Consider the following 144,179-nt stretch of genomic DNA (forward strand, 5'->3'; position numbering starts at 1 on the left):
AATACTTCATTTGCTTTAGCTTTAAAAACAGTTCTCATTTCTACCTTAGAGCAAATTTAAATATTGGTTTTAATGTCAATCTTTCTACCACTTCATCTGTCTGATTTACTAATTATTTACTGTAAGTGTAATTTTCTACCTTAAACCCAAAATAATCATTAAAAAAGTAACTTTTATACATCATATACCTACATCATATACCTACATAGGAAAATATTTACTTTATTGTAACATGAAAGATAATATAAGCTTCTACATCATTGGTCAGTCTAAAGGAGTGCTGATTAGTCTAGAAATAATTTTTTATCCCGCTTTTTCTGTCTTTGTCTTCTTGATATGTCCTTTAAATAGATATTCTAAGAAAAGAATGGTCTAAATATCATTACATAAATCTCTAAAGCAAGTGAAATATCTTTGTAATAAAAATGTGAGTAAATAAGATATAATACTTCAAAAGGTAGCCTTTTAAAGTTATTTCACTCTCCAAATACTAGTTTACCCTTAAAAATTGATGATGAAATTCTTGTTAATACTGAAACGCAGTTTAGTTTCTTCTACAGCGTTCAAATAACTACGAGAGAATGGAACAATAGCAAGCACAGCAAAGAAATGTGCACAACTAATGTTTATATTCCCTTTTGCTTTTTTTAGCGAAGCTTAACATGTTGATAGTAGATTCTTTTAAAACTTGATGTTGAAGTTCATCTCCCTTCTTACCAGGACTTGGCGTGTTTTTTTATCTGAGTTTTCCACATGTTAATTCTTGCTTATAAAACTCCTCTCATTCTTCTTAAGACTTTACTTCAGAATTTGTATTAAAGTAGGTAAAGTAATTCCAGATAGCTTTCTTTTCATGTCTTTTTTTAAAATCCAGAATGAACGTTGTATATTTTTATTCTTTATTTTTATTCTCTTGTCTTTTAATTTATTTTATTCTCTTTATTCTTTGTTTTATTCCCTTTTGAGTCCCCAGGTCCTGACTGCATGGGCTGCCACAAATTTACATTTTTGTCTCTACAGTCTGATAACATTGCCAAAGGCTTTGGTGGATTCGCTAGGTCTCAGCAGCAGCTGTCTGCCCAGGTTGGCAGTGTGTTTCCTAGCGTAGGGATGTCCAGAAGGTTACAGTTTGTAGAACGTTGGTGTACTTCTGTGTGGTTTTCTTCTCTCTAGGCCCTGAGCTCTTCAAGTCTTGATGGTCTGCTAGCTCTCCAGTACCTTTAAATCTATTTATTTTAAACAATTGTATTTGAAGAATGTAATTGGAGGATGGGACTTCCCTGGTGGCTCAGAGGGTAAAGCGTCTGCCTTCAATACAGGAGACCCAGGTTCGATCCCTGGGTGGGGAAGATCCCCTGGAGAAGGAAATGGCAACCCACTCCAGTATTCTTGCCTGGAAAACCCCATGGATGGAGAAGCCTGGTGGGCTACAGTCCATGGAGTCACAAAGAGTCGGACACGACTGAGTGACCTCACTTTAATTGGAGGATAGTTACAGCGTAAGTTGGCGGCAGCTGCATGCATGTCCCCTTGCTCCGGCACCTCCCTCCCGCGCCCCGCCGCACCCCACCCCTCTAGGTGGTCACAGAGCACCGGACTTGGGGCCGTCTAACTTCCACACGGTAGTAGATATGTTTCCATGCTGCTCTCTCCATTAGTCCCACCCTCTTGTTTTGTCAGGCTTTCTGATTGTTCCTCGTGGGAGCATTGGCATGCCCAAGCTTTTCCATCAAACCGTGGATAAATTTTAATGTTTTAATTATTTTATTTTAAAAATCTGGCTCATTAAATATGAATGAAAAAGCAACGCATCTTCACAATAAAAGTCACACAGATGATAAGAAAAGTTCCTGTGCCTGCGTTCCATCCTGTAGTCTTTGTTCCTGCAGGCAGAGTTGCGGCTTCTCATGTATCTGTAGTTACATCTTGAGTACACATATATGTCTGTGTATATATCCCTTTTGCTAACATATTTTCTATTTTAATTATGAAACTATTCACACTGAGAAGAATAAAGACTATAATAAAAATCTTTGTACCTACAATCCAGGTTTTAGAAATGTCAACATTTTACCATATTTCTTTAGATCTTCTCTTTCTCTTAAGAAAAAAAATGGTGTAATAGCATTGAACCCCCATTTTTAAAATCTGTTCTTTTTTTTACCGTTCTCCTTTTTCTGTTCAGTTTGATTTTCAGGATTTACCTGTGCTGACACACGCAGGCCCCCTTTCTTCACCTTAATTCGTATGTGATGGTCCTCTGACTACTTCCTTGCCAACCCCCCACTTAGTTTGTTGTTGTTATTTGTCTTTTTTTCCATGGTGTTAAAATATTGTACCTTAATTCTGGACTTTCCATTTTTCATAAACTTTCTTTATATTTAAAATATGTGATACTAAGACTTATTTTGTACCATTCTCTACTTACAGAAAACTAGAAATAGATTACATGGGGAATAAGAGTCTTTAATGTCATAATGCTCCAGTGCGTTTGTTTAGAACATTTTAATGAACATTTTCATGTACAGGAATTAATTTCTGGACAAGCGTTTTCTCCCTCTTTTTAGCACACTTGGCAGTGGCAGCAGCAGCAGTGGGTGCTTTCAGAATAGCAGTGTATGCTATTCTGCTTTTCTTCCTTTTCTAGGTCTGAAATACTTTGGTAGCACTTTAATCAATTAAGATTTATTGATCGATGTGCTTTGCACTTTCCTAAGCATTATTGATATTAATGAAAATAATTAATGGCCCGCCTGGAGGTTAAAATTTAGTTGGAGAGAAATGAATTGATGATTAGACCACACTAACATGCTAATGGTGTGAGATGAGATTTGGAGTGGGTCATAAAGGGTGATGCAGATTTGATTTTGGAAAGCAGAGACAAGAGGATCTTTATGAATAATAACTCAGATGTGAATGCGAGATGGGTGATGATTGAAAAGCTTAACCATTTTATAAAGCTGAGAGTTTATATTTGGGGTAATGGGAAATTAAATAGACTAGAAGGAGATGGTCATCAGTACTCCAGGAAGTTTAGAACTGATGAAGTGGACAGTAAGATGCCCATCTCAATTTCAAGTACATTAGAAGATTTTAGGATGTGGAGTGGATTAGACCATGGAGAAGGGAGATTGTCTTAGGAGGTTTTTATAAGACTTTGGAATTTCATCTTAGATGTAGCCTTCAATGAATGCCTGTGCCCTTTGGCCCAGTAATTCCATTCTAAGACTTCTAGGAAGATATTCCAAACTGGGTGGTGTCTGAAGGACAGAGAACTGGATCATGGCAACATTTTGAAGTAACTTATTTTTCTTCATGAATTCCTGCTTCCTGGTACCTTTTCCCTCCAAATCCCAGTGAGTCCAGGTTATCTTCCTCCAGTCTGACAAAGTGTTTAGCAGTAGTGTTAGTCGCTCAGTCGTGTCCAACTCTTTGCTACCCCATGGACTGTAGCCACCTAGGCTGCTCTGTCCTTGGGATTCTCCAGGCAAGATTACTGGAGTGGGTTGCAGTCCCCTTCTCCAGAGAATCTTCCCGACCCAGGGATCGAACCCAGGTCTCCTGAATAGCAGGCAGATTCGTTACCACATGAGCTATAGGGAAGTCCCGACAGTGTGTGTGGGTCCCCGTGAGCTGGAGGATCTGGGACCCTCGAAGTGGGCACAGGTTCTTCTTAGTCAGGGGTCTCTACAGAGCTCGAGGGAGCTCACAGATGAGTTTCTAGGGTTCTTGAATTTTCTTAAAATCTTATGTAAGGGTTTGAATTATGTTTATTTTGAGAACTCTGGAGTGAGTTTCAGATCCTGAAAGATGTCTGTGACCCACCCAAATTAATAACAATGCTTAAAGATGACTTTCCTGCAAGTCACCATCTTACCTCTTTAGACGCTACTGAAACCAAGTGGAAAAAAGACAAGTGATTATGTGTTGAGCTATATGAAATTGTCAAAAAAATTTTTTAGTCGTTCTTGACATACAGAAACATCGGTGTCATATGATCTGACCTAATATATTCTTCAATAACATCTTTACACTTTTATAATGTAAAGATATGCACTTTAGGAATGTAGATTCTAGTTAAGCAGTTTGTGCTAAACTTTGTGTTTAACTGTACTTATTTAAAAATTACTCATGCAGTATTAGGCATATTATTCCTGTCTTTAAGATTTTTACTGTGGTAAAATGAGGGTAGGGAAATGGTAGAAAGAGAAATGAAACATAGGGAAACCAAAAAAGTATATGGTGTAGTACCAAAATAGCAAATCAATTCAGATTTTTTACTAACTACTTGCTGGTTAAGTTCTGCCCAGCCCTCTTTGATAATGAAAACTGTCAGGCCCTCTCTGGCTCAGGGACAGCCGAACCCAGGCCTCCCGCATTGCAGACAGATTCTTTACCAGCTGAGCCACAAGGGAAGCCCAAGAATTCTGGAGTGGGGAGCCTATCCCTTCTCCAGCAGATCTTCCCAAGCCAGGAATCGAACTGGAATCTCTCGCATTGCAGGCGGATTCTCTACCAGCTGAGCCACCAGGGCCCCCCCTGGGGACACGAAGCACGGTAATGAGTCCGCCCTGTCTGCTGCGTCTACCAGGAGCGTGAGAGGGCTGAGTGTTGACGCAGATCACTCATTTGCTGTTTCACTAATTATATTGATCTAATCATACTTTTCTTTGTTAGCCACAGCATTCCATTTCTTCCAGTGACATATTGTGTGACTGTTTTAAGTGGAGTTTGGCAGTTGCAACTTTGAGTCAAGAAAACCAAATTTAATTGTAAACTATTTCTTGAGAGAGTTCAGATAACCAACAAAGATACAGTTTGGCTGAGTTTGTTTCTTTCCCTCTTTCTCAATTTTCACTGTTCTGTTCTTTTATTTTCAATTAAGCCAAAAAAAAAAAAAAAAGCAAAAATATAATTGAAATGAGAAAACATTTTAAACCTAAGCCTTTTTTTTTTCTTTTATAGGTCACTATCTGATACTAAACAAGCCAACATTTTAAGAAAAGCAAGATACTATATAAAACAGAAAAAGTACGATGAAGCAGTAAGTATGCAGGCCTGGTGTATGTAAACAGCTGATGGTCCAGGTGTCGAGAGGGGCGGGTCTGCTGAGATCAGAGTGAGCCAGCCGGGGAGTTGTCCTGACCCTGCACGGAAGGGCCGAATTTCCGAAGCAGTTGCTTTGGCCACATGGGTAGACTTCTCTAATTTCAGATAATGTTATAGGTAAACTTTTTTAGGTGAATATCGTTACTGAACAATTGCTCTTTTCTGTAATGGGAACGTATATTCCAAGCTTTTGTCATCCTGCTTATGCATAATATTTTAGGACGTGACATATTTGTACATTTAGAATTAGCTTCACACTATTAGAAATTTAATAGTTCATTCTGAAGCTTTGACTTTTCCCAATTCCTACCCCATTGTCTTTTGCATGAATTTTCATCTTTGTTAAATGGTCATATAAGTTTAAAGTAAGAAAGAATTCTATTTTCATTTCTAAAATTGCCTAAGTAGTACAATGGCATTTCTAATGCTTATTTTTATTATAGTTTTACAATGGCAAGCTACTCTCCTCTAAAATATTAAGCTATTTTAATAATGTTTTATAACTGATTGGATTGGGAAGATCCCCTGGTGACGGGAAAGGCTACCTACTCCAGTATGCTGTCCTGGAGAATTCCATGGACTGTATAGTCCATGGGGTTGCAAAGAGTCAGACACGGCTGAGCGACTTTCACTTTATAATTGATTTGGGTAATCTAATAATAAGAAAGTAAAAAAGTGTAATGTGGGCCTTTCTATTAGGGACATATGTTAGAGAGGTTTTTTTAATGTTTTTATTTTGTATTAGGGTATAGTCAGTGAGCACTGTTGTGATGGTTTCAGGTGAACAGAGAAGGGACTCAGCCGTGCACACACACATATCCATTCTTCCCAACTCCCCTCCATCCAGGCTGCCACAGGACATTGGGCAGAGTTCCATGTGCTGTATCGTAGGCCCTTGTTGGTGATCCATTTTAAGTATAGCAGTATGTATGTGTCCATCCCAAACTCCTTAATTATCCCTTCCCTCTCCCCCAGCAACCATGAGTTCACCCTCTAAGTCTGTGAGTTAAAGAACCATTTCTTTCATATGTCCTCTGAAGATAATTTTCACAAAATGAATCATTTAAAGTCACTACACATCTCATCGATGGTTTGCACTTAAAATATCCTTTCTTATCAAGATTTTAAATTTGGGAGGTGGGAGGGGGGATCGGGATGGGGAATACATGTATATCCATGGCTGATTCATGTCAATGTATGACAAAAACCACTACAATATTGTAAAGTGATTAGCCTCCAACTAATAATAAAAAAAAAATAAAAATAAAAAAGATTTTAAATTTTATTTTATTTGGGATTTTTTGTCTTATCCCTTGCAGGAAGATCCTTGAACAGCCAGAATCTCTTTTTGATCCCTGTCTGCAGTTATGTTAATTGTAATACTTTTCCTCCCTCTGATACTTGGGTTTTCTTCTTCTTTCTGCGTGACTGCTGTGTTCCGGTTCTCCCCAGGTCTCCCTGTGTCAGCAGCTGATTAACCTCGCCCTGAGAGGCCTGTCCTACTATCACACTTACGACAGGTTCTTCTTGGCTTTCAACGTCGTCCTTGGTTTCGTGGGATGGACCTCTTACGCATCTCTGTTGATCATCAAGTCTCACTGCAACCTTATGAGAGGTGTTAGTACAGAGGTCAAGGTATGTTCAGAAAAACTGAAGATTCAGATGATGCTGCCAGACCGAGGGGCTGAGGAAAGAAATGGAATCTGACCAACCGTAGTGCGCTCACATAGTGTACACGTTGTACTAAGCTAGCCCTCCTCCGCTTTTGTCTGGTGGGTCTTTTTTTCTCAGAAATCTCTATTTCTTTAGTGGGGAAAAGAGCATATTAATAATAATAGTCCTGTAGTGGAAAAGAGCTGTACAGATAGCTGTGCAGTTTACATTCACCTATGGCGTTAGCTGCGTGGACTTCCTGTTTATTTTTATATTTATTTAGCATATTATAAGTATTCCATATCTTTCTATAGTATAGGTAATCAGAAAACAGTTTCAGAGCAATATATTTAACTTTACCTGATACTAAGTTTAGGAGCTGGAAAGAAATAAAATCACTTATTCAAAATGTTCCTTTTAAAACAATATACATTTTTTTTGGAACTGTCCTTCCCTTTTTCATCTTTCTAAAATTTTTAAACATGAGTTTCCAGAACTTCCTATACATCCTCATTTTAAGAATTAGTCCCTCATTTATTGTACTTTCAACACCAAACAAAACAAAAAAATCCTGTTCTTTAGTAATACTTTATACAACTGAGAAAATATTGCAGTACATATATGGTTTACTATATTAAAACACTTTACTGTTTTAAAATTTATTACTGGCATTTACCAGGGATAATATGCCACTTCCATTTTCTTTACTTCATTCTCTAGTGATTATTACCTTGTCCAAATCTTCTAAAAAGTAGTATATCCGGATGGTGTATTATTGATAATAATAGTCTGCACACATTTCCAACAGTAACTTTTTTCAACTTTATGTTTTATTTTTCTATAACGGAAGGAAGAACAATAGTGTTATCCCATTTTTACAGTGCTTTAATGCATCTTAAATAATTTAACCCAAGTAATTTTCATTATTTGAATGTATGTGAAATTGGCTAGAATAAAAATAATTTCTTACATGACAGGAAAAGAGGGTGTTTTAGTGAAGGATATATCTAGGCATTCAGCAGGCTATTTGAAATTTATTTTGCCACTTTAAGCTTGTAACAGTGCTCAAAGTAGGCTGTACAAAAGAGGAGACGGGAGTTGTTTAAGTCACTTGCACAAGGCCATTCAGCTGAGACGGGGAGGAAGTGAGGTTTGAGTGCTGAGTAGTAATGCCAAGTGCCTCTGCTGTCCACTTGAGACTATCACAGCATTGTTAATTGTCTAGTCTCAATATAAAATAAAGTGTTAAAAAAAAATTGCCCCAAACTGACCACTACAGTTGAGTTCATTAAAAGTATTTTGAACTCTTTGGATTTGTTTGCGAAAACATTCTGATTCTTCTTCAGTGAGAGCTTATAATCTAGTGAAGTGACAGCTCTAAGCAGTTTGGGAGGAAGAATACATTGCCAGGAATCAGTAACATTGACAAAAGGGGGCATGGGGAGCAGTTGGGGGTGAGGGGCCTGCAGCTGCAGAAAGTGGGGCCTGCGGTTGGGGTGCATGGAGCTTCAGCAGTGCGTGGTACCCCTGTTCCCTGGAAGCAGGTCACCGAGAAGGCGGCCGGTTGACGGCTGGGAGGGAGGGAGAGGGGAGCTCGAAGCAAACACTGCCCTCCTCTCCAGATGTGGGAGCAGACGTGAGACAAGCTAAGTGGTTTAGCCAGTGAGAGAGAGAGAGTGAGTCAAATGGTTTAGCCAGACTGACAGCAAATAGAACAGAAGCGCTGAAATTAAATTTTGGTCTGACTCCAATGATGCTGGGAAAAAACTGAGAGCCAGAGGAGAAGGGGGTGACAGAGGATGAGATGGCCGGATGGCATCACCGACTCAGTTTGAGCAAACTCTGGGAGCTTGACACGAGTTTGAGCACACTCCGGGAGATGGTGAAGGACAGGGAAGCCTGACGTGCTGCAGTCCATGGGGTCGCACAGAGCTGAACACAGCTTAGCAACTGAACAACAGCCACCCGTGTTTATGTCACTTCTGCCTGACAGTCTTCCTCAGATTATACAGGTTGTTCCTAACTTATCACCGTTACAGACCAGTCTGCAGCGAACATTCTCTTTAAAGGCAATTTGCCACAGCTCCTCCCAGTTGAAGTCTGCATTTAACTTCCATCCGTTCTTCTCTGCTTGCTAGTTCAGACGTCTTTTGCTTTAGAAGTAAATATCCTTATTTATCTGCATGCTTTCCTGTTCTCTCGTTACTTGGGGAAGTCTCAAAAGGTTAACCCCTTAAACCAAGCCCCGTGATTCCATCTCTGTCTGTGTGGCTTAGATTCCTTCTTGGTCAGCACCTCGTACAGAGCATGGCATAGACGGTGTGACTTAGGAACTGTTGGATGGAGGGTAGCCTCAATGCACACAGCATGGTTCATTATCGTCAGGTGTTTTTTGGAGGATCTGGGAAGGCAGGGAGTTAATTGTGATGAGGGAGAAAATGTCTCCCATTCCTGTTATTTAAAGTTCTTTCCGTTTTTACTTTAGCTGAACTGGCTTCTTTTTGATTTGGTTTCCTACAAGTAGGTGTTTATTTGTAATGTCTGTTGCTTTATGTGTCAAAGGTTTGGATAATTATACGATATTGTGCTGACCCTAGAAGATCCCTCGAGGATCTTTTTCCGTACTTGTTTAAATTTATTTTCTTATTATTTTACTATTCCCAGAGTGATGTGAAACCAGTCTGTCCCTACAGTGCCTGCCTGCCTCAGGCACCTTCCGCATTAGAGACCCTCCCTGTCGGTCTCTCAGTCCTGCCCCTTCCCCACCTGCCCGCTTGCTCGGGGTCCTCGTCCTGTCCGGCCTGCGTCTCCATTTCCAGGGCCAGCCACTGGCCAGGCAGGTTTCTCCACTGACTGCTGGGACGCATGCAGAGGAGAGGTGGAGAGAAGAAAAGTGGAGGCGACGATAGGAGCCCTTATTTCTGAAGCAGTAGTAATATTCTGGGCATTTTGTTAAGCTCTTCATAATTTCATTTAAGCATGACTAGCCTTGATAAATAGATATGGATATTATCATCCCTACTTTATAGATGGGATGAAATTAAGTCCCAGAATCTTAGTGTTTTGTTTTTTTTTTCCAGCTCATGGTCATACAGTGAGCCATTGACAGAAGCAGGATTTGAATTCTGATCTATGTAGCTCCAAACTCTTAATCACAGCGCTGTGTTTCATTTTCCTTCTTCCTTTTTACAACCCTGCCCTGTCTTATCCTTGCTTCCTTGCTCCCTTTCTGGTGGCATTTTAGAGCAGAAGGGAGGAATTATAAAGGGGGGAAAAAACACTTGGTTTTCCTCCCTAACCTCACCTGCTCCAGAAGGTAATTCTTCATTCTCCCCTCATTCAGCTCGGGCAGCAAGGCAAGGGGAACAGGCAGGGAGGACAGGGCGCAGAGGCGGGAGAGCGCCGCCTGACCCTGCAGTGCTGCTCCTTCCTCCCGCCGGCTCAGCGTCACAGCTCTGCGTCGGCGCGCTCCTGTCCTCATCGCTGGCCTTTCTGTCCCCGAGCGGGCCCCACTACTCCGGCCCAGAGCACGCGCGGGCCCGCCCGTCCGCGCGGCCGCCACTGAGCGGCTCCCTTCCCGCTCGGCGTGGGCGGGAGCGGAGATGAGCCGAACGGTCCTGCTGTAGGTTAAGCCGTGGGGAGAGCCACGCGCCCGGCCTGGCGAGCTGAAGCGTGGTTCCCGATGGAGATGAAGGCCCACCGTTTACCGCAGATCCGGTGGGCTCCTGTGCGCTAGGCAGTGAGCTCAGTCAGCGTCCACAAAACTGTTACTAAGGAGAAATATGCTCCGAGTTCCAGACAAGCTATTTGCACGCTGTAGGGACTCAGTCCTCTTAAATGGAGAATTGCCTCACTGCTGCTGCCCCGGGCTACCTGCCTTTCTCCGGTGACAGGTTTCTTGTAAAACGCAGTTCTTAGATCAGTCACCTAGTTGTGGAATCACTGAAAGAAAGTAATATGTTTCTTTTACTTCATAAAATGTCTTTTAAGAATCTATCGGTGAACATGAGTTTGAAGTGTTTTCTGTGTTTTGTTTGACTTTCAGAACCCAAGCCGGCTCCTACCGTGTACTTTTGTAGCTGTTGGCGTTTTTGTAGCGTTTTTCCTGCTGGTTCAAGCCTGTCCCTGGACTTACTACCTCTACTGTCTGCTGCCATTGCCAATCTGGCATGCGGTCCTGAGAGAGTGAGTAATAGTCTCGTGGCCTTGTTTCCCGCTCCACTGACAGTTCAATCTGTGCTTAAAAGGCAGTGAGTAGCATCAGTAGATTTCTGTAGTGTAAGTCATGAAAGATACTTACAGTACTGTCAAATCTCCCAGCCCTCTGATTTCATGTATAACACCATAAATGGTGCATAGAAATATCCTCTTTTTTTTTCCAGCTGCCCCTCACAGCTTTCAGGGTCTTCGTTTCCCAACCAGGGATAGAACCCTGGCCCTCAGCAGTGAAAGCAGGGAGTCCTAACCACTGGGCCACCAGGGAATTCCCTAAACATGCTTTTTATTTTGCTTTTCCCTTTTGACTTAATCTTTATTGCCCCGAGACAGCTTTGGCCTCAGTTCCTTTCATGTATCTTTTATAAGAAAATTCTGGAGTAAAAATGAAATAATTAACATGGATTGTACTATGTCAGGAGTGGCTTACATTTTGAAATCTCATCATCCCAGTTTCCAGTGTATCTTTATCTTTCACAAGGCAGTTTGCATGCTTTTGTTCCTTATGTTTTTGCCCCTCCTTTCCCAGCTATCATGTAAACCGAGATGAATGAAAGTTTGTACTTAAATTCAGTCTAGTAATGCGTACTTGCAAGGATTAGGGGAAATTATTCACGTATGCTGTGGTTCCATCTCTAAGTACTTCCTTACAGGTTGAACTTGAAATGGATTTTTATCATCATAGAAAACATCGAGGCCAAGCTCTCATGCACGTTTCAGACGCTTTAAAACAAAACTACTGAAACGCTGGGTTGGTTCATGCTACAAAATCTCAGGCAGTGAGGATTCTGGTGTAGATTGTGTTGATTTCTACATCTGCATCAGTAGTCTAGAATATAAACTTAATCTTGCGCCTCCTTTGAGCAAATCAGACCCCAAAAACAGGCCAGGGAATGACAGTGCAGGATTGGGTATTGTCAGGGTTGGTCAGCATGTTTGAAATGATACAATGTATGTTTCTATTCTGATTTCTGTTAACTCCAGCTTTGATCACCTCTTCTTAATATCAAAAATTGAAATTAATAGTAAAATATTTTAAATATTAACTTTTTCAAATACAAGGTAAAAAGACACTGGCAAAAGAACAAACTGTTACTTTTCCATTTGAAAGGAATACAGTTGCTGGACACATGTATTTAAATCAGAACTTTTTCTAATGCAATTTTTTCTGGTTTAAAACTTTTTAGAATGAGAAGTTTTATCTAAAATTCCCTCCTAAATTATTAAATGTTCTATTTGTGAAGAGCACATGTATATTTAAATTTTAAGGGGAAGTGTGATTTTGAAAATATGTTGTGTTCTGTACTTATCTTTTTGATAGATTTAAGAAAATAAAACATAAAATTTCACATTTCTTCTAGAAAAAAACTAAGTGATTTTATTGAATCATCACTGCTGAGAACAAAAGAAACATTCTCCTTTTGACTGGTGTTAGCTTTTCTTCCCTACATGGTACTTTAATTGTTTTGATGATAATATGTAACCATTGTTTTTAATTAGAAAAAAGTTATAAACCAAATCATACTGACATTTTATAATTGCCTACAAACGCACTACAAATGCTAAAAAAATTTTTCTAGTGATAAAATATGAAACGTACTTAAGTATGTAATACATTTAAATGGTTGTGAACTCACATTTAATTATAATTAGTGTACGATTAGTGACATCTTAAATTGAGTTTGGAAAAGGTTTTTTTGCCCAATAAAAAAGTGCAATTAAGATTTTCTCTACCTCGATTAAGTTGAAGACAGTTGAGATTTCAGTATAAAATTAATTTTAGTGAATTTTAAAAATGTTCTCAGTTTTTATTCATTTGGGTTCATTTATTTTATTTCTGATGTTGTATCTGTAATTGCAAGTGCCCATGTTTAAACTCTAGAGAAGGAAATGGCAACCCACTCCAGTATTCTTGCCTGCGAAATCACATGGACAGGGGAGCCTGGCAGGCTACAGTCCATGGGATCACAGAAAGTTGGACACAACTTAGCGACTAAACAACAAATGTTTAAACTCAGATCAAGTAAGACTCATTTATTGTCATTAATGTTTATAAAAAAACAGGCAAATTATTGTGATCATTATCAACTTAATTCAGAAGTTACATTTTTCCTAATATACTTACAGGTTTCAAAAAAGATTTAGGTAAGTTAAGGCATTGAAACAAATCTGTTAGAAATTATCTTAGAATCTATGAATCGAAAATTTCCTGATTTCTGTGCACAAAATTTTAATGTTTTGCTGTATGAGAACTAATTTTTGTACTCAACATAGGTTATAAATAATCTTTATAAATTACCCTGTTACACAGAATGCCGGTTATCCAAGGCTTTGTCACCTTACTGTCGACCTTCCCTCCACGACGCTTCCTTGGCTACCTCTTGCTCTTTATCCTGGGAGTTGAAGTGTTAGTAAGTAACTGACCACTTGAACGTTTTCAGGTCTCTTTCATACACGTGTATCTCGTTCGCAATGACCTCCTTTTCCCTGTCTTCTTTGAATTACGTTCTCAGGTGCTCAGTTTTTTCCACCGCTGTATGCTCACAGCTGGGCTCGTTGCATTTGCCGCTTGGCCATTTATCACTCCACTGTGGACTCGAGCAAAGGTATAAGTGCTACTCACTTCAACGCTGAGCAGATTCGTAGTGACGCTTTGGGGTGTGTGTTTTAACTCTGGGAATTGTTCATTTTTTAAGAGAGGCGTAGAATGTGTCCTAGATAAAGATCCTGATCCTTTTGACAGGAGGACTGAGATTGACTTAAAGGTGTCAGTGATTCGTGTAGCTTTTCATATCAAAGTGAACTCATCTTCTGGCAACTGAAACACGCGAGAAGTACAGCTGATACATCCTCCCATGGAAGGCTTCCTGGGTTCCTTTAGCCTCAGATGTCTGAATGCCACCAAGGAGCCGCCCAGAGCAGAGCGCCGGCAGGAGGGGCCGAGTTCTGGGCTCATGTCCGAGGGGTCACCTCCCCTGGCCCAGGGCCCCATCATGCTTTCTCTGGAGAAGTGTTTGTTCGTAATAGATGATTTTAAAAGAGAATTACTCCTGGTTTTCTTTTTTGTTGTTGTTTGTTTTGTGTATCTTTGCAGAGCTTATTTTTTACGCATTACATGTATCTCTGAAAACAGATTAGAATGCAAATAAGCAAAGATTTAGGAAAAAGACTACCCACAGTCCCGTCACCCGGACATTCCATGTTGCTAACCCTTCCAGACTTTTTCCTGTACATACATTCTTAAAGAGGAAGAAAGGAATTATCCTATTCTTCATATTTTACAACTTCTTTTTTTTTTACTGAATCATTATTGTAATTACTCCTGATTTTCTGCCTTTAACTATATAGGTAATTACAATGTGCTACAAAAAATAGTCTCATGTTTCCACTTTGATGCTTTTTGGTGGAGGTAGCACGAAGACAGACATTTCTTCTTTGTATTCTATGAGAACCTACAAAACATTCCAGTTAGTGGAATTATTGACAATTTTTTTGTCTTAATCTAACTACAAAAATGTTTTTACCTTTATCCCTCCTGGCTGCAATCATTTGTTTATAATGGTAGGCCAGCTTTCTTGAAGATGTCATCAGTGTGTGATAGAATATAAATGGAATGAGGCTCCCCGGGTGGCTCAGTGGTAACGAATCTGCCTGCCAGTGCAGAGGCCACAGGGGATGTGAGTTTGGTCCCTGCGTCGGGAGGATCCCCTGGAGGAGGAAAGGGCAGCCCGCTCCAGTGTTCTTTGTTGGGATAATCCCGTGGACAGAGGGGTCTGGCGGGCTGTAGCATGGGGTCCCAAAGAGTCGGACATGACTGAGCATGCACAAAGGGTTGAGTGAAGGGCTTGCTTTGAAGGAGTTTAAATCCAGGTTTAAATCCTGGCTCTTTCATTTACTAGTCGTAGATCTGGTGCTACACACTTTGGCATCTCTGAGCTCAGTGTCCTAAGCTGAAATACTGTGAATAATATAGCCTACCTCTTGAAGTTATTGTGAGAATTAAAAAAGATAATACCTAAATCATGCTAAATAGAGTGCCTCAAACTTAACAGATCCTTCACAGTTAGTAGCAGTATTGCTTTCAGAGTAAACAGATATAAGGCTTTGAGTTTTCCTTTTAGTTTCATAGCCATGTAGTCTGTGAAACAATGAAGACAGTTGTTTGTACCATAGTGTCTAAAGATAACTTTTTTCTTTATTTTAGAGTATCTCGCTGAGTTGGATTTTCTTCTGTTTGCTACTGGCCGTGTTCCCACTTATGCCTGTTGTAGGACGACAGCCGGATATCTTTCTAGTGTATGAGCACTATTTTAACTTACTTTCTTTTGAATACAATTGTTTTTCTCAATCAACAGTATATGAACCACATCTTGGCCATGAGTTTAAAATCATGTGAACAGCCTAGGAATTAAAATATTAATATTAAACCATGAGTCATCGTTTTGGCCTAGCTCTGAGAAGCATTGAAACTCCCTGAAGATGCTTCTGAGCCTTCATAAAAATTGAAACTGTGCCAACAGTAACTTAAATTGCCAACAGTTTAAAAAATGTCTAGAAGCTCTTATATATTGGGGGAATCAGTAAATGATTTCACTTGAAAAACATGTTCAGTTGCTGAAATTAACAGGTCTGAAAAGCTATTGATGACTGATATAATCTCTGTCTTTGAGCAAGTCCACATTTTTAATGTCTTAGAAAGATGAAATTCTCTACTTTGAACATAAACATCTCCGCTGGGGAGGGGGGATCTCTGTGCACCGTGATAGTGCTCTCATGTCCAATCGCGTGCGTTGTTAGAGAGCTCTGTGCGCCTCACGTGGACGCTCTTTGCTGCTCTTAGGTTTATCTCCTCTCACTGTGTCCCAAACAAATCTGTAAAATAGCTGGTTACCTGTGTTTTTAATTTTAAATTATTATCATATAATCTATTGGCTGTGTGTGTGTGTGCTTGGGAAGCTGAATGATCATTATTTCATTTAACCTTTTACTCTCTTATTTTCTAATCATCTTCATTACTTTCTTTTGAACTCTGTGTAAGCAAATTTTTTAGCAGTCTACTCAGTCTTTAATAGATGAGGGTATTTTTTTTAACTGAAAGAAACCACAACAATATTTTAAAGTATGTGTTAATTTTAAAGTATGTGTTATGTATAAATTAATACATTTATTATCATTTCTGTGAGAATAATAATTATGGACTAGTTTAGAAATTATTCTGTGAAGTCAATTTATTTGCAGAGCTCAAAAAATAGTATTGAATTCTAGGACTATTCTCTCTTAGCCATACCTTACTGATTACTAAGTGAAAACATTTTGCAGTTGTTTTAAACTGTAAACAGCATGTGCAAAGATGAGTTCAAGCATTTTGATTTGTTTGCTGCTTCCTATTGCTCTGATTCTCTTGTCTCTGTAAAGACCCTTCCCCTCCTTTCATCACTCTGTCCCTGTCTGTCCTGTTCAAGCACTGTTGACACAGTTGAACAGGACTTAGGCTAAGAGGAAAAGAAATTATATAAATAGTCTCCATAGAAGTTTGCCACTTACCTATTCTATTGTGAATTGTGTTTTAAAACAGAGTGGGTGCAGGCTTTCTGGTTCTTCTACTATCCCTGTTTGTTGTAACATCTATCATAAAAAGAAAAGACAGTTTTATAAATGAAGAGCTGGTGTTACATCTATTACAGGTGGGTTACAGATTTTCAATAGTATGTTTTATATATATGATATGCTAAAATGTACCTTATTGTTGTATTTAATTGTATTTTTAAGATGCCATCATGTTTTTATTACTCAACTAAAAGAGCTGAGAAGAGAGTTTTCTGTTTAAGGTATTAAATGGAAATACATTCTCTAGAAGGAATAAAGGAAATACATTCTCGAAAATAGTGAAAAGGTCAACAGGAGCCGCCCCCTGCCCCCTCGCTGCTAAGTGCCTGGAGAGCAGAGATTAAGGAGGTGTAAGTCTACTTTGGCCACTTGATGCGAAGAGCTGAGTCACTGGAAAAGACCCTGATGCTGGGAAAGATAGAGGGCGGGAGGAGAAGGGGACAACAGAGGATGAGATGGCTGGATGGCATCACCGACTCAATGGACATGAGTTTGAATAAACTCCGGGAGTTGGTGATGGACAGGGAGGCCTGGCGTGCTGCAGTCCATGGGGTCGCAGAGTCAGACACGACTGAGCGACTGAACTGAACTGAACTGAAGAGGTATGGACCAAGAGGTTGAACTGAAAAGGGCTTCTTCTGGTCTGAGATTCTGTGTTGTCCTCTTTGGGGTCAGGAAAGAATAAGTTCTTTGAAGTGAAAGCAGCCGCTGAGTACATTTATATGAAGATTAGCCACTTTAAGACTTCACATGACATGCTAGGAGAAAATAAACTTCACCTTGGTTGGTGGCTTTGGAGTGGTGAAGAGAACTTTGAACTTGACGTTTCCAAATTGAGTTAATTCCTAGCTACACTTTGTACTATATGTGTGATTTTCAGTAATAGAGCTTCAGTCTGTTTGTTTTTAATCAGTAGAGACAATATTCAGTAGGGTGGTAAGAGGTTATAGATGCCATATTCTGTAAAATGATAGCTTTACTGTAGATAAGAGTGGAAGTCACTTTTTTTCCTTTTAAACAATAAAAAATAAGCCACATCTAGAACATTGATTAAAAAAGAAAACATATCTGAGTCTTCTCAAAAAATTTACTCAGAGTAAAGCTAGGATAATAGTAGTTCCAAGAACACTAAAAATTAAAATATACGATACATGAAAGATGTTAACTCATTCTTGGAGAACAACAGAGAACATATAAAAAAGAAATATTTTTGTTAAAGATCCTATCAAGCCATTGAAACATATCTTTTCATTTTATTTGGTACACTGATTGGCTTTACACTAGACCATGGCAGCTTTGACAAAATTCACCTGTAATGATGAGCATTTTGACAAAGGTGAGTGTTTCTGCATCTCAGTCTTAGGAACCAATAATACCATGTTAAAATTCTTATGGACTTTGTTAGAAATGCTCCTAAATATAAGGTAAATCTGATTTTAAAAAATTCCCTCTTACATTAACCTTATTAATTTGCATTCATTCCTCTACTGTGTACCATATATATATTTGATATGAAGATATGTTTGATATGTTTGTGTCTTTTCACATTTTAACATATCTAAAACGAGACTGTGTCTCACAGTTGAAAGGATCCTAGGGTTGTGTCGTAGGTTTATTGACAGCATTTCTCCTTAATTCACTGAAAACATGAGTAAATAAAATTTGGTGATAAGGTTGCTAATGTGACCTTTAAGAGAGTTTACTTGATTCACAACCATAGTTTAGGTCGTTTCTTAAGCTGGCTGTTAACCCACTAATGCAGGGGTCAGCACGCATTTTCCTGGAGAGCTGGATCGTACGTGTTTTAGGCTTGTGGGCCGCATGAGTCTGCCGTCAGCGTTCAGCTCTACCATTGTACGGCAGAGGGAGCTGTCGACAATGGGTAAACGAAGGGGAGTGATGTACAGCAGTAAAGAAAACAGTATTTCAATGAAACAGTACTTCTAGAAGCAGCAGCCTACAAGCTGTAGTTTACCAACCCCGCCAGTTTAGATGTGCTCCCTGAAGAACTCTGCACTCCTCGTGTTCTCAGCGCCAGTGACCCCTCAGGCCGCAGGAAAGCGCTGAACGTGTAGACAGCCCTGACTGCCAGTGAGCCAGAGGTGGAGACACTGAGGCACACACCGGGCTGTGTGCACTCCACCCTCTGCATGCCCACGATCTAAGGAAGCTCCAAGATGAAGAACATCTTCCTAAGTACAAACGGTGTGGTAATGTACGCCAAAGTACTCTTGAATGTGTAAAACACTTCATTCATGCTTATAAAGGAAGGACTTTGCTTCGTACAGGAGTTCCGACTCTTGGTCTTGGCCACAGGAAGGTGAGCTGGTCCAATTTCAATAGCATTTTGGCCAGATGCCAGTTGTTCGGGCAGTTTTCTGCGTGTCTTTCTTACATGTAACTTGGTCGCTCGCCGCCTTCTCCCTCCCTTACCTCTTCTGTGTGTGTTTTCAGATGCTGAGCACCGTATTTTCCATGTGTGTTGTGTATGGCACCCATAACAGTCTACTCAGGAAACAAGGATTGCCTCTTCTTAATCAGATTGTTAGCTGGATGATATTAGGTAAGAGGTCAGTCAGATCAAATGAGGTGACTTTCCATCAGGGTGCATCTTAAAATTATCCATTTACATCTGTATTATTGTTATGAAGCAAGTTTGTTGTGAGAAAATAATAACAGCTAGCTATTACTTCTGTCTCTTGCTAGAATTTGATAAAGCAAATTAGAACTCTTGTGAGCATTCATGTGTTAATAAGAATTCCTGAGAGAATATTTATGACTTGATAATAAGGCTGCATATTCATTCACACCTGATAAAAAGTGATTCCAGGAGGGAAGAAGGTTTTGTGAAGAGATTCCTATGCTGAAGTTTCATGTCAGTTCATAAACTCTCAGTTCTTACATAAGCACTAGGAAGCAGTTAAATTTAATCTGTATTTCCCTTGCCGAAAATAACATTGCTTAGTCACCTCCCAACAAATTACACATTTATAAAGCCAGTTGTGTGTTTCAAAGCGTTCTCCTCTGTCGTTCTCTGTAGAATGTACATGTGGAGCAAACATGTCATTTAAAGACAGCCTTTTCCTTCCAGTTGGAAGGCAGGAGCAAACTGGAAGTCCAGATTTTTCATTAAAAAGAATATAGTTTGTAATGCCTATGAATGATGTGATGTGCAGTTTAACCTTTATTTGTTTAAAAATGCTTTTTGTTCATCATTTTAATAAAAAAGATCATTGGGTAGAACTTTGCCTTACAAAGACCATTAAAGGATAGGAGTGTTTTACCTTGGATTACTCTTAAAATCCAAGCAGATGTGTAAAAATACAACAGGAAACAGACATGTATCTCTCAAAGTTTTGATTTGCACCTTTTCCAGACACCTTGGCCATTGTGTAAGTGGAACTGGACAAAAAGTGTCTCTTGTAAATATAACTCTGTTTTTGCTGTATAAACTTTATTTCATTGTAGGCTTTATGAGGCCTTTCCTTTTAAATTATCTTGATTACTAGAGTTACTATTTAAATTTATTCTGCATGACAATAGTGAGACTACTCTTTCATTTAAAAAAAAAAATGTGTTCAGATGGTACTATGTTCTGATGCTATTCTGTTCCCTGAGAATAATAAAAGATTGCTTAAATGGATTAACAAACTTGCCCCATGGTTAAACAGTTATAAGCCTTTCATCCAGGATGCCCTCCTGAGGTATCTGTCTTCATTCTCTGAAGCATTTAATTCCAAAGGTGGCACTGGTGATAAAGAATCTGCCTGCCATTGCAAGAGCTGTAAGAGAGGTGGGTTTGATCCCTGGGTCAGGAAGATCCCCTGGAGGAGGGCACGGCAACCCACTTCAGTATTGCCGCCCGGAGAATCCCACGGACAGAGAAGCCTGGTGTGTTACAGTCCGTAGGGCTGCAAAGAGTCAGACACGACTGAAGCGACTCAGCAGAGCGTGGCACATGTTGCATCTTAACTGGGAGTATTAGGGAATTACACACGTTTTCTTTCCAAAGTGAAGGTTGAGAAGTTTATGCTTAGCTGTGCATAGTTGCTTGACCGCGTCCCACTCTTCGCGACGCCATGGACTGTACCCCACCAGGCTCCGCTGCCCATGGGCTTCTCCAAGCAAGAATTCCGGAGTGAGTCACCATGCCGTCCTCCAGGAGATCTTCCCAACCCAAGGACTGAACCCAGGTCTCCCACATTGCAGGCGGATTCTTTACCGTCTGACCCTCAGGGAAGCCCAAGAATACTGGAGTGGGTAGCCTATCCCTTCTTCAGGGGATCTTCCTGACCCAGAAATCAAACCAGTGTCTCCTGCATTGCAGGCGGATTCTTTACCAGCTGAGCTGTAACTGCCCCCGCCCCAGCTCGTTTGCTGTCCCCAGTGACGGGACTGCTTTCTGACCCTGGGAGGGAAGATGACGGCCCGCGCTTGGATTACTCCTGTCACCACTCTCCTGCGTGGTGAACCCCTTTCCTCCTGTCTCCTTTTCTAACTAGCATGCTGTAACTCTCAATGCAATATTTTGCAGTGGGAAAACTTGGAGGAAAGGAGGGGGGGGTGTTTAGGAAAAATCAACCTCTGTCTTTGAATTAAATGTCTAATTAAGAGAAAAGTTGCTGAGTCTTGAGTAATTTTTTTTATTATTTGCATTAGAAAATGATAAATTATTCACTTAGGAGTTATAACAGTGAGGAAGAGCGAGAATGTACACTGAAAAAATCTGAACTAAAATATGGTTAAAATGAGGACGTGTCATTAAACATACGGAGTTTGAAGTGTCTTACAGAAATGAGTAGGGCAAATGTAGTTTCCTTCTGAACGTCACACAGGCAGTAAATGCTGCTTTACCCTGTCCTGGGTCCCTGGCGCTGACCCCACCCGAATCTGTTCTCTTGCAGCCTCCTCCTTCGTCATGCCGCTCCTGAGCCCGCCCTTCCTCTTTGACCGATTGTTCAGCATCCTTCTGTCCTCGATGTCGACCTACCTACTTCTAAGTACAGGGTATAAACTCTTCTAAGATTTTAATTTTTAGTAGCAAGTTTTAAATGGTATACTGACCTTTCTCTACCTATTTATCCTCTGGAAATGAAAAACATGTGAATCTTGAGGAATACATTGCAAGCATTTTTACTCTGTAAAAACTGTTAATGCCTTCATCTCTTCTCTTCAGTTTTCTTTGTCTTGCCGTTTTCACAGTGTTGCCTGTTGTCTTGTGTTTCTGTTTATTTCCTGAAGTTGCTAAAATGTTGCTTACATACAGTGTTAGAAAGTTCGGATAGATTGTAGAGGAATTTTAAATCTCAAACTATAACTTATAAAAATTTTAGTTTTTGTTGCATTCCTTTCATGCACTGTAAATTATGTTTTGATTTGTTCATTCTTTTTTTGAATACATTTTCTTTTATATTTACCCTTAAATATGTAATAGTCCAAATATTCCTTTTGATTCAGAAACCTTCTAGAATATTTTCTTAAAAGTTAAAGAATACATTTTCATTGAAGATTGACGTTTTCTTGTAAAACCAAAAAAGAACAGCTTGATTTGGGTTAGTCTGAACCATTTTCTAGAAATCAGTGAGAACAATGATACTCTATATGTGTGCTTTGAAGAAAAGAGTTCTTCATTTGCTTTTGAATTTTATTTCATCTTTACTTAAATCCTTATGGGGGCAAAAAATAAGCACATTACTCAGTTTCAAAATTCAGTCCAAATATAGGACCTTGATCTCAATTAGAATAAACCTAGGGATTCACCATTGTCCTATCAACAGATTATCATCTATCAATAGTTTATATATGATTTTGTAAAGCCATTTTGTGTCTAAGACTTGGGTTCATTCTTTGGGAAGCCTAATATCTCCTATTTCAGAATTAGAGGGATGTTCTCAAAATGTTTTCATAGTAGACTCTAACATCCTGAGTGATCTAGAACCCAGGAATTCTCGTAGTCTCCTCTTAACAAAGCTCCCCACACCTGTTTTTTCATTTCTCCCCCAGAACCTGACCTGGGGCGTAGCTGTGAAGATGTAATATGAACAGCATGGACATGTTCACCAGTCACCTTGGCTTGAGACTTAGAATTTTCAATTTTCAAATAAAACTTGAAGTCTATCAGCATATTCTTACTCAAAGAGTGATAAACAAAATGAGACTTAATGCTATTCACTCTTTTGTCCTTTATTGGTGAAATTTGAGGATAAATAGTTCAATTATTATCAGAATCCATTAAAGTATATATGAATTAGAATATGCACAATGTTTTAGTCTAGATTAAAAAAAAATAGAAGATAAAATCATTTCTAATCCTCCATTTGAGACAACACACAAGTTTCATTAAGATCATACCCGGAGGTTGTCTTCAGGAGGTGGATGTTTAAGTGCGTTCAGAATATGTGCCAGCTCCTACATAGTCACTTAAAGATCAACAAGCCCTTTTCTTTTTTGAACCTTTAAATTCTAAAGAAATCTAAATCTTTTAATCTAAATATTTAAAGAAATGTATTATAGATTCAAAAATGCAGACAAATCTAGAAAGAGATTTGGTTTCCTGGGTTAGAAATGAAAGAAGGAAAAGTAATTAACATTGAATTTTAAGTCAAAAATATTTCATAGCGTAGAGTGAGTTAATCATATGACTTATATTAGGGAAAGTATTAGTGTTTTATTTTTTATTAAGAAACTTTTTAGTATTATAGTATTTTAAATTATCAATTTCATTGTTAAAAGATACCAAAGCAGATTATCATAAGCATGTTTAATTTTAAAAAATCTAAAAACTGAAAAATCACATCTGAAATCAGAATACTAACGATGAGTGTGACCTTATTAATGAATGTATTAAGAAATATATTTTGCAACATCAGAAAATATATTTACCTTTACAAAAAAATTAAAACAGAGACAGCTGAAACAGGAGTCTAATAATTCCAGTTAGTACATTTTTCAGTGGCAAATCAGTTTTGCAAAACATAGTCCACCTGTTATTGTTCCACATCACTATTTTGGACAACCTAGAGGGTTTGCTATGTAAATAAGTATGAATAGTCAGAATTATAGGATATTTAAAAGAAATGCAGTTTTATTACTTTACAAAAGTTCAAGAATAGAAATTCTAAATTCTAACAATGCATCCTTGATTAAGTGGATAGAGAAGATACATTTTTAATCAGCATTTGATTATTTTTATGCAAATGGAAGCTATTGTAATACTTGAAAATAGTTCTCTTAAGTTGGTTAAGCATGTTCTTCCAAAATTTTGATTATCCCTTTGCTTAACAAAGTGTAATATAAACTGAATGTCTTTTCAGCCCTGTTCAGCTTTCACAGAGACCAAACTAAGCATATCCTAACTTAGTCTAACTTAGTAAGTACACTGTGAGCCCATAATGACATTTTATTGGTATTTTAGTTTATTAATTCAGATACACAGACTTTATATGAGATATTGGTTGTCTAAAGAAATTATCTCTAAAGAAACAAAGTCTTATAAGTAGATTGTCTTTGTCAGATTTATTCACCTACATTTTACAAAAATTGTATTTAATAGTTTTGAAAAGAAGTATATCTGTAGCGCTATTTGTTGAACTATGGAATTTCTGTTTTTATGTATTAGAAAAGAATAATTTCACATATAAGTACAAATATTTTTTAAGATCATGTTTCTTTTTATCCTCAAAGTATACCTTCATTCAATTAGTCAACAGTTGTTTTTCTTCACATTTCTAGTATCCTGAACACTCGACAGACATACAGATAGAATAATTAGTATACCCCAGGTCTGTAACAGTTGTAAACGTCTATAAAATGTGGACTCTGTTTTAAAATGTTAGGCAATTATAAAATGCAGCAATTCAGTTCAGTCGCTCAGGCATGTCCGACTCTTTGTGACCCCATGGACTGCAGCACGCCAGACCTCCCTGTCCATCAGCAACTCCCGGAGTTTAACCCATGTCCATCGAGTCGGTGATGCCATCCAGCCATCTCATCCTCTGTCTTCCCCTTCTCCAGCCTTCAATTTTTCCCAACATCAGGGTCTTTTCAAATGAGTCAGCTCTTCGCATCAGGTGGGCAAAGTATTGGAGTTCAGCTTCAACATCAGTCCTTCCAATGAATATTCAGGACTGATTTCCTTTAGGATGGACTGGTTGAATATCCTTGCAGTCCAAGGGACTCTCAAGAGTCTTCTCCAACACCATAGTTCAACAGCATCAATTCTTTGGCACTCAGCTTTCTTTATAGTCTAGCTCTCACATCCATACATGACCACTGGAAAAACCATAACTTTGACTCAACGGACCTTTATTGGCAAAGTAATGCCTCTGCTTTTTAATATGCTGTCTAGGTTGGTCATAACTTTCCTTCCAAGGAGCAAGCGTCTTTTAATTTCATGGCTGCAGTGAAATCACCATCTGCAGTGATTTTGGAGCTCCAAAAAATAGTCTTCCACTGTTTCCCCATCTATTTTCCATGAAGTGATGGGACTGGATGCCATGATCTTAGTTTTCTGAATGTTGAGCTTTAAGCCAGCTTTTTCACTCTCCTCTTTCACTTTCATGAACAGGCTCTTTAATTCTTCTTCACTTTCTGCCATAAGGGTGGTGTCATCTGCATATCTGGGATTACAGATATTTCTCCTGGCAATCTTGATTCCAGCTTGTGCTTCATTGATTCCAGCATTTTTCATGCTGTACTCTGCAATTAAATTATCATAAATTAATTGTGAATAATATGATATGAAGAGCGACTAGAGAAAGGGGTTGAACCGGTGCCATCAGGGACTAAGGTGGAAATTGAACTATGTATTCAAGAATGGCTAGGATGCAGGCATTCTAAACCCTGCCTTTTCAGTTTCTTTTTAGTCACTGTAAACATTGATTGAACTATGTATTCAAGAATGGCTAGGACGCAGGCATTCTAAATCCTGCCTTTTCAGTTTCTTTTTTAATCACTGTAAACATTGTACAATCACATTTTGCAAAGTAGAGATAAGGAAGAAAACCATATACTAACCCTACCCCTCCTCTCGATGTTCTGGCTTATTTCCTTCCAGTCTTAGCTCTGTACTTATCTTTTTAATACAGTATTAATGATAGTCCATGTACTATTTTGTATCTTTATTTTCTACTTAATTTTAGAAGCATTTTCCCAGGTGGTTCACAGGCTTCCTAAGAATCATTTTAATAGATTTTTAATATTATGTAATATGGCTACTCCTTGATGTTTTTATTATTCCCTTATTTTTGGTCACTTTATTTCTAAATCTTAGTATCATAAATAATATTTTGAGTTACATGTTTTGCCTAAACTTTTTATATAGTTATTAATAGATTATTTTCTTTGCTCACTTCTCAGCTGTATTATAAGTGGGCCATAGAATATGAACTTTTTTTTTACTTTTGTCTTAAGGACAGCACCAGTTTATAATATTACCAACAACCTATGAGGGGACGCACTTCATCATATCCATCACAGTATCTGTACTTTAATTTGTAAATAAAAATATCAAAAGCTATTTTAGTAGGCCAAAAACAGTACAACTTTGTGTATTTTCTGCACTTGTTTTACTAATAATGTTTTCTCACATATGTATTATCTGTTTGTATCCTTGGATGATTAAAAACCTTATATACCAAGTGATTTATATATGCTTTCTCAAAGCTGAATGTTTTCTTCTGCCCAATTTTCAGAATTTTGTTTTACGATTGGTGGTCAAATTTAAAGGATTTTGGTTTTCTTGCTTTCTCTTGTTTGGGAAATAGTACCATATGGATTAGAGTTTGGTAGTTGAAAAAGTTGAGTGAGAAATACAGGTTGTTTTGTTTTGATTTGGTTTGCATAATTTTGTTTTGTAATTTCCACCCAGTTAAGTAGCTCATCAACAAACACTTCTGAGCTGGACCTGTGTGGTGAGAAGACTAGCGTAGTCAGAGATTTTCCAGACCAGTGGGGAAGGCGTGTTAGTAATTAACGTGATCAGAGCAGTATGATAACTACCGTCATGTGTAGAGTATCTGGGGGATTACGGAAATGAAATATGTCTTAAACTAGGGCAGAAAATGATTAGAAAAAGCATCTGACACTGTGTTATCTCATGAACATTTCTCCTTTGTCTACATTATAATTTCCACATTATACACCAGCCTCAAGATGTACTGTACATCATTTAACCAAACTCCCCTGTGAATATTAGGTTGTTTTCTTGTTCTTCTTTTCTGTAAACATATTACCACAAACGTCTTCATGTGGGACTCATGGTGCATATGTCTGATTATTTTCTCAGGGTAAATTCCTAGAAGGAACATTATTAGATTATACTATGTGAATAGTTTTGAGGTTCTTGATGCATAGTACTAGATTGCCTTACAGGAAGTATTATATTTTTATAATTATTATTTTATTATACTTTTATCTGGATTATTTTTTTAACATGAGTAAATATTTTAAGTGGCTGTGGAATCTATTTTTTAATTTCTATGTCAGTTATCAGTGAAGTCAAACATATTTTAATGTATTTATAGGCTCTTTTCTTCTTTTTGAGAGGTTTGTATTCCTATATTATACCCATTTTTTGAAAAAAATGGAAATGTTTATCTAGCTGTTCTCTTTATATTAATAATTTTTACCTTTGTCTTATGTTTTCTGTTTTTGTGTACTTCTGTCATTTACCTTATGAATGACTTAAATATCTCTACTATTTTAAACGTGTCATGGTCTCAAGTTTTGATAAATTAAAAAAAAAAAGATGGTGTTGGTGTTGATATTTAAATGTTGCTTTCTTTTCCTACTTTCTTCCTCTGGAAAGCCTAAAAAAATTAAGTTTTGTGTTAACGTAACTTAGAAGTATTAGCAAAATTGTTTGAATTTGCATTTGTACTTGTTTAATTTTCTTCTTTTCATTTGCGCCCTCTCACTTCCACCCCCGCCTGCAACCCTGTAGGTACGAAGCTCTCTTTCCGCTAGTGTTGTCCTGCTTGATGTTCGTCTGGATACACATGGAGCAGGAGACCCTGCAGCAATCCGTTGTTTCCTGTCGACAGAAGGTAGCTTGTCAGAGTCCCTCTTGCATCTGAGGATACTAAAATACTCTCTATTCCAATCCCATGAGGAAGTTGCAATGCCATTTCATCAGAAAGTCTGCTTAAGACTTCCCTGGCTGTTAGGACTTTGCACTTCCAGTGCAGGGGGTGTGGATCTGATCCCTGGTTGGGGAACTAAGATCTCCACGTGCCACTCAGCACAGCCAGAGCAAAAAATTCTACTTAAAAATTTGTGCTACTTAACGTATTAATAATTAAGTTAATAATTAAGTCAAACAGCTTATAAGGAGATTTTCATATAGAAAAGCATGATTTTATTGTTTTATGAACATATGAGTTGGGCTTTTCTTAAAGATTGTTTGTGACTCTCTGATATAAAAAGCCATTAATATAAGTGAAAGAACAGAGGGCAAAGAATGTTATCTTGTTGCCCTGTTTTCACATTTAATTTTTCTTTCCTTCAATTTATTTTTGTTGGAAGAATATTCATGTTGCCACACATCAATTTATGAATTTGATCATGAAGTGAGATATGTGTTCCCAGGGTTATTTTTCTCTTTCTAGTTATTCTAATCCAAAATGCTTATTCTGTCACCTTAGTGATTGTGGCCTCAGTCCAAACCTTAGACCGTTTATTCAACATAATGTCCTTTGAATTGGCTAAAAGCCAACCAAATATTAAGGCTACCTTTATCATGCTGAGCTGGAGAGTTGATTTATATCTCTTGCCCTTATTTCAAAACTGAAGATATTTATAAGAAATTGATGGTAGAATATTTACAGTTTTACTGAGGTCAGATAAAATGAATGCTGCAGGAAAATGCTTTCATAGTTGATCCATTGATTCATCCTTAACTGGTTCTAGTTGAGTTCACAAAGAGTACTTGATGATTTAGAATAAATAATTTCAATAAAGAAGAAACTTTATTGAAGTATTATTGAATAGTTCCTGGTTTTTAATGTTCAGCCCTGGAGTATTAAAGCAATACATAAAAATTAATTTTGATTAGATTCAAGTAAATGGTAGACTGTCTTTAGTATTAAATATTCAATATTTTAATAACTAAATCTTATTAAATTAAAAATGAGGCTCGTTGTGTTATTTTTAAACTCTATATTTTAGCTGAAAGATATGTCTCTTTCTAGAGAAGAGGATTAACGCATCCTCCGAACTTAGTAGACAATTACATGGGAAGTAGGAGAAAGGGAAAGTCTCACTTTAAAGTTGTCCATGAGTTTTTGTTTTGTGGGGGAAGGGGGGTTAAACAAGAGTGCACCCATCTTATTGGAATTGAGAGACTTTCTATTTTACCAGGACAGAAATATTTTACTTATTTATACAGAGAAATTTATACAGAGTTTATCATGCTTTTTAATATCTTCCCATACTTGCGTTTGAGAAGATCAACTGAGAAATCAGGTGTTAGAAAAGGGAAGGATTATAATAGTGATTTTGAAGTGAAGCATTTATACAGGATAAGGAAAACCCAATTCTCACTTTTGTTACACATACGGCAATACTACAACTCTGTTCAGTATATTATTAACAGTGTATTTTACCTTGGCAGATTTTATTAGGTGATATTAAGCTGTAGGAAAAGATTTCTTATTTTTTGTGTGTCAGTGCAAGCCATCTTCCCAGCTGCTGTAACTGAGACGGTGAGCGTGCCCTGGCGGTAGAAGGAAGCAGCCTGCGCCCGCGTGTTCATCTCTCTCCTTATCCCGCAGGTCTCCACCATCCAGTTCACCTGTAATACCGACGTAGCCCAGTGTCGAGACCTCTGCCTGGATGACATCCGCAGGGCCTTTTTCCTTGTATCCTTTCTGGAGTTTTGTTTTAAGGCACTGCAGCTTCCCATTTAATGGAACAGGAGAAGTGCTGGGGAGCAGGGGTGCAGTTTCCGCCTGTCGCGTGGTAGTGGTGTTATTAACCTTGGAGGCTGTTTCACTACCCTCCCAAACATGGTTTTCTCATCCAGAATGAACTTCAAAAAACTTCTGAAACTGTAGAGAAGCATAAAGAATGATACAGCAGGCAAATGAGTTAGGTTTGCATCTTTTTATGTGTACTTTATAAGGTACTCATATAGCATGTCTCACGAGGTTGCTGGATCACCTCAGAGGCGCTACTGTGTCACAGCTGTTAGCATTAGAAGTTTGGAAGATGGTGTGACGGAATACCATCTCGCTCTGGGAAGGCGAGCTGACCGGCTTCCAGGTGTCCATCAGGAGGTGTCTCCTTTGAATGGACACAGTGAGTCTGGACCACTGAGGCCCGGAAGATCAATGCTCCTCTTCTCTCCTCCGCCTCTTGCCTTCACTCTCAATTTGGCTTTCTGTCTTTGCCGACTCCTTCCACTGAGCCTATGCTAATAAGACGCTTCTTCCCCTGACCCCTGCTTCCTCCTGAGTTACCCTTCATCTGTCCCTTGTGTTTACAGCCTAGCTCCCTGCCGCTGCCGTTTCCTCCCATTTATGTGCCGTGCCCTCCGCCTAGATGGGTGCTTTGGAATGCTTGTCTTTGCTGTGCTGACATCCTCTCGTGGTCTGCAGGCCCTTCCTGATTGCACAGTGTTTGGTTTCACTTGGCTAGTCTTACAGTATTCAGCGCAGTTGATTTCTTTCTTTTCCTTTGTCCTCCAGAACGCGATCCAGGTTCTCTTCTCAGATTCTACACCACCTCTCTTATTCTTCACGAAAACTCACTCTGCCTTTGCTCTTGAACCATGCATCTTTTCCTCCGAGCTCTGTCATTTATCTTCTCCTCTAAACGTGCCTCTCCTATAGCTTTGACTGACACCTCTGTACAGACACCTCTGAGCCCGACTTCTCCAGCCCTGACCTCAGAGTCACGTGGCTACTATCCTGCCGCCGGCGTGCGTGCCAAGTTGCTTAGTCGTGTCCGACTGTGTGACCACATGGTCTGGAGCCCACCAGGCTCCTCTGTCCATGGGATCCTCCAGGCAATAGTCCTGGACCGGGTTGCCGTGCTGTCTTGCCCAGGAATCGAACCCATGTCTCATGTCTCCTGCATTGGCAGGCGGGTTCTTTACCACCAGCTCCACCACACCCTGCTGGGCATCACCAAATACATGTCCACACTGACTGACGACTGCCCACCCCTCTCCAGAGTCAGTCTCTGCCTGACCTCATCTCATTTAATGTCGTTGCTGCACTCCCAGCCTCCCAGGCCGTCACACTTGTCGTGCTTAACCAGCCCCCGACCGAGGTCCCAGGGCTTCTCTCCTCCATGGCCACTCTGACCACACTGGTTCAGACTTTCCTGTCCCCAACATATGGACTATTAAAAGAGCTTCATAGTTGAATTTCCTGCCTCTAATTATTAGTCCCCCTGATCAAATATTTCACTATTGTTGGTATTTCTTGTTTGTATCACTCACTGAAAATGCTTGCTAACTCTTCAACATCTCCACAATAAAATTCAAGGCTTTTTATTAATATGCCACTAGTCTGTATTTCTTGCTTCGTGTTTCTGTACCCTTCAGCAATACCCTTATTTTCCCATTGTTTACCTTTAATGAATATTACCTACTTCTACCTATCATCAAAATTTTAGTTACCAATACCCTTATTTTCCTATTGTTTACTTTTAATGAATATTCCCTACTTCTACCTATCATCAAAATTTTAGTTACCATATGAGCACTTTATGCTGTTTTATTTATAATTATATTTTTATTGCCTAGCTCTGCCTCTGACATACTGAATGATAAATATTGGTTGGTTAGTTAATTGGTTGAATGCATAGAACCATGAATATGTTTAAGGCTCAAGTCACCGACTCAAATACTACTTCTTCAGTGAAATTTGTCGTGATTCATACTTCCTCTTCACTGTTTCTGTACCGCTTTTGTGTATGTGTCTATAATAATAAAGTAACTAACATTTATCGAGCACTTTCAGGGGACCAAACTCTGTTTTAAATGCTTTACTAGCAATAAGTTCTTAGACACCAATAAAACTAATATCTACTTTTTATTACTGCACTATTACAAATATAAGTTGAAGAAATGTCAAAAATGTTTAACACTTTCTCACCCTCTAATTGAATTCTTTTAAAACATGGCATCTTATTTCTTGCTGAGCCTCCTGCAGAACCTGGCACATCTCATGTGTAGTGGGCCCAGCGAGCGTATATAAACTGAAGCTGTGTTTCAGCTGAAAACGTCTATCACTTCTTTTAATCTTTGGCTCCCAGCTACGGATTCACAATACTCCAGTGCTTATGTGAGAGGGGAGGAAAATAGTGACCTTCCCAAGGTGGCCAGTGACAAGCGAGTGCGACTCCCAGACCTTGCTGTTCTCAGCATGTTGCTTGTTCAGCCTGGTCCTCTCCAAATACGTTCACAGGGAAATATGTTGGAACACTCGTTTTCAGAATTCACCACCAAATGTACAAGTAGAGAAAGCAAGTTACCCTCCTGGTGGAGTAGATGCGCCTTCTCTAAATGAAAAGGAACTTTTATGGGTTCTGACTTGTTTTAGCGTTTCCTTTAACTCTATTTAGGTTTTCTTCTTAGTGACAGCCTTTTTTGGAACTGGAAATATAGCTTCTGTTAACAGGTAATTTTAAATAAAAACTATATATATATATATATATAACCAGAAAATATACAAGTTAGGGATTTTGTTCTTGCTTTTTATACTGAAGGATGTATTTTGGAAATTGGTACATATTGGCGCATACAAGTCTATCTCATTCATTTTACTGACTTTGCAATAATTCGTCTAAGAAAATACTGATTTTCTTCCTTTCGGGCTGCCTGGGTCTTTGTTGCTGCACGCGGGCTTTCTCCGGTTGCGGAGCGTGGGGGCTCCTCTCTGGTGGGTGTGGCTCGTGGGCACAGTGCTGCCCCAAGTTCCACCTTGCATGCAGTTGCTCCACAACTGGTGGGGTCTTCCCGGATCAGGGATCAAACCTGCGTCTCCTGCGTTGGCAGGCGGATTCTTCACCACTGAGCCACCAGAAGAGCCCCCGTAATAATTCTTGATACACTGTATACTTGTGCTATAGTAAGAGTAGCTTTCAGAAAATTAGTTTAAACATCCTTTTCAGAAGAACAGTCAAGTTGCAATAATGTGAATTCTAAAATCCCTTTTCTTGTTGTTGATTCCTTAGCTTTGACCCTTCCTCCGTCTACTGCTTTCTGACCGTGTTTAGTCCTTTCAAGATGGGAGCCCTGATAATGTGGAAGGTTGGTTTTCTTCTTTTCTTAAGATACTGATTAATTAAGATTATGAACTCATTGTCCCATGAAGATCATGTGATATGTGACATTAAGATTATGAAGTGGCAGAGTTAAGTAGCTGGAAAGTAGATGCCTTCGCAGACACTGCTGCGTGGGAGTGGGGGACGCTTTAGCCTTTGCTCCAAAATAGCGTTAATCTCCTTGGTTTAGTCTTAAGCCCATTTAACTTCAAAAAAGTAGAGAATCTCTGTTAGTCCCAGGAAGTCCTATCAAAGGTGATTAAAGCCTGGGAAGTGAAGGGTGGATCAAAACTGCCTTGCTTCTCAAGATCAAAGGCTCCCCGAAGCTGTGTTCCCCACCCATGAGACTGCCAACACATTATCATCTTTTCTCATAATCCTTGTACCTAGAATTGATTTATTCATTCAATAAATATGTCATTGAAGGCTTATCAGCACCAACTGGGTCCTGAGGATTCTAAGATAATGACAAATTATCAGCTTTCTAGGGGTTCAGACTCTCCAGTGGAATGTAATTCACATTCTTTCCCTTTCTCTCTAGGATCGTTAAGCTTGTCTTATTCCCTGTACCATAGTGTACATTCTTTGCACTTAGTGTGCATTTGTTTAAATATAAGAACTAACATCTGCCTAAAATCTGATTGCTTCCTGTTCAGATCACATAAGTAATAATTGTTGAAAGTATGTGTATCTTAATAGGATTAATATCCTGTTTTGTTACTGCACAAATGCAAAGGTGATTTTAAGAAGTGTTAAAAATATGCTCATTTTCTCATGTCACATTCTCTGTTATTTTGAAATGTGTATTAATAGTTTCTTTAGTCTTTATGTATATTTTTCTTGATGGTGATAGTTTTTTTCCTCAGTCTGTTAAAGATCATGAGCCTTTAATTAAAAATAAGAAAAAAAGAAAGAAAAACTAAAGTTTACATTAAATGCTCAATCTGTAATCTCCAGCTTAATTCAGGCAGCTTTACTGATGAAATGTATCTGGTCACTTTCACTGACCGATGTGGCTGGAAGTGAAAGTCCTCTTAGAACTCTTTTCACTCATGTAGCCTTCACTTGAACAGGAATCTTATGCAGTTTTGAACATAATCTCTTTTCTATATTTTCTCCCTCCCCTCTTTGTTTAAGCATCTTGTGTGTGTATTTTTAACTGGTCATTGGAAAACAGTATCTCAAAATATTAATGGTGTTATTTCTGGCTTATAGATTTTTTTTCAACCAATGTAAATTTTATTATACCTTTCTCCATTTTTTTTAACAGAGTATGAATTTTATAATCAGGAATAAATTAGTTTTGAAATAAAACAACAGAAAGCAATGGTTAAGCAGCTAAATCATGTTAATAGAGTTGTAGTGACAAATAACCAGATGAGTTCAAGAATCTGTGAATCAGATCTTTAGGCTTCATGATTAATTTGATTTGGGCCTTGTGTGCCTTTCACACCCTCTTGGGATCATGTGAACATGGTCATTAATTATTATAATGAGTTCAGTAGAACAAAAATTTGGAGTAGGCTTTATTTGAAATATTTGTTATTATCTCTTTACTACCTATGCTGTTGATGTGGATTTCTAAATCCATTTCATCACTATTCTGTATGTCATTGGTATCATGATTTTATTTCAGTGTTTGCTTTCCACTAATACAGATAAATTTTGAGAAATTGAAATATTTCTTCAAATGCTACAGGCACCCACGGCATCATTTGTTTTTCTTTCAAACAGATTTTAATCCCCTTTGTTCTTGTGATGTGTGCTTTTGAAGCTGTTCAGTTAACTACTCAGTTATCTTCTAAAAGGTGAGATGAATGCTTTGAATTTGTTCATTTTTAGGAAATGAAAGTAAACATTTGATGGTATTTTCTGTGATTGCTATTAAGGTACTGTAACATAGCTTGTTTACTATAAAAATGAGGGAAAAAATGTTCCATCCTTTGAGCCAGAATTGTGTTGTCATTAGAGGAAATAGCTGATTAGAACCCTTAACATAAAAATATGCTTTTTCAACTATAAAATATCATTAGAATGCTGTCCCAGCTAGAGAGGAGCTGCCCTAGATAACTATAAAATATAAATCTCAAATTCTTGTAGTTAGTAATACATGTTCATTGTAGATATAGCTGTGCCTACAACTCTAGGTGATATCATTCTGTTTTCTTTTGGATTCTTTCATAAATGTGTATTAGATAAATGTGTTATAACGTTATGTCATTTTATATGGGTTGAAATTAGCTTCTAGATGTCCCTAATTTATGTGGTTTCTCAATCTTGATCACTACACTTTTGACAAATAGAATAGGAAGTATTGTTTCTGAGTTTCTAGGACTTTGTGGAGCAGTCAATGTGTAATCACAGACTCTGGAGGAGAAACTGTCAGCCCCACTGTTTGCTCTTTCATCTGCACAGCACTGATCGGCCTTTCTGAGAGAAACTTGAGATGAATAAGTAGTTTCCTAGCAGTTTTATTATTTTTTAATCAAACTGGAATATTCAGTGCTGAAAGTATAATGAATATTAGAATAAATGTGCATGTTCTTCTTGATGAAGTTAAGCTAGAATTGAGTGTAGCATATTATTATGCATATGCCATAATTTTTTTTAGAAAGGTTTTCTTCCACGTTTCAAAAATAGTAGAAATCTTATTTCTAATCTACTTTAGTATATTTTTACAGGATTTTTACTTGAATTTAACATTAAAAGCACTGTACTTTGTCAATACCACATAGAAAATACTGACTTATATGCAATTAAAAAAAAAAACTAGTAAAGTGACAGACATGTGCTTTCCTGCATCTCTGTTAGTGAACGCAATTTTTTAAGAAGGACTTTTAATTAAAGTCAAAATAAGAAGAGCTTGTGGAGAAGGCAGTGGCACCCCACTCCAGTGCTCTTGCCTGGAAAACCCCATGGACGGAGGAGCCTGGCAGCTACAGTCCATGGGGTTGAAAAGAGTCAGAAACCACTGAGCGACTTCACTTTCACTTTCTTTTAAGAAGTGCACGGCACATGTGGGACAAGAAATAGAAGACTCATCAAAATATGTGTGTGTGTGTGTGAGTGTAGTAATTTTAACTTGAGACTCAGTTCAGTTCAGTTCAGTCGCTGAGTCGTGTCCAACTCTTTGTGACCCCATGAATTGAAGCACGCCAGGCCTCCCTGTCCACAACCAACTCCCGGAGTCCACCCAAACCCATGTCCATTGAGTCGATGATGCCATCCAACCATCTCATCCTCTGTCGTCCCCTTTTCCTCCTGTCCTCAATCTTTCCCAGCATCAGGGTCTTTTCAAATGAGTCAGCTCTTCGCATTAGGTGGCCAAAGTATTAGAGTTTCAGCTTCAGCATCAGTCCTTCCAATGAATATTCAGGACTGATTTCCTTTAGGATGGACTGGTTGGATCTCCTTGCAGTCCAAGGAACTCTCAAGAGTCTTCTCCAGCACCACAATTCTTCAGCACTCAGCTTTCTTCATAGTCCAGCTCTCACATCCATACATGACTATTGGAAAAACCATAGCCTTGACTAGACGGACCTTTGTTGGCAAAGTAATGTCTCTGCTTTTTAATATACTGTCTAGGTTGGTCATAACTTTCCTTCCAAGGAATAAGTGTCTTTTAATTTCATGGCTGCAATCACCATCTGCAGTGATTTTGGAGCCCCCAAAAATAAAGTCAGTCACTGTTTCCCCATCTATTTGCCATGAAGTGATGGGACCAGATGCCATGATCTAGTTTTCTGAATGCTGAGCTTCAAGCCAACTTTTTCACTCTCCTCTTTCACTTTCATCAAGAGGCTCTTTAGTTCCTCTTCACTCTCTGCCATAAGGGTGGTGTCATCTGCATATCTGAGGTTATTGATATTTCTCCTGGCAATCTTGATTCCAGCTTGTGCTTCCTCCAGCCCAGCGTTTCTCATGATGTACTCTGCATATAAGTTAAATAAGCAGAGTGACAATATACAGCCTTGAAATATTCCTTTTCATATTTGGAACCAGTCTGTTGTTCCATGTCCAGTTCTAACTATTGCTTCCTGACCTGCATACAGGTTTCTCAAGAGGCAGGTCAGGTGGTCTGGTATTCCCATCTCTTTCAGAATTTTCCACAGTTTGTTGTGATCCACACAGTCATAGGGTTTGGAATAGTCAGTAAAGCAGAAATAGATGTTTTTCTGGAGCTCTCTTGCTTTTTCAGTGATCCCAGCAGATGTTGGCAATTTGATCTCTGGTTCCTGTGCCTTTTCTAAAACCAGCTTGAACATCTGGAAGTTCACGGTTCACTTATTGCTGAAGCCTGGCTTGGAGAATTTTGAGCATTACTTTACTAGCGTGTGAGATGAGTGCAATTGTATGGTAGTTTGAGCATTCTTTGGCACTGCCTTTCTTTAGTATTGGAATGAAAACTGACCTTTTCCAGTCCTGTGGCCACCACTGAGTTTTCCTAATATGCTGGCATATTGAGTGCAGCACTTTCACAGCATCATCTTTGAGGATTTGAAATAGCTCAATTGGAATTCCATCACCTCCAGTAGCTTTGTTCATAGTGATGCTTCCTAAGGGCACACTTGACTTTACATTCCAGGATGTCTGGCTCTAGGTGAGTGATCACATCGTTGTGATTATCTGGGTTGTGAAGATCTTTTTTGTACAGTTCTTCTGTGTATTCTTACCAACTCTTCCTAATATCTTTTGTTTCTGTTAGGTCCCTACCATTTCTGGCTTTATTGAGCCCATCTTTGCATGAATTGTTCCCTTGGTATCTCTGATTTTCTTGAAGAGATCTCTAGTCTTTCCCATTCTGTTGTTTACCTCTGTTTCTTTGCATTGATCGCTGAGGAAGCCTTTCTTACGTCTCCTTGCTATTCTTTGAAACTCTGCATTCAGATGGGTATAGCTTTACTTTTCTTCTCTACCTTTAGCTTCTCTTCTTTTCACAGCTATTTGTAAGACCTCCTCAGACAGCCACTTTGCTTTTTTTCATTTCTTTTTCTTGGGGATGGTCTTGCTCCCTGTCTCCTGTACAATGTCACGAATCTCTGTCCATGGTTCTTCAGGCACTCTATCAGATCTAGTCCCTTAAATCTATTTAGTACAGCGTAAAGCTAAATAAAAAGGGAGAGAACTGAGGCAAAGAAGGCAAAGTGTGACTTTATAAATGTCTTCTCTTTTGACCTTTAAACCTTTATAAGTCACTGGCATTCCCCCGTAATATTATACTGACCACTCAAACTTCATTTGTGTACATTGAACTCAGCGAGTCCCTTTCCTCCTGGTGACCTCTAGCTGCTCCTCCTGTTTTTTTATCTAACCTGTTGTGGAAGGTCAAGTCCGCCCATCCCTCATTGCTGTTTCCACTTGCTGAAAGTCACCAGTGTCATCTCGTCTTTCTGTCCACGTTTCAATCACTGCCACAGCCCACTGTTGCCATTCCTCTTCCATGCCCTTAGCTGACCTCCCTGCATGTACCCCTGTCCTCCGAGAACTGTTATCTACGCCACAGACAGTGCAGCCTTTAGACCTCCCACTGGCCCCTGGTTCCCGGGGAGGCCAGTCCTGCAGCCCTGGCTGCGGCCCGGCTGGCCCCTGTGGTCCGCCTGCACCTCTCATGCTTGTTTCCCGCAGCCCTTTGCTCACACTCTCGTCCGGCTGGCCGCTCGCTGTTCCTCGGGCACCACGCACGTTTCCGCCGCACACCCTTGTTCGGTGCACGCATGGTCTGCCTGCAGTGCTGCTGCTCATCCAGTTTCATGGTCCCCGCCGCACGTCCAGGGCTCTGCTTAAATGTCTCCTCCGCATAGATACTCGCCCAGTCATTCCACTTTTCTTCCTAACATTTAACACCACCTGACCTTTTCTTGTTATTGCAAACATTCTATTTATTATTTGTCTCCCTGAATTAGATGGTAAGCTCTGGTCACCTGATCTATTACCACCAATAAGCACAGTGACCAACATACCATAGAAACTGAAAACTTATGTGCTAAATTTGTGGTAGAAGTTACTAGCATAAGATAAAATTGGAAATGGCTACTCCTGCACATTGTGACATTTCTTTTAGACACAAGGCTGACTTAACGATCTTCTACCTTTCGGTTCCCTAGAGCACTAAAAAAAATGTGGCCCAGGAAAAATTAAACTTGGTAGAAAGAACACCAAATAACACTGTAAAAAGCTAAAACCACCCAGAGTAAAATGTGTAACACAAGGATCATAAGGGATCCTGGTAGCGATGGAAACACTTTGTGTGTTGCCAGCACTGGTGGCAGCATCCGGGTTGTGGTCTTATCCCACAACTTAGAAAGACTCACCAGTGGGGGAAACTGGGCAGAGGGCACGTGGGCTCCCTCTATGTCATTTCTGCAACTACACGTGAATCTGTAATTATCTTAAATAAAAGGTTTAATTAAAAAAATCATAATTCATATCCCTTTCATATACTTGAAATAAATATTCAAAATGTTAAGTAACATTTTGAAGTCCAGCCCATCACTGTGGGACAGGAGTCCATGATAATGTGAAAAGAGCTTTTGTCAAATGCATTTTCAGGAGCAGAAATACTAATACCAGAATGTTAGGTCATTTGATTATTCTAATTTTGATTTTAATATGCTTTTAAAATGTTCCCGCTGTGTTACATGTGTTTTTTATTTATTTTTTTCCAGTCTTTTCCTCATGGTTATCAGCATATCAGACATCATGGCTTTGGTAAGACATTACTGGATATTCAATATAAATAAGATTGAGAAGCTAAACATCAAGTTAATTTAATCAAGTGAAATATGAGTGCATTTCTGTATATGAACTCTTTAGACACTGAATTATAAGTGCTGACGTAAGTTACACATAAATTACTTTCTTTTTTTTTTTTTAGTTTCGATGCAGTAAGAATGCTCTTCTTAGGGTGTCAAAAATCATCTAACTTGATTTATTAGAATCTGTGTTTTATACATAGTCTTCTATGGTGCATTGTATTAACTTCCATAGGAAGTTAGGTGTTAACTTCCATAGGAAGAAAACATAAAGCGCTAACTTTAGATTCAGGTAATATATAATTTTCCACCTTGAGATGTTGATTTTTAACCTTTTAGTCAGATTGAAGAAGAAAGGAAAAAAGAGTGGGGAGAAGGAAGGGAAATAGGGAAGAGGAAATAGGATAATGTTAAGACCACAGCTCTAATGAGGAGTTCTGGAGAGGGACAGGTAGCTGGGCCTCTTATATGTAGTGTATGAACAGATAGACCCTGTTTTACACCTGCAGGTTCAGGAGGTTCCCCTCACTACCCTCAGGTTTGAGCATTCACTGAATGGACTCAGAGAATTCACTGAAGACTGTTAACACTCACAGGTGTGACTTGTTACAGGGAAACGTGATAGTCGCTCAGTCGTGTCTGACTCTTTGCAACCCCATGGACTGTAGCCTACCTAGCTCCTCTGTCTTTGGGATTCTTCAGGCCAGAATACTGGAGTGGGTAGCCATTCCCTTCTCCAGGGGCTCTTCCCGACCCGGGAATCAAACCTGGGTCTTCTGCACTGCAGGCAGGTTCTGAGCCAGCAGGGAAGCCCGTTAGAGCGGAAGGAGCGGACGCAGGTCGGCGGGGGGAGGTGTGCTGAGGGCAGAGTCCAGCAGGGCCCCGCGGTGGAGTGCTGGCTGCCTGCCCCGTGGAGCGGGGACAGCTGGGCTCCCCCGCATTGACAGCGACAGCGCTCGGCAGAGCCGTGACCGCCAGACTTTTACTGGGGCTCAGTCACATTCCCATGGCTGTCTTTAATCCCCAGCCCTCTTGGCGCTGGAACTGATAGCACATGACCCAGAGCCCTGAACATAAATGACAGGACTCGACCGTCCAGTGGCTGAGGTCCCCGAGGCAAAAGGCTCCTGTCAGGCAGGACCTTCTAACGCCCCGCAGTAGCTGGCGGCCAGGGCCAGCCCTCTCTTTAGAGAAGGGTCCCTCTTCACTAGTCACCTTCTTGTGCTGGAGGTGACAAGGCTGTTAGGACAGCTCCCAAGTCAGAGCCCTCGTCACCTGGTTCAGAGCAGAGCGTTTTTATGCTGCATTGGACTGGATGTGTCCCTGACGCGGACCACACATAATGTCAGGACAAGTGGGCTTTGGGTGTGCTCACAGGGTGGCAGAAAGGCAGAGCCGTGTTAACAGGAGGGAATTTAAATGCTCTGGTTAACTTTATATGAAGAATCAGACTGCTGAGTTTAGCTCAGAGAGCCGTGTGCGGGCGAACCGCTGCTCATGCCTCACCCCTGCCCTTGTTTCCTGGACTCGGCCTGGCCGTGGACTCCTGATGCTCATGCAGGTTACCCCTCGGTCAGAACACGCTCCTTCTCTGACCGCCCCAGCCTCCCCTTCGCCTCTTACTTATCGCTGAGACCTTTGGAGTTCTTGTCGAACAGCCCTCCCCTGCACCCTCGTTGGGGTGTGCCCCCTTCCTCTGAGCTCCCGTCCTGGCCTGTGCTTCCAGGGACGGCACTCATTTCACACACACACACACACCCAGCACACACGCCTGACCATCTCACACACACACACCCAGCACACACGCCTGACCATCTCATACACACACCCAGCACACACGCCTGACCATCTCACACACACACACACACACACCCAGCACACACGCCTGACCATCTCACACACACACACCCAGCACACACGCCTGACCATCTCACACACACACACACCCAGCACACACGCCTGACCATCTCACACACACACACACCCAGCACACACGCCTGACCATCTCACACACACACACCCAGCACACACGCCTGACCATCTCACACACACACACCCAGCACACACGCCTGACCATCACACACACACACACCCAGCACACACGCCTGACCATCTCGCACACACATACCCAGCACACACGCCCGACCATCTCACACACACACACCCAGCACACACGCCTGACCATCTCACACACACACACAGCCAGCACACAGGCCTGACCATCTCACACACACCCAGCACACACGCCTGACCATCTCACACACACCCAGCACACACACCTGGCCATCTCACACACACACACCCAGCACACATACCTGACCATCTCACACACACACACCCAGCACACACGCCTGACCATCTCACACACACACACACCCAGCACACACGCCTGACCATCTCACACACACCCAGCACACACGCCTGACCATCTCACACACACCCAGCACACACACCTGGCCATCTCACACACACACACCCAGCACACATACCTGACCATCTCACACACACACACCCAGCACACACGCCTGACCATCTCACACACACACACCCAGCACACACGCCTGACCATCCCACACACACACACCCAGCACACACACCTGACCATCTCACACACACATACCCAGCACACACACCTGACCATCTCACACACACACACCCAGCACACATGCCTGACGATCTCACACACACCCAGCACACACGCCTGACCATCTCACACACACACACCCAGCACACACGCCTGACCATCTCACACACACACACACCCAGCACACACGCCTGACCATCTCACACACACACACACCCAGCACACACGCCTGACCATCTCACATACACACACACACCCAGCACACAGGCCTGACCATCTCACACACACCCAGCACACACACCTGACCATCTCACACACACACACACCCAGCACACACGCCTGACCATCTCACACATGCACACCCAGCACACACGCCTGACCATCTCACACACACACACACCCAGCACACACGCCTGACCATCTCACACACACACACACCCAGCACACATGCCTGACCATCTAACACATGCATACCCAGCACACACGCCTGACCATCTCACACACACACACCCACACCCAGCACACAGGCCTGACCATCTCACACACACACACACACACACCCAGCACACAGGCCTGACCATCTCACACACACACACCCAGCACACAGGCCTGACCATCTCACACACACACACCCAGCACACACGCCTGACCATCTCACACACACACACCCAGCACACACGCCTGACCATCTCACACACACACACCCAGCACACACGCCTGACCATCTCACACACACACACACCCAGCACACACGCCTGACCATCTCACACACACACACACCCAGCACAGACGCCTGACCATCTCACACACACATACCCAGCACACACGCCCGACCATCTCACACACACACACCCAGCACACACGCCTGACCATCTCACACACACACACAGCCAGCACACATACTTGACCATCTCACACACACCCAGCACACACGCCTGACCATCTCACACACACCCAGCACACACACCTGGCCATCTCACACACACACACCCAGCACACATACCTGACCATCTCACACACACACACCCAGCACACACGCCTGACCATCTCACACACACACACACCCAGCACACAGGCCTGACCATCTCACACACACCCAGCACACACGCCTGACCATCTCACACACACCCAGCACACACACCTGGCCATCTCACACACACACACCCAGCACACATACCTGACCATCTCACACACACACACCCAGCACACACGCCTGACCAACTCACACACACACACCCAGCACACACGCCTGACCATCTCACACACACACCCAGCACACACACCTGACCATCTCACACACACATACCCAGCACACACACCTGACCATCTCACACACACACACCCAGCACACATGCCTGACGATCTCACACACACCCAGCACACACGCCTGACCATCTCACACACACACACCCAGCACACACGCCTGACCATCTCACACACACACACACCCAGCACACACGCCTGACCATCTCACACACACACACACCCAGCACACACGCCTGACCATCTCACATACACACACACACCCAGCACACAGGCCTGACCATCTCACACACACCCAGCACACACACCTGACCATCTCACACACACACACACCCAGCACACACGCCTGACCATCTCACACATGCACACCCAGCACACACGCCTGACCATCTCACACACACACACACCCAGCACACACGCCTGACTATCTCACACACACACACACCCAGCACACATGCCTGACCATCTAACACATGCATACCCAGCACACACGCCTGACCATCTCACACACACACACCCACACCCAGCACACAGGCCTGACCATCTCACACACACACACACACACCCAGCACACAGGCCTGACCATCTCACACACACACACCCAGCACACAGGCCTGACCATCTCACACACACACACACCCAGCACACAGGCCTGACCATCTCACACACACACACACCCAGCACACACACCTGACCATCTCACACACACCTGGCCATCTCACACACACACACCCACACCTAGCACACAGGCCTGACCATCTCACACACACACACCCACACCCAGCACACAGGCCTGACCATCTCACACACACACACCCAGCACACACGCCTGACCATCTCACACACACCTGGCCATCTCACACACACACACCCACACCTAGCACACAGGCCTGACCATCTCACACACACACACCCACACCCAGCACACAGGCCTGACCATCTCACACACACACACCCAGCACACAGGCCTGACCATCTCACACACACACATACCCAGCACACACGCCCGACCATCTCACACACACACACACCCAGCACACACGCCTGACCATCTCACACACACACACACACCCAGCACACGCCTGACCATCTCACACACACACACACCCAGCACACGCCTGACCATCTCACACACACACACACCCAGCACACAGGCCTGACCATCTCACACACATACCCAGCACACACGCCTGACCATCTCACACACACCCAGAACACACGCCTGGCCATCTCACACACACACACCCAGCACACACGCCTGACCATCTCACACACACACATACCCAGCACACACACCTGACCATCTGACACACACACACACCCAGCACACACGCCTGACCATCTGACACACACACACACCCAGCACACACGCCTGACCATCTCACACACACACACACCCAGCACACACGCCTGACCATCTCACACATACACACACCCAGCACACACACCTGACCATTTCACATACAGACACACCCAGCACACACGCCTGACCATCTCACACACACACACACCCAGCACACACGCCTGACCATCTCACACACACACACCCAGCACACACGCCTGACCATCTCACACACACACACACCCAGCACACACGCCTGACCATCCCACACACACACACCCAGCACACACACCTGACCATCTCACACACACATACCCAGCACACACACCTGACCATCTCACACACACACACCCAGCACACATGCCTGACGATCTCACACACACCCAGCACACACGCCTGACCATCTCACACACACACACACCCAGTAGACAGGCCTGACCATCTCACACACACACACACCCAGCACACACGCCTGACCATCTCACACACACACACACCCAGCACAGACGCCTGACCATCTCACACACACACACCTAGCACGCAGGCCTGACCATCTCACACACACACACCCAGCACACACACCTGACCGTCTCACACACACACACCCAGCACACATGCCTGACCATCTCACACACACGCACACCCAGCACACACGCCTGACCATTTCACACACACACACCCAGCACAGACGCCTGACCATTTGACCGAATCAGTCACTAGATTATCAGGCTCCTGAAAGAGTTTATCTTCAGGATAAATGTTTACTGGGAAATGTTTGTTTATGGTTAGACAATATGGCTTCTGTTCACTGCGATCCTTGGTATCATTGAGTTATTTTATTAACGTTGGCTGGGTTTTCTTTCTAGTTATTCACAGATGTCACTTTTGTGTTTGTGTGATTAAATGGAGATGCTATTTCTGGCTTTTAGGCTTTTGCTCATTTTAGTCCAAGCAAAAATGTCAATAAAAGGCATATTCTTATTGATTTCAATCAGATAGTGGTTCTGAGGGAAATCTGAAAGATACAACCCTAAAACAACGTTGTTTTTAGACTGACTCTGTATAGCCTTTGTTTTTAATGGGGCCGTATCTTGTTTTGTTTTACAGCATTTTTTCTTCTTGATCAAAGATTATGGCAGCTGGCTTGATATTGGAACGAGGTATAGTATACATTCACTATGGATAGTATTGAATATCGATATATGGTATAGAATTGTCAGGACTGTAGTTAAAGAAGTAACTTGTATCTCAGTATAGAAGATTTCAGTGTGATTCTTGAAGCAAGCAGGCATCGCCAGCAGCAGGGACATCTGGCCTTTAGAGGTGAGATCCGTCCCTCTGGTTCTTGCATCAGCACGTTACCAGGTGTTTCCCTGGGATGCCGTGAAGGCAGGTGGGATCTGAGAGGCATGCAGGGCAGCAGCAGGTACGAGGAAAGCTGCTTGAATCTGGGCTTTCAGGGTGGCTCACTCTGGTGTCTGCATTCTCCTCATCTCTCAGTCTGTCTTGACAACAGTGAAGCTCTTCAGGTTGCAGTGTGAATTTTCTGCTGCAGTTTACATTTCATGCAGTCATCATGCACCTCCTGGAATCTTCAGTGTGGGAACATTTTAACACACGACCCCTGTAACATTGTTACTTCAAGTATAATCTGAACAAAAAGTCAGTTTCCTCCTTGTGATTTGAACATCAAGGATGGTCAGTCTGTTAAATTTCTTTTCTTTGAGGGGAAGAAAGTGAGGTTGATTCTTTTGCCAGTCTATTTTCAAATGCAGTCAGAGATAGAATACATTTCTATAGGCGAATTTTATTTCTTAGTCAGAATTTGTTCAGCCAGGAGCTGTGCAGGCTTGGGCGCGGCGCTGGCCCACACGTCCTCCCCGCCGCCCCTCCCTCTGAGGCAGCTCAGGCTTGCGCACCCTGGTATCTGAGGCACCCTGCCTCCCTCTGCAGCCAGCTGCTGGGGGCTCTCCTTCCCGCTGTGCTCGGCACATAAAGGCTGCGCCGGCGGCCGTTCGTTCTGTCTGTCTTGTTAGCCTCTTAAGCCTGAAGCTTCGGGAAGTCTGAACGTGTCCTCCTCGCCACCCTCTGACCCCACACTGGCCAGGCACGTGGTGGGTCACAGCAGGGCTTTGGACCAGACCTCCTGGGGTTGATCCGTTTCTCCCACTCACTGCTGACAGTGAGACTGTCGGGAGCTGACTTGACATGTCCAATCTTCCTGTCTCCTGTAGTCGTTCTGAATGAATTAACCCATGTAAAGCATTTAGCAGAGAGCCTGGCATCAAGTACGCGCCCATGGATGGAAACTGCTATTGCTGATATCACTCTGCAGCTCTGTTTCCTTATCCTTCAGAGTGTTTCTTGTGTTTGACACGCCTCTCCTTACCCTCTTCATAATTTAAGTTTAGATACAGATCAGAATTTTGTTTGGAAAATATCCTGATGAAAGGTAGCGTTTTTACATGTGAGACTTTATATATGTTTTTAAATTGTAGCCAGATATGCATAATATTGGAGAAGGAAATGGCAGCCCATTCCAGTATTCTTGCCTGGGAAATCCCATGGCCGGAGGAGCCTGGTGGGCTACAGCCCATGGGGTCGCAAGGAGTTGGACCCGACTGAGCGACAACACGCACATATGTAATGATATAAAGTTTACCATCTTAACCCTTGTTAAGTGTAGACTCCAGTAGCACTAAGTACATTCACGCTGTTAGACGGCTATCGTTAACATCCACCTCCATAACTGTTTCCTCTTAAAAAAAACTCATTTCTCCACCAGCCCTGGCAGCCACCGCCTTGTTTTTTGATGGGAGAAATCTATATTGGTTTTGACCCTTAGGAAGTGCCAAAGAATGAAGAGGATGTACTTCTCACGTGAAGATGGGCATCGTTAATTTCTTCACAGCATCATGAATTTATGTTACACAAACTAAAGATCTGGTTTTCTCTGATTAGCTTGAGGTTTGTCTTTACTTGGCACGTTTTCTTCTTCAAAGTACAAATTTCACTGTTATTATCAGTAATAACAAGCATAAAACACAAAGCATTTTTAAATATCCATGGTCTCAATTCAATCCGGCGAATATTTGTTGATCACCAACCAGGCACCAGGTGAATTGCGGGGAATGAGAAGCACATTCTGGAGCTCTTGGGGAGCTTAAGATTGGAGGAAACCAGGTGAGAGTAGTGCTGTGGAAATCCAGAGAACATTCAGGAAACAAGGTCACCGAGATGTCACGGAGAGAGTAAGTAGGAGGAGACTTGAAGATGTGCGAAGGGCTAACCAGCAGTCATTGATGAGCTTGGCCAGGGACGGTTCAGTCATAAGATTTAATACTTGATATCTGCACTGAATCAAATTCATTGATTTCTGGGTGAGGACTGCAAACCAAAGATAATCATTTTTCTCCTGTCTACCAACTCTTCAATAAAATAACAAACCCAGCCAAAGTGAAAGAGAATAGAAAAACGATCATCAGCAAATGCAGGTTCAACAGATTCCTGGAAGATGGATAACCCGAGAGAGGAGGCAGCAGCCAGACTCTCTCAGCAGTCCTGCCAAAGGCAGGGCCCTGACGGCTCAGACACCGTCGGACGGTGACGGAATGTGCAGGAATGCGGAGGGGGCTGGGGGCGACCTGACCGTCTGTGTCCAGTGATGGAGCTGGCAGTCTCCCCACATCCTCTCCCTCCTCCCCCATCCCTGTGCAGAAAGGATTTCACTCCCGGGGAAAACCTGCGGACCCCTGCGAAGAGACAGAGGCGGTTGCTGTGATCAGGTGCTTCTGACTCTTAGAAAAGCTGTCTTCCACTCTGGCATTTGTAGCTCCCTTCCACCCCGGCCCAGAGGGCAGAGACAGGCCCCTCTCCTGCTCGTCCCAAAATATGACCTAGCGATTTTTATTACACACCCACAACTTACTGGCAACTGTCCTATTTGGGAGTTAGACTTAGAGGAAAACAAGGCTGTCTTAAAAACCTAAAAAAAAAAAAACCAAAAAACTAAATAAACACCACCCTCTGATTGATATTTTGAATTGTATAGCAGTTCTATTCCTAGCCATCTATCCAAGAGAAGGGAAAAATAGGTCCACAGAAAGACTTGTATGGGAATTTTCATAGTAGCTTTGTGGCTCAGATGGTAAAGAATCTGCCTGCAATGCAGGAGACCCTACTTTGATCCTTGGGTCAGGAAGATCCCCTCAAGAAGGGAATGGCAGCCAACTCCAGTATTCTTGCCTGGAGAATTCCAGGAACAGAGGAGCTTGGTGGGCCACATAGTTCATGGGATTGCAAAGAGTCAGACACGACTGAGTGACTAACAGTTTCTTTATTAATAATCAAAATCTGGAAACCACCCAGATGTTTTTCAGCACTTGAATGGTAAATTATGCTATATGCATAAAATAGAAAACTTCTTATTAATAAAAAGAAATGAATGACTGATGAACTCAACTACATGGATGAATTTCAGATATTTTATAATGAGTGAAAGAAACCTGGTGCATTAAGAGTACATATTGTATTATTCCATTTATGTAAAATTCTAGGACAGATAGAATTAGTCTACAGTCAGAGAAAGCTGACCAGTGGTTGTCTGGGCCTGGGAATTATGGTGAGCATGACTGTAAATGGGTATGTGGAAACTTCTGGAGTGATGGAAGTGTTCCGTGTCTTGACTGTGCTGACGGATACATGGGTGAATCATTTGTCAGTGTGCATTTAACTGGATACTTAAAATGGTTTCATTTTCTTGTATATAAATTATACCTCAAAGTTGATTCATAAGGAAAAACAGAACTAAAATAATTGCCTAAAATTGACATGAGTAGGGTCTGGTGTAAGTCAACCACATCCTCCCTGTCTCCTAGCAGGAACTCAATAAGTGATGTGTGTTTTTTTTTTTTTTTTCATTTATTTTTATTAGTTGGAGGCTAATTACTTTACAATATTGTAGTGGGTTTTGTCATACATTGACATGAATCAGCCATGGATTTACATGTATTCCCCATCCTGATCCCCCCTCCCACCTCCCTCTCTACCCGTTCCCTCTGGGTCTTCCCAGTGCACCAGGCCCAAGCACTTGTCTCATGCATCCAACCTGGGCTGGTGATCTGTTTCACCCTAGATAATATACATGTTTCGATGCTGTTCTCTCAAAACATCCCACCCTCGCCTTCTCCCACAGAGGCTTACATCTGTGTCTCTTTTTCTGTTTTGCATATAGGGTATCATTACCATCTTTGTAAATTCCATATATATGTGTTAGTATGCTGTAATGTTCTTTATCTTTCTGGCTTACTTCACTCTGTATAATGGGCTCCAGTTTCATCCATCTCATTAGAACTGATTCAAATGAATTCTTTTTAATGGCTGAGTAATATTCCATGGTGTGTATGTACCATAGCTTCCTTATCCATTCATCTGCTGTTGGGCATCTAGGTTGCTTCCATGTCCTGGCTATTATAAACAGTGCTGTGATGAACATTGGGGTGCACGTGTCTCTTTCAGATCTGGTTTCCTCGGTGTGTATGCCCAGGAGTGGGATTGCTGGGTCATACGGCAGTTCTATTTCCAGTTTTTTTAAGAAATCTCCACACTGTTCTCCATAGCGGCTGTACTAGTTTGCATTCCCACCAACAGTGTAAGAGGGTTCCCTTTTCTCCACACCCTCTCCAGCATTTATTGCTTGTAGACTTTTGGATAGCAGCCATTCTGACTGGTGTGTAATGGTACCTCATTGTGGTTTTGATTTGCATTTCTCTGATAATGAGTGATGTTGAGCATCTTTTCATGTGTTTGTTAGTCATCTGTATGTCTTCTTTGGAGAAATGTCTGTTTAGTTCTTTGGCCCATTTTTTGATTGGGTCCATATTATTTTTCTGGAATTGAGCTGCAGGAGTTGCTTGTATATTTTTGAGATTAATCCTTTGTCTGTTTCTTCATTTGCTATTATTTTCTCCCAATCTGAGGGCTGTCTTTTCACCTTGCTTATAGTTTCCTTTGTTGTGCAAAAACTTTTAAGTTTAATTAGGTCCCATTTGTCCAAATTCAACATCCATTTATGATTAAAACTCTCCAGAAAGCAGGAATAGAAGGAACATACCTCAACATAATAAAAGCTATATATGACAAACCCATAGCAAGCACTACCCTTAATGGTGAAAAATTGAAAGCATTTCCCCTAAAATCAGGAACAAGACAAGGGTGCCCACTCTCACCACTACTATTCAACATGGTTTTGGGAGTTTTGGCCACAGCAATCAGAGCAGAAAAAGAAGTAAAAGGAATCCAGATAGGAAAAGAAGAAGTGAAACTCTCGCTATTTGCAGATGACATGATCCTCTACATAGAAAACCCTAAAGAGTCTACCAGAAAATTACTAGAGCTAATCAACGAATATAGTGAAGTTGCAGGATATAAAATTAACACACAGAAATCCCTTGCATTCCTATATACTAACAATGAGAAAACAGAGAAATTAAGGAAACAATACCATTCACCATTGCAACAAAAAGAATAAAATACTTAGGAGTATATCTACCTAAAGAAACAAAAGACCTATACATAGAAAACTATAAAACACTGATGAAAGAAATCAAAGAGGACACAAATAGATGGAGAAACAAACTGTGTTCATGGATTGGAAGAATCAATATTGTCAAAATGACTATACTACCCAAAGCAATCTATAGATTCAATGCAATCCCTATCAAGCTACCAATGGTATTTTTCACAGAACTAGAACAAATAATTTCACAATTTGTATGGAAATATGAAAAACCTCGAATAGCCAAAGTAATCTTGAGAAAGAAGAACGGAACTGGAGGAATCAAGCTGCCTGACTTCAGGCTCTACTACAAAGCCACACTCATCAAGACAGTATGGTACTGGCACAAAGTCAGAAATATAGATCAATGGAACAGAATAGAAAGCCCAGAGATAAATCCACAAACCTATGGACACCTTATCTTCGACAAAGGAGGCAAGGAGATACAATGGGAAAAAGACAACCTCTTTAACAAGTGGTGCTGGGAAAACTGGTCAACCACTTGTAAAAGAATGAAACTAGAACACTTTCTAACACCATACACAAAAATAAACTCAAAATGGATTAAAGATCTAAATGTAAGACCAGAAACTATAAAACTCCTAGAGGAGAACATAGGCAAAACACTCTCTGACATAAATCACAGCAGGATCCTCTATGACCCACCTCCCAGAATATTGGAAATAAAAGCAAACGTAAGTGATGTTTTAAACTGATGCATCAGTAGAGATGAGCAGCATCGAGACGCCGACCCACGTCACGGGGAAAAGCCAGCGGCAGGTGCAGACCAGGAGGGCTGGAGCAGTTGCCTGCGGGGTGCGTGAGAAGGCGCGAGGGTGCTGCCTTCAGTGTGAGTCTTGCTCCGCTGCTTCGCTTCTCCAGTGCTGCATGTGTGACTCATAAAGGAAGGGAGGAGGCGTAAGTGAAATGGGAGGTCAGGAGGTGGTTCTCAGTCTCGCCCTCTCTCTTAAGTGCACTTGGATAGGGGAGGAGAAGTGGGCAGTAACCCCGGGGAAAAGCCAAGCTCCTTTTGAGATTTTGTTACCATTTCATTTCAGTCATGAGCACTGTGAGGGATGATATCATGGTTGGAAGGCATGGATGTCCCTAGATCTGCTTGAAAGTACAAGTGGAAGTGCCACGTCTGATTCTTTGCGACCCCATGGACTCTTAAGCCACTAGGCTCCTCTCCATGGGATTTCCCAGGGAAGAACACTGGAGGGGGTAGCTGCTCCTCCTGCAGGGGATCGTCCAGACCCAGGGATCAAACCTGGGTCTCCTGCACTGCAGGCGGGTCCTTTACCATCTGAGCCCCCAGGGCAGACTGTCTAAGCTGGAGCCCAGCACGCGGGCCCACACGGAGCAAGGTCGTTCACAGAGCAGGGTAATGACCTGTCCGCCCAAGTCAGAACCAGGCTGCGTGTTGCAGCAGAATCACACCAGCTGTTGGGTATTTGAGCTGTGGGCTCAGAGACACACAGGCAGCTCAGAGGGCAGAGGCCTGTCTGTGCTCTGGAAAAGGCAGAGCGAGACAGAGGCTCACACTTGAGTGGGAGGCTCAGGATGCTGGGCACAGGCTGCCCCAGTCGCAGCTCCGCCAACACTGGTATCAGGCCAGCGTGTTTACAGGATCCTCCGCGTGTTAGTTCACATGATCTTTATCTCGGCACTGTGACGTGGACATTGTTTTCCACAGCAAGATATGCTCACTGCCTCATTTTACCACGAGGACCTTGTGGCCCTAAGAGACTTCGACTCGTTCACATCACGGAGCCTGAGAAAGGTTGAGTAGGTCAGGCGGCAGCTCCTGGGTCTCAGGGCTGTGAATCGCCACTGCCCTTCCCTGCGTCTCCCTAGAGAATTACCCCAGGTCCTGGTTTTGTAATTCTGATAGCCTATTCAGAAAAGTGGCTTTATGTCTAATCCTATCTTTGTGGTTGTTGCAAACTTTTGAATAATATTAATTTAGGATCTACAGAAGAAAGAGATATTGATTAGAAGGGAGTGAGCCAAGAGTTAGGGCATCTTTGGTCAGAAAAGAAGTGTTTGGGGCCAGGGGCCTTTGTTAAAGGTACAGAGCAGAGCCATTTCCTCGAAGAGAAAACGCTGAGACAGGGAGTGAGGCAGGAGCGGCTTTCCGCTAGGAGAGGCTGGTGCGGGGCCGATGGGCGCCGATGGGCACCGACACCCGGGCACACGTCGCCAACCGCATGGCTGGCACAGTGGCTTCTTGTTTATGTCAGGAGAGGCAGCAGATAGTCTCACGTCTGTGTTTGACAGAAGAACCTTCTACATAGAGAAGGCTCTCTTTCTAGGGGACACGCTTCAGTAGCGTGGTGACACTGAAATTCTGAGGCTTTGGGTCTGCTCTGGAAGGACTTCTGCTTGGGGCCACGGAGTCAAGAGCAAATTCAGGAACATCATGATGAAGCAAGGTATCCCCAAGCAAGGCCCCAAACAGGAAGTCTGGGGCTGCGTCAGCTTTGCCGACCGTGGTTACCTTGTACTCACATTCCACTTGAGATTTTTCAGCATTGGATCCCAGAATTCAGGACCTTTCCCCCACTTCCCGACTTGGTCTTCCCTGCTTTCATTCAGTGAGTGCTTGCTGAGCGAGGACTCTGCGCCTGTCTGTCTCCTTGCAGATGCGCCAGCCTCCTGCTCACGTCTGTTTCCTGGCAGCTCCTCGTGGACCCGTTCCTCTCAGCACTGTTGTTCCTGTCTCCTTCCCGTCACCCGCAGTCTTTCATCTAAGACTTAATTGGCAGAATGTTCCCCTCAACACCCACCCCTCAAATTACCTTTCTTCCCTTCCTCTCTAATAATATGCTGTTTTGTCAAAAAAAAAAAGAAGAAGAAGAAGGAAGAAAAGGTGAGGGCTGGGGAGGAGGCAGGAAAGAAGGGAGGGAGGGATAGAGAGAGGGGAAGGAAAAGAAGCCTCCTTTGAGCGTCTTGTTTTCCACCTTCTGGCAACAGCATCAGCCCTTGATCCACTCCGGAAGTCCTGTGTTCTTTGTCCCAAAACTACTTTCTCTCTTTCCCAGACTTTCATGTTGCTTATTTAAAAATAGTCACCATTTTTCTCTGGAAAATTCTGGAATGTCTTTGTTTAGAAATGTTCAGTACAACTGGTTTAAGGAATTTAATGCAGTCATGTTTATCTCCTCCCTTCTGGGGTCCCTGAAAGTTTCCAGAAACCATTTAGAGGATTGCACTGTTTGCCATAGAAAAGACTTATACCCAAAACTAGGGAAAAGCCAGATTAAATTATGTAGCAAGTGAGGAAAGTGAAGGATTACTGATTATTGACAAAGTATTAAATTGATATAATGTGTATATTAGTAGCTCAGTCATGTCCGACTCTTTGCAACCCCCATGGGCTGTAGCCCACCAGGCCCCTCTTTCCATGGGATTCTCCAGGCAAGAATATTGGAGTGGGTTGCCATTCCCTTCTCCAGGGGATCTTCCTGACCCAGGGATCAAACCCAGGCCTCCTGCATTGGCAGGCAGATTCTTTACCACTGAGTATTAAAAGGTCACTTACTGTACACAGTGTATTTGGAGTTGTACATATGTTATTACATTACTTTCATGGCAGTGATATGAGGAAAATGTAATTATTTCTGTCTTACAGAGGAGGAAACTAGCTCTGAAAGACTAGCAGTAACATGGCATACCTAGGTTTCATGTTTTTGTATGTGTATACATTTAATACACAGATCATTTCTTGAGAAGAAATTACGTAGTGAGCACTCTCACTATCCATAAAGCATTCCCAGATGTTATCAGGGACCCAAGACAAATGGCATTGCCTCTTCCAGACTTGGTGATGCCCCACCTCTAGAGATGGACGACTCTCTATCAGAGTGTTTTGGAGCAAATTCAGGCACTGAGTGTGCGATTCTAATGTATAACTTATAACAGATATTCCAGCCCTGGAAGGATCTGGCTCTGACAGATGGCCCCAGCTTTCAGGTTGTAAGACAAAATAACTGTAATACAAGGCAGCGTGTGGTTAAGGGCTTTGTGAATACAGAACAGAGGCCGCTTCACTTCTAGCTTCAGTGACCGAGAACACATTGTGCAAGGTCACCATATGGGCTGAACCCTGAATGAAGAGCATAATTTCAATTAGGAAACTTAGAGGGTGGGGAAGAGTATTTTTGGCAGATAAATGGATATGGGCAAAGCAGAGAGGTAAAAAAGCCCAATGCCCTCATATCTGGAGTGTGATAAATAGAATTTCAGAAACCATTGATTTTGGATAAAGAAATTTCTAGCAAATAGCTTTAGGGAACCTTAATATGGAGAACTTTAAATACAAAACTATAGTGTACATTCTGTTGGCAAATAAGTGAAGAGCCATGAACTTTGGTTCTACTGGAGATGTAATATTTTAGATGTTACTTCCAGAAGTGAATTACTGCCTAAGCGTTAGGAATCTTGACTGCCTTTTTTACGCAGGTGCATTCTGTAGAGTGAAAAGTGAGGTAGAATGTGTGTCTGGAGACGAGGCACTGACTAAACCCTCACCACCAGGGTGATGGCAGCATCGTCCTCAGGGCTTCCTGGTGCCATACCCTTAACGTTCAGGCTTCAGTTCACTTTGACCCTCTGAAGTTCTTCTGTGCTCCCAGGCACAGTTTTTTCCTGCTTCCTCTAAGGTCAGTCTTCCCAGGCTGCTGTGATGTTGCAGGGCCCCTCACCACGTCACAGCACTTTGCACTAAATCCACATTGTCAGCTTCTACTATCGTTTTCCTTTTTAATTTTAAAATTTTCCTTGAAAAAATTATAGCAATATATATATAACATAAAAATCCCACCTTAATCGTTTTAAAGTGTATAGTTCAGCTCAGTTCAGTTGCTCAGTCGTGTCCGACTCTTTGCGACCCCATGGACTACAGCATGCCAGGCTTCCCTGTTCATCACCAACTCCCAGAGTTTACTCAAACTCGTCCATCGAGTCATTGATGCCACCCAACCATCTCATCCTCTGTCATCCCCTTCTCCTCGTGCCTTCAATTTTTCCCAGCATCAGGGTCTTTTCCAGTGAGTCAGTTCTTTGCATCAGGTGGCCAAAGTATTGGAGTTTTAGCTTCAGCATCAGTCCTTCCAATGAATATTCAGGGCTGATTTCCTTTAGGATGGACTGGTTGGATCTTGTTGCAGTCCAAGGGACTCTCTAGAATCTTCTCCAACACCACAGTTCAAAAGCATCAATTCTTTGGCACTCAGCTTTCTTTACAGTCTAGCTCTCACATCCATACATGACTACTGGAAAAACCATAGTTTTGATTAGATGAACCTTCTTGGCAAAATAATGTCTCTGATTTTTAATATGCTATCTAGGTTAGTCATAACTTTTTTTCCAAGGAGCAAGCATCTTTTAATTTCATGGCTACAATCACCATCTGCAGTGATTTTGGAGCCCAAAAAGATAGTCTGTGACTGTTTCCCCATCTATTTGCCATGAAGTGATGGGACCAGATGCCATGATCTTAGTTTTCTGAATGTTGAATTTTAAGCCAACTTTTTCACCCTCCTCTTTCACTTTCATCAGGAGGCTCTTTAGTTCTCCGTTTTCTGCCATAAGGGTGGTGTCATCTGCATGTCTGCTGCTGCTGCTCAGTCACTGCAGTCGTGTCCGACTCTGTGCGACCCCATAGATGGCAGCCCACCAGGCTCCTCCATCCCTGGAGTTCTCAAGGCAAGAATTCTGGAGTAGGTTGCCATTTCCTTCTCCAAGGCATGCACGCATGCTAAGTCGCTTCAGTCGTGTCCGACTTTATGTGACCCTATGGACAGCAGCCCGCCAGGCTCCTCTGTCCACAGGATTCTCTAGGCAAGAATACTGAGTGGGTGGCCATTTCCTTCCACATATCTGAGGTTATTGATATTTCTGCTGGCAGTCTTGATTCCAGCTTGTGCTTCCTCCAGCCCAGCGTTTCTCATGAGATACTCTGCACATAAGTTAAATAGGTAGGGTGACAATATACAGCCTTGAGGTACTCCTTTTCCTATTTGGAACCAGTCTGTTGTTCCATGTCCATTGTAACTGTTGCTTCCTGACCTGCTTACAGATTTATCATGAGACAGGTCAGGTGGTCTGGTATTCCCATCTCTTGAAGACTTTTCCACAGTTTGTTGTCATCTACACAGTCAAAGGCTTTGGCATAGTCAATAAAGCAGAAGTAAATGTTTTTCTGGAACTCTCTTGCTTTTTTGATGATCCAGTGGATGTTGGCAATTTGACCTGATTCCTCTGCCTTTTCTAAATCCAGCTTGAACATCTGGAAGTTCACGGTTCACATACTGTTGAAGCCTAGCTTGGAGCATTTTGAGCATTACTTTGCTAGCATGTGAGATGAGTGCAATTATGCAGTATTTTGAGCATTCTTTGGCATTGCCTTTCTTTGGGATTGGAATGAAAACTGATCTTTTCCAGTCCTGTGGCCACTACTGAGTTTTCCAAATTTGCTGGCATATTGTGTGCAGCACTTTCACAGCGTCATCTTTTAGGATTTGAAATAGCTCAACTGGAACTCCATCACCTCCACTGGCTTTATTTATAGTAATACCTCCTAAGGCCCACATGACTTCACATTCCAGGATGTCTGGCTGTAGGTGAGTGATCACACCATCATGATTATCTGGGTTGTGAAGATCTTTTTTGTATAGTTTCTTCTGTGTATTCTTGCCACCTCTTCTTAATATCTTCTGCTTCTGTTAGGTCCATACCATTTCTGTCCTTTATTGTACCCATCTTTGCATGAAATGTTCCCTTGGTATCTCTAATTTTCTTGAAGAGATCTGTAGTGTTTCCCATTCTATTGTTATCATCTATTTCTTTATTGATCACTGAGGAAGGCTTTCTTATTTCTCTTTGCTATTCTTTGGAACTCTGCATTCAAATGGGTGTATCTTTCCTTTTCTCCTGTGCCTTTTGCTTCTCTTCTTTTCACAGCTATTTGTAAGGCCTCCTCAGATAACCATTTTGTCTTCTTGCATTTCCTTTTCTTGGGGATGGTCTTGATCCCTGTCTCCTGTACAATGTCATGAAACTCCATCCATAGTTCTTGCAGGCACTCTGTCTATCAGATCTAATCCCTTGAATCTATTTCTCACTTCCATTCTATAATTGTAAGGAGTTTGATTTATGTCATACCTGAATGGTCTAATGGTTTTCCCTACTCTCTTCAATTTAAGTCTGAATTTGGCAAATAAGTAGTTCATAATCTGAGCCACAGTCAGCTCCTGCTCTTATTTTTGCTGACTGTATAGAGCTTCTCCATCTTTGGCTGCAAAGTACATAATCAGTTTTATTTTGGTGTTGACCATCTGGTGATGCCCATGTGTAGAGCCTTCTCTTGTGTTGTTGGAAGAGGGTGTTTGCTATGACCAGTGTGTTCTCTTGGCAAAACTCTGTTAGCCTTTGCCCTGCTTCATTCTGTACTCCAAGGCCAAATCTGCCTGATACTCCAGGTATTTCTTGACTTCCTATTTTTGCATTCCACTTCCCTATAATGAAGAGGACATCTTTTTTGGGTGTTACTTTTAGAAGGTCTTATAGGTCTTCATAGAACTGTTCAACTTCAGCTTCTTCAGCATTACTGGTTGGGGCATAGACTTGGATTACTGTGATATTGAATGGTTTGCCTTGGAAATGAAGAGAGATCATTCTGTTGTTTTTGAGACTGCATCCAAGTACTTCATTTTGGACTCTTGTTGACTATGATGGCTATTACATTTCTTCTAAGGGATTCTTGCCCACAGCGGTAGATATAATGGTCATCTGAGTTAAATTCACCCATTCCAGTCCATTTTAGTTTCCTAATTTCTAAAATGTCTATGTTCACTCTTGCCATCTCCTATTTGAGCACTTCCAATTTGCCTTGATCCATGGACCTAACATTCCAGGTTCCTATGCAATATTGCTCTTTACAGCATCGGACTTTACTTCCATCACCAGTCACATCCACAACTGGGTGTGGTTTTGCTTTGGCTCCATCTCTTCAGTCTTTCTGGAGTTACTTCTCCACTCTTCTCCAGTAGCATATTGGGCACCTATCAACCTGGGGAGTTCATCTTTCAGTGTCCTATCTTTTTGCCTTTTCATACTGTTCATGGGGTTCTCAAGGCAAGAATACTGAAGTGGTTTGCCATTCCCTTCTCCAGTGGACCACGTTTTGTCAGACCTTTCCACCATGACTCATCCGTCTTGGGTGGCCCCACACGGCATGGCTCATAGTTTCATTGAGTTAGACAAGGCAGTGGTGCATGTGATCAGATTGGTTAGCTTTCTGTGATTGTGGTTTTCAGTCAGTCAGCCCTCTGATGGAGAAGGATAAGAGGCTTACGGAAGCTTCCTGATGGGAGAGACTGACTGAAGGGGAAACTGGGTCTTGCTCTGATTGGGGTGGCGGGGGAGGCGGGGAGGGCATGCTCAGTAAGTTGTTAATCTAATTTTCTGTTGAAGGGCGGGGCTGTGTTCCCTCTCTGTTATTTGACCTGGGGCCAAGCTGTGGTGGAGGTAATGAAGATAATGTCACCTCCTTCCAAAGGTCCCATGCAGGCACTGTTACACTCATGCCCCCAGCCCTGCAGCAGGCCATCACCGACCCACGCCTCCGCCAGAGACTCCTGAACACTCACGGCGAGTCTGGGTCAGTGTCCTGTGGGGTCACGGCTCCTTTCTCCTGGGTCCTGGTGCACAAGGTTCTGCTGTGCCTCCAAGGGTCTACTCCCCAGTCCTGTGTAAGTTCTGGCAGCTCTGTGGTGGGTGAATGGCGACCTCCTCCAAGAGGGCTTATGCCATGCCCAGGTCTGCTGCACCAGAGCCCCCGCCCCTGCGGCAGGCCACTGCTGACCCGGACCTCCTCAGGAGATGCTCACACACAGCTCTGTCTCAGTCGTGTGGGGTCCCTGGGTCCTGGTGCGCACAAGGTTTGTTTGAGTGCCCTGAGCGTCTCTGGTGGGAATGGGGTTTGAGTCTAAACACAGTTTCGCCCCTCCTACCCTCTTGCTGGGGCTCCTCCTTCGCCCTTGGACGTGGGATCTCCTCGCAGCCGCTCCGGCGCCCTCCATCTTGCTGGGGCTCCTCCTTCGCCCTTGGACATGGGGTCTCTCCTCACAGCTCCGGCGCCTCCCATCTTGCTGGGGCTCCTCCTTCGCCCTTGGACATGGGGTCTCTCCTCACAGCTCCGGCGCCTCCCATCTTGCTGGGGCTTCTCCTTTGCCCTTGGACATGGGGTCTCTCCTCACAGCTCCGGCGCCTCCCATCTTGCTGGGGCTTCTCCTTCGCCCTTGGACATGGGGTGTCTCCTCACAGCCGCTCCGGCGCCTCCCATCTTGCTGGGGCTCCTTCGCCCTTGGACGTGGGGTCTCTCCTCACAGCTCTGGCGCCTCCCATCTTGCTGGGGCTCCTTCGCCCTTGGACGTGGGGTCTCTCCTCACAGCTCTGGCGCCTCCCCTCTTGCTGGGGCTCCTCCTTCGCCCTTGGACATGGGGTGTCTCCTCACAGCCGCTCCGGCGCCTCCCATCTTGCTGGGGCTCCTCCTTCGCCCTTGGACGTAAGGTCTCCTCTCAGCCGCTCCGGCGCCTCCCATCTTGCTGGGGCTTCTCCTTCGCCCTTGGACATGGGGTCTCTCCTCACAGCTCCAGCGCCTACCCTCTTGCTGGGGCTTCTCCTTCGCCCTTGGACATGGGGTGTCTCCTCACAGCCACTCCGGCGCCTCCCATCTTGCTGGGGCTCCTCCTTCGCCCTTGGACATGGGGTGTCTCCTCACAGCCGCTCCGGCGCCTCCCATCTTGCTGGGGCTTCTCCTTCGCCCTTGGACGTAGGGTCTCCTCTCAGCCGCTCCGGCGCCTCCCATCTTGCTGGGGCTTCTCCTTCGCCCTTGGACATGGGGTGTCTCCTCACAGCCGCTCCGGCACCTCCCATCTTGCTGGGGCTCCTCCTTCGCCCTTGGACGTGGGGTCTCCTCGCAGCCGCTCCGGCGCCCGCCATCTTGCTGGGGCTTACAGTGCACAGTTTAGTTTTATTAAGTGATTTCACATTGTTGTACGGCTGGTCTCCAGAACTTTCTCATCGTGCATAACTGAAATTCTGTACCCATTAAACAATATTTCCCCCATTTTCCCTTCCCCTCAGCCCCTGGAATCCACTATCTACTATCTATCTCTCTGAATTTGGCCACTCTGGGTACCTCATGTAAGTGAAATCACATAATATTTGTCTTTCAGTAACTGGCTGATTTCGCTTAGTGTAATGTCCTCAAGGTTCATCCATATTGGAGCACAGATCAGAATTCCCTTCCTTTTGAAGGCTGAATGATATTCCATTGAATGCATGTATCACATGTTGTCTGTCCGTTCATCCCTCTGTGGGCACTTAGGTTGTCCCACGTTTGGCCACTGTGCAAATTGTTGCTACAACATGGGTGTTCATTTTATCCAGTCAAGGCTCTGTTTTCAGTCTTTGAGATACATGCCCAGAAATGAAATTTCTGGATCATATGCTGGTTATAGTTTTACTATTTTGAGGAACTGCTCTAGTGATTTTCATAGCAGTTGTACCAGTTTATTCGTATTGATAGTGCAGAAGATTCACCAACTCTTCTTTTCTTTTTTTTTTGATGGTAGCCACCCTGATGGATGGAAAGTGGATCTTATTGTTTTGATATGCTTATTACTGATGTTGATCATTTTTCATGTGCTTTTGCCTATTTGTATGTCTTTTTTAAGGAAATGTCTGGTCAAGTCCTTTGCCCATGTGTAAATTGGGTTGTTTTTGTTGTTGTTGAGTGGTGGTGTTCTTTATGTATGTTAGACTTTAACCTCTTATCAGATAAGATGATTTGCAGATATTTTCTGCCATACTGTACGTTGCTTTTGACTTTGTCGATTATGTCCTTTGCACAGAAGTTTTAAATTTTGTTGTAGTCTAGTTTAATCTGTCTTTATTTTTGTTACCTATGCTTGCTTGATTATTTTTACAACAGGCTTTGAGCCATTACCAAACTCAAATTTAATATCTAGCGTGATGTTCTTCCTGGCATGTGTGTGGTATCTCTGGGCTTATTCCTTGCATTTCTTTGCATAACCATCATGGGAATAAAAGTGTTCATCAGAGCACAAAATAATAGCAAAGAAGAGACCGCAGAGGCCTAGAACAAACCGTGCGCATCATTCAGGCCAAGAGAGAAAGAGCGATGTGTTAGCGCTCGGGCCTGTGACGCCCTGACAGCCCCTCACTGCAGCACCACCCACGAGCAAAGGATGTTCACTGCATGTGCCAGTCCTATACCTCACTTATGCTCAGTGTGAAAACTATACATAGTTAATTGATGCTGCTGCTGCTAAGTCACATCAGTCGTGTCCAGCTCTGTGTGACCCCATAGACAGCAGCCCACCAGCCTCCACCGTCTCTGGGATTCTCCAGGCAAGAACACTGGCGTGTGCTGCCATTTCCTTCTCCAGTGCATGAAAGTGAAAAGTAAAAGTGAAGTCGCTCAGTTGTGTCCGACTCTTCGTGACCCCGTGGACTGTAGCCCACCAGGTTCCTCCGTCCATGGGATTTTCCAGGCAAGAGTACTGGAGTGGGGTGCCATTGTCTTCTCCTAATTGATGCTATATAGGGTAAAAACTATGCTGTAGAAATAGTTTGTAGTAATAGTATTTTTTATAAAGGCAGCTGCCCTGCACATGCAGTAACCCCGGTTTACCTGGAGCAGTCCTGCTTTATGCCTTTTGTTCCAATATAATCATTACTTCCTCATCTATACAGCATTAAAAATCCAGAGTGCATGGGAAGAAGTTAAAGGCGTGACCAGGTAATAAGCCATACTGAAGCTCAGTTTATCTCAGTCCCAGTGCTTCAGCCTCCCTGGTCTGACTCCCTAGGTTAAAGGGGATGCCTGCTCTGAGAGACTGACGGCTTCAGAGCTCAGTTCTTTTCATCAACCTGAGGGCACCAAGCTAACCTCCGTAAATCCCCTGAGTCCTCTGCTGGGTTGTTCTGCCGAAGTACCTCCTTGCTCTGCTCTGCTCGTCTTCTTTGTCTATTATTGGATTGAACAAAAGATGCCCACTTCAGAAAGGAAGACGGTGAGGGGTGGGGAGATGGAAGCGGTTGGGATGGAGAAACAGAATGAGCTCCGAGTTAGTAGAATCGGGCTTTCTAAACAGAATTGCCCAAGTTGGTGCTGCCGTGAGGTTTTCATTGCCGCTGCTGCTTCTGTTGGTGAGTTAGGACTCTCAAATCTTCCTTTCACATCCTGTGTGGCAGTGATGGCGTATAGAGCTGCAGGGAGCCTAGTGATACAGGTCTAAGGGGCGGAAGTGGTTCATGCATCTTCATACACATCTAACTGCTTGCCAGAAAAGGACTTGGACAGTGGGGGGAAATATACTTCAAGACTTAAAACTTACACACCAGATAGCAAGGTTCATATATCAAGACTTCTTTATGCTACTTTTTCCTTCATTTTTCCCCTGCATTTTATTTGTGAGAATGTTGCTTTAAGTTTCAGCTTTCTAATTATTCCTCTGTGAATATACATTTGAAAAGCCGAGCTGTTTCTTGCAGGTATTAAACTTACTGGCAGAGTTTCCTTAATGGGATCCTGGGTTATTTGAATGGTGCCCCTGCAGTGGTTTGCCTTGGTGACAAATTTTATTTCTAAGCCCCTTTGTATCAGTAATACAGCTAATAACTCCAGCTGCTCCCTGCCTGTTATGCACAGGAATGGAATATTGTCCTTTTGTCCTTTCTATTTTATTGCTCTTTAAATATATAAATGGTGAGAATCTGTCCCAGAATTTGAGAGAGGACTCAAATGCAGTACACGAATGCAGCCTGTGTATCTGCAATGTCTATACTATCGTTTTGGGGACTGCGGCAGGTTTTCAAAATAGGCTGAAGAGATTCTTCAGCTGTTAGTTCCAGGTTAATAATGGTTTCTTTAAAAATGAAGATTGAATTGCTAGGGCATGAGACAGGATATCTGTTTATAAGTGTAGTTCAATATGTTTGAAGTGCATCTTTGGAGTAGATCTTAGCAGAATTAAACTGAGACTCTTAAAGGAATACACTCCAGTCAGTATGACCAACTACAACATTGGGTGTAAATTCAGTGGTTTTCTGGAGAACCTTCTGGCATTGGGTGTTTGCTTGTTTTTTTTTTAAACATCCATATGAAAAATACCCTACCCAGGTTGTGAAACTGTTGGGCCAGCCGAGCTGTAATTTTGTATTTTCTTCTTTTAATCTTTTACACTGTTTCTTCACTTATAGCAGGCCATAAACTTTACAGAGTATTGCCTTTATTTTGCATTCTGAGAGAAGTAGTATTTTTTTGAACTAGAGAAAAAAATGCCATTGAGGGAGCTTTCATAACTATAAAAACATATTTAAATTTATGTTCTAAATGTACTGGATATGAGGTGAATAGTCATCCTCATCGGTTGGAGCTTTAGTTTGATAGCAGGATTCACTTGGACTCTGTTTTCTACATGCACTGTTGTTATACACCACTGCAATATAAATGACAATGAAGTATCATTTCTCTTTGTAGTGAAAACTTATGATTAAGTTCAGTGATATTTTAATATCCTCCTAAATGTAATTAATAAGCACCATAAGATCTCTTTACTCTTGACGGTGAACATTAAGCTTTATTAAAACCAGTGACTCTCCACCTGTCTCCCCAGTACATCTGGCAGATAGGCCCTGCTGCGATTGCCCATTATCCTGATTGAGAAGCATCATCAGCCTTTATCACCCATTGTGTGGGTTGAACAGACCTGCCCGGTGATTCTGTATCCACATGCTTTGCCCCTCTACCGTCTAATATGATGTACACCTTGAGAACTGCTGATTTAAATGATAGAACAGTCAAGGGGAGAGAGTGGGAACAGCTGAACTCATTTCAGATAGAAATTTGATGCTCCTTTAACTGTGCTATGCTATGATGACTCCAAGACTTGATGGAAGCTATCACAAACTGAATACCTTAGACTCAGTCAACTGTTTCCTGCCGACTGTGTTAGCTTAAACGAGCCAAGAGTCCATGATTTCAGGCCATTTCAGGTCTAGGAGATAGGTGATGTATGGAATACCCTTTAGAGATAGATTGTCACTAAATTTGAGGTGGGGTCGCCTGCCGTCTGGTTTTACAAAACTTACTTTGTTCAGAGGTCAAGTCATTTAATATTTTAAAGTTTTTAAAAAATATTAGAAGTGATAAAAGGCCTAAAAGTGATAGCAAAACTTAATGGGGAAAAAAATCATCTGCTGTAATAGAATCTTTTTGTTGTTATGGCTTAATTGAGGTATAATTTATATATCATAAATTCCATCCATTTTAAAGTTTTAAATGATTTAAATTATTTCAGTGACTTTCAGCAGATTGATGGATTTGTGCAACCATCACTACTGTCAAGTTTTTTAATATTTCCATCACCCAGAAAACTCCCCATGCCTGATTCTGGTCTATCCAGTTCCCATGCCGAGCCCCAAGAAACCGCCAGCCTGCTCTCTGTCTGCAGATCCTCCTGCTCTGGACGTTTCGAGAAATGGAATCATGCGATGTGTAGCCTTTTACACCTGGCCTCTGTCCATAGGTGTGATGTTTCTGGCGCTCCTCTGTGTTGTAGCACGTGGCAATATTTGGTTCCCTTTCACCGCTGAGCAGTGTTCCACCGTGTGGACAGGCCACATCCCGTGCACACTTTCTGCAGTAGACTCTCTTAGCGTCCTCACGGCATTCCTTTCACCTGCCTGCCTCCTGAGCTCCTTGCCTGCTCTCCCCATGGAACACGGTCTGCCCCGGGAACCAGGATTAGTCTGGGCTGCCTGGATTTGGTCCTTGAGGCTCTAACCTGGGCACTTTGCACTCCCTCCCTCCCTCCTCTGACTCCAGACTCCGGCCCCTAGGTCGCGGAGTGAGCCTTGCTACATAACATGAAGAAGTTATGACTGTGATATCCCGCTCATTGGCTTGAGGATTTTGATCTTAGGAACCATTGCAGAATTTGAAATGTCCCGTGAGGAACAGAAATGGGATAGAGGAGATTTCTGTGGTAATTATGAGCTCAGCCTAAGAGTGCTATGTCTCAACCTACCGTAATTTGTAGTCATCTCATAAAAAGAAATAAAGAAATGTATCATAAACTCATTGTAGAAAATACTGAAAACACATAGAAAAAATAATAAGCCAATGGTGGTTCAGTCCCAGAGTCCAACAGATTGATATACGTCATTTTAGACTTAATTTATATGCAAATATATTCAGGGTTGGGTTGTTTTTTTTTTAAGTTGAGTTTCTATGAAAGCCATGTTTCCCGATGTCATTAAATAGTGTTGAAAATTTGAACGTGATTATGATGAGAAGGATTCAAGGAGAAACATGGAAGGGAGAGTGTTCAGAAAGCCAGGTGGTGTCACTCATGGTTTTCATTGATGTCACTGTAAGGAATTAGGGATTTACTCTAAGTGTAAGGCAAAGCATTAGACTCTTTGCAGGGACGTATTTGATATGCTTTACATTTTAAAACTACACTCTGGCCACAGGATGGAGAATCCACTGAGGGGTCAAGAAAGGGAAGAGTTCGATTGGTTAAGAGGCTCAGCTAGAGATGATGCCCTTGAACTAGGGCAGTGGTTCAGAATGGCAGGAAGAGGCTAGATTGATGGCGTACTCTGAAAGAGAGGCGAGTGGAACTTGTCAATGGACCGGATGTGCCGGGAGGAGAAGCTGAGAATCAGGAGTGACTCCGCTCCCGTCCCAGCCCTGTGAGTGTAGGCCTGTGTGCCTCCCACCTGGCCTTTGCCAGAGCAGGCGGGGGCAGAACCACCTTCTTCTGTGCTGTCTGGCTGAAGTGGAGCAGCTAATGTATGAAAGTTTTCCATCTTTGGGGGCTGCCCCTTTCCTTGTCTGTCCTGTGAGTGGAGAGAGTAGGCTTTTGTTACCATGTTGGGTTGTTTGAGGTTCTTAGTCTATGTCCATTGGCATTTCTGGTTGGCCAGTTTCTTCCAGCAAGAAGAAAATCCAGCAAATTCAACCACCATTGTCATTCCTTGGGTCCCAAGGTTCCTAACCTATCTATCGTCTTTCCACTGTTCAGTCTTTTATATACAGCATCCAGAGGTTTATTTTATGTACAGCGTCCAGAGGTTTTAGTTGTACTTGGCAGGAGGAATAGGGGAAAATTCACCTCCTCCATCTCCCAGAAAAGGAAAGTTTTCTGATTTTTTTTTTGTTTGAAAGTTTCTAGTGTTCTAATACAATGTTTTCCCAGCACCTCTGTGCTGTGATGAGCTTGAATTGCTCCCCTTTGGAAGACATTTAAAGTAAGATCAGTCAACCAGTTACCAACTTCTGTGTGATAAAATTTCAGCATAACTCACATAATTTTAGTAACATAATATTGTCTATTTTGGCATGAGGTTTTTAAGAGTATTCTGTTAAAATGAATATCTAGATCATTTTCTTCCCAGAAGGGCTTTATAGAATAAGAAATGTCATCATTTTCATTTTTAAATAGATAATTATCTGTGATTTATGTCCACTGTGGCTACTGAAGTTGGAAAATAGCTTTGTGAAATCTGCATAATTAAGTGGTAGATAAGATCTATCATATCCATTCCATGTTACAAAATATACCAAAACACATACACACATAAATTTAAGTAGGAAAGAAGTCCAGGTCCAATATTCTGTGGACAGAAAAAAATATTATTTTTACAGTGAAAACAAACTTTTCAAAAATCTTGCCTTAATGATAGTATTTGTCTAGCAATTAAAGATCTAATTGTATTGTTTTCTTTTTAGGTCAGAAACCTACCCTAGTCCAGTACCAGATTTCAGACTTAACTAGTTCTCATTCTTATTTTTTAATTAGCCAGTTCTTTTTTTCTATTTCACATTTACTTTATAAGATTAACCAGTTAATCTAGAGAAAGAGTCTAAATAAGAATGCCCTAACCAGTGCCATTCCAAAGAAAATATTATCAAACTATAAATCTTCATAATTGGAGATTCTTACTTAAAAGCTTATGAGACCAAAAATAAATAAACTAAATCTGCTTAGAGTAGAGGCTCTTCTTTTCTGGCCTGAGGGCCCTTACCCATTATCTGCGGTTACCTGTCAGCACCCTGAAGCTTTGCCTCGGATGGTGTAGGGCCAGCAACTTCACATTTGGGGGGCTGCCCACCTGTTGGACCAGAGTTACTGGGGGAGTGGGAGAGTGGACTGCAAGCCTCTTTTCCCCTTTTCCTTAGTCTCCACACCCCTCTAGGTGATTGCCATATTTTACATTCATCCAGCAGTCACTTTCCCAGATACTCTAAGACAAGTTCCCTCGGGCCTGCCCTGGGGGCCATGCTTGCGAAGCAGCTTGTTGAAGGGTGTAAGTCTCAGTTCAGTTCAGTCGCTCAGTCGTGTCTGACTCTGCGACCCCATGGACTGCAGCACACCAGGCCTCCCTGTCCATCACCAACTCCCGGAGCTTGCTCAAACTCATGTCCATCGATTCAGTGATGCCATCCAACCATCTCATCCTCTGCCGTCCCCTTCTCCTCCTGGCCTCAATCTTTCTCAGCATCAGGGTCTTTTCCAATGAGTCAGTTCTTCACATTAGGTGGCCAAAGTATTGGAGTTTCAGCTTCAGCATCAGTCCTTCCAATGGACAATCAGGATTGATTTCCTTTAGGATGGACTGGTTGGATCTCCTTGCAGTCCAAGGGACTCTCAAGAGTCTTCTCCAACACCACAGTTCAAAAACATCAATTCTTCAGTGCTCAGCTTTCTTTATGGTCCAACCCTGGTCCAACCCAGGGATTGAACCCAGGTTTCCCACATTGTAGGTGGATTCTTTACCAGCTGAGCCACCAGGGAAGCCAGGTATAAGTTTATTATGAAGTTAGATTCTTAAGTGTAACTCCGATAGGCCTAGTAAATGAGTAACTTGCCAGTGTCCTCCGAAGCTTAGCTTGGCATTCACTGTGGGAAACCTTTGCTTTATTGCACATTTGTCAGATCTATATCCTCAATTTCTTTACATATTTGCAAATTTATCATCAAGCCATGGACAATGTAGTATGGTGCTTAAAAAGAAAAACTGAATATTTACTATTGCTGACAGATGAGAGCTGGGATTGAGTAATTTTAATAGTGTTCTTTTTCCAAAAGTTTGGCACATAATGGTTTTGACTCAGATTGAGAGATGTGTCCTTTTTGTTTTGTTTAGACATTTTGACTAAAACTTTCACTTCACTGAATTTGAGTTTGACTAACATTTTCCTTTCTTTCCCTGTGGCCTGTAGTTTTGTCAAAGTATGGAATGTCATACTCTAAAATACCATATTACTGAATCTGCGGACATCTTGGGGAGTCTGTGGCTCTTATTCAGAGGATATAAGAATTACAAGGGGAAAGTTATATTTATTTTTATAGAAGCCAGATGTTTAAACTCAGTTTCTAGTGGTGACAAAGACACAGGCACTGCTAATACCAGTCAGCTTCATATCAAATTATAGTTGTTGGAGCTATCTCAAAATATTATGTACTTTCATTACTACTTCTGCAACAAATTCATTGGTTTTAACCTTTTTATATCTATTTAAAGAGCATTAGCATCCTTTGTAATTCTGTGTATTTTGTGTATGCAGTTGGCCCTTGAACAGCATGGATTTGAGCTGCATGGGTCCAGTTATATGTGGATTTTTTTAGAGAGTAAATGCTGCAGGACTACATGATCTGTGGTTGGCCGAGGGCAGAGAGACCTAACCACAGATACTTAGGAACCTAGGGTGCTCAGGGCCAACTATAAAGTTATACATCGATTTTCAGCTGCTCAGAAGCTTGGCACACCTAATCCCTGAGTTGTCAGGGATCACCTGTACATTTAGAAACGCTAGAGGAGTCTTATGCTTTTCCTCTTGTGTGTTCTGTCCGCCTGTAACATGTTCCTTTTCTCCTGTAGCATCAGCCACTACGTGATTGTCATGTCCATGACCATCTTCATGGTGTTTCTCAACTGCCTGGCTCAGGTACTCACGACAAAGAAACTCAGTCTGTGCGGCAGACCCAAAAGCCACATCATATAATGTTGCCAAAGCCGCCATTCAGCATCCAGGGGCTGTTTCTCATTCTCCTTTTCAACTAAAATCTTGCCAAGGATTCATTAAGAAGATGGAAGTCAACATATAACACCTGTGCATACAAGGAAATTACATGTGGAATTCTGAATTTACAGGTTATCTGGAATAAAAGAGCTTCCATTTTCTTGAGGTTTGGCGTGCGTGAAGTAGTGGTTACACCTGTGGAAAAGCCTCGTGAGGCATTCTCCATTTTCATTTTTCCCTCTGGTTGGAAACTCTTCTTCTCACTGATGTTTCAGAGCAACCATAACAGTCTCTGCCCCCACTGTACAGCTTCCCGTGTTCCGTGCTCCTGAGGGGGCAGTGCTGAGCACGTCCACCGTCACTGCACTGGCTGAACTGGAAGGAAATCACCAGCTGGCCCATAAATACTGATCAGCTCTCAGCACTGGTTTTGCAAGTAGTTCTAACGACTAAACAGCACTAGAAAAACAATCAGGATGTGGAGAAAAATGTTTGCAGGTGTTTTTTTAATTGTAAGACTTAATAACCGTTAATTTCCATAGCTTTTATCATGCATTGTTGCAACAGAAATCTTTAATTGATTGATTTATTTTGGGGGTGCACCGCACGGCATGCGGGATCTCCCTCAACCAGGGGTTGAACCTGTACCCCATGCACTGGAAGTGTGGAGTCTTAACCCCTGTACCTCCAGGGCAAAGTCCCCGACAGAATTTTTAAATCAGTGGTTAAACTTGCTGGCACTGTCATAAGAATCCATGTTAAAACTGCTTTTCTTTTGGGTTGTGTGACTCTGGCCCACACACCCAAAGTCTTCTTATTAAATTTTAATTTCTATTTATAAACGAATTGTAATGGACAAAACATCTTGAGAGTAATTTTGGATTTTTCATGAAGTGACCTTTACATATCACTGTGGAGTTGGATGTTTGCCCATGATGTGCCAGGAGAGTTTGGCTGATGCTAGGCTTTCTTGGTCTGAATCCCATTTAAAAAAAAACATAATTGATTTTAAATTAAGTTGTAGCGTCACTAATTCACATTAATGATGAGAAAAAGCCCTCTACAGATTAGTAGTTTTTTCAAATTGGCAGGTGAGTGAGGAAATATAATTTAGGAGATTCAAAAATCAGCTTGGCAAAATGTGCTTTTTTAATGCCTATTTATGATGAAGTATAAATAGTATTGTATTGTGATAGTATTTCATGGTATAACAGCAAAAGCATACAGTAGTACAAAAAAAAAAGATGTGCTGATGTCAGTATAAGATGTCATGCCAGTCTGTGTACAGAATCAAGGTGGACAGTGAGAAAGCTGCTGTAGCTGGAACTGTGTTGGCAGATGGAGAACCCATGAACCTCCGCAGCGCTTCAAAGGGTGTTTGATCAGTCTTTTCACAAGTCAGAGAAAGCTGACTTTATAAACACATCGTTATTTTTCCTTTTATATCTAGTTCTGCCTTGCATCTTTTTCCAGAGTTTCACACAAAGGAATTACTGAATATTTTATTACAACATGGTAAAAGGTGCTCTGTGCTTTATCTTTATTTTGATTTTTGAAGCATGTCTTTTTAATATTATTTCGAGTCAGTGTGAATTTCCACAACAGGGGTCACCCCTGCAGCCGTTGGCCAGCCTTGCGGTACCGAGATGGGACCGCTCAGACTCATCTGGGGACAGAGTTTGCAGGATGGGCCTTTTCTATTGCACAGCTTATCAAAATATCTTGAAGTATTTTGAAATGCATATTTTTATATTGACTAACAGAAAAATAAAGTGTAAGTGAAATGTATTTGTCCTACCGTGTCGTTCTGGCTTCCCCTCTCTCCCGGGACGTGGGGTATCCTGTTCAGGTGGGCTGTGCTTTCCTGTCAATGGTTGTTCAACAGCTAGTTGTGATTTTGGTGCTCTGGCAGGAGAAGGTGAGGCCTCGTCTTTCTACTCTGCCCTGGGCTTTTAATTTCGTAAATTGTATTTCTGTTTAAGATATTTAATTACTTTTTCATCCTAACTATGAATACCAGATTTTCAAGTCAAGACTTAAGGCATTTGCTGATTAATACATGTTTAAATTAGGAATGCTGTAAGAATTAAGGTGGGGATATCAGGTTGGGAAAATATTGAACAGCAACAATGACCAAAAAACATTGTCTCATGGAGCATGAATAAATCTTGGAGGAAACTCTAAGGATTTAGGAAACTGTTTGCAGCCTGTCTGTAATTTACTAATGCTTTCATTCTCTGTACCATTTTATTTAATTGCTATATTCAGAACACAAAATGCTTTTTTTTATTTTTTAGGGAAATAATAAGTAGTAGTTTGAAAGTGTTAGTCACTCAGTCGTGTCTGACTCTTTGCAACCCCATGGCCTGCCAGGCTCTTCTGTCCATAGGATTCTCCAGCAAGAACACTGGAGTGGGTTGCCATGCCCTCCTCCAGGGGACCTTCCCAACCAGGCATATTCTCACAATAATCCCCTCAGATGATTGAACCATGATAGAGCTGAACTGCACACCTAGAAAATCCACCCACCACTCACTGTTTCTCAGGACAAACTGGCCCCAGGTTTCTCCAGCCCAGATGTGAGGACATGCATGTGCCCCGCCCGCCACCTCCACTCCTGTGGTGGCCGGGGACGTGTGTGCCCCTCCACCTTCTGATCCACCACTGGGCCATCAAAGACGTCATTTCTGATGGAGCTGGCGGAGGTGAACGGAGCAGTACATTGCGTGGGGCTTGTCTCGAGACGGCGGCCGAGCAGCGGGCCCCTGGTGCTCTCCTGGGGAGAACCGAGTGAGCTCCTGGACACGCACTGGATGCCCTTTGGCAGGAGGGCTGACCACCCCCAGAGGAGGGTGAGCCAACCCTGCTCAGTTGTTTGGAGAGGGTCCCCTTCAAGCAGTTCTGAGAGCCCCTTTAAGGGACTGGAGATGGCTTGGTAACTTCTCGGCCTTTCAGAGTCCTTTTTATATCGACATTCTCTCCATCTGTAGAATGTTAAAGAATGGGATTGTTAGGGTGGGTGCTTTCAACACTATGGTAATGTTAATATCTTGCAGCGTTTTCCCATTTCTGCATCAGCGTGGTTTGTTTAAAAAGAAAAAAAAGTGGACGGGATTTCTGCTCTTAATACTCATTCTATACAAAGAATGTTTGGGAACTAACGTATCTTTTATTAATTTCCTTGGAGACACTAATACAGGTCATTAATTGTCATCACCCTGAGCACTGGAGCATTTGCCACACAGCAGTGTTTCTCAAAGTATGTCCCTGGGCACGTGAGTTTCTGAGGACACAGATGGGTACCACAGTGAGGGAACGTTCCCTGATCACATATACTTGGAAATAAGTCAGATGCTGGCTGCACCAAGGGCAGGAAGGCCCACAGATATGATCTACAGAGAAAAGGTCTGACAATTGAAAATGAAGATATTAGCTATCTACTGCTGCATAGCAAACTACCTCAAACTTACCAGCTTAAAACAACACACATTTCACAGTTGCTATGGGTCCAAAACTGGGGAATTTAACTTGATGAATGCATTGTGAAGGGAAAAGATAGCAGTGTGCCCCAAATTTCCACTTGCTTGACTGCACACCCAACCTCCAAGCCCCCCTTCAGCCTAGTACACATACTTCAGAAATGTCCCTACATACTTTTGTGTTTAAAAAACCTCAGTTTATCACACTGTTTAAAAATATAGTGTCATATACTTAATCAAATCTTTGTTTTTTCTGAGAGCTCGAAAAACATTTTCATTTTCACTTTGGGAAAACTTTAGAAAGCACTAGCAATTTTACCTGCCTCTGCATGAGCCATGTAACCTTGGACTGGTAACCTTCAGCAGTAAGGGATGGACATCCAGTCAGCTACAAATTGAACCAAGTCTTTATACACCATAGGTTAGGTCCTTTACCAGAAAAATAAATTCATGACAAGTACTGACATGTTTTCTTGTGACTTACCACTAGAGAAGGTGATTACTAGTTAAATTTTTGTGCATTCCCTGGCTTTTTATTTTACTTAATTCTCTCTTCTCACGTCACTCCTCTCCCCTCCCTTAGCTATGTTAGAACCCAGTGTTTTTCTTCATGAATGTGCTTTTCTTTATGAATTAGTTTCCATTTGTTATTTTTAAAAACTTTTTATTTTAGAGTTGACTATAATTCCCATCGGTTCTTAAATTCAATATGCAGTGTGATCGCGTGGCGCTCAGCTGGGCCATCTCCGTGGCATGCTCTTTCTTCTGCGGTAACTGCCTCCATTGCTAACCACGTGTCTCTAGCAGGTGACGTGGTTTTTAGTGACTTCCCTCACCACAGTTGACTAGGGGTACACATTTGACCCAAGCCAGGCCAATCTGAGTTCTGGGCAAGATATTCAAGCTAGAACAAAGAGACACTAAGATTCAAAATTCAGGAGTCATTGATGGCTAAGTGAGATCCTCCAGTAACCTTCCAACGAGTAACTTTCCACTACATCTTTATGCAATTAAAAGAGGGATTGATTTTACTGGTATTTCTGAGAACACTGTGGATAATGACGAGTCCAAAGTTTATTTGTGTGTGTGTGTGTGTGTGTGTGCTCAGTCGTATATACTTGTTTATTTATGCATTCCAAACTGGGGCCAATGGGTCAGAACGGTTCAGCAGTGTCCTTGCAGGCCCTTTGGCTCCCTCCTCTGCCACTCAGCTTCCCTTGGTTCCAGCCATTTTTTAACCCTTCCTAATTATTCTGCAAGCCATTCATTTCCTTAAAATTTTTATCTGCATCTTTTACTTTCACAACCCAAGAACTTTAATTGATATGCATTCTTTAAATGTATTTGTAAGTACCTCTTCAATGCTTAGTGTGGTTTCTAATTACAGCTTTTTAAAATATTGTGATAAAACTTATACAGCCTTTATAATATGCCAGGCATTGTTTTAAATCCTTTACAAATACTACCTTTTTGATACTCATAACAACCCCGTGAAAGAGGTATTATTATACTATTTTACAGATGGAAAAACCAAAGCACAAGATGGTTATAAATAACTTACCCAGGATCCCACAATTAGTATGAGACCTTTTTAAAAAAAACATTTTAAATGAGTAGTCTCCCCTCAAACATTCTATCCTGAAATCTGCATAAGAGCATTTGTAGATTTTTTTGCTTCTGAAAACACAGTTACTGTACCTAAGCAGGTGACATAAATGCTAGACTTTTTCAGCTGTGTTTGTCTGTCAACTATAATACTATAATCAGGAAAACATGCTTTTGAAGTTGCCTGCGTGTGTGCTGAGTCGCTTCAGTCATGTCTGACTCTTTGCAACCCCGTGGACTGTAGCCCGCCAGGCTCCTCTGTCCACGGGATTCTCCAGGCAAGAATACTGGAGTGGGTTGCCGTGCCCTCCTCCAGGGGATCTTCCCGACCCAGGGATCGAACCACAGTCTCCTGCGTCTCCTGCATCACAGGCGGATTCTTTACCACTGAGCCACCTGGGAAGCCCTTGAAGTCACCTACACGTGTGCACCAGGCATGGAGCCCACATGTACCCAGATTCTTACCGTTCATCTTTGAGGCATATGTCAGCTGTCTTCCAAGTGTTTATTTAGCAAAAGGAGGAAGAGTTTTCCTCCCTCTTCTTTTTAATCAGCACTAAAGGAAGGAAGGAAATATTGGAAGGAAGGGAATATTTTCAAGCACTTGGAGTTTTGTCAAGTCCTGGAAGACCAGAAGACGCTTAGTGTAATGGATTGAATTGTGGATCCCACTAAAGGTTCGTCCATATCCTAACCCCTGGGACCTGTGAATGTGACGTTAAAAAGGGTCATTGAGGGTGTAGTTAGGTCAAGACTCTTGAGATGATATTCTGAATTATCGAGGTAGGCCATAAATCCAATGGCAAGAGTCCATATAAAAGACAGAAAAGTAGGACTTCCATGGTGGGCCAGTGGTTAAGAGTCCACCTGCCAATACAGGAGACGTGGGTTCAATCCTTGGTCCGGGAAGACTCCACATGCAGTGGGGCAACTAGGTCTGTGTGCCACAGATGCTGAGCCCACGCATCATGATTACTGAAACCCGCCTCCTAGAGCCCACGCTCCAACAGAAGCCCCCATGGTGAGACGCAGAGCAGCCCCCACTTGCTGCAACTAGAGAAAGCCTGGGTGCAGCAATGAAGACCCAGCACAGCCACAAATAAATGAATAGATGCCCCCCTCCCCCAAAAAAAGAGAAAAGGAGAAGATAGAAGGAGGAGAAGGCCTTGTGAAAACGGAGGCAGAGACTGAGGTGATGTGCCATAGCCCAAGGAATGTTTGGAGCTACTGCAAACGAGGAGAGGCAGGAAGGAGGGAACATGGTGACTAGGGGCTTCTGGGGCTTCCAGAACTATGGGAGAATAAGTTTTCCACTGTTGTGAAGTACCCCCGTTTGTGATACTGTGTCATGGAAGCCCGAGGAAGTTAACACACTTGGGGAGGTGACTTTTACAGACTCATCGGCCACTTTTCTGATGGAGCCACAGCACTTGCTTGGCTAAGCCGTACTGCTCACCAGGTCATGAGTATGAGCCCCACAGTTCAGCCTGAAATGTGAACAGTAAAGTAACGTCAAGATTGCCGATGAGTTGGCTTTCCTGGGACATTCCTGCCATATTTTTCTGGAAGTAGTAAAGAGTTCCTGAGGCTTTTTCAGTTTTGGTATTTATCTGTATGGATTCAGTTAAAACCAGAAAGTCCTGCGTCTGGTTGTCCTTTAAAGCATGGCCTCACCCTCCCTAACCCTGTGGTGTCCATGACCTCATCCAGAAGGTGAGGGCATTTTCCCACGGGATCCTCACACACGCGTCCACTCAGCCTTGGTGCAGACTCGGCATCAGTCAGGGCCGGCACATCATGAGCACACTCTCCACACCTGAGAGGGAAGCCTTCCGGTCGCGTGCCCTTTGTGAAGCCGGGAGTCTTGTGTGATGACGTTCCAGTTCATGAGGTCTTACCCTGTGTGAGTCTGCAGGCTGGACGGAGCTGCTGCTTCTGGAGGAAGCTTCTGCTTCGCTGCAGGGGTCTGACAGGGAGGAACATGGGGAGGCGGGCCCGTGAGCCAGCCCCGGGTCCCTGCCCTTGTGTGGCACGAGGTGCTCTGATTCCTTCGCTTGTCTGATGGACCGGCTCCTCCGGGAGGCCGCTGGCATCGGGAAGCTGGTGGGACCTGGATCAGGCCTGGTGAGCTTCGCTCAGACTTGCTGCGACGTGCACTGCAGATGCCCGTGAGTGCAGTCTGTTCCTTGATGGCCTCTAATAACGGGCCTGTCTGTCTCTTCCCGCCTGGTCACCTCTCCCCTCCCCGTTTTCTGACTGGCGGTTTGAAGTTACAGCCCTGCTCCTGAATATACCTTGGGGTGTGGTGGTCACCCCTACTAAACTTCCCATTTCCTGCCTCATCAAATTCAACTTTGCCAATTCCACCAGTTCTCTTGACTGCCAACAGAGCAAATGTGGCTTCTTTCAAGGAAGACAGTAGCTGACGATTGGACCACCTCATGTGAAGAGCTGACTCTGGGAAAGTCCCTGATGCTGGAAAGAGTTAAGGCGAAGGGAGAAGGGGACGACAGAGCATGAGATGGTGGGATGGCGTCACCGACTCAACATGTGTCTGTTGAGCAAACTCTGGGAGACAGTAAAGGACAGGGGAGCCCGGTGTGCTGCTGTCCATGGGGTCACAGAGCTGGTCATGACTTAGTAACTGAACAACGGCCAAGATCAAGAAACAAAACAAACTTCTCTTTCTTTCGTTCATTCATCTACCCCATCGTCCTCCCTTCCCTTTCTCTCTCTCCCTTTAAAGAACTTTACTTGAGCCCCTATATGTCAGCTGGGGGCTTCCTTTGTAGCTCAGCTGGTAAAGGTCTGCCTGCAATGCAAGAGACCCAGGTTTGATCCCTGGGTCGGGAAGATCCCCTGGAGAAGGAAACGGCAACCCACTCCAGTATTCTTGTCTGGAGAATCCCATGGACAGAGAAGCCTGGTGGACTGCAGTCCATGGCGTTGCTAGGAGTTTGGATTAGGGAACTTGAAATGGTTAGAGATCCTGTGTGCTGTACTGTGCTTAGTCATTCAGTTGTGTCCGACCCTCTGTGACCCCATGGACCGTAGTCCACCAGGTGACTCTGTCTGTGGAGTTCTCCAGACAAGAATACTGGAGTGGGTTGACATGCCCTCTTCCAGGGGATCTTCCCAACCCAGGGATCGAACCAGGGTCTCCTGCATTGCAGGCAGCCCAGCCACACTGTAGGCAGGATTTGCAATCATGTTTTCCTCAGGCTTTGTAGGTGGACAGAAAAGCTAGTGAGAGTAGAAAAATAGAAGAGAGTAGCTGAGATCCAAAGGGTTCTCTCCATCAGTTTACCCAAAAGGGGCAGAAAAAAATGAAAAGTGGCATAAAGCCATCAGAAGAATGGAGCAGATTTTCTCTTCCCAGCAATGCTTCTTCCTGCTCCCTTCCTATCTCAGCCAGAGATTGTGTTCCTGCTCCAGAGAACTCCAGGAAGGAAGACAAGGCCAGTGAGGCTCCTGGAAGTGGCTCTCAGTGTGGTCATAGCCTCCATATGACTTGTGAGGGCCTTGTCCCTGTCTGCGGGATGCTGGGACGCACCGAGGTCGTGCCGCTTTTCACGTGGAGACATGGTGGCACTTGTCTACTGAACTAGAGACAAGCACACAGATCTGCTTTTTGGGAATCAGGATACTGTTGCTGCCCGTGAAGACGTTCCTTTCTTCCTCTGATGGTAACTCACTTACTAGGACAGCAAACCCCAAACCTTGACCTTGTTAGCTTCATATTCTATGGAGCTAAGAAAACAGATCCAGGAAGTTGCTTTAAAAGGGACATCTCTTACCCAGGAAATTCTAGCAACTTTTAATCTACATGTAGATCATTTTCAAAATGGCACTTTGTTCAGAATTGTTATCCTTTATTGCATAGGGCTTTTCAGTTTGAATCACTAGAATCACAATAAGGAAAAGAAAGAGGAGAAATTTGTTTCTAAAAAATTTTAAGCAGAAAATTCTGTAAGCATTCTCAAGAAGACTTTTTTTTTTTTTTTTTTTTGCCTGCTACTACCATCTAAATAATGGCATTTCCTTCAACTAAAATATTTGTAAAGCTTTTCGGTTTGTTCGGTTTCTTTTATTTATTTTATTTTATTTTATTTTTTTGTTCGGTTTCTTTTAGAGCAGATGGTCTGAATGGCCTGAGTCTGTCCCAGGATGGTTTGATTTATTCTTCCAGAGTTGCTGACCCCTTAGAAGGATAAACAGCTCAGGAGAATGCGTCAGTGGACTCCCTCTGCTATATTGTCTCTGCTGTCAAAGAGAGACCCCCAGGAGGCCCACTAGATAAAGGCTGCCACACCTTCCAGCTGTTGGGCATTCTTATCATCCCAGGGTTGTCATCACTAAGGGCAAGGGGAAGGAGTTGGAAGCGAATTTGTCAGCCATCCAGCGGGATCTCTCTGTGGATTGAAGAATGTGGGACCCTTACTGCACACAGCCTGCGTGCCTGATGCACAGTGAGGTCAAGTACAGAACTGTCAGAGTTTGGAGCAGAGAAAGGTTTGTTTTGGGGCCAGGCAAGGAGACAGGCGGCACATGCTTAAAAAAAGCCCCAAAGTCCTTGAAAGCTTTCAGCGAAGCCCTTGCACTGGGAAGGTGAGGGAGTGGTGTGGTTAGTCGTGGCAAACTTCTTGGTGCGGGATTCTTTGTTTTTGCAGGATCCACGTAGGTCAGGCCACGGTCATGTTCGTACAAACCTCCATCAAAACAAGTGTTATTCTCTGTTATGACAAGAAGGGGAAACGGAGGCATTAAATTGTGTCCCCAAGACTCTGTGCAGCTTTTAACACTTAAACCCCGCAGTAAGAAAGGCAGCGTCGTCACCCCTCCTTTTGCTTGTTCAAGGTCCAGAGCTCCACGTTCGCCCTCTGAGGTCCGGCCCCGGCCGAGGGGAGGGTCCCTGTGTGGGCAGTGCGCTCCCGGGAGCCCTCCTGCAGCCGCCTGGGCCCTCCCGCAGCGCCCGGGACCCGCCGCGGAAGCTTACCTCGGCCGGCACTGCCACCCCAGCCAGGCCCCCGCACCCTGCCGGCCGTCTTCACTGGGGCACCCAGGTGCCCGGGACCCAGGCGGCTCCTCTGGCCACCCCAACAGGGCAGGTCTTGGGGACTGTGCCCCAAGGTGACCGCCACGGCGGCACCCCTGTGATGCCAGCCATTGCCAAAGCACCGATCGGGAGCAGCCTCTAGCCAACGGTCACGGGCTCACGGTCACGCACTAACAGCTGCCCACTAATGGCCACCTGCTAACCGACGCCTGCTAAGTCACGTGCTAACAGCCACGTGCTAACGGACGCCTGCTAAGTCACGTGCTAACGGACGCCTGCTAAGTCACGTGCTAACAGCCACGTGCTAACGGACGCCTGCTAAGTCACGTGCTAACAGCCACGTGCTAACGGACGCCTGCTAAGTCACGTGCTAATGGATGCCTGCTAAGTCACGTGCTAACAGCCAGGTGCTAACGGACGCCTGCTAAGAGTCGTGCTAATGGCCACGTGCTAACGGACACCTTCTAAGTCACGTGCTAACAGCCACGTGCTAACGGACGCCTGCTAAGTCACGTGCTAATGGCCACGTGCTAAGGGATACATGCTAATGGTCAGGTGCTAACGGCCGCAAGCTAAGGGGCACATACTGCCGGGTGCTAACGGTCATACTCTGCCGGTTAAGGGCTGACTGCCAGGCACCAGCTGTGTGCCAGCCCCACCGAGTCACAGTGCCAGCAACAGCCTGGCTGCGGGAGGGCACAGATTAAGTGATGAGACTGGAATGTAATACCTGCTGCAGGAAAAATTACCTGCTGCTTTCTCTATTTAAATAGAAAGCAGTATTTAGCATCTTACTGTTCTTTTGAAGCTGGGGCCTCAGGGGAGGATGTCTTAGACCACAGGGTTCTTCTCATCCGCTATGGTTATGGTTCCACATGGGTCTGTGAGGACGACAGTGTCTCCTCCGTCCTACGTCTCTGACCACTTCCAGCGGGTCTGTCCAGTCTCCCCAACAAGTTCATGGAGGATTGCCCATCTTTTGACAGGAATCGCAGTAGGAGACCCAGAGCCATGAAGGCCATTGGGATTCTCTGTAGGAAGAAAGCATTTTGAGTACATTTTGAAGTAATAAGGGACATCAAACTTGATATAACTGTTAACCCGAGACATTTTAAAAGTAGATTATTCTCCAGCGGGAGACCTGGGTTCTTTCTCTGGGTTGGGCAGATCCCTGGGAGAAGGCATAGCAATCCCCTCCAGTATTCCTGCCTGGAGAATCCCATGGCACGACTGAACAACTAGCACAGACATAGTCTCCAGCTTGTAAGGTCTGACTTTTTAAGAGGGCTGCTATTATCTTTGCTTTTGTGCCCCATTGGTATCATTTATTGTTGATTAATTCTTGGGGCCAGACACAGAATGAAACTTTCCACTTGCTTTTGAAATTCAAAAAGGGCTATGATTATTTTAATGTGTCTGTTTTTCAGACTTAATCATCCTGAAAGAAAGAAAAGTGAAGTCACTCAGTCGTGTCTGACTCAATGGGATTCTCCAGGCAAGAGTCCTGGAGTAGGCTGCTTCAACAGGGGATCTTCCTGACCCAGGGATCGAACCCAGGCCTCCCACATTGTAGGCAGAGGCTTTACCATCTGAGCCACCAGGAAAGGCCACAATCACCTGAGTCTTGTTCAAATTTGGACTTTTTTTTTGCCTACTTTTAAGTTATCTACTGAAAAAAGATATAATAGCGTTACTAATCCTGTGAGTTGTCGATATTTACATTTCTGAAACCTAGACGGTGTGGGTGTGTGCTAATTCGCTTCAGTCATGTCTGACTCTTCACGACCCGTGGCCTGTAGCCTGCCAGGCTTCTCTACTCACGGGACTCTCCAGGTAAGAACACTGGAGTGGTTGCCAAGCTCTTCTCCAGAAACCTAGACTAATAATCTTCCTTATTTCTAAGTATCCTTTGTAATTGTTTTAATCCTTTCACAAAGATTTACCGTGTTCCTCTTGTCACTAATATTCCAGTGAAAGCAAGAGATACATGTAAACGAATACTTGGGTTTTCATGATGTATGTGGCCTAATTTAATATATGTCCCAAGTGTTCTGGGCGCCCAGAAAGGAAGCTGATAGATCCTGACAGGAGGAGCGATTGGGGGAGATTTCACAGATGTCATATTTGAAGTAGACCTGCTGGGAGAGTTATTATTAACTTGGAGGGGTTTAAGATGCATAGATAGCAGTAATCTAGGTAATAATCTGGGTAAAACTACAATCTGACAGGGACAGGGACAAGAATTCTGTTTGGAATCTGTTGCAGGCTTGTTCCATTGACTTGACGCAGGGGGTGTGGGATGGAGCAGGCAAACACAGATGGCGGGTAATTCTGCTTGAATGTTCAGTGGATGTGAGTACCTTGGTTTAGGTTTTTAAAATATAGAGGAAGAGGGCAGAATATTGAATTTTCTTTTTTAAAAACCTGATTCATTTTGTTTTTGGCTGCACCGGGTCTCCTTGCTGCATGCAGGCTTTCTGTGGCTGCGGCGAGCCGGGCCTCCTCCAGCTGGGGTGCGTGAGTTTCTCTTGCAGCGCGTCCCTGGGTGCAGAGCGCGGCCTCCGGAGCACAGGCGCAGTAGCTGTGTGCATGGCCTTACTCACCCCTCAGCGTGTGGGGTCTTCCTGGACCAGGCCTTGAACCCGTGCCCCCTGCGTTGGCAGGCAGGTCCTTAACCCCTGGACTACCAGGGCAGTCCAAGGTGTTGGGCTTTCTTCTTGTTCAGTGTGAGACGCCCAAATGCAAGCCTGGGGCAGTCCCTCCTGGTTTGACTAATCAAGTCTTAGAGAAAAGTCCTGGGCCAAATGCAGGTACATATGGGAGTTCATGGCATGTAAGATCTTGTGTGAGCTAGTCCCCAACTGTTTCCTATGTTATCTCTTGTAACTCATCTCTCACTGTCTTTTTCCAGACCTGCTCAACTACACCCAGCTGTCTGCTCTTTCACTCTGGTTTTTACCCTTCAAGGTGCCTAAAATACTCTTTTTCTGAAAATGGGGAAAAAAAGCAAAACAAACAAATGAAAAAGAAAACAAAATAACTGTCTCTTAGTAGGAAAATGATCAGTACACTGGCTTACTCATATAGTAGAAGTCAATTCAGTAGTTAAAACTAATGGATAAGATCTACATTTATCAACATGAATAAGAACCTAATATTGACTAAAAAATAACCAAGTTAACTGAATATGGGGCTTCCCTTGTGGCTCACCTGATATAGACTCTGCCCACGATGCAGGAATCCTGGGTTTGATCCCTGGGTTGGGGAGATCCCCTGGAGAAGGGAACAGCTACCCACTCCAGAATTCATTCTTGCCTCGACTGTATAGTCCATGGGGTCGCAAAGAGTTGGACACAACTGAGCGACTTTCACTTCACTAACTGAATATGTACAGTTTGATAGCATTTTTATGTATCATGTATCACACATATGTAGTAAATACATATATAAGTAAAAAAAAACTGACAACTTTATAATGTTGAATCTTCTCATCCATAGACATGCCATATCTCTTCATTTATTCAGGCCATTTTTATGCCTGTCAATGGAGAGTCACTATTTTTGCATAGAAATCTTGTGCAATTTTATTAGCATCCAGTCTCAGTCTTTCTTGTAGTCCATCCTAGACCTGGATCAAAGTTTCTTCCCCCTGGGAGACTTCTCCCACTTGTACCCACGAGGAGGGCTGAGGTTTTCCGTACAGTCTTTAAGAATGGAGACGGTGTCTTATTTATAGTGGCGTTTCCAGTGCTCAGTCAGGGTCTGGCGCATGGTCAGATCCTAGTCCGTACTGGATGAGAAGCTTAGGGGTGATAGTTGAAGCCAGGGAGCATGTGAAGGTCATTATGAAGACAAACAATAGGTAACAGTCAAGGGGCTCAGCCCCAGGGGGACGTTTGCGATAGGCCACAAAAAATGAAACTCCTAGAGTGACGGGTGATAAGCAAGCACCATATACTGGTGTCCCGAGTGGGGTGTCTCTACAAGTCCAAGCTGACAGCCGTGAGCAAGCCTGGTGCGTATTAATCTTAAATAGGAAAAGAGTCATTCCAAGCACCTAAGAAGTGAAGGAGGCAATGATTCCTACCTGTGAGTGGGTTGAATGGAGCTGGTCCACTGTGTGCATAGACCTTCCCCTTCGGGCCAGCAGGCACAGCCAGCAGCTGTTTCTGTTGCGGTCTTCAGCTTGCTCCCTCCCCGCTCTGCCAGAGCAGCTGGAGGTCTTCCTGGTGCCTTCATGAAGCACCCTTCCCGGGGACAGAGGAGCCTTCATGCAGCATCCTTCCCGGGGACGGAGGAGCCTTCATGAAGCATCCTTCCCTGGGACGGAGGAGCCTTCATGAAGCACCCTTCCCGGGGACGGAGGAGCCTTCGGGAAGCACCCTTCCCTGGGACGGAGGAGCCTTCATGAAGCACCCTTCCCGGGGACGGAGGAGCCTTCATGAAGCACCCTTCCCAGGGACGGAGAAGCCTTCATGAAGCACCCTTCCCGGGGACGGAGGAGCCTTCATGCAGCGTCCTTCCCTGGGACGGAGGAACCTTCATGAAGCACCCTTCCCAGGGACGGAGAAGCCTTCATGAAGCACCCTTCCCGGGGACAGAGGAGCCTTCATGCAGCATCCTTCCCGGGGACGGAGGAGCCTTCATGAAGCACCCTTCCTGGGGACGGAGGAGCCTTCATGAAGCACCCTTCCCGGGGACGGAGGAGCCTTCATGAAGCACCCTTCCCGGGGACGGAGGAGCCTTCATGAAGCACCCTTCCCGGGGACGGAGGAGCCTTCATGCAGCATCCTTCCCGGGGACGGAGGAGCCTTCATGCAGCATCCTTCCCGGGGACGGAGGAGCCTTCATGAAGCACCCTTCCCGGGGACGGAGGAGCCTTCATGAAGCACCCTTCCCGGGGACGGAGGAGCCTTCATGAAGCACCCTTCCCGGGGACGGAGGAGCCTTCATGAAGCACCCTTCCCGGGGACGGAGGAGCCTTCATGCAGCATCCTTCCCGGGGACGGAGGAGCCTTCATGCAGCATCCTTCCCGGGGACGGAGGAGCCTTCATGAAGCACCCTTCCCGGGGACGGAGGAGCCTTCATGAAGCACCCTTCCCGGGGACGGAGGAGCCTTCATGAAGCACCCTTCCCGGGGACGGAGGAGCCTTCATGCAGCATCCTTCCCGGGGACGGAGGAGCCTTCATGAAGCACCCTTCCCGGGGACAGAGGAGCCTTCATGCAGCATCCTTCCCGGGGACGGAGGAGCCTTCATGAAGCACCCTTCCCGGGGACGGAGGAGCCTTCATGCAGCGTCCTTCCCGGGGACGGAGGAGCCTTCGGGAAGCACCCTTCCCGGGGACAGAGGAGCCTTCATGAAGCACCCTTCCCGGGGACGGAGGAGCCTTCATGAAGCATCCTTCCGAGGGATGGAGGAGCCTTCATGCAGCGTCCTTCCCGGGGACGGAGGACTCTTCAGGAAGCATCCTTCCCGGGGATGGAGGAGCCAGCTCTGCTTCCCTGTTTGTTCTCAGTGGTCCCACTGACCTTGGCCTCATCATCCCCCAGCCCATTACTTCCCAGATGGGTCTGAATCGGTCCCTTGAGCTTTGAGCTATTCCCAGATGCTCTGACTGCTCTTCTCTCAAAGTGGAAAGGAATAAAAGGTGGACTGGATAAACTCTTATGGCAGACACGGCTGTTGGTGGAGCCAACATGATATCTTAGACTTTTTCTCGAAGTGAATCTCAGTTTGTTCCGGGTGGTCCTCTGAATCTTTGACGCCCACCTCTGCAGTCAGACGTGTCCACAGTCTGGCTGAGGAGGTGTAAGAGCACATTGCCTGCTGAGGCGTTTGGAAGCCCTCTCGGTAAAGGGGCTGATTCAGTAGGTCATATTTTCGTGCTTTGCTACAAAGCAGAGGCACTGCCTGGGGCTGTGGGAGACTTCCTACAGACAGGGGGCTCCAGGCCAGGCCCATCTCCTCCAGGAGCTCTTCCTGACCCAGGGATCGAACCCAGGTCCTGCACTGTAGGCAGATTCTTTACCATCTGAGCACAAAGGAAGCCCATGAAGGGGCAGACAGGGAGAAAAGGAGTGGACTTGCAACCTGGCTTTTTTTTAAGCCACTGTTTAGTTGGTTTTCCTATTATTTTCATTATAGTGAAAATGTAAGTGATACTACGTTAAGTGTGAAACTGTGATAAATATTTGTTTCTGTCCATAGAAGAAGTGATAAACGCTCCAGCATAGGTGGTGTTTAAGCAAAGGCCAAAGGAGAGTCTAAGGGGATTCCTGAAGAAAAAGAGGAGTTGAATCTGGCAGAAAAACAGAAATGTTAATTTATAAAGAAAATCATTTGAGATAAAGGTGGCTTCTGGAACCTCAGAGTGAAATTGTAATTACTACAAAATAAGGTTTCCTTATTTTAGCACTTAAGGAAGCTGCAACTCTGTGTGTATGAGAGTAAAACATACAAGTGTGTGTGTTAGTTGCTTGGTCGTGCCTGACTCTTTGCGACCCCATGGACTGCAGGCCCCTGGGATCCTCTGTCTGTGGAACTCTCAGGCAAGAATACTGGAGTGGGTTGCCATTCCCTTCTCCAGGGGATCTTCCTGACCCAGGGATCGAACCCAGGTCTCCTGCATTGCAGGCAGATTCTTTACCTTCTGAGCCAGTAAAACAAAGATGGCAGAGATGCTAAAGATAACTAACCTTTATTTAAGAGTTACCAAATGCCAGACTCTGATCTAAGCACCTTCTCCTTTCATCATCACAATAACTCTCTAAAGTAGATACTATCAGTTATCGCCATTTTATTTTTATTTTTTTAAGTTTTGTGAATATTGAATTTCTTTCTTTTTTTAATTAATTAATTTACTTATTTTACTTTACAACATTGTGTTGGTTTTGCCATACACTGACTTGAATCTGCCCTGGGGGTACATGTGTCCCCCATCCTGAACCCCCCTCCCACCTCCCTCCCCACCCCATCCCTCTGGGTCATCCAGCCCCAAGCACCCTGTATCATGCATCTAACCTGGACTGGCGATTCATTTCACATATGATAATTTGCATGTTTCAATGCCATTCTCCTATATCATTCTGCCCTCGCCCTCTCTCCCAGAGTCCAAAAGACTGTTCAATACATCCGTGTCTCTTAATTATCACCATTTTAAATGAGAGGAAACTTAGGCACAGATTTAAGAAACTTGCTCAGGTCATAGAGCTCTTAAGTGGTACAAAATAGACCAGTACTTAACTCTGTTGATCTCAAAATCTGCCATAAACTTTCTATAGGAGTAGTCCAGTTAGTCAAATTAACTCACAAAAAATGAAATTAACTCACAAAATATTAAGAATCTACATGTGAAATGTAATACTGTTCTTTAGAATTCTTAAGGAGGCAGAGTATATTCACAAAAAATAATTGAAATTATTTATATTAATAAGCAATTCATACTATATTATATAAATTAGATACAATAATGTATTGCTTGAGTAGAAAACCACAGGCAGGTAATACCCTAAAAAATAATAGCATCATTTCCATTTAGTGAGATTAGAGATGGTTCAATCTTCTTTTATAACATTTTAATGTTTTCAATTTTTCCATAATGATTTAGTTACAATATTGTTTCTGTTACAAGAAAAACAATTAGAAAACAACTGTGCATGCTAGGTCACTTGTCCTGTCCGACTCTTTGCCACCCCATGGGTCACAGCCCTCCAGGCTCCTCTGTCCTTGGGTTTCTCCAAGCAAGATACTGGAGTGGGTTGCCATGTCCTCCTCCAGGGGATCTTTCTGATCCAAGGATCGAACCTGTCTCTATGTCTCCTGCATTGGTACGTGGGTTCTTTACCACTAGTGCCTCCTGGGAAGCCCAGAGAATAGTTGTATACTGCCACAGTTTCCAAATGCTGATTGAAAACTGTGCAGATGACAGCTATCTTCAGTTCTGCTGAGTTTTTGTGAACCATTCAGCGGCTCAGCTGTCCTGCAAAGCCAAATTTTGGGGTAAAAATTCTGTTTCTGGATGTCAGGGTCATCTCCACATTTAACCTACAGGGGAATGACGATTGATCTGATCCCCCATCTTTTGGGGTGTGAAATAACAGAACTACTCCCTGTTGCCCTGTGGGGGCACCAAAGGTCAGCTGGAGGCAGGTCACACTCGGGTGGCTGAAAGATCTCCTCGGCAGCACGCGGGAACGGCAGGTAGACAGGCGCTCGGGAGCCGGTGTCGTCCATTGTTGGGCTCATGAGCGAAGACTGCCTTTATGGATCTGGCATGATGGCTGATGGCAGGAAACACATGGGGAGTTTGGGGTGGCATCGAAACTTGGTTCTCGTCAAGAAGATAGGCTTTGGAGAAATGTCCCGAGGTCAGGGAGTGATGCTAGGGAAAACTAGGTTTCTGAGGGAAGTGGAAGGAGCCTGGATGAACTCAAGGGCAGCAGCGTGCCCCTTCGAGGACCTGGAGGTGGTAATGCCCGTGGTCCTGCACCAGAGGAACACCCACTGCAGCTTAGTCCAGCAGGGAGGCAGTAAAGAGACTCTTGGCTGCAGCATTTTGAATGGACTCAGTTGCAACTGGTTTGGAGTTGAGGCTGCCAGAAGGAAGAAGGCTGCAGTGGGTTGTGATGTGAACCGTGGTTTCCCATCAAGCAGGGGTCTGAGGTCCTTGAGACTTTCCCTTCCCCTGCCTGTGTGATGCTGGCAGATGCTGGCAATGAGTTGATCCTGGTCAAACAAAGGAACTGAGGTGACTGTTAACACATCCGTTCATCCACTGGCTCAGTTCTCCCCCTCTCAGTTCCTGCTGCCCCACAGTCCAAGGCAAGACTCGCACTGGCTTCCCTTCCTCTCCCTCCTCCCTCTCCAGGTTCTGTTGTTCTGAGACCTCGCTTATTCTTCTCCAAGTCTGTCTGGCTATTAGTTTTAACCACATTTTGCATTTCCTTGGAACAACGCTGACTCTGAAAAAAGACAGTGAAAGGGAAGGGACAGTGTTGAGAAACTGTGAAGGGAAAACTGTCAGAATTTGGCAAAAGCCACAACTTGGCGAGAGACAGGTGAGTTAAATGAACTAGAGGTTTTCTTGTTAGAAGATGAGTAGCCAGGGCCCTTGGTAACTCCACGTCATCATCCATGCTTTTGCTTCTTACTGTGTTTTGACCTTAGTTAGGAGCACACAGTGTCCATTCACGGGGGCAGAGAGTCCCTGAGATATGGTCCATGGGCACAAATGCTGGGAGATGACAAGGGGTTTGGCCTTCCCAAGAGAAGAATTCCCCACTGAACTCTTCGTACAGATGGATGAATTTCTTTCACACGCACACACAAAGCGAAATACCTCGGTTTTACAGATGGCGATGTCTTAGGAAATAAACGACAGTGCTGATACTTATAAGGCTAGATTTGAGGCACCGGCGTGCGCCCGCCTCTCCAGAGTCGGGCGCTGGTTTCTGCAGCGGGCAGTGTGAAGAGGAGATGCTGATGTGCTGGAGCGCGTGCTCTGCTGTGCTGTGCTGTCTGCGTCGCTGGAGTGAGCTTGTTCACAGGGCATCCTGGAAGGTCCGCTTAGAAACAACGGCCCGTGTGCTCGCGGGTGGGAGGAGATGCGTACCATCGCATCGACCTTCCTCAGGCACAGGCCACAGGGTGCTGAAGACTTAGGACTGTAAGAGCCATAGAGATGTCCTTCCAATGCATGGACAGCCTTTCGGTCTCCTCTCCCCTCTGGAGAGCCCCCTTCACCCCCTCAGTCCCGTGGTCAAGCAAGTCCTGACCGGTCACTGGAAAGAGGAGTCTGGGAAAACCCAGCCCCTGGCCTTGAGTCGGTGCAGCGTCGAGTGCTGCCTGCACCGCTCAGCTTCCCAATCACACCGTTGTTTGGTTTTCTCTCCTTCTGGTTCTGCTTCCCGCACAGCCTACTGTCTCCCAGGGCACCAGGCTGGTCTCCCAAGGTGCTTTGACATAATCCCTCTCTTCGGGCCTATTTTGGGAACTTTGTCCTAAGGCAGCATTGATCATCCACAGCTGCGAACCTCAAAAAGCAAGAAACAACCAGGTGGTTAAGAGCCTCTAACACCACCATTTGAAGTGTTCTTACCAGAAAATGTCACACCAGAATCTCATACAGCTTCTGGATCCACTCTCAATGAAGAGGAGTACAGAAGACAGGAAGACACGATAAACACATGATACCATAGGAATGTGGTTGGAAAAATACAGACTGAGGCAGATGCTGTAGGACAAATAATCTCATGCCCCAGATAAATAACAAGAAAAAATAAATATACAGCATCTCATGAGATGAAAATTTGAACCCAATATATGATACAAGGGAGTAATTATTAATTTTTTGTAGTAGGATTATGTCATTTTTAAAGAATCCTTATATTTTAGAAGTACATTTTGAAATTTTTGTAGATGAAATGTTGTGATATCTAGAATTCTTCAAACCAGTTCAAGGAGGAAAGCAGGTAAATATTGCTGAAACAAGATCAACCATGAGTCAGTAATTATTGAATTTATTTATTATACTAATCGGTTTGTTTTTGTATGCTTGAATGTTTCTGTGTTAGAAAGTCTAATATTTCCCCTTTTGTCAGATGATGTTGGAATGTTGGAATGGCTGTAGGCATTCTGATGACTACAGACATTTTAGAGATGGAGCTAAGATCGGGTTGAGTTGGCGACACCTTTAGTTCGGGTTTTGTGGGATGTATTTATGTGTTTTTGCTGTCGTTTATTGTGTGTACAGTTGAGTTTTTTCTTTTCCTCCGGAGTAGGAATGGCTTTGAGAAATACTTTTAATGCCTGGTGTGCTGAGGTAACTGGCATCAAGACAAAAGAAATTGAATCACAGTCCCCGTGAATCTTTGCTCTGGTTTATAGCTCCAGAAGTACGTGGGAGTGAAAGAGAAACAAAGCTTCAAAAGCAGTCTGTGGAAAATTCTTCTTATCATCAAATGTGTAAAGCAATATGCTCTTTCTGTGAAATTCAATTCTTTGATACCTTAACTAAATGGCAGTTCTCTCATCAGGAATATAGGAGAATGCAATAATAACGTACTGTATATTTTAAATTAAAAAGAAAGAATTGCTTGAAATCAAATTTAACAGATTAAATTGTGTTTGTGGAACTCAAATTTCTACCAAGACGGGAAACAGCATGGTAGTCTGTGTGTAAAGACACCAATTTTATGCATTTTATGCATAGAAATGAAAAATAATTTAAAAACTGTGATCAATCATGCTAGAAAGAAGACTATTTTTCCATTTTCTCTCTAGAAAATAATAACAGAAGATAATTGTAATATGAAAAGTTGATCAAAAAGTATACAGCCAAAAGTATGGAAGAAAGTATTATAGGGATGTAGGACCTTTCCAGGTGGTGCCAGGGGTAAAGAACCGCCTCCCGGTGCAGGAGACATCAGACGTGGGTTCCATCCCTGGATCGGGAAGATCCCCTGGAGGAGGATATGGCAACCCTCTCCAATGTTCTTGCCTGGAGAGTCCCAAGGACAGAGGAGCCACGTATTTGTGCTGTGCCCTTGAGGTGCTCAGAGTCAGCAAGTTTATAATGTGATAGGATCAGGCAGTTAAACAATTAAAAATACCATGTTATGGATGGTATCTGCTAGCTTTAAAAATTTTTAACTTGGAGGTGATCTCTCTTCACATTCTAAATGTATCCTCATTTTTATACTTTTGATTTGTAATTTTGTATTCTTTTGCTTTAGAATCCTCCCCACCCATTGTATAAGCTTCAGATGCTACAGTAGCCACCGCTGCTTAGTTTTCTTCACTGACTCCTCCTTTCCTCTCTGATTTCCAAACTAGACAGCAGAGCTCTCTTGAATTGGGCCCCTTTAGGCATCTGGCTTTATCCCCTGCACTCTGCATTCGTGACAGTAGCTTCCTCGGTGTTCCTCCAGAGCCCTGCGTGCATGCCCACCTCAGGGCCTTTGCACTTGCTCTCCCACCTGCTGGGATTGCTCTCTACCACCCCCACCTCTGTAGCCACAAGGCTTACTTCTTTGCCTGACAGATGAGGCTTTCTCTGACTACTCTTTTTTTTTAATTTATTCTGGATGTGTTGGGTCTTGGTTGCGGCGTGCGGGGTCTTTCCTTGTCATGCATGGACTCTCTCCAGGTGTGTCAGGCAGGCTCCAGGGCGCGGGGCTTCAGTGGCTGAGGTGCACGGGCTTAGTTGCTCTGGTAGCATGTAGGGTCTTAGTTCCTTTAGTTCCTGAGTGCGACCAGAGATCGGACCCACGGCCCCTGCCTTAACCACTGGGCCACCAGGGAAGTCCTTCTGACTCTTGTTTCCGCAACACCAGCCCTACGACTTCACTCATTTCATGTCACGACCTTTTCTCCTGCTTACTTTCGCCATAGTAAATTCTGACAGGTATATTCTTGCCTGGTTGTTTAATTGTCTACTCCCCCTTGTTAAAATGTAAGCTCTGTGAAGTCAGGGATATCTAGTTTTTTTTTCATTGTTGTATCCCCAACTCCTAGCAAAGGCTATGACACATAAAGAATACTGAATAGCATTTGTTGAAGGGATAAATTGTCCAGGAATGCCAAGTTAGTTTTATATTACAAACATTTTACGCCTTTAAAAGGTCAAGCACTGAGTTCTAAGAAGCAATCACCCCACTCCTTCCTTGGTTTCATTAATATTCTCTGGAGAGAGCATGCTTTTCCACTTTTCCAAATGCCACCCGGGTCAGCAACTGAAGCACGTCTCTGGTTCACTTGTAATGTAAACAATGGAACTGTCGTGCGTTGCGGAACAGGAGACTGCCTCAGCATTGCTGTTTTCCCCATCCCCTTACTTTCAGCTGGAAGGGAGGATCAAGCGGGAGCATGGCCTTCTTTCTGGGCTTTTCCAGCAGCCTCTGATGCAGCTGTGTGTCTGGAAAGCGTCGTCCCTCTCCCTCAGCCCCCCCAGTTCTGTGTCTCTGTCTCCTGATCCTTTCCCTCCGCAGTCACTTCCCGTCACAGCAACTGTTTCAAAATTAAACGTGAATTCTAAAGCAAATGAAGCAAAGGCAGGAAGGGGGAAATGAATCACAAGCATATGGGAGCAGTTTTGTTTGAAAGCATGATCGGCATTCTTTGCAAACAAGCTGTGGCCATATGTGGCGGGGTGGGCGTAGAAGAGGTTTTAAACACAGAAGTGATAAACCGTGGTAAAGTCTGAGTTATAAAGGGAAGGCTCACTAATGACTGGTTTGATAGTAAGAAGGGATACTTTGAATGAAGTCTCTCCATGGAGACAAGGTACTTTTATGTCTTTTTTACAAAACAAATAGATTGCCAAGAGGTAGTGTTGATGAGAAAATTTTTACCATGGATTAGCAGAGAAGCTAAGACAACTAACTGGTTGGAACTTGTTTCTTGGCTAAAACCAATAAATTCAAATCTAGTGAATCTTCAAGAGAAGTTATTTTTAGAATCAGATCTATTGCCTTATATACTCATCCTGAAGGAAGACAGGGAAGAGATGGAAGGGGCGTGTATGTGTGTGTGTATCTGTGTGTCTGTGTGTCTATGTGTCCCTTTTATTGACTGATTCACTTAATACATGTTTTCTGGGTTCTGATCATACACAGTGCTCAGGGCCTGGATATTTGATTGTGAGCAAAAATCCTGAGTATTAGCTGGTAAGCAGAAATCAATCATCACAGTTCCTGCCTTCATGGAACTTCCTGTCTGGCAGGAACACAGACAGTCATCAAACTGCACACAAATAAATGTAAAACAACTGTGGTTTGTGCTCTCAAGGAGAGCAGCAGCGTGGATTCTGTGGGAGTCGGGGATGGGATGCCTGGCCAGACGGGGGTCAGGAAAGGCTTCCCCACGGTGGTGCTGGGCTCGCAGCTGGGAGATGAGACTGAAAAGAGAGGACAAGATCGTGCCCAGGGCAGAGGGGGCAATGTATGCAGTGGACCCAGACCTGGCAGAGCTGCAGAGTATTGAAGCGCTGCGTCTGGAGCTTGATGGTGAGAAGTCAAGAGAGAGGAGGAAGAGGTGAGAAGGGGTCTGACTACCCAGTGCCCCACGGACCGAGTTAAGGACTTCGGTCTTACTCTTAAGGAGAAGCCACTGCAAAGGGGGAATGGGACACATCCCCCGTGTGGCCCCTGTGGTGCCGGCTTACAGAGAATGGTCTATAGGAGGTAGAAGTGATGAAAACTGGTTATGCTGGACCAAGTCTTCATTTGACAAGTGTTGTGAATGTTGCTGTGAATGTATGAATGACCTAGAACCAAGTGCTGTTCTGGGTCCTAGGATACAAAAGATGAATGAGAAATTTACGGCTCTTCCCTCATAAGGCTTACCGGCTAGGATGCAACATGAATTGCAAAGAACCTCACAGGAAGAAATACTAACTTGCAATTGACATAATGCAACCAAAGAGCAGAGTAGGACGCTCTGAGGTCAAATAGCAAGGGTCCTCCGGGGGACGTGGTAGGGAAGCCTCAGGGAATGGTTCCTCTAAGTACACTTGTCAAGCCTTTGGTATTCTCTGGGAGTTGGTTCCAGGACCCCCCACAGATACCAAAATCCATGCGGATGCTTAAGCCCCCAATATAAAATGGCATAGTATATGCAAACACTAGGCACACCCTCTCAAAACCTTAAATCATCCCGATTTGTAAGATTTACTTCCAATACCCAATACAGTGTAAATGCTATGTAAATACTTGCCATGTGCAGTTTGCTTTTGGGAACTTTCTGGATTTTTTTTTCTGAATACTTTTGATCTGTGGCTGATTGAATCTTGGAATGTGGAACCCATGGATATAGAGGGGGCAACTGTATTTAGTAGTAAGATTATTGGAAAGTTACTGGGAATTTCAATTAATCTTTTATTCTCCACCCACACCCAGTCCTGGGTGTTCATTGGATGGACTGATGCTGAAGCTGAAACTCCAATACTTTGGCCACCTCATGCGAAGGGTTGACTCACTGGAAAAGACCCTGATGCTGGGAGGGATTGAGGGCAGGAGGAGAAGGGAACAACAGAGGATGAGATGGCTGGATGGCATAACCGATTCGATGGGCATGAGTTTGGGTAAACTCCAGGAGTTGGTGATGGACAGGGAGGCCTGGCGTGCTGCAATTCATGGGGTCGCAAAGAGTCGGACACGACTGAGCGACTGAACTGAATTGAACTGACTGAATCCCTCTTTGATTAGGTGACCTTGACTTCAGAAGCTTTCTCCCTCTGAATATAAATTTCAGGGAGTGGGTATTTAGGCAGCAATCTTTCTGGCAGAAATGCAAAAACCTTCTCTTCTGAGTATATGCCTGTGAGACATACGTGGTGGTAAATGAAACCATAAACTATCAGATCGTTGAGCAGCTCTGATTTCATTCTGTCTCTACATAATTCACCAGGAGGGTAGGAGTATTGATATTTCTAAATTAACACCCTTTTTCTTACTAAACCAATTACTTCCAACATGTTACAGTTCATCACTTCAAACTATTTTTTCCCCAATCACTTCAAGACAGAAAATCCATATGCAGTTTATCAGTGTGTGATGCAGTTTGCATCTCTGTGCTGTCACCAGTTTGGATTTTCATCATTCCTTGGACTCTTAGCCTGATCTCTTCACAAATTAATGTGTTTGTGTGAAAACAAGCCCCACGCGTTATTTATGCATGTAGCCTAGCAACCAGCAGGAGCAGACTCCCCAGAAACTCTGGGTGTGGCTGGTTGTTCCTGAAGATAAAAAACTCAGTACTGTTCTTCTGAATTGACCTAGCCCTTTACCGAATCACTTAACTCCATGCTTTTAATAAGTTTTGTAAGTTTAACATACTTGATTATTCGGATTGAATTCCATCCCAATCACTTGGGATGTATCACAAGTTATTTGAGTTCTTCAAGCTTCCTTTTTGCTTCAGTGGGGCAGGGATAATTGTATCTGTTTTGCCAATTTAGGGTTTCCTGGTGGCTCCATGGTAAAGAATCCACCTGCCGATGCAGGAGACTCGGTTTCAATCCCTTCCTGTCCCCAGGGGTCAGGAAGAGCCCCTGGCAAAGGGAATGGCTACCCACCGCAGTGTTCTTTTCTGAGAAATCGCACGGACAGAGGAGTCAGGCGGGCTACAGTCCACTGGGTCATGAAAGAGTCGGACAGGACTCGGCGAGCGACCAACCTGCTTTGTAAATCTAAATCGGTATTTGCGTGTTAGATGCCATTTATTCCGTGGGGGGAGTTGCAGCATTGATACCAGTTCTTCACCCCCGGCTGTACTTGTATGCCCTTCGCCGTGTGACTTAGCAAGTCCTGTAGTAAAAAGAGAGGGTATTTGCTTGCCTCGTGGCTTTTGTGTGGGTATGTTACTCCTGTTGGCCAGTAGAATGAGGCGAGGGAAGTGGCGCGCAGTTCGAAGCTGAGGTCTAGGAAGCTGGTGTATTTCTGCTTGCTCTGTGTGCTCTGCCCGCTGCCCTGAGGACACGGCTGTGGCTCCGGGCGCAGGGTGGGCGGCTCCGGGCAGAGGGTGGGCGGGTGTGGAGCAGAGCCCCTCCAGCCCAGCTGCCCAGACCAGCTGACTCCCGGATGTGTGGGCAAGTCCAACCCCGGTCAGCAGAGCACCCAGCCACCCCATGTGCACTAAACAAATGTGTATTGTTGGCAGCACAGAGGTTTAGCTGTAGTCTGTTGTGCAGAATTGTAATAGTAGATGACTGATGTATCATTCATCAACCATACCCCGATCCAGCTAATTAAACATCCCTTGGTTCACTAACACCATGGTATCTTGCAAGTACAAAGACAAGAGGTTTCAGTTCTAAGGGAACTTTTTCTTCTTTCCCTATGCTTCTTTATGCTTTTCCTCCCTTGGCCCAATATTCAAAAGTAAATACGGATTTTTCTGTACCATACCCCAAGTTAAATAAAAGGCTCTCGAAATAGAAATCTAACAAACAGAATTTTGGTGAAAATGTTTAGTTCTAACTGATATGAAGATGAGAAGTCTGTTAGGATTCTTTATTGTTTAATTAGTCTGTTGAGATTCTTTATTATCTAATTAACTTTATTGTCTAATTTATAGACTAGATTGATCTCTAAGTACATGCAAAAAACAGAAACAGTCCATGAAATTTCACTACGAGCCTAACAGTCACCCGGCTTTGGGAGTCTTTTAGACAATTCTAAACTAAGAGTTCAATATAACACACACGTATTGAATAAATAGCACATATAAGGCAGAGAATAGGGAGACTCGGTTTCAATCCCTGAACTGCAAGGAGCCCCTAGAGAAGGAAATGGCTACGCTCCAGGATGCTTGTCTGGAGAACCCCATGGACAGAGAAGCCTGGTGGGCGACCCTGTCCATGGGGTTGCAAAGAGTCAGACACAACTGCATGAATTTCACACACACACACATAAGGTCCTAGGAAGTGGGAATAAAGAAGAGATAGTCGCTCCCTCTTAATGAGCTCGTAAGGGAAATAAAACACAAAGTACTCACGCTGCATCTCATGAGTCTGTAACATGAAGTTTTTTGTACTTTTTCACATGTTAAAGTCAGTGTAGTAGCCGTAGTTTAGTTGTTAGTATTTTTCTCTTTTTTTGGTATATAGAATAATGATGCAGATTACAACTGATACCAGCTTAGGCCCAAGAAAATAGAGAAGTAAGAGCATCATATCCACTAGGTCATAGGATCAAAAGGCAAGGGGATTATTTGTCTCTGACAATTTAGGGGAAGATTTCATGGGGGAAGAAGCATTTATATAAGATGCCAAAAATAGGTGGAATTTTAATAAAACAAAATGTGCTGCAATAAAGACCACTGTAGATCCACTGGTTCCTCGGAATTGTTTTTATCACCAAGCCACACTTTTATCACCTATCCCCTCCCCAACCCATGTTGCTTTCGAAAAGATTTTGTCATTATAAATAAATTTGCATTTATCAAGAGGCACTTCTGAATTTGATAGCAAAAGCCATGTAGTATTGGTAATCAGAGTTTCTAATCAGACAAGATAATAAATATTCCATTACTATTTTTTTTTTTTGGCCAAAAGCCAAAGCACTAAATATTTTAGTTAGTCTAGAAAGTTATTATGTCAGGTAACTCTTTAATTTCTATTAAGATTTTTGAAATATTGACAATAATTAATCCTGGATGGGAACATCATTCTATGTGAAAAATGCATCATAAGAAAATATGTAGACATAGGCCCCACAGGCTGTGGTTCTTAATATGGTTTGCCTGGTGCTGTGGACAAATGAGGAAGAATGAAGGGAGATGAGGCAGGAGTTGTGAAAGGACCAGCTCATGGAGAGTCCTGAATGTCATACTTAGGAATTTAGACTTTCACTGAACCATCACTGAAGAAATCATTAGATTTAATAAGAATGACTCATAGTATGAATTGGGCTAGCTTACCAAAAAAAAAAAAAGAAAAAAAAAGGAGAACTCATATATATATCATAGGCAAAAGAGGCAAAACCTGGATGACTGAATTTCCACCAAAAGAACACAGACAGGCCACGGCATGTACGCTCCTCCACAACAGCACAGCCGGCAGCAAGCCAAGTGCCAGAGGAATGTGTAAGCTTCATCACCCATCCTCTGTTTCTTACATGAAAGCCCCAAACAAGGTGTTATGTAATCACAGGAGCTTGCATTTCTGAGTCAGACCACCTAGATTCATGTTCCATCTTAGGTCTGTGACCTTATTCAAGTTACTAAAGCTTTGACCTTTGATTTTCTTATTTACCAATGGGGAAAATGGGCCTCCCTGGAGGCTCAAATGGTAAAGAATCTGCCTGTAATGTGGGAGGCCTGGGTTCCATCGCTGAATCGGGAAGATCCCCTGGAGAAGGAAATGGCAACCCACTCCAGTATTCTTGCCTGGAGAATCCCTATGGATAGAGGAGCCTGGAAGGCTACAGTGCATGGAGCTGCAAAGAGTTGGACATGACTGATAACTAAGCACAGCAAAATGGGAAAAAGATGTAGTATTATCAATATTAGAAGATATTTGTAAGGTTGACAGATTTTTTTGTAAGTTGTCTTGTGCATAGTTAGCAGAATTTAATACTTAATTTCTTTTAGATTGACTTGGAAATCTAAATGTCAAGAGACTTTGTGGTGGCAGAAAACAATAAGTTCAGTCTCTCTTTTCATTATCTCGTAAGATGCCAAACTGGCTGATAATCAAGACCCCAGGGAGAAAGCATATGCTCCAGACACCAGCTTTGTCTTGGCAGTGGTCTGCCTTTGACTTGACAGGGAATCGGAAGTGACAGCTGAATCTAGTGTGGGCATTCCAGGAGGGTGGTTTTCCTGGAGGACTTTAACTGGAAGCCCAAGTTTTGAAAATAGTTATCATTGCTGCAAATACATGAGAGTAGGGGATAGAGGAAGCATCTTGCAGAAGAAAGTCCTGAAATTCCTGGACAGGGTGGAAAATGGGAAGTCAGAAGTCAGGAGCTCAACATTCTGTCGACGAGACTGTGGCTGTCATCAACACCACTGTTCTCCAGGCTTTCTTTCTTCTTTTAAAAAATTTTATTTTATATTGAAGCATGGCTCAATGGGTAAAGAATGTGCCTGCAATGCAGGAGACACAGGAAATGTGAGTTCAATCCTGGGTGGGGAAGATCCTCTGGCAAAGGAAATGGCAACCCACTCCAGTATTTTTGCCTGGAAAATCCCATGGACAGAGAAGCCTGGTGGGCTGCAGTCCATGGGGTCACAAAGAGTCGGATATGACTGAGTGACTAAGCACAACAAATTTTCAGTATTTACAATATTTTTAAACATTGTAATTAAATATTTAAATATTGTAAATATTTTAAAATACTGTAAGCTGATTTACGATATTGTCTTCATTTCAGGTGTGCAGTAAAGTGACTCCATTATGCATACACATCTATCCATCCTTTTTCAGATTATTTTCTCATATAGGGTATTACAGAATATTTAGTAGCGTTCCCTGTGCTATACAGTAGGGCCTTGTTGATTATCTATTTTATATATAGTGGTGTATATAGGTTTCATTAATAATTCCTTTCAGTTGGTCATATCTGAAATAAGGACTGCAGAAAATATTTGTCCCATGAGCTTGCTTAAAAATATGCTGAATAATGATAATTAAACCTGATCTTGGTCATGCATTTTTGGAGTGTTCAAACTGGTCTCATATTTATAATTTCATGTTTTTCAGAGTGACCTTTTGAGGAAAGTAGGGCATTTTTATTCCCCTTTTCCAAATGAGGAATCTGAAACGCCACATGGCACAGGGAGCTTTCCTGATGCTCATGCTTAATAAGTGGAAAGGACCCCTACGCTTTGACTTCCATCTGAGTCTGCGATGTCCTTGTCTCTCCATGAAGATTCGTGATTATTTTCCCAGTAGGCTTGATCGTCACAACCCGTTCCCTTTTGGATAACTTCCCCCTCGCCCCATTGTATTTTATTACTCAACAGTTTTATAGCAGGCTTTGCGGCTCCTAGGGTCACGAGAGACTGACATTTGCCATTTCTCACCCTGCATGGCCTTGGGAAGTTGTTATGGAAAATCGGCAGCCCGTCATTTCCTTCATCCGGTTCGACCCAAGGCTCTCAGAAGATGGAGGCTTGAAAGTCTCTTCTGCCTGGGCGAGATGAGGTTGAATTACTGAACACCTGGCCAGGGTCAGACCTCATGGTTTTCACAGCTCAAGTCTGTTCACCTTCTCATCTTTACAGACTGGGACCTCAGCTGCAGCACAGTCAACTCCTTTCCTTTCTCTTGCCGGGGGCTATCAAATATAATACAGTCTCCTGTCCTTCCTAAGAGAGAAGCCTCTCTTCTAAAGGTCAGAGCATTTCACATTCCTTCCATGTTACTCAGCATTTTACAGTCATTCTGAGACATAGACCACCCCCCTTTCATTTTTTTTTTCTTCTTCTCCTTTTAAACAGGAAATCACGTCTCAGAAACCCCTGGGTGAAGAAAAACAATTAAATGAAATCAAATGTAGGACATCTCCTGAAGGTTGCTATAGCATTTTACAAAAATCTCACTGTTCTCCTTTCACTGGCAATTTTGTTTATATATTAGCAGCACGTACTTAGTAATTCAGGGTGGTGATCGGTCAAATCACCTCTCCAATGTTTGTTTCAAAAGGACTCTTCTGATTATCTCTACTGTGTAACAAACCACCCCCAAATATAGTGGCTTGTAAAACAGCCAACATTCATTTGCTTATGATTTTGCAATTTGGGCAGGCAAAACAAAAACTAACTTTAGTTCTGCTCTTCTCCTTGGAGTTTCTCACGTAGCTGTAGTATCTGAAGGTCTCACTGGGATCGGAATGCTCCAGATGATTTCTGTATTAGGTTGAATCGTTTCTCCCCCAAATCCACATTTACCCACAGCCTCGGAATGTGACTTTTTGATGAAAAATGATCTTCGCAGATATAATTAGTTAAGATGAGATCATACTGAGGGAGGGTGGGCTCATGTCCAAGATAGCTGGCGTCCTTGTGAGAAGGGGAAGGGGACACGTAGACAGATGCAGGGAGGGTCAAGGCTGGGTGATGACGCTGTCAGCCAGGGGCCTCCCAGCATCGTGGGCCACCAGCGGAAGCCAGGACAGGCAGGAAATGGATTCCACTTCAGCATCTCCAGAAGGAGCCAACCCCAATGACACACAGAGTTTGGACTTGTAACTTCTAGAAGTGTGTGTGTGCAGGTTCAGTCATGGCTGACTCTGTGTGACCCCATGGACGGTACCCCGCCCGGCTCTCTGTGCTTGGATTCTCCAGGCAAGAAGACTGGAGTGGGTTGCCATGTCCTTCTCCAGGGGATCTTCTCGATCCAGGAATCAAACCTGTGACTCCTGAGTCTCCTGCATTGGCAGGTGGATTATTTACCACTAACGCAACCGGGGAAGCCCTAGAACTGTGGGAGAATAAATTTTCTGTTGCTTTAAGCTGTCCAGTTTGTGGTAGTCTGTTATCTACGACGCCCGTGGGAAACCGGGACAGTCACTCTCCTGTCCACTGCTCCAGCCCGGATGACTGGACAGCCCGCCCATGCCCCTCCCTCTCTGTCTCTGCCCCCGCCGTGGGGTCTCTGCCAGAGGATCTGGGCCCCGAGGAAGCTCGAGCTTCTAGGAGATTGAAAGAAAGTGCCAGGCATTGTGTAGGTTAGACCCAGAGCTGTCACCAGTTTACTTCTGCCAAATTCTATTTTTTAATATAAATTTTTATTGAAGTATAATTGATTTATAATGTATTAGTTTTAAGCACACAGCAAAGTGATTTGGATATATACATATATACATATAAATATTCTTTTTCGGATTCTTTTCCATTATGGGTTATTACAATACATATTTTTTGAACTTTTATTTAAAATTTTTTACTGGAGTATAGTTAATTGCCATATTCAGTTGATTAAGGTCAATTCCAGGGCAGGCTCAGATTCAGGAGAAGGGAGTAGACTTCATCTGCTGATGGAGGCGCAACCAGCAGACAGAAATGGGGGGACTGTTGGTGTCCCTATTGGAGTCAGCCTACAACGAGGACTGTGCTAGCCAGTCCTTGTGAAGGATCTTGGTGTAAGCCAGCCCTTAGTGCAAATCTCTGCCTGGGTTCTGTAAGACTTCCTTCAGCAAGTCACCTTGCAAGTCACCACCTCCACCTGCAAGCCGTGTCCTTGAAGGTCAGCCCGGCTCAGGCCCCGAGAGCAGGGCTCTCCCAGCTGGGTGAGCAGCATTCTGGGGCCAGGCCGCGCTGAGCTTCCAGGGCCTCGGGTCAGCACGAGAGGGAGGGCACTCGCTCACAGGAAAGAGGTTGTGGTGTTTCTGGTGCAGAAATGGTGACCTCTGTGGGGTCAGTCTGACCACGGGACACACCGCTTTCCCAACCAGAGTTGACAGGGTGCGGGTACCTTTCTGTGAGTGCTGACCAAAGGCGGTGCCCAGAGACCAGTGAGAGGGGGAAGAAGGGCCACAATGATAAAAGTCAACAGCTGAAAGCTTGTGAGGGTTTCAGAGGGCGTAGGTACTGAGCGTGAGTTGCTTTGACACAAAATCCCTGCTCTTCCATTGTCACCTGCAGAGTATTTTTTTGGAAGCACAGAAATGTTGTGAAAGAACTTGAAAGACGGGTAAGAAAGGAAGATATAACTTAATGGTTTCAGAAATGGAGTGATACTGTCAGGTAATGCGTTAGATATCTCTTCCTCAGGCAACTTACATTTTTCTCCTTTAAAACTGTATCATGAATATCTGACACATGTGAAAGAACGTATGCGTTCTGTACGTAAATAATGAAACCTAATAATAATAACACAAACTCCCGTGACTCACCATCTAGCTTAAGGGCTGGAAGACTGACTGTCGTCGCCTCAATCTTCCACCCCTTCTCCATCTAGAAGATCTCTGTCTGATCCTCTTTGACCACAATTCTGAATGTTGTGTTTATCATCCCTTTAGGCTTCCTAGGTAACTAGTTCTTCATATTTGAATTAAAAGGGGGAAATCTGACTGGGTTCCTAGTTAGCTCCAAAGCAAGTTTCTGGTTAACGGCTAGCGTACGAACTCCCTGCTCTGTGTGTGTTCTTTAAAAGCCGATAACACCGGCTCAGAGAGCAGCCCCGGGAAGCAATACCCATTTCCCGAGTGCTCCTGGGTTGCGATCACGCTTCACGGGTAACAGATGTCGCCGTTTCCTTCTTCTGGTCTTACATAGGAACTGTGAACTTGGGGAACTTTCAAAACCCTTCCTTTTTATTCTTCTGCTCTGAAGTTGCACCTTTTCATCTGCTTCTCCTTGGGGTCTGGGTCAGCTGTCCTCCACCTAGAGTCTGAGGCTTCGGGAAGGGTGGAGAGTCTGAGGGATTCAGGCCAGAAAATGTGGCAATTACTGAGCTGTACCAGCAGAAACCTGTAAAGTGATTTGCATAATGTTTCCCAAGAAAAGAGCAGAGCGTGGAAAGGCCTTTTCAGGCAGACACAAAGTCTCGCAGGTAAAGCATCCGCCTGAGACGTCTTTGCTGCGGGATTGCTTCAGGGGTGCATAAACCATGCAGATTCTGTTATGATCACTTTCATTGCAGATAAATACGTTTTTTTCCACTTGGAGAGTTTTAAATTTCTTTTCTGTTTTATCAAAGTAAAATTATATGCACGTGGGTATTTTGGTTGTTGTTGTGTAGAAGATTTAATAATCATAATAAAACATACCTCATTACCTCCTTTTCTGGGCCTTCCCAGGTGGTCCAGTAGTAAAGAATCTACCTGGCAATGCAGGAGGTGCAAGAGACTCGGGTTCAATCCCAGGGTGGGGAAGATCCTTGGAGGAGGAATGGCAACCCGCTCCAGGATCCTTGCCTGGAGACTCCCGTGGACAGCGGAGCCTGGGGGGCTGCAGCCCGTGGGGACGCAGAGCCGGGCACGCCTGAGCGCTTGAGCATGCCTGCTTGCATGCACCTCCTCTCCCACCGCAGGGTGATGTCCTAACGTGCGCGCTCAGCCTCTTCAGGCATGTCTGACTCTTGGCCACCCTGCGGACCGTGGCCTGCCCGGCTCCTCTGTCCACGGGACTCTGTCAGCCACTCGGAACAGTCCTCATCACTGGTTCTTCTGGTGGCGACCTGGACATCTTTAAAACGTGTGCTAACTCTTGACTACTCAAAGATTGCTTATTGATTGATCCTTCTTAAATTTTCATATTATTTGATTTTTTCTAGTGGCTTCAAGTGCACAGTCTCTGGTTCACCTCGTATTACTTTCCCCCAAAGAAGGACATGCCTGCTCCCCCAAATACACCAGCTTTCCTCCTGCCTCGACTTCCTTGCTTTCCTGGATCCCCCTACATTTCCTCCAGACAGGCCCATGTTCCACCTCCTTTACTTTACTTAATTGCCATCTCGATAAGACAGAATTGGGTTTTAAATCCAGACAGTCTGCCTCCAAAACCCCCACTCTTAATTTACAAGTCAAAGTTGATAACATTTCAAGTCAAAGTTGATAACATTACATTTTGTTCTGTAATTATATTGAAATCTTCCACGAATGGATGCTCGAAGTTTGAGAACCAATAATCTGTTTCAAGTTATTTCAAATTCATGACTCAGATCACGAACTCCTTATTGCCAAATTCAGACTTCAATTGAAGAAAGTGGGGAAAACCACTAGACCATTCAGGTATGACCTAAATCAAATCCCTTATGATTATACAGTGGAAGTGGGAAATAGATTTAAGGGACTAGATCTGATAAGAGAGTGCCTGATGAACTATGGACAGAGGTTCGTGACTGTACAGGAGACAGGGATCAAGACCATCCACAAGAAAAAGAAATGCAAAAAAGCAAAATGGTTGTCTGAGGAGGCCTTACAAATAGCTGTGAAAAGAAGAGAAGCAAAAAGCAAAGGAGAAGAGGAAAGATATTCCCATTTGAATGCAGAGTTCCAAAGAATAGTCAGGAGAGATAAGAAAGCCTTCCTCAGTGATCAGTGCAAAGAAATAGAGGAAAACAATAGAATAGGAAAGACTACAGATCTCTTCAAGAAAATTAGAGATACCAAGGGAACATTTCATGCAAAGATGGGCTCAATAAAGGACAGAAGTGGTAGGGACCTAACAGAAGAATTGTACAAAAAAAGATCCTCACAACCCAGATAATCACGATGGTGTGATCACTCACCTAGAGCCAGACATCCTGGCATGTGAAGTCAAGTGGGCCTTAGGAAACATCACTATGAACAAAGCTAGTGGATGTGATGGAATTCCAGTTGAGCTATTTCAAATCCTAAAAGATGATGCTGTGAAAGTGCTGCACTCAATATGCCAGCAAATTTGGAAAACTCAGCAGTGGCCACAGGACTGGAAAAGGTCAGTTTTCATTCCAATCCTTAAGAAAAGCAATCCGAAAGAATGCTCAGACTAACGCACAATTGTACTCATCTCACATGCTAGTAAAGTAATGCTCAAAATTCTCCAAGCCAGGCTTCAGCAATACGTGAACTGAGAACTTCCAGATGTTCAAGCTGGATTTCAAAAAGGCAGAGGAACCAGAGATCAAATTGCCAACATACATTGGATCATTGAAAAAGCAAGAGTTCCAGAAAAATATCTACTTCTGCTTTATTGACTATGCCAAAGCCTTTGACTGTGTGGATCACAACAAACTGTGGAAAATTCTGAAAGAGATGGGAATACCAGACCACCTGACTTGCCTCGTGAGAAATCTATGTGGAGGTCAAGAAGCAACAGTTAGAACTGGACAGGGTGGAACAGACTGGTTCCAAATTGGGAAAGGAATACGTCAAGGCTGTATATTGTCACTTTGCTTATTTAACTTATATGCAGAGTACATGATGAGAAACCCTGGGCTGGAAGAAGCACAAGCTGGAATCAAGATTTCGGAGAGAAATATCAATAACCTCAGATATGCAGATGACACCACCCTTATGGCAGAAAATGAAGAAGAACTAAAGAGCCTCTTGATGAAAGTGAAAGAGGAGAGTGAAAAAGTTGGCTTGAAGCTCAACATTCAGAAAACTAAGATCATGGCATCTGGTCCCATCACTTCATGGCAAATAGATGGGGAAACAGTGGAATCAGTGTCAGACTTTATTTTTTGGGCTCCAAAATCACTGCAGATGGTGACTGCAGCCATGAAATTAAAAGGTGCTTACTCCTTGGAGGAAAAGTTATGACCAACCTAGACAGCATATTAAAAAAAGCAGAGACATTACTTTGCCAACAAAAGTCTGTCTAGTCAAAGCTATGGTTTTTCCAATAGTCATGTATGGATGTGAGAGCTGGACTATAAAGAAAGCTGAGTGCTGAAGAATTGTGGTGCTGGAGAAGACTCTTGAGAGTTCCTTGGACTGCAAGGAGATCCAACCAGTTCATCCTGAAGGAAATCAGTCCTGAGTATTCATTGGAAGGACTGATGCTGAAGCTGAAATTCCAATACTTTGGTCACCTGATGCAAAGAACTGACACATTTGAAAAGCCCCTGATTTTGGGAAAGATTGAGTGGGGGAGGAGAAGGGGACGACAGAGGATGAGATGGTTGGATGGCATCGCCGACTCGACGGAGATGAGTTTGAGTAAACTCCAGTAGTTGGTGATGGACTGGGAGGCCTGGTGTGCTGCAGTCCATGGGATCGCAAAGGGTCTGACATGACTGAGCTACTGAAGTGAACTGAACTGAGCAAACACATTAAAGTAAGTTCCAATCCACATGTTATGGGAAAATGAATCACGGCAGTGCTGTCTTTGAAAATTCAAATTAAGTTCTTTTTCAAAGGGAAAAGAAGTTGCATAAATGCTAAGGTTGACTACTTCCTGATAAGCTCTGTTCCCAAGCAGACAATTGTACTGGAATTACTTTAGGAAGGTTGTCAGCTTTTTCTTGTCTTGGTCTAAAAGGACTCCTAATATAAAAATGTTCCTGATTTAGACCTTGGCAGTCCCCAGTTTACAGATGGATTGAATTCCCCAAATTGGTTTCTAATCTAGTTTTTAGGATATAAGGATATATTTTTTCCAGTGAAACAATGTTATAAATGATGGTTAGAGTCCCAGGTCAGTACACAAAACTCTATTTAACTCCCAATATTCTAAAAAGAGTATTCTAGAACACTGTTTTTCAAATTAAAAGTCAAAACTAATTAGTGGGTCATAAAAGCAATTTAGTGAGTGGTGACAGCCTTTTTAAAAATAATGAAGTACAATAGAATGGAAGAGAAAACATCAAAGTGCATGGCCCGAGGTAAGGGGAGGTGCTACTTCATGGAATTTCTTTTTCAAACATGCTGTATTTGTAAATGTATTTCCTGGGTAACAATGCAAATGCATCCCTCTCTGCTTTTTTAATTCTTTTGGCTGCTGTGGACCTCTTTTGCTGTGAGAGGTCTTTTTCTATTTCTCTAATTGGGACGAAGGGGGCTACTGTTCCTCGTGGGAAGCAGGCTTCTCTAGGGTGCTCGGGCTCAGCAGTTGAGGCGCCTGGACTTCGTCTCCGCAAGGCGTGTGGCATCTTCCTGGACCAGGGATTGAACCCGTGTCCCCTGCTTTGGCAGGTGGAGTCTTAACCACTGGACCACCCTGCACTTCTGACCGAATGGGAGACACTGCACTGGCCAAGGCTCACCACCACGTAAATGTCTCCCTGTAGCGCGTGTTCAGAACCACAATCCTGGAAGTCAGGATTCTGTTCCTGCAGAAACCCCGGCTTTGAGCTCATTCAGACTAACTCCTGGTGGTCAGGACGCGGTTTCTAACAGTGTGGAGACACATGTGCACACATGTAGCCGTTGTGTGTGTGCTCCTGAGTAAGAAGCTGAGTGACCAGCCATTAAAAAGAATTCATTTGAATCAGTTCTAATGAGATGGATGAAACTGGAGCCCATTATACAGAGCGAAGTAAGCCAGAAAGATAAAGACCGTTACAGTATACTAACACATATATATGGAATATAGAAAGATGGTAACGATAACCCTATATGCAAAACAGAAAAAGAGACTCAGATGTATAGAACAGACTTGTGGACTCTGGGAGAAGGCGAGGGTGGGATGTTTCAAGAGAACAGCATTGAAACATGTATATTATCTAGGGTGAAACAGATCACCAGCCCAGGTTGGGTGCATGAGACAAGTGCTCGGGCCTGGTGCACTGGGAAGACCCAGAGGGATCGGGTGGAGAGGGAGGTGGGAGGGGGGACCGGGATGGGGAATACATGTAAATCCATGGCTAATTCATTTCAATGTATGACAAAAACCACTGCAATGATGTAAAGTAATTAGCCTCCAACTAATAAAAATAAATGGAAAATAAATAAATAAATAAAAAATAGAAGCTGAGTGACGGGGATGGAGGTGAAGAATAGGAACGGGCTGTGCTGGTGGTTGGGCTCTTCTGACTGGGGTTTTAGGATGGAAGCTGGCAAATTGTTGTGTAACTTCTGAGTTAAAAGTGATTTTTACATGTTTGAAAAGTCGTTGAAAAAAAAAAACCGAAGAAAATGTGACAGAGAATGTGACAGAAAGCCTAAAGTATTAACTATCCAGCTCTGTACAGAAAAAGTTTGCAGAACCCTTTTATCTAGGGGAACAGGGAGCAAGTTATTATTAGGACTCAATGAAAATAAGGACACCTCAGAGTGTACTGTAAGCAAGAAACCTGAAAGGCAGTGATAATCCTAGTGAAACTGCAAAGGATAAGAGTAAATGTCCAAAGCTCTCAGTGAGGGAAGACGGACCACCCAGGGGGAGATGACTGACAGAGGAATTCTCACCAACTAAGAAGGATCTGAGAAGCAAAGTGCTAGAGCAAATACTGCAACCTGGAGTTTTATGCCAGCTGAATTGTCTTCCAAGGCTGAAGGGCAAAGAAAGACATTTTCTGAAATAACTCCTTAATAAAATAACTGTTAAATTAAGTATTCAGTAAGACAAAAAAGAAACCACAGGGAATGCAGGGGATGAATGAAATAATGAGGAATCCAGATATTGCTAATATGTGTCTGAAATTTTCACTTTTAAAAGTTTAAAAAGTAACTTTAAAATTGTTTAAAAACAGGTAAAAGTGTAAGACTAGAAAGCAATTACATGATGAAAGAGGGAGTTCAATAATACTTGAAGTATATTCAGGTTCTTGGGGTTCTTGGGAGGAGGATGGAATATTGAATAACTTTTAGCTATGTTAGCAAATTGTATGGCTAAACATGTATGTTTTCAAAAATTAAAAAGTTGAAACATAATTTTTAACTTCCAAGTTGCTAGAGATGAAAAAAAGAAATAAAGATGCTACAAATGACAATAATAGAAAAAAGGAAATCAGACTGCCAGATAAATGTGGAAGGATGCTTTCCCCGATCTGCTACCAGGAAAGTGAAAATGAAAGTAACATTGTGACATCCTTTCACTCACATCAGAAAGGCAAAAGTTCAAAGTCTGATTGTGCCACATACAGTGAGAGTGTGAAGCAATAGAAAAGTTCATTTATTACTGGCAGGAGCATAAACTGTTACAACTACTTTGAGAGCAATTTGGGAATAACTGGTCAAGTGGAAGATGAGTACAGCTCATGATGCACTTCCAGGGAACTCTCAGACTTGGGCCCAGGGACGCAAGGACTATAATGTCCACAGTAACCTCACTTGTAAAGATATGAGCCTGGAGATCCATGAATACAGATGCAGAGGTACAATTTTATCAACATTATGGCCACAGAAGAGCAATCGCCTCCTAGAGAAGGGGGAGGTCTGTCAGCACAAAATCCAAGGAGACAGTGACCTGAGATGAACACATTCAGAACCACCACAAGGTTCAAGACAGCTGCTTACCCTGGTGGTCAGAGATTTCTGCCAGCTCAGTATGAAGAGAGATTCTGTAATCAAGTAAGAATCCATGGAGGTAAAACATGTTTAAATTATAAATGATATCTGCATATATAATGTTATCTGCAAATATAGAACACTACCTATAATGTTCTTTTGGTCATTTTCAGTTCAGCTCAGTTCAGTCACTCAGTCGTCTCCGACTCTTTGTGACCCCATGAACTGCAGCATGCCAGGTCTCCCTGTCCATCACCAACTCACGGAGTTTACTCAAACTCATGGCCATCCAGTCGGTGATGCCATCCAACCATCTCATCCTCTGTCATCCCCTTCTCCTGCCCTCAATCTTTCCCAGCATCAGGGTCTTTTCAAATGGGTCAGCTCTTTGCATCAGGTGGCCAAAGTATTGGAGTTTCAGCTTCAACATGAGTCCTTCCAATGAACACCCAGGACTGATCTCCTTTAGGATGGACTGGTTGGATCTCCTTGCAGTCCAAGGAACTCTCAAGAGTCTTCTCCAACACCACAGTTCAAAAGCATCAATTCTTCGGTGCTCAGCTTTCTTTATAGTCCAACTCTCACATTCATGCATGACCACTGGAAAAAACCATAGCCTTGACTAGACGGACCTTTGTTGGCCAAGTAATGTCTCTGCGTTTTATTATGCTGTCTAGGTTGGTCATAACTTTCCTTCCAAGGAGTAAGTGTATTTTAATTTCATGGCTGCAGTCACCATCTGCAGTGATTTTGGAGCCCAGAAAAATAAAGTCTGATACTGATTCCACTGTTTCCCCATCTATTTTCCATGAAGTGACGGGATCGGATGCCATGATCTTTTCTGAATGTTGAGCTTTAAGCCAACTTTTTCACTCTCATCTTTCACTTTCATCAAGAGGCTCTTTAGTTTTTCTTCACTTTCTGCCATAAGGGTGGTGTCATCTGTTTATCTGAGGTTATTGATCTTTCTCCTGGCAATCTTGATTCCAGCTTGTGCTTCCTCCAGCCCAGTGTTTCTCATGATGTAGTAAATGCCTTTAATTCCAGAGCTTTCGGTTAAGAACTAGAATCTCATTGAGGTGTGATTGGTATGGGAACTCCTACCCTGAACTGGACCATCTGATTATAACTTTGCTGCTTTGGCTGGGTCCGCTTTATAAGCTAAACATGATCTCGATTAAGGTGCTGGTCACAGATAAATGTTAAAGTTGACACATTTCTTCAAGACACAGGTCTCTAGTGCCTCATTCCCATCCATTCATTCAGTCACCCATTCAGCTCACAATTACCAAATACTTACAGTGTGATAAAGAAGACTCAGCCTCGTCTTTCCTGGTTGGCGCACTCATAGTCCTGTGGGTGGGCTAGAAGAGAGCCCACGGGTCAGTGCCGCACGAGACTGACCACGGAAGGGCCGTGGGAACCGGCCAGGACCGTGGGAACCGGCCAGGGCCGCGGGAACCGGCCAGGGCCGCGGGAACGAGGCGCTCTGGGAGCTGCCCGAGGTCACCCGGGGTTTGGAGTAGCTGAGTCACTTCTTGAAGAAGGAGCAAAAGGGGGCCCAGCTTTTATTCTTTACCGTATTTGCATATGCAGAGCTAGTCCCAATACTTCTTAGGGTTTCTCAACCTGGGCACAGTTGCCCTTGGGGGTCCGACACGCCTTTGATGAGGGGCTGTTCCGTGCTTTGTAGACTGGTGGGCAGCCTCCTCGGCCTGCACCCCCGAGACAATGAGAACGTCCCCAGGCGTTGCCACGTGTGTCTGGGGGGCACATTGCCTCCCCACCCCTGTTGAGAATCGCCGCATTAATTGATGCCACTGTTTCTGATCTTCTTTTTCATCTGTTTCTGCCCTAGCATCTCTGTGCATTGTCCAGTTGGAGAAATTAATGTTTTTTTTAATTCCCTTTGCACTGCACCTCAGTTTCCCTTTATTTCACCTTCCGCTGGGCTGGCCTAAGCTGAGATTATGTTTTGTACGGCTCTTAAGACTTCCCCTTTGTTCGTCCGTCTGTTCTCCAAGGGTAAGTCCGTTACGGTTCCCGAAGGGGCTCGACATTGGCCCTTGACCACAAGTTCTGAAGCTTTATCGCAGCTCCTATTTTTCTTTTTTTCCCTCTGCTCACCTTTAGGAATTTATTTCTCAATTCTTTTCTAACTCTGTTTTCTTTTGTTATGTCTACCCTTTCGTTTGGACTTCCGTGGTGGTTCAGACGGTAAAGAACCCGCCTGCGATGTGGGAGACCTGGGCTGCATCCCTGGGTCAGGAAGATCCCCTGGAGGAGGGCATGGCAGCCCACTCCAGTGTTCTTGCCTAGAGAATCCCATGGACAGAGGGGCCTGGCGGGCTACAGTCCTTGGGGTTGCAAAGAATGGGACACGCCAGGCACCTCTGTCCATGGGGATTCTCCAGGCAAGAGTACACACACCCCTCTGTTTACCATAGTTGGAAGGGGCCATTTATTCTGACTGTATTGTTTTAGAAAGTGGTTGCTTGTGGCCAAATTACTTGCCATATTATTTACAAGATTAGCCAAGATGTGGAAACAACCTAAGTGACTATCAGTGAATGAATAAATAAAGAGATAGGAAATTATTCAGCCACAAAAGAAGAATGAAATCCTGCCATTTGAGACAACACAGATGAAACTTGAGGACATTATGCTAATAAGTCAGACAGAAAGACAAGTATCGCATGATCTCACTTATAGGTGGAATGTAAAAAAACACTCAAAGAAACAGAGCGTAGATTTCTGGTTGCCAAGGGTGGGGGGTGGGAGAAGTGAATGAAGGGAGTCGAAGGGTACGAGCTTCCAGTTATAACGAGAGTAAGTTCTGGGCATCCAATGTATGGTGTGGTGACTACAGCCACCAATATTGCATTGTCTATTTGAAAGGTATTGAAAGAGTGGATCTTGACAGTCCTCAGCACACACACCCACACTGTTCACTATTCGAGATGTGATTATATAAACTAACTGTATTGTGATAATAACTTTGTAATAGATATTGTACCAAATGATCACATTGTACACCCTAAACCTTCACAGTGTTATATGTCAAAATATCTCAGTAAGGCTGGAAAAAGTGTTTTAAATTTTTTGAAAGTACAAAGAAAGAAGACTGTAAAGAAACTCATAAAAATTTGAGCAGTTGTTTTATCTAGGTAGTGAGATTGTGAAATATTATTTACTTTGCTTTACTGAGTCTCCTAAATTTCTCCAAAATGTTACTTGTAAAAATATATGTAAGAATCAATACATTAAAAGAAAAAACAAACAATGAAACAAAGTGCTGCTATAAAAAAACAACTTCCAGAAACAAGCCCCTCCGCCTGGTCCGGCGTATTTCTCTCTGAGCTTCACTCTTCCCACAGCTGCTGGGCCAGAGACAACATGGCCACGTTTAATGTGTAAATGCTGCAGGTTGCGGCTCCAGCGCCAGCGTCTCAGCAGAAAAGCCCTTTCTGGCCCCATTACATTGTTCGGCTCCTTCCCTTCTCACAGTGTGTAGATTACTTTTGCGCTTGCAAAAATCCTTATGAAAACACTCTTAGCCTTGGGTAACAAATGGTCAACACAACTGGTCGTTTTGGCAGATTCTATAGGCCTGCTTCTAATACTCAAATGAATACCCCCAATGAAAAGAGCATCCTCCAGTTGAATAAATACACACATTATTACTTTAAGAACCTAGGCATCAAATCAAGAGCAAGCCATTCATTTTACATCAGCAGTTTTCTAAATTTAGCCAGCATCAACATCTCCTGGAGGGCTTGCTGAAGCGGTCTCCCCGGCGTCCCACTCCTAGAGTTTCTGACCCAGCTGTCCATGGTGGGGGCAGAAGGTTTGCGTTTGTGATAATTTCCAGGTGATGCTTCTGCTGCCCCGGCGCCCCACTCCTCGAGTTTCTGACCCAGCCCGTCCGTGGTGGGGGCAGAGGGTTTGCGTTTGTGATAATTTCCAGGTGATGCTTCTGCTGCCCCGGCGCCCCACTCCTCGAGTTTCTGACCCAGCCCGTCCGTGGTGGGGGCAGAGGGTTTCGTTTATGATAATTTCCAGGTGATGCTTCTGCTGGTACGGCTGGTTTGGGGACCACACTTTGAAAATTACTGTTTTGGATCTTCTGGCTGTCAGTCAGTTTGTGGTTTAGCTATCTTTAAAAAAAAACAAACAAAAAACAAAACTTTTATTTCATCTCCTTGGAATTTAAATGCTGGTTTTTGGGTCAAGAACTGGTAGATGCTACTGTTTGCAACAAACATTCTGTCCCAAGAAAGAACATAATTCTGTTTAGATGGAATCCATCTATCACTTACCTCCTTCTCATTGGGCCTTGAGAGAATATCTCACAGGATTTTGATGTCAGGTTGTTGAGGTAATTACCAATCATAGCATCAAAGATTGCCGCTGTATTGTCTTTAGCATTGGAGATTACCACTGTACCTTTTTAGCATCAAAGATTGCCACTGTATTTTTTAGCAATGATAGGTCCCTTTTAAAGCAAAAATTGCTACTGTACCTTTTTTAGTATCAAAGATTTCTACATCTGTTTTTTGATCTGCAGGGGAGAATTTGGGCTTCTCATTTGGACAAGTGCCAAAGGTAATTTTTCAGTTAAATATAGAAATTTTCATACACACACACACACACACACACACACACACATACACACACACACGTCGACAATGGAAAAGAAAAGTACTGCTCGATGTTGGAATAGGCATCCAGGATATCAAATTGAAATCAGCAAGTGATTTCCTGTCTGGCTTTATTTCTGATGCGTTTTGGACTTCGCTCCATCCAGTGGACGTTCTTGTTTAAACTCCGCTCTCTCTGTTGCCCGCTCTGGTTGGCGACCAGCTTCGCCCACTGCTTGCTTTTAAAGCACTCATGACCCTAAAGATGACAGAAGGAGTGAGTTTGCCAAGAAAGGACTTATAGGCTTTAGGAAGTGCTGTACTTAAACCTTCTTTTCCAGACAGGTGGGCAGGCTGAGTTACTTAATTGCGTCAGGCCTTTGGGTCTTATGCTACCCAAACAGTGACTTTACAAACTTTTAAAGCGATTTGGAGAAACAGGATTGGTTTTGGTAATACACATGTTAGTAAAAGTGAAGAAACACATGCACCCTCTCTCTTGCCTTTTTGTTTTTTAATATCTTCTCTCTTTTAATATTAACTAAGAAAACATGTGGGTCATATTCATAGATGTACCTCACTTTTCTCTATGGGCTGATGCTTCGGTTTGGCTTATTTTAGTCAGTTTGTGTTTTCCTTTTCCAGAAAGATGAATTACAGTCATCTTGCCAGTGGCAGGAATAGCTGGTCATTAGTTTAAAACTAACTGAACAGTTTCTTTAATGGGGAAACAGCAAAGAAAAGAGATGCCAATATTTTCTTCAGTTAGCTGTTATTGAAATCTTTTTCTGATGTTTTGTTCTCCTTCTAAAAGATTCTCTTAGGATTCAAATGGATTCAACCTGGTATTCTTTTATGAAAATATCTAGACTAACAACACTTAGAGAAATCTGGAAGGAAAAAAATCCTGACAGAGGCTGAAAACACCAGACTTTTGGATACTGTTCTCCTGAGGGCAGCAGAAGAAAAAGCATAAGTGACCTTTCAACCAGCCTTCCTTCTCAATCTCTTTGAGGAAACTTCTGCAGAGATGGACCGCTTATCCAAACTCCTCCTCAGTCTTTTTCCTGTGCTTCCAGCTTCGCCAGGGTGTCCCCAGGTATCCTCCTATCCACCCCTTTTTTCTTTGTCCTTCTTTCCCAAACTCTTCTCCTTTCTCATTTTCTTACTCACAGCCTCTCTTCTGCTCTCAGCCCTCCTGAAAAGCCCCTGCAGATAAGCTAACATTAATGTGTGTCTTCCCAAAGGGGTGTGTGTCTGTGTGCACAGTTGTGTCTGACTCCTGCGACCCCATAAACTATAGCCCGCCAGACTCCTCTGTCCATGAAATTTTCCAGGCAAGAATTCTGGAGTGGGTTGCCATTTCCTCCTCCAGGGGATCTTTCGGAACCAGGGATCGAACCTGCATCTCTAGTGTCTTCTGGGAGATACACAGTAAAGAAAAGAGAAAGTTCGGGGTATGTGAGGAAGTGGGTGGAGGGTGGAGGATAGGACTTATGAAGGGAGGAGCACAATAATCCAAAGGAAGAAGTAACCCAAATGTCCATCAACAGATGGCTGGAGGGACAGGTTGTGGGACACACCAGCATGCAGTGGAATATTACTCAGCTGTGAAGAAGGAAGTGTTGATACATACCAGCACGTGGTGAACTCAGACACCTGTGCTAAGTGAAAGACGCCAGATCCAAAATAGCACACATCTTATGATGCCATTTTCGTGAAGTATCTAGAATAGATGAATCCATAGGAACAGAATGGAGCTTGGAGGTTGCCAGGGAGTGGAGGGGGAGGAGACTGGAGACTGACAGTTCCCTGGGTGTGGGGGTTCACTCTGGAGCGCTGGGAATGAGCTGCTGGCTGTCCAGCATTGTAAATGTTCCACACATCACTGGATTGGTCACTTTGAAATGGTAAATTGTGTTACATGAATTTCACCTCCAAAGGTTAAATTTTTTTAAAAAGGAGGATTATTCATCAAAATTCCAAACTCTGCTTGTCTTAGACTTTATAACCTTCACATCTGCCTTTCTCCCTAATTGTATTTCAAAGAAAGTTCTACATTTAATTTAGATACTGAAGCAAGGAGAGATCGTAGATTGACCTCCAAATCTAAGTATTATATCAATCTTCAGTAAAATAGCCCTAGTAACAATGGGAATAATAAAGTCATCCGGTGAGTCAGTGATAGAACTGGGAATGGATCCCAAGGAACATTACCTTTTAGTCCCTTTTAAATTCTGTTGCTCTCTCTCCCTGTCCCTGAAACTCCTGACATAATTGAAGATGGCTTGTCAATGATGTCATTCTGCCAACCAGGAGAGACAGCGTGAAGGAGCCGTCAGCGTGGGCTCCCTGTCGCCACGTCTTCTGGAGGCCGCAGCTTTCTGACTCAGCTCTGCCCTTGGAAAAATAGTGAAGCCACATGAAATGTGCCTGGGCCGCTCTAACTCATGCCCTCTCTGGGGTCCTCCTGCGTATCCTTCAGACGCCTGGAGAGAGCGGTCCACTCTCCTCCCCCGGTCCTTACTCTTCCACCTGCGTCAGTGTTTATTTAGAAAAGGGGCTTACATCATTTGTTCCCTGTGAGTGAATTTTCCATAAGGATCTCCAACTAATATTGTCGGAGGTGGGTCCACTGGACATTTTGGCAGAGCTGTTGGGTGTCCCCAGGATCTTTTGTCTGCTGTTGGGTCCACCTGCACGACGTGCTTCAGGAAGGACATTGGAGGAATTCACTTCTGTCGATCTGTGTCAAGTCCGTTTGAAGTCTGCTTACCACAGGGAAGAAGTAGTGAAGAGGTAGGGGCACCCTAGCAAGGAAACTGACTTTCAGGAAATGGTAGTATATAAAAGGGATCGTGATTCTCACCTTGGCTTTGCTCAGAGGCGAATTTCTGGGTTTCTACACCTAAAAAGATAAAAAGTAACAGTTGATTCAATGGTCCAATTTGGACTAGATCCATTTGACTCAAAAATAGCTTACCCTCAGAGAGTTTATGAGTCATCTCTGTATCCCCTCCCGTACCGCGGTTATCCACCTACAGGAATGAGGACCCGCATTATTCCCACTTATCCAGGTTGCAGAGGTGGGAGCCAGGTTATGGGGAGCTAAACTAGAATCAGAAAAGCAGTGCATCTCTGCTTGCAAATAATTGTTAGCCCCGTGCTTTTTTGCACAACCTATTTTTGCAGCTTCACAGTCATTCATTCTTATCTAGTTTTGAGAAAGCATACCCCATTTCTGATTGTTTGTTATCAGCATGTTCCTAGGGGAGCCCCACCTTTTCAGGAACACAAGTTTCTATCAATGTCAGATGCCCCAGTTGGTGGGAATCGCGGACTGCTGGCCAATCAAGCTGTCCTGGAGATCTGTCGTCTGTCGGGCGCCTCTTAGGGGCTCCTGCCTGCTTTGTTCCTGCCCACTGCAGTCTGCCAAGTCACAGCCAGATGCCAAGGACTGGAAGCCTGAGCACAATATTTAGACCGACATCTCAGTCCTAATTTCCTTGTGTTCTGATGTAGACTAATACGATCTGCAAAATCCTTTGCAAAAGTAGTACGAAAAAGCCTTCCAAGAATCCCTATTGTTTCAGCAAGACATACAACACTCATCGATATCTTTTCCTAACATTTTGGCTTTCTGGGCTTTCATAAAATATCTGGCACTAATTTTTACAAATCCTTTTTGAGGGTGGGGACTACATTTCCTCCCCTGTTTATATTCTATATTTATCTTTCCACTTGGAGTTCAGTCTTTTGGGAGAAGTTCCTTGATCTGTGTTTGGGAAAATGACGTTTGGGGTTGTTGCCAAAGCTCTGGATGACTCTGAAATCCGGACAACACTGAACTAAGCGCAGCTGAGCGCTGCTGTTTGCACAAGTGTCAGTCCCATTCAGCGCCTCTGGTGGGCCCAGGGCATCTTTGGAACTGAAACTGATCCCAATGAGTAGATTAACTGTACAATACTGCACAAATGAAACTAACATGGCTCTGATCACACCAGCATGGACATTGTAAACACTCTTGTCAAATTCTCAAAACAGCATGGGCTACAGAGGTGAAATGTCATTATATAAAAATTTTATCAACGTTATTGCGGGAGATGTTAGGAGTCACGCCGAGTGACGACAGTTTTGGATGGATAACTTTTGTAGAATTTTTTGTAAGGCTTACCACCTGATGCAGCCAGAGGGTGCGGTGGGGGTGGGGATCAAAATGACTTACTGTGGAAAAGTCCAGCTGCTCTTCCAGTTCTTGATGTCTTATTCAGAGAACCGCTTAAGAAAATGTATCCATGACCTTGATAATTGGAAAAAAGGATGTGCACACCACTCTTTCCTTGTCTGCTCAACCTGGCCCCCTGTTTACTTTTATTTGTCTCTACTGCCTGCAGACTGTGACGCAGATTGGAGCTCTTGCTCTCCCCTCACACTCCCAGATCTTTGGCAAGTTAAATCCTGAGAAGGCAAGAGAACGCCTGGATTTGGTGGGAGGTAAATATCCCCTGAGGGGGGCATGGCGACCCACTCCAGAATTCTTGCCTGGAAAATCCTGTGGACAGGGGAGACTGGCGGGCTACAGTCCTTGGGGTCTCAGAGTCGGACCCGACGGGAACTAAGAACGCGTGTACACAACGACACAGTCAGGTTTCAGGGCAAGTCTGTGTGTGTAAAGGTGTCACTTCTGAGCTGTGGTCGCCAGTGATTTTGCCTTTCGTCACACGCCTGGTATAGTATCTATTGTTGCATATCGAATGGTCCCCCAGGTTTAGCAGCTTAAAGGTAATGCTTTTTTTCCGGATCAGAAGCAGCTCAGCTGGCGCTTTGGGCTCAGGCTCTCTCACGAGGTTGCAGTCATGATGTCGGCCAGGGCTGCGGTTACCCCAAGGCTTGCTGGGGCTGGAGAATCAGAAGGTGCAGTGTCAGAAAAGTCAACAGTGACCGGACCCAGTTCCCTCCTTTTATAATAGACTATTGTTCTTCACAAGCTCAACCTGAAACGGTTCTTAGGCAAGTTACCTGTGTTAACCCACGATCACAGTGAGGGTCTCTGGAATGTCTCCTGGTGACTTACTGAGACACAGAAGGCTGAGTTTCAGGGTCACCTTTGCGCAGCCGCCCTCCTTATTTTAAGGCTTTGCTCTCTGCCTACGTACCTAGGCCCCTGTGATTGTGTGAGTGAGTGAACAAGCAGAGAATCAGTTTTGAATAAGGAGACGGGAAGACTGCTTAGAACCTCTGATGCCGGCGTGCAGCCTAGAGGGACTGGGGGGAGGCTGTGTGTGCATGAGTGTGTGTGAGCGTGTTTGTGTGCTTACTGGCTCAGTCGTGTCCGACTCTTTGTGACCCCATGGGCTGAAGCCCGCCAGGCTCCTCTGTCCATGGGATTCTCCAGGCGAGAACACTGGAGTGGGTTGCCATTTCCTCCTCTAGGGTATCTTCCCGACCCAGGGATTGAACCTCCGTCTCCCGTGTCTCCTGCTCTAGTGCCGGCTGGGAAGCCCCCTGGAAGGAGGCTGGGGGCACCTAATCTCTCAGTTCACCGGGGTCAGTGCTCCTTCCTCTAGTTTGGTGGGGATGTGAGCCATGTCAGGCGCTGGAGGGAGGAGTGGACCAACCTATCCCGATCGGATCCACCTTCCTCTGGTCCTCGCTGTGAGATTTCCAGACCAGCTGTCTTCTCTCCAAAGGGACCACGGAATGTCCTGCTCCTTGCTCCCTCGGCTCTCCCTGCGGACAAGGTCAACCGAATGGTTCCAGAGGTCATTTCCTAAGCCTTGAATCAGTATTGAGTGAAAAACTAAAGGACAAATAGTTACATTTCTTGAGAGGATGGAACAAGAGCAAAGAATCAGAACTAAAAGTTCCTTTGAGGCTTCTGTTTTTGGGAAATATTTATTTTAGAATTGCCCTTTCCCCTCAGGCTCTGTCCTGTAATTATGCACATTAACACAGCACCAAACGCCAACATGGCTCATCTCAGAGGAAAACCACAGGTCTCATCACAGGCCTAATCTACTGCATGATGAAGCCCTGTAGGTTCTGTTTAAGTCCATCTTGGAGAAGTTTAAGGCAGTGTTGTTCCAGAGAAAGAGCAATAAAGTAGCTAGTGTGGATGATTTATACCTGAAATTCATTAACCTGGTCTCCCCTTCAATATCTAAGCACTACAGATATTTCTACTGTATTTTGCTAGTGTTTTCCCGTCCATTTGGACATGGGCCAGAGGTAACCCCTCTTATAAAGAACATAAAACATACGACTTGAAATAATGCAGGCTTGCATCATTTTTAGCCATTTGGCAAAGCAGTTTGAAAAATGTGAGCAGTTGAAGATTTCATACTGTTGGCAATAATAGGATCTTCGGTTTCCAGGAACACTGTCAGGCTTTCGATCTTGTTCTGCTTAAATTACACCAGGTACAATAATAGCTCTATTTCTAAGAGTGCTTCCCAAAGTGGGGTCTGAGATGGTCGTGTGGCGTGTGAGAGAGAGAGAAAATGAGAGATGGCGAGAGACAGAGAGAGGGGTGACTGCGGCTCTTCAGGGGGACCACAGAGGCGGCGGCTTCACTGTCAGAGCAGCGTCAGATGGGCTGGGCTGAAAAGCCAGAGAAGCTCTTAGGGACACAGCTATGGGGAGAGGTTGACGAGCATTGTCGAAGAAGAAAGGGAAGGGAACATTCTTACTAAAGACAGTAGGGGTCCCAGACAATCTGCTTGGTCAAGCATTCCTGAAGAAAGAAGTTGGAGTCACTTCCCAGAAGACAGGCCATTGGCTCAGTGGGGAAGGTGAGCCAGCAGGTGCTCTCAAAGACTATGGCCTGGGCCGTGATGCCTCCATCCCAGACCCCAACCCCAGCCAGTTTCAAGAGCATATCTAAGGAGTTCAGAGCAACAGGTATAAACACTGCATGGCTTTCCTCTAATCCAGCAGGACCAAAAGAACACCCTGGGAAACCTAGATAAGCTGATTAAGTGCATTCCTGATAGGAATGGACACACAAAAGCCAAACAAAGTGAAAAGATCCAGGGATGTATTTCAGAACCGAGAGGGAAGGATCAATGTGAAGTCGATGCTCACCGCCAACATACTAGGAAAAGACGAAGATGACAGTGCTTACCTCTCCCAAGGAAAATCCCTCTGTACAAGATGATGTCATCTGGTAATATTACAATTTGTAATAAGAGCTTCCCACGGGTGCAGTGGTAAAGAGTCTACCTGCCGATGCAGGAGATGCAAGAGATGCGGGTTTGATCCCTGGGTCGGGAAGATACCTTGGAGGAGAAAATGGAAACTTCACATGTCTTGCTTTTTGGGGTTGTCTGGAATTAACTATATGTGTGTGTGTGCATACATGCATACACACACACATACACACACATATATGTATATACGTGCATGTCTGTGCTGTGCTCGCGCTCTCGGTCCTGTCTGATGCTGTGACCTCCTGGACTGTAGCCCGCCAGGCTCCTCTGTGCAGGCGGATTCTCCAGGCAATAATACTGGAGTGGGTTGCCATGCCCTCCTCCAGGGGATCTTCCCCACCCAGGGATTGAACCCAGGTCTCCCACATTGCAGGCAGATTCTTTACCACTGAGCCACCAGGGAAGCCCAAGAATACTGGAGTGGGTAGTCTATCCCTTCTCCAGGGGATCTTTCCAACCGAGGAATCGAACTGGTGTCTCCTGCCTTGCAGGCGGATTCTTTACCAGCTGAGCGACCACGGAGACCCACATTCATGTACATATGTGTTTACTCTGCAGTTGGTTTAATCTGCATGTTAGGAACCTGAGGAGTCAGAGGCCAGCTGGAATTACAGCCAGGGAAACCATTCCGTGTGTGCGTAGGTTATTTCTAACCTAAACCCTCCCCTGGTATCAGCTGCCCCAAACTCTGCTTTCCATTCATCTAAGCACTCCAAGTCTATAAGAACTCAAACACTTATCCTTCTGTCCCCTAATGGTTCTCATGACGGTTGCAGTGGCCCAGAGCTGTCTACTTGAAAGAATAACAATTTTTTGGATCCAGGGCTGGTGTTGTTTTGGAAGGGGTCAGTGGGGATACATTCTACATTTCTCACAATTGCTTTAAAATGAAGTTTTCAAAAGTGGAGAATTGTTTGTGTTTAAGAGACAGCCTTGGGGCAGTAGGAGGAGCCTGGTTTTGCTGAGACCGGTGAGAAGGCGCCGTGGTGGGGGTTCACGCGGCCAGGGAGGAGCACCGTGACCGTCCTCCCTGTCTGGTGAGCTCAGGGCCTCAAGGCTTGGAACCCAGGAGTGGGACTTGCTCAAGCTCCTAGGGAAAGGTGAGGGGAAGTCCCACGAGGCTGGGTGTGAGGAGATGCAAACTGAGTTCTCTTACAGTGAGCTGACTTAGCCCCAGGTTGTAAGCAGCCCACACTGATTTTAATAAGCTTGAGGGTTGGTACTTCTTAGTAATGAGTAGACTTTACAGGAAATGAAACCAACCCATCAGTTTTAGTTCATTTGTTGTATAGCAGAAACCACCCCGATGAGTGATGGGAACAGTGGTAGGTAACGTCTTGGAACCAACTGACAAGTTTTAAAAAAACATTTGGGAATCAGACTAGTTCTCTAGCCTTCATTTCAGGTGACAGCATTTTGGTCCCGCTCTTCACAGAACCATGTGCAGGCGATTCTCTGATTGAGAAGGAGGGTGACCGGCTTCTCAAGCAACACCATCTCCAGGCAGGGCTGATATATTCTTCCTTTAGGAGATGGGCCTTTTCATCCTTACAGCTATTGAGAACATTATAATGAACACATCTGCAAAGATTTTTGGAGCTGCGTCATAAGAGAATGTTTTAGGGGACTCAGCAGCCACTTTTCAGTAAAAATAAATATTCACGTTTCCAAGAAATGCTCCCACGTCGACCTTATTTAACCACATGCAGTGGAGACAATAATTGAAGTGATCCTCACATTTCCTTGGGCAACAGGTAAATGCAAAAAGAACTGATGTGTGGCACTGAAGGAGAACCAGAAGCGCAGAAGCATCAAGAGCTGTGAAACGGCAGTGACAGGGCTGGTCACCACACACTGTCCGCAAGGGCGCAGAGTGGAGCCGCTTCAGAGGATTTATCTTCCATCACCACAAGGCCCATGCTGAGGAATCAGGCTTCAGTAGGATCAGTGCCCTTTAGGTGTCCGTGGAGCCTCAGTGAGTGATACTCCTAACTGCGGTGGGGTGGCTGGGGCTTCCCCAGTGGCTGAAAGATAAAGCAATGTAGGAGTGCAGGAGACGCAGTTTCGATCCCTGGGTTGGGAAGATCCCCTGGAGAAGGGAATGGCAAACCACCCCAATATTCTTGCCTGGAGAATCCCATGGACAGAGGAGCCTGGGGGGCTAGTCCATGGGGTTGCAAAGAGTCACACATGTCTGAGCATACACACAGAGCCAGGGCAGGAGGGTGGCTGATAGGGAAATCATGAATATGAAACCATGGTATTTGGTAAAACTGATGATGCTGTGAAAGTGCTACATCCAAAATGCCAGCAAATTTGGAAAATTTAGCAGTGGCCACAGGACTGGAAAAGGTCAGTTTTCATTCCAATCCCAAAGAAAGGCAATGAATGCCAATGAATGTTCAAACTACCACACAATTGCACTCATCTCACACACTAGCAAAGTAATGCTCAAAATTCTCCAAGCCAGGCTTCAACAGTATGTGAACTGTGAACTTCCAGATGTTTAAGCTGGATTTAGAAAAGGCAGAGGAACCAGAAGTCAAATTGCCAACATCCATTGGATCATTGAAAAAGCAAGAGAGTTTCAGAAAACCATCTATTTCTGCTTTATTGACTATGCCAAAGACTTTGACTGTGTGGATCACAACAAACTATGGAAAATTCTGAAAGAGATGGGAATACCAGACCACCTGACCTGCCTCTTGAGAAATCTGTATGAAGGTCAGGAAGCAACAGTTAGAACTGAACATGGAACAACAGACTGGTTCCAAATAGGAAAAGGAGTACATCAAGGCTGTATATTGTCACCCTGCTTATTTAATTTATATGCAGAGTACATCATGTGAAATGCTGGGCTGGATGAAGCACGAGCTGGAATCAAGATTGCCAGGAGAAATATCAATAACCTCAGATATGCAGATGACACCACCCTTATGGCAGAAAGTGAAGAAGAACTAAAGAAACTCTTGATGAAAATGGAAAAGAGGAGAATGAGAAAGTTGGTTTAATGCTCAACATTCAGAAAACTAAGATCATGGCATCCAGTCCAATCACTTCATGGCAAATAGATGGGGAAACAGTGGAAACAAGAGAGACTTTATTTTGGAGGGCTTCAAAATCACTGCAGATGATGAATGCAGCCATGAAATTAAAAGACACTCCTTGGCAGGAAAGTTATGACTAACCTAGATAGCATATTAAAAAGCAGAGACATTACTTTGCCAACAAAGGTCCATCTAGTCAAAGCTGTGGTTTTTCCAGTGGTCATGTACAGATGTGAGATTTGGACCATAAAGAAAGCTGAGTGCTGAAGAATTGATGCTTTTGAACTGTGGTGTTGGGGAAGACTCTTTAGAGTCCCTTGCACAGCAAGGAGATCTAACCAGTCCATCCTAAAGGAAGTCAGTCCTGAATATTCATTGGAAGGACTGATGCTGAAGCTGAAACTCCAGTCTTTGTCCACCTGATGCAAAGAGCTGACTCATTGGAAAAGACCCTGATGCTGGGAAAGATTGAAGACAGGAGGAGAAGGGGACGAAGAAGGATGAGATGGTTGGATGGCATCACTGGCTCACTGGACATGAATTTGAGTAAACTCAGGGAGCTGGTGATGGACAGGGAGGCCTGATGTGCTGCAGTCCATGGGGTCGCAGAGAGTCGGACACAACTGAGCAACTGAACTCAATTGTAGAAACAATGAAATGAATTGGAAATCCAGGCCCTGAAAATGCTTTCTCACACACAAATTTGTTAACTGATCCTTGACTTCTATTTTTTTCACCTGTGAAATGGGAATATAGCTCTCCTGTGACTTTCAAAGATACCATATGGGCTGACAAACTAAACTAGTGTAAATCATGTTTGTAAATATAGAACTTTGATGTAAATAAGAAATAATATGCTTGGGCCTGGGCATAGCCTGTGAGCAGAATTAACATGGATGCACAGAGCTGTTTTACTTAACCAGTTAATATGCATAACATTTCCTTTATGCTCGGGTTTTAATTTAAACTTGAGACTTTATAAGAGCACACCCCCGACAGCACAGACAAGGACGATGGTTTAGAGAGAAAAATATGATTTTGAAACTCAAGCTCAGCGCCAGCGCTTTGAAGGAATACGTCAGGTTTCAGAGAATGCTGTCTGGTTTCCGAAGAGTGAAAATCCTTTGTTCCTGGTCCAGGGTATGAGACAAAAATAAAACACAGGTGATTATTTCTCTCAGATCTGAAAGATACTGCCAGGGACCTTGCTGATAGAAGGAAACTGATGGGGAAGATGTTCCTCTGCTCCTGTTTAAAAATATCGCCGGACTCAAGTGAAAGTCTAGAATGGTGCTTATTCTTAGGGCAGCTTTGCTTCCACTCTTGGCAGAGCACACCTTCAGATTCACCTCTTCTGCCTGAGTCTCTCAACCCCAAGGCCTAATGGCATCCCTGCACTGCTGTGTTTACACAGACTGCTCTTCAGTAACTGAAAATGCAAATCAAACTGTAGAACCTGAGTCGCCTGGTCGGGCGGGCTGGAAGGGGAGGAGCAGTCGCCAGCGCCGGCCCTGGGGGCTGAGGTCTGCTCTGGTGCGGGGGATCTTGGCGTCCTGTTCAGCTTCAGGTCGCAGCACGCTCCCTGACTCACAGATGGGGCAGCAGTGAGCGCATAGGTATTAGGATTAACGAAGGAAAACAGACAATAAAACAGAAGACAGAGTGGGTGGGCGCGCTGCAGGGGACGGGTGGTCTGCAGTCGGACTGCACGGTCTAGGGCTTTTGTCTCCGGTGAGACTGTGGAGAGGGAAGGAGGCTGTGGGCAGGCCAGGCCAGGTGCGGCGTCTCGACGGCAACCACACAGGGCAGAAAAACTGCTGCCCGGCTGGGTGAGCACGCGGAGAGCTGTGGGGCTCCCCTGGGGGCTCAGAGGGTAGAGAATCCGCCTGCAGTGCGGGAGACCCGGGCTAGGTCCCTGGGTCTAGAAGATGCCCTGCAGAAGGAAACGGCAACCCACCCCAGTGTTCTTGCCTGGAGAATCCTGTGGGCAGAGGAGCCTGGCAGGCTACAGTCGGACAGGACTGACAGCTGAGCAGGCGCGGAGAGCTGCGCGCCCCAGCCGCATTGCAGCGTTTCTATACCCGGGAGGATACAGGCGGGTGTTCGCTGAAGTACAGTGGCCCCCACCCTATGGTGAAGGACAGCGAGGCACACGGGGCCACGCGGTCCGGTTCAGTGAGAGTGAGAGGAGAATAGGCTTGGACCCCTGCTCTCGTGGTGGAGAGTGGGCTGAGTCCCAGCTTTACAGCTCAAGTGTGTAAGTGGTGGGCTTTTTAAAACTTTAAAAAATTGAGGCATAATGTACATACGGTGTCTGATTCCAGTTGGGCTGCCATAACGAATAGCACAGACTGGGCACCTTATGAAGAGCAGACATTTCTGGCTCTGGTCATGTTCTGGCGAAGACCCTCTTCCTGGGTCGCAGCCGGCACTTTCTCCCCATGTCCTTAAAGGGCAGCCCGACTGCGGCAGCTCTGGGGGTGCTCTTATGGGGCTACCATCCCATTCACAAGGGCGCCTCCCTTAGGACCAGACCACCTCCCAAATGCCCCACCTCCTCAAACTGTCGCCTTTGCGGTTTAGGATTTCAAACAAGAACTTTAGGGGGCACAAACAGAGCAAACAGTGAAGTCACATGCCGTAAAACCTGGCCAACTTTTGCATATGCATGGCCCTGTGTAAGCAAATACCATTTCTTTCACCCTGGGATCCCTGGCCAATAAGGCCACTCAGAGGCGGCCACTTCCTGATTTCATAGCTTAATCTTAATTTCATAGATTAATTTTGCCTGTTCTTGAGCTTCAGGTAAACGGAATCTTATCAATATAGAGTCACTGTTTCACCCAATGATACTTACTTGAGATTCATCTTTGTTGGAGGCTTTGGCAGACAGCACTTTGAAAATCATGCTTTTCCCTTCCTTCTGTACTTATTTCACTTTTACTTTGTTGAGTGTTAAGTGAAAAGAGGGCAGATGTTGTAACATGTAAATTCTTTAAAGAAGAAGTTCTGTATAAAAATATCTCATACCCAGCGTGGTACAAGGGACACAGCGATCCCATGTCACGGCACAGCAACTCAGCAAACACTGCTGATGTCCCCTACTTTTTACTGTGTGTTTCTCTGCTTCCTGCTGCGGAATAAGCGTCTCCTCCAGCTCGCGAAGGTGGCCTTTTGTTCCCAAAGAGCCACAGAACCGCTATTGGCTAAATCACAGGGTGGTTAAGGCTGTGATTGAAATTTCGAAGGCAGTGTTCAATGTCACCTTTGATCTACAATCGCACCCAGGTGCACTGGAGCTCCTCCGTAATAGACGGCACGCAGCGGCTCATTTTGGGATTATGGGCTCACAGGGTCTCTCCGCAGCTGGCTGATGTTATTAAACTTTGCGGGACCCTCTGAGAAAGATGTTTGGCTCTGAATAGCGGTGTTCTTGGGGAGATTGTGACCTGGTGACCTCACCCAATTGAATTTCTTTCATTTTATAGAGAATCTGAAGCGCCTCACCATTAAAATGACCAAGAATAGCTGTGCAGTCTTTTCTTTTTTTTCTTTTCTGCTTTAGCACATTATTCCTGGGGCTCGAGGGCTGTGCCTTCTGAGCATAACTGCGACAGAGCCTATGGAAATGTAACGAGATGAGGGGTGCACAGGGCGACGTTCGCAGATGCTGCAGACGGAGACACGCTGGGTCCCTTAGGAAATCTCACTAAGGGCCCCCTGACACTTGGGACAGTGAAACAAACACACCTCCTTCAGCCTAGCCCGTCCCTGCAGACCAGCGGCCCCACAGAGCTGAGGGGCCCCCATTTGGGGCGAGCTGTGTGTAGTGACCACTCAGGCCTGTGGCTTGGGCGCCTCTGGGAGGGGAGAAGGAGCTAGGGCTCAGGGCAGCCCCTCTCCTGAGTCACGTTTCACAGCCTCATGAAAAAGTGCCCCAAACGAGAGAGAAACTCTCATCTGCGGCAGTGGTGGTTTAGTCGCTCAATCGTGTCCGAGTCTGTGTGACCCCGTGGACGGTCGCCTGCCAGGCTCCTCTGTCCATGGGATGCCCCCGGCAAGAATACTGGAGTGGGTTGCCATTTTCTTTTCGAGGGGCTCTTCCTGACCCAGGGATCGAACTCGGGTCTCCTGCATTGCAGGCAGATTCTTTACCCGCTGAACCACCAGGGAAGCCCTATCTGTGGTGGTGCCTGGCTATTAAAATGTGGGGATTTTCCTCAGGCTTTGATAAACCAACAGACAAAAACATTTAGAAAGAAGAAATGAGAGAAAGTTAACTGGCAAAGAATTGAAGGGAATCAGACAGCACAAGGACCAGCCCTCCAAATAAAGACCTCAATCAAGGGGGCTTCCCGGGAGGCTCCGCAGTAAACAGTCTGCCTGCAGTGAGGGGGCATGGGTTTGGTCCCTGGGTCAGCAAGATCCCCTGGAGAAGGGAATGCAACCCCCTCCAGTATACTTGCCCGGAAAATCCCATGGAGAGGAGGCTGGTGGGCTACAGTCCATGGGGTCACAGAGTCGGACATGATTTAGTGACTAAGCAAAAACAAAGGGGAGAAAACCACAGGTTATAAGCTGCTCAAATTTATATTCTTTTGCTCATGGTGGAAAGCAGTACCTTTCTCACATGATCATCACATCCATATACACTGGTGTTGAGAAAGCCAGACATTAACCTATATTTCACTTGTGAAGTTCATGTTTGTAGGAATTGTCCAAGTTTTTATTATCCTGTGGATCAGACATAGGTGGCGTGACCCTATCATTTTTGGTTTGTGTCAAGGTACAAATTCTCTCTTTTTTTCCTGTTTTCTGACTGTGGTGTGTCATATCCTTAATCATAATGGAAGCAGAGCAAAATAGCTGTTTTGCTTCCCAAGTCCATCCTTTATTCAGCTTCCTCCCTCTAAGGTGCAGATTAGAGCACATAAGATGATCAGGGATTTTCTGACTCTGTATCATGACTTTTATTTTACTGGAAAAGTTTTATTTTCATAGGAGTAACCAGTGTTTAATACACAATGATCCTCTCGTTGCATTCAAAAGACTGAGAACAACATGATATTAAGGCTTAAGAGTTGCTTATATCTGGGGACCTTGTAAAGCTCCTAGGGGTATAAACTTTATGTCTCAAAAGTATTTCAATTTTATTGTCTGTTTGTCCACTGAGATTAAGACCCTAGAAGCCTCAATTTCACTTCTTGCTGGGCTTTGCCTGAATCACCTCTAGGTTTTGGATGTAAGAGTTAGTCAGGATTCTCCAGAGAAACAGAACTAATAGGAGATTGATCGATAGATAGATATATAGATGATGTATTGATGATAGATAAGGTGATTTATAGCTGATAGGTCAGATGATTGATAGATGATAGATAAACACATAGGTGGGTAGATAGATAGATAAACAGACAGAGAGAAAGACAGATTTATTGTAAGGGATCAGCTTATGTCACTATGGAGGCAGGGAAGGCCCACAGTCTGCTGGCTGCAATCTGAAGACCCAGGAAAACTGACGGTATCTGAGTCTGAAGGTCTGTGCATCAGGAGACTGATGGTTTAAGTACAGGCTGAGGACAGGAGGAGACTGATGGTGAAAGTTCCAGGTTGAGGGCAGGAGGAGACTGGTATCCCAGTTCAAACAGGCAGAGAATCTTCCCTTTCTCTACCTTTCTGCTCCTTTCTGGCCTTCCATGGACTGGAAGGGGCCCACCCCTGCTGGAGAGAGAGCTGTTTCACTAAAGTCTAATCTCATCTGGAAACGCCCTCACAGACACACCCTGTAATGATGGTCACCAGCATCTGGGCAGCTGTGACCCGGACACACAGCAAAATGAGCTATCGCAGCGTGTCAGGGGCCCCCCCTCCCTGCCGTCCCCTTGCTGGTCGGTGTTTCTGGATGGAGGCTGGGGTTCCATAAGCCACAGGGCAGCTTGTGGACCAGGTTCACGGGAGGACACTGAAGGCCTTGTTCTGTATGGAGAATGCAATCCTTGGGTTTGTGCTCCCTAATTGGATGAGAATTCTATACTATGATTACAGTATAGAATTTTTTCCCCAGAAGATATTTATTTATACATTTTTATTTGCTTATTTATTTATTCTCAGATAAACATATTTAGAATATTGACAGCTCAAATTGGCATAATTGACACAAGTAGATAGCACCCAAAGCAAACCCCAGGCTAAGGAAAACCATCATCATGAGCAGTTTTGTGATCCAGTTTTTCCCTCTGTGAAACATGTAAGAGAATGCACCAAGATATCACACATGATCACTTACATACACGTCATTTTAGGTCATCATACAGATTTGATTTATCCATTATACCCTGGTTGGAAAAAGAACACATTCTTATTAAACCTATGCAAGTAATGCATGCTAGGAGCTTCAGTCGTGTCCGACTCTTTGTGACCCCGTGGACTGTAGCCCACCAGGCTCCTCCGTCCGTGGGATTCTCCAGGCAAGAATACTGGAGTGGGTTGCCATGCCCTCCTCCAGGGGATCTTCTTGACCCAGGGATCGAACCTGAATCTCCAGTACTGCAGGTGGATTCTTTACCCGCTGGGACAGCTGAGAAGGTGAAGAGTCAGGCACAGCTGAAGCAATTTGGCAGGCCCACATGCAAGTGATGAGCGCGGATACAGCAAGTGAAGGATCTCAGCAAAGGTTCTTGGTAAAATATGTAACCACTGTTGCCAGTTTTATCCTTTTTTAAGGTAGAATCATTGTTCTTGCTTTTCCTCATGATTTATTAACTCACTATATAAATAAATCTTCCACAGGATTTCCCTCATCCCCATTCATCAGGATCCAGTCGGAACAAACCATTTAAAGAGGGTTTCAAACTAGTTTGAACAAGTGGAGCCCATTAAACTGAGGGTCAGTGCTGGGTTAAGAAGGAAGAAAAGAATTTCCCCCACATGAGCACTGAAAACAGAACACTGGCCACAGTTCAGTTCAGTTCATCCCATTCATTTTGTTCTGGGGGTTTAATTTATGTTTTGTGGATCTGAGAGTGAACAGTTTACCTCCATGAAGTCATTTGCTTTGGGGGGAGGAAGGTTTTGGGTGTCCCGATTTGGTCTCAAGACTGTCTCACTGTCACGTGTGGTGAAGATGGTAAAGATTATAAGGTCATCTTTTAATGGGCTGTGAACCTAGCCTTGTACTTTTATAACTGTCCTGAGCATCTGATTCAGTCTTCTATTGAAGCTCTTTTGATGTTTTTCTACCCCAGAAAACTCAATCTCGGATCTGTTTTTGTAGCAGGGACCTTTAGGTGAGTGTAAGAGAAAAGCAGAAAATGCTTCTGGATAACAAGACCCAAAGGTCATGTAATTTAGTATAGTAACCAGCAGTATCAGATCTGCTTTGGCCCATCCACTTCATCCTTTCTGGGTCTACCAGTAACTGCCCTCCACTCTTCCCCTGTAGCATACTGGGCACCATCTGACCTGGAGGCTCATTTTCCGGTGCCGTATCTTTCTGCCTTTTCATACTGCTCCTGGGGTTCTCGAAGTGTGAATCCCGGAGTGGGACAGGGAGGCCTGGCGTGCTGCAGTCCATGGGGTTGCAAAGAGCTGGACACGACTGAGCGACTGAACTGGGACTTGCCATTCCCTCCTCCAGTGGGCCGTGTTTTGTCAGAACACTTCCTATGACCTGAACAGCTTAGATGGCCCTGCACCGCATGGCTCATAGCGTCACCGACTTATACAAGCCCCTTAGCCAGAGCTAGGCTGTGACCGTGAAGGGAGAATCCTCTATTGAAATGCAATAAGCAACTGATTTCTAAGGAGTTAGTTAATGCTTATTGTGAGGGTACAATATAAATACATTATAAACAGTGAGGCCACTGTCAAATCTCCAAGAGTGTTTAATCTACCTGATAAAGTGTATTCTGATTATCATCAATTGACAAGAGAATTTATATTGAAAATAAAGGGTCTTTTAAAGATTAATCTAGTTTTTGAAAGTCATAGTGCCCATCTTTGTACATGAATGTAGGTATGTTTCCAACATAACATTTTATTCACATGGAATAAACAGAGTTTTACCTTTTTGCTGATTTTTCATATGGTGGACATAACAGTGCTGAGTATATTAAAATTAGAGAATGCCAAATTATTTCTACAATCTCTTATTTTAAAAGGTGAGAGATCAAATCTTTGTGATGCCCAGTGGACCTCTGGGAAACTCCAGAGGTGATGTGGGTACAGTAGGTAGCTTTCAGCTTTAGAGTTCTGATTCTGGGTCCTGAATTTGGGAAAGGCAGTACTGAAGAGAGCTATCAGAGGAACCTTTACATGAGCCTCAGTCATAGACGATTAAGACAAGAACTGGCTTCAGGCAATATGTAAAGGAAATACAGCAATACATAAAAATGATCATCTGGAATCCTATTTTCAAAGTCATTTTGTTAAAGTTAATAACAAAAGTGCAACAAACACAAGTTACACAGCATTTTAGTGAGAAGGGAACTACTGATGTCGGCACAGACCACATTTTCACTCTTCTCTTTGTCTCTGTTTTTGTTAGAAGCTTTCTCTGTACTCAAGGATCAATTTACCATTTTAACAGGAGACCCAAAGTCTTATTTTACTTTTTTGATTACCATTTATGTAGCAATTTGTAGTAAATGATGCACAAGCCTCTTTTCACCTTATGAATAAATCGATTATCACCGAGTCAAATTTGCAAACATTTTTAACGTATTTCTTCGCTTATTTCAAATTCACTGTATGCAGGCATTATAAGCCCAGGCTCTTGAGCTTAGTTTTTTCTTCTTTCTGTATTGTGGTGTATCCTCAAATTGCCTTCTATTACGTTCTTTCATATTCTGGCAAAACCAATTTTATTTAAAGCAGAACAAAATAAATCATTATCTTACATATATACCTCTCTACAATCAAAGACATCTTTAAAAAATTCTTAAAGTAGTAGGTTTTTACATTCATTCTAACCAGCTAGCTTATAACAAGAGTATAGTAAAACTAGAGTTTTCAGGGGTACAACATATTAATATACATTAATAGTTCAAAGTCTTAAAGTTAATTGGTAGGAACGTAAAATGGAATGGCCACTTGGAAAACAATTTGTTTCTGACAAAGTTAAATGTAGAATAACCATAAGACCCAGCAATTCTGTTTCTGGATATGTACTTTAAAAAAATGAAAACAGGTATCAGATAAATATTTGTACATGAAAGTTTATAGTAGTGCTATTCACGATAGTTAAACGGTGGAAGCAACCTAAATGTCCACCATGAATGAATGAATGATAGAGGAAATGTGCTGTATATAACTACAATGAAATATTATTCAGCTATTAAAATGAAGTACTGACATATGCTCCAGCGTGGATGAACCATGAAAGCATTATGCTAAGTGAAAGAGGCCAGACACAATAGGTCACATACTGCTTGCTTCCATTCATATGAAATATCCAGAACAGGTAAGTCCATAGATACAGAAAGCAGCTTGGTAGTTGCCAAAGGCATGGGGAGGAATAGGGAGTGACTGCTTAGTGGTCTGAGGTCTCCTTTTGGGGTGATGACAACCTCATCTGGTTTTGGAACTAGAGGCAATGATTGTACAACTTTGTGAATGTACTATATGCCACAGACCTGGACACTTCAAAATGGCTAATTTCATGTCAAGTGAATTTCACCTCAATTTAAAAATTAGGAATTTGGGGGACTTCCCTGGTGGTCCAATGGCTAAAACTCCCTGCTCCCAATGCAGGGGCCCGGGTTCAATCCCTGGTTGGGGAACTAGACCCCACATGCCATAACTAAGACCCAACACACCCAAATAAATAAATATTTTTGATTTCATATATTTACATGATTTTGTATGTATAAGATATATAGAATTATAAACACTTAATAAGACTCTTTATATGACATTAGTTATACTTTAGTTGGACAAATAGTTTTACATTTTTGTAATAAAGCAAATTTCCTCAAGTCATGAAACTTTAAAGCATTCAGATTGATTAAGCTTTCTATGATAAAATAAATCCAAGGTTTTGTATAATCTATCATATTGTTTTCTGTATTGTGTTAAAATCAGGGAGAAACATAATTCATTGCTTTGAATTAAAATTTTCACCTTGAACAAGACAAACTTTTCAAAAGATTTATATTTTATGAACATCTGTAGTTATAAACCTAATATTGAAAAATTTTAAAATTGTGTTTGAAGTACCTTAGCATTCTTTTGCTTTTTATCTTATAACCAGTAATGAAGGCCATTAGTTTATCCAAGAGTTAAACTTTTTTATTCCTCTGAGGAATAGATGCAACAAGCTTTTGAAGTTTTTTTCTTAAAGAGCCAAAGTTGTAAGCATTAACATTTGATTTTCCTCCTTTCTGGAATTTACTTATTTCAGATTTTTCTTCTTTCAAATTTATTTTAAACCTTTAAAAAGTAATTATTTTGAATTTATATGAGTGCTTGTGTATGCCAGTGAAGCAAAGTGCCCTCATAAACACGAGTAACTTTGTACTGTTGCTAATTTTTTTCTCCTTTATCTGACTCATTATTTATCACGTGCACAATCATTTCAATAGATGAAAGATATTTACAACCAATTAATTTCCAAAAAGTTCTGTGTGGGGGGAAGAAAAGAAAATGAAAAGTGGGAGAAGAGAGGAGTGGGGGGAGCCACAAATACAGAACGTTATAAACAAAATACTTCATCTTCCTTTTATAAGGAAATAAAAAGGAAAAAATATTTCTCACACACAAGAAGAACCACAGCTTCAGTTTTATGACCTCAGCCAGAGATAAAAAATAAACAGAACAGAGAAGCTTGCGGTTCCAGCCACTGTAGATCTCAAAGGCTGTTTGCTTCTCCAGAAAGCAGAAAATTTTCTTGAGTGATGTGATCTCAGTGAAGAATCATGCGAAGAACTGACTCATGGCAAAGACCCTGATGCTGGGAAAGAGTGAAGGCGAGAGGAGAAGGGGACGACAGAGGATGAGATGGTTGGATGGCATCAGTGACTCAGTGGGCATGAGTTTGAGTAAACTCCGGAAGTTGGTGATGGACAGGGAGGCCTGGTGTGCTGCAGTCCATGGGGTTACAGAGTCGGACACGACTCAGCGACTGAACTGACTGGTGTGACCTCATTGATGGGAAGTACTTCTGCCTCCTGACCAGCCATAACCAGCTCACCCAGAGGCTCTGGGGGGAGGTGGGCAGGCTTTGATCCTCTTTGGGCCTCAGATAATCTTCAACTGGGGCCCAAGAAAGCTCATCCTTAGGGCCTCATGGCACTGCTTTCTATGTTCAAACTTGTTGCCAGCCTAGGGTATTTCTAAAAACGCCTCTCTCCTCATTGTATATAATGTTTGTATTAGCATTTCAACAATCAAAGATATCAGCATTCCCAGGTCAAACAGACAGAGATGACACATAAACCAGAGTCTCCATTATTTACTACCTGACAGAGATCACCATAAACCTAGATTCCTGACTTTTCAGTCAATAACAAGGAATAAATTACTGCCTGAGCTCAAACCATACCTGGTACCAGACTTGATTCAGAAACACAAATAGAAACAGCCAAAAGAGCAGAGAGGAAGAAAAAAAAGGCAGTGATAGTATAGCTCTCTTGCTTCAGGGGTTCATTCTGTAAGTTAAAAAAGACACTTCTTGATTTGCACAGCACGTGAGATAAGTGGGTTTTGCAGTGAATCTGAACAGTCTAGCTCTGGCAGGTGAAGCCCTTCCTCAGATAAATCTCCTTGATGGCGCCTCCATAACTGCAAAAAGACACATACACAAGAGCACATGGAAAATAAAAACATTTTTCCTTCAGCCTCAAAATGCGAGGTGTCAGGCTTCAAAAGTCCTAAAGTGCCCAGTGAAAACCACAGCTGTTTAGTGGGAAGATACTACAGGCTTAACAAGATGATCAAATGTAGATGACGGGTTTATGTTAGTATAATGTTGGTACTTATATTTATGTTGTGCTAAGTTGCTTCAGTCGAATCTGACTCTGTGGGTCAGACTGTAGCCCATGGACTGCAGTCTGTGTGAGTCGGAGCATAGCCCACTAGGCTCCTTTGTCCATGGCATTTCCCAGGCAAGAACACGGGAGAGGGTTGCCATGCCCCCAGGCGATCTTCCCAACCCGGGGATTGAACCCATGTCTCTTATGTCTCCCGCATTGGCAGGCAAGTTCTTCACCACTCACGCCGCCTGGGAAGCCTGTTTATGTATATTAGTTGTTGTTTGTCTGCTCAATTATATTTTATATCATCTTTATAGTCACTTATATGTTATACCTGTAAACACCACTATTATAAAAGTAAGAAATAAAGCATTTCCTTGCCCCCTCCCCCCTTTATTTTAAGGTCTGTGGGATGTGTTCAAAATTTTAATATCTTGGAGACCGTTACCAGGCAGGCGACTTTGCTGGTTTATTTCAAAGGGCAGAGATTTTCTTCCTCGTGTGACGCCGTGTGCTCCCCTCTGACAGAAGCAGGAAAAAGCGTCCGTTTTGGGGATGTGACGGTGTGCAGTGTTTCCTGGAGCCTCTGGGGTCTCCTGTCACACCTGCCTCGAGCTGACTTGCGTCTCCCCCCAGATTCACGTGTGGAAACTCTGACCCCTGGTGCCTCCGGATGTGGCTGTACTTCGAAGGCCTCTGAAGAGGCGGTTCGCTTAAAATGAGGGGTCAGGTGTGGCGCGCATCCAGCCTGGCTTGTGGACGCAGAGGCGCCGCGGAGGAGCGCGCGGAGGAGCGCGCGGAGGAGGACCAGCGAGGACGCAGTGAGAGGCGGCGTCCGCAAACCCCGCGGACGGGGGCCTCGGGAGAAACCAGGCCTGCTGGCGCCTGAGCTCGGACTCCAGCCTCCGGAACCGAGAGACGCTACGTTTGTGCGGTTCAAGTGCCCCGGCTTTGTCAGGCAGCTCGAGCAAGTTAACACGGCACGCGCTCCCGAAACCAGCGAGTCCTGAGAGCCAGGCGGGGTGGCCACTGGCCGTCGTGACAACAGCTGGGCCTCTCGGGCCGTGCGTCTCGACCCTGGCCGTGCACGAGAGGCCCCGGGAGCGCCGCTCCGCTCTCACGGGAGGGTAGCTGCTTCGCAGCATCGTGCTGGCTTCTGCCCTACGCCGACATGAATCAGCCCCGGGGTGCCCGTGGCCCCCGCCTCCTGAGCGCCCCGGCCCGCCCCGCCCCAGCGCCCCGCGGTCACAGGGCGCCCGCCCACCCGGGTCTGAGCGCCCCGCGCCGCACGGCACGTGCGCACCGGCTGTCTGCCTGCAACACGGTCATGTACCTGTTGCAACGCCGCTCTCTCCCTTCGGCCTGGCCTCTCCTCCCCCACTGTGTCCACATCTGTTCTCTATGTCTGCGGGGAGTTTCACAAAATAGCAATTCTCAGGCCTCACCGCCAGAGAATCTGATTTGGTTCATCTGGGGCAGGCTGGCATCCGGGTGTGTTGTAAGCTCCCCAGGGGATTCGAGTACGCAGCCATAGCTAAGAACTCATATCTAGAGCACTGAGTTTTGCAGAGGCCGCTTTGATCTACTGAAAGCTAGTCCACCTAAGCGTTTGCGTTATTGTGGATGCTTTTTAAGCTGCATCAACATATTGTCCAAATTCTGCTGGAGAAACAGGAAACCAAGCTTGTATTCCAATCTGTAAACTTCAAGTAGAGCCCTCTAAGGGCAGTACAGAGAACAGTCCTAGGAGATGGGAAAAGTAGTTTGTCTACAAATATTAGAACTAGGAAGAAAGCATTGAAAAAAAATCCACCATTCATCATTTCTTGACCTTTGAAATGAATTTATATCCTTTCTTTTAAAAAAGTTTTAAATTTTGTATTGGAGTATAGATAGTTAACAATGTGATGTTTTCAGGTGGACGGCAAAGGGACCCAGCCAGAGTACACATACTTAAGCCATACTTACCCAGTCATCCCCCCGGACTCCCCTCCCACCCAGACTGTCACATGACACTAAGCAGAATTCCCTGTGCTGTGCCGGAGGACCTCCTGGTTATCTGAAACGTGCTTACACCCTCCTGGAGGACCTTAACATTTGACCACGGAGATGAACATATTCTGATAATCCCCTCTGTACCGAGCTGATATCAGCCTGTTGGCTCCCTCCTGGAAGAGGATGTGGAAAGAATGTGTGTGTGTTGCTGAGTCACTCAGTCGTGTCTGACTGTTTGTGACCCCATGGACTGTAGCCAGCCAGGCTCCTCTGTCCGTGGGATTTCCCAGGCAAGAATATTGGAGTGGGTTGCCATTTCCTACTCCTGGGGATCTTCCTGACCCAGGGATCGAACCCGTGTCTCCTGCAGTGGCAGGTGGAGTCTATTACTATCAAGCCACCTGGGAAGCCCCATGGAGCAAATGGGCCTGGGGGAAGCTCAACAACAACCTTGAAGTGTGTGCAATGAGAGAAACGTCCACTGAAAACAGAAATCGTCATCTATCTAACTTCGGGGAATATTATCCTTTCCTAGTGACTCATAAACAGTATTAACATTTTAAAGGCTCTTTAAAAAAAAATCCGACATTAATTAGATCAGCAGTTTCTAGACTTCACTGATCAGGAACTACCCTCCCTTTCCCTTTTTCCCCCCTTTGGGTAACAGCCATTATCATCCTGCAGACCTAGTGGTCCTTGGAATACACTTCAGGCAATGTTCTATTGTTGGATTTTATCTCCAAGTTTTTTGAGGGGAGGAGGAATAAGCTCCTGAATTTTGGGAAAATAAATGCTTCAGGCTAAAGCATTTTTGGAGTTTCTAAACTTGGTTTCGAGACCGTGTCCTGGGCTCAGGAAGGAGGGCTTCCCCTGCACTTGTCGTGGTACTTGTTTTGGTACATGTTCCATCTCTGCCGCTATGTGAGACGGCACGAGTGTGAGGGGTGCCTGGCCATAGGGAAGGGAATGTCTGCTGATGAATGAATGAATGAATAAGCCATGTTTCGGCTGCCATGGGACACGTGTAGCAGTGCCACACCCCGCTCCACCATCATGAATCTCTATGTCCTGAAAATTAGTGTATCTCACTTGTTCTAACAGATTAGTACCTAGCAAGAGGCCTGGGTGAGGAGGAGGTGTTCTTGGCTGGTGACTAGTCCTCAGCCCAGTCCCCCCAGAGAATCTGAGAGGAAGAGGTAAGCAGGTCCCTTTGTTCTCTTTGAGCCCCATTTAGGCTTTAAATGGAGCCCAAGAAAATCGGCGCGTTGAAAGTTATTGGCATCCTTGCCCAGGGCATGGCGGCCCGGCTTTGTCCAGTCTTGTCACCAGCCTAGGACATTTCTAAAACACGTCTCTCCTCATTTTATATGATGTATATGCAAACATTTCAACAGCAGAATATTGTCAATGTATTACTGAAATTACTTTTATCTTCCACATTGTTTTGGTGACAAATGGTTTGTAAGATTATAAATCTCATGCAACAGTAGTGTCAAGATGCCAGCAATATTATGCAAAATTCATAAGCATTTTCTGGAAGAAGTTAGCCAGTAGGGACAAGGACTTAAAGGTGATATGAGTGTTGTCATTATTGCAGGTGATTATTACTAAACCATCAGCTCCGTACATTGATACTGGCCCAAATCATTAATTGCTGTGTGTTAATTGATCGTTTATTCAGAGCCAGGCCCTGCACTATAAGATAAAATAATAGAGAAAGCAATTTCTGCCCTTGGAGGGTTTCTAATCTAGTTAATCATGATAATTATGAATAGAAGTAATAAATGTGTGCAGAAGCAACTTGCTACTAGGTAATTGAGGCTAAATGATACATTTGCGTTAAGGTAGAAATGAGTGTGTGTGTTTGTGTGTGTGTGTGTGTGTGTGTGTGTGTGTTGGTGGGGAAATTAATCACAAAAGATGGAAAGATGAACTAGATGGCTTTTGAAGGATGAATGGAAGACCTGTGACATTTACAGTTAAAAGAAATAAACCTCTCAGAGGAATAGGGGTCAAACTCATAAAAAAATAATAGATTTATTAAGTGAATTATTTACAATAACACTTGTACATCAAACAAGGAAAGCATGTTATTTTTCAAATACTTTCAAGGATTTGCTCATGCATTTAATTTTGAAATGGGAATGTAAGTGATAGGTGATGAGAGCCTTTTGAGTGCTGGTGCTGTCATATTTGGTGTCTGATGAGCAAGACAGTTGTCTCACTGGAAGGATTAAACTCACTTAAGATCATGGTTTCTGTCCTACTGGCTAAGAGGAGGGGAGAAAGTACTGACTCCTAAACAGTGATGTACAGTCCAAACCTACATTTCTTTCTAACACTTACATCAGAGGCAAATTTATTTCCCAGGCCCAGGATTTAATGCACCAGAACTAGGAAACAACTTAAAGTTTATAACGAGGAAATTGAATCCAGGAACACCCTAACCCTTTCAAGACAAGGGTAACTTTCTAAATTCAGTCTGTTGGGTGAAATTCTCCTAGGAGAAAGCAGCGCTCACTCTGCCCACGGGGATTCGAGTTGGTCACAGCTGCTGTGCTCAGGTGGACCTTTGACGTTTGAGTGAAGAAACTAGTGGCAAACACCGTGCAGTGGGCCTGGCATGGGGCAGGGGCAAGAAGAATCAGGGGGGAGGAGTGAACGGTTTTCCCGGTTGCGTTTTTATGTCCTTGTGATTTTTCCATGCAGAAACCCAAAAGGCAAATTCAGGAAGAATTCTGAATATATTGGCTTTCCCAAATGGTTTGTATATTGTGAGATGCTAAAACAAAGGCTGTGCAATCCCTGGTAGAGAATGTTGGATTCAGAGAAACAACAGAATCATAGGGTGCTTTGCTTTTGAGAGTCGTTGCTGGAAGGAGATTGGGGAGAGCAGGTTACTGACATTCGAGGGTCTTTTTCCTTGAGGGTGACCTCAGGAGTCACAGATGACAGAATCAAGTCGTATCTAGAGACCCATGCTAGTGTCCAGGCTTCTAATCCTCGGTCGTGGTCACGGTTGACTCAGACCTTGGGACTACCCTAATCCCCTTCTCTGAGCTCCCCGTGAACACCCTTAGAGCTGGCAAAACTTCACCTTTGAAGGACTGTTCTGAGGACTAAAAGGATACTATTCCTAAAGCACCTAGTGCAATTTCCAGCCTTGAGTAAGGGGGAGACATGGCAGTTGTTTATTTAGACAATTATTAGTATTGGGCTTGATTTCTGAAGTGAAAGTGTTAGTCGCTCAGTCATGTCTGACTCTTTGCGACCCCACAGACTGTAGCCCGCCAGGCTCCTCTGTCCACAGGGATCCTCCAGGCAAGAATCCTGGAGTGGGTAGCCATTCCCTTCTCTCCCTCTGCCTCACCCAGGAATCGAACCTGCAACTCCTGCATTGGCAGGCAGGTTCTTTACCACTTAACCACCTGGGAAGCCCAAATATTTCAGTATGAATCTCTAGAAGATAAAGTGTCCCTTTAAAACTGTAACAACAATTCTATAAGGATACCTAAAAGTATGATCACTCATTTCATAATGCCAAATATCACTGCCTAGTCAGCATTCAAATTTCTCCATTAGTCTTATAGTGTTTTTAAGAGTTGGTTCACATTCAGAATAAAATATGGTTCATACTTAGGAATTAGTTGATGTCTCGTATGAGTCTTTTAACCAAAGATTCTTTCTCTCTCTTATTTTATCCCTGTTATTTTTTTTTTAACTGAGATAAATTTCCTTGCAATTTGTTTGTCATTTGTCTTGCAGAGTTTTCACACAGTCAAGGTGTTTTAAAATGTAGGTTTTATGTGAATTCCCTAGCTATCCAGTGGTTAGGGCTCCAAGGTTTCACTGCTGTGGGCCTGGGTTCAATCCCTGGGCCGAGAATTAAGATCCTACAAGCCACTTGGTGGCTCAGATAGTTAAGAAGCTGCCTGCAATGTGGGAGACCAGAGTTCCATCCCTGGGTCTGGAAGATCCCCTGAAGAAGGGAATGGCAACCCACTCCAGTGCTCTTGCCTGGAGAATCCCCCATGGACAGAGGAGCCTGGCGGGCTGCAGTCCGCAGGGTCTCAAAGACTTGGACACGGCTGAGCGACTAACACTTTCTCTTTTGTGGCCAAAAATAATTAGATAAAGTAAGGGTTCTGTTATTGTTCAGGTATGATGAGGCTAACAGGTCAAGAGACAACTGCCACGGAAAAGAGCCTGTGACTCACATTTTCTGAGGGAAGAGCGCATGGCAGGCCGCTTGAGAAAGCGTCAGGGGCGGGGGGCAGAAAGGAGGGCACGAGCTGTCATCGTGGTTCCCACAGAAGGGCCAGCAAGGCAGGCAGGCGAGCTGAAGACGGGCTGCTTTGGGACTTCCCCGGCGGCC

At 43.8% G+C, this 144,179-nt stretch overlaps 1 protein-coding gene and 2 long non-coding RNA genes across 3 annotated transcripts; 2 read left to right on the forward strand and 1 right to left on the reverse strand.

The window, feature by feature from the left end:
* Positions 1 to 4,925: 4,925 nt before the first annotated feature.
* On the forward strand, positions 4,926 to 72,678 carry PIGN (phosphatidylinositol glycan anchor biosynthesis class N; the record flags this gene model as incomplete). Its single annotated transcript, XM_070452412.1, has 17 exons — positions 4,926 to 5,044; positions 6,562 to 6,744; positions 10,808 to 10,947; positions 13,289 to 13,388; positions 13,491 to 13,583; positions 15,182 to 15,273; positions 16,553 to 16,661; positions 19,039 to 19,147; positions 21,489 to 21,591; positions 27,527 to 27,629; positions 29,355 to 29,441; positions 32,155 to 32,210; positions 32,767 to 32,842; positions 34,591 to 34,664; positions 39,522 to 39,564; positions 45,905 to 45,957; positions 70,341 to 72,678. Coding segments are annotated over 17 exons (1,664 nt in total), but the record flags the coding sequence as incomplete, so codon positions are not given.
* Positions 72,679 to 79,722: 7,044 nt separating this feature from the next.
* Positions 79,723 to 80,858, reverse strand: LOC110145812 (uncharacterized). The gene is made up of 2 exons (XR_002316320.2): positions 80,563 to 80,858; positions 79,723 to 80,299 (listed from the first exon to the last, which is right to left on the reverse strand). It is a non-coding gene; the product is annotated as an uncharacterized lncRNA (long non-coding RNA).
* Positions 80,859 to 81,168: 310 nt separating this feature from the next.
* Positions 81,169 to 102,650, forward strand: LOC139030338 (uncharacterized). The gene is made up of 3 exons (XR_011482614.1): positions 81,169 to 81,505; positions 101,171 to 101,462; positions 101,569 to 102,650. It is a non-coding gene; the product is annotated as an uncharacterized lncRNA (long non-coding RNA).
* Positions 102,651 to 144,179: the final 41,529 nt, after the last annotated feature.

This window comes from Odocoileus virginianus, chromosome 22, assembly GCF_023699985.2.
Source record: "Odocoileus virginianus isolate 20LAN1187 ecotype Illinois chromosome 22, Ovbor_1.2, whole genome shotgun sequence".
Lineage (NCBI taxonomy): Eukaryota > Metazoa > Chordata > Mammalia > Artiodactyla > Cervidae > Odocoileus > Odocoileus virginianus.